General features: G+C 33.8%; 6 protein-coding genes, 1 long non-coding RNA gene and 1 other non-coding gene across 11 annotated transcripts; 3 read left to right on the forward strand and 5 right to left on the reverse strand.

The window, feature by feature from the left end:
* Window positions 1-27,570: 27,570 nt before the first annotated feature.
* On the reverse strand, window positions 27,571-35,068 carry LOC150037260 (uncharacterized). The gene is made up of 2 exons (XR_016528428.1): window positions 34,608-35,068; window positions 27,571-28,013 (listed from the first exon to the last, which is right to left on the reverse strand). It is a non-coding gene; the product is annotated as an uncharacterized LOC150037260 (long non-coding RNA).
* A 17,363-nt stretch (window positions 35,069-52,431) lies between these two features.
* LOC120074514 (transcription initiation factor TFIID subunit) lies at window positions 52,432-56,750 on the reverse strand. 2 transcript variants are annotated; one of them, XM_039027665.2, is made up of 7 exons: window positions 56,141-56,614; window positions 55,951-56,057; window positions 54,917-55,014; window positions 54,209-54,643; window positions 53,705-53,837; window positions 52,930-53,258; window positions 52,432-52,834 (listed from the first exon to the last, which is right to left on the reverse strand). In XM_039027665.2, exons 1-7 carry the CDS (start codon window positions 56,469-56,471, stop codon window positions 52,711-52,713), a joined length of 1,557 nt encoding a protein of 518 aa, XP_038883593.1. In that variant the 5' UTR covers window positions 56,472-56,614; the 3' UTR covers window positions 52,432-52,710. The 2 variants fall into 2 exon arrangements, with proteins under 2 accessions (XP_038883593.1, XP_038883592.1); XM_039027664.2 differs by having other exon boundaries at window positions 54,209-55,014; window positions 56,141-56,750.
* On the reverse strand, window positions 56,684-56,756 carry TRNAR-CCU (transfer RNA arginine (anticodon CCU)). The gene has a single exon. It is a non-coding gene; the product is annotated as a tRNA-Arg (tRNA).
* Window positions 56,757-63,828: 7,072 nt separating this feature from the next.
* On the forward strand, window positions 63,829-64,401 carry LOC120073554 (uncharacterized). The gene has a single exon (XM_039026385.1). It carries the CDS (start codon window positions 63,829-63,831, stop codon window positions 64,399-64,401), a length of 573 nt encoding a protein of 190 aa, XP_038882313.1.
* A 6,472-nt stretch (window positions 64,402-70,873) lies between these two features.
* Window positions 70,874-76,260, forward strand: LOC120073397 (U-box domain-containing protein kinase family protein). Its single transcript, XM_039026236.2, has 8 exons — window positions 70,874-72,826; window positions 72,909-73,021; window positions 73,106-73,233; window positions 73,322-73,760; window positions 74,093-74,233; window positions 74,314-74,838; window positions 74,924-75,643; window positions 75,834-76,260. The coding sequence occupies exons 1-8, from the start codon at window positions 72,664-72,666 to the stop codon at window positions 76,023-76,025; spliced, it is 2,421 nt and encodes an 806-aa protein (XP_038882164.2). The 5' UTR covers window positions 70,874-72,663; the 3' UTR covers window positions 76,026-76,260.
* A 472-nt stretch (window positions 76,261-76,732) lies between these two features.
* On the reverse strand, window positions 76,733-77,360 carry LOC120073398 (protein SKIP34). The gene has a single exon (XM_039026237.2). The coding sequence runs from the start codon at window positions 77,193-77,195 to the stop codon at window positions 76,905-76,907; it is 291 nt and encodes a 96-aa protein (XP_038882165.2). The 5' UTR covers window positions 77,196-77,360; the 3' UTR covers window positions 76,733-76,904.
* Window positions 77,361-109,717: 32,357 nt separating this feature from the next.
* Window positions 109,718-112,017, forward strand: LOC120072850 (nicotinamidase 1). Its single transcript, XM_039025369.2, has 5 exons — window positions 109,718-110,168; window positions 110,315-110,498; window positions 110,612-110,745; window positions 110,871-111,056; window positions 111,754-112,017. Exons 1-5 carry the CDS (start codon window positions 110,028-110,030, stop codon window positions 111,835-111,837), a joined length of 729 nt encoding a protein of 242 aa, XP_038881297.1. The 5' UTR covers window positions 109,718-110,027; the 3' UTR covers window positions 111,838-112,017.
* Window positions 112,018-114,209: 2,192 nt separating this feature from the next.
* On the reverse strand, window positions 114,210-117,612 carry LOC120073358 (uncharacterized). Of its 3 annotated transcripts, XR_005480745.2 has the most exons (4): window positions 116,195-117,460; window positions 115,121-115,293; window positions 114,878-115,034; window positions 114,210-114,616 (listed from the first exon to the last, which is right to left on the reverse strand). XR_005480745.2 is itself a non-coding variant. In XM_039026158.2 (2 exons), the coding sequence occupies exons 1-2, from the start codon at window positions 116,646-116,648 to the stop codon at window positions 114,561-114,563; spliced, it is 510 nt and encodes a 169-aa protein (XP_038882086.2). In that variant the 5' UTR covers window positions 116,649-117,612; the 3' UTR covers window positions 114,210-114,560. The 3 variants fall into 3 exon arrangements, 1 of the variants encoding a protein (XP_038882086.2); XR_005480744.2 differs by having other exon boundaries at window positions 114,878-115,293; window positions 116,195-117,463; XM_039026158.2 differs by lacking the exons at window positions 114,878-115,034; window positions 115,121-115,293 and having other exon boundaries at window positions 116,195-117,612.
* Window positions 117,613-144,179: the final 26,567 nt, after the last annotated feature.

The following is a 144,179-nucleotide window of genomic DNA, read 5'->3' on the forward strand; positions in this document are numbered from 1 at the left end:
CAAATCCTATATTACAACCCTCTGAAGGGATAGCCGCTGCTAAACGACTAGCAATAGGTCGCAAAGCCAACCAGCAGGCACAACATAGGAATCTCACAGTGTGACCTAATGGAAGAGACCGTAGGACATATTGACACACACCCTTCACCCACTTACTATGAATTACTTCCCTTATTCACCTTGTTATTGACCCATGCAAACACTTTCCGATGGGAGGTTGCCATTAATAGCAGCTCAAAGCCGAGCATGGATCTCATGGTGTGAACTCCTATAGACGTGAGAGCTAGAAATAATATTCTTATATACTATTAGTCAACCACTGAAGTGTTCTATTTTATAAAAGATTGGGTATTTACTTTGTTATTAACTGACTAATATTTAACAACTTAAGTCTAGGTCATTTTTCATAATATAACTCTTATACCGGGATTAACCTATGATGTAAAGGTGATAAACAAATTTTATTACCTTACACAACTCATGCATGCTTATAAAGCTAGGGTTATGGACTTAGACACTAGTTTGATCTCCAGGTAGGAGGTGTTCTGTAAACCGTCAACTTAAGTACTCCCAACCTTAGACAAGATATCTCCGAGTAAGTAAACAACTCTTGTTTTACAAGTAATCGACCTATTCTAACTCTTAAAAAGGCGATTGAATTACACCGGTTAACCCTAGGTGAGCATGCATCTTATCTTTGTTATAGATTTTAAAAGTCTAGTTGATTTTATAATAATTATAAAATAAATTATAACATTTATCACCCTAGAACATTCATCTATAACATGCTTCCTTAAAAAAACATGCTTTAATATAACACTTATATTAAAACCTAGCATGCATACTATATACATTATAACTCTTATAACATATAGCATGCCACATGCTTATCCTATGGTGGGGTCTTTAAAAAACTATATGGCATACTTTACGCACACATAATCAAACAATTTTATACATCATATGCATAATAAGTAAACAACACTAAAGTGGACCGGTTTTGGCATTAAAAGCAAACATACAACTAAATTATTACATAATTCAGCAAGTAGCTCCCTCGAACCGGCTTTAAACACTTTGAACTAACCCAAACTAGCCAAAAACCACTCGAACTGGCTCGAAAACACCCAAAACCCGGTTGAACCGGTCAAACAAGCTCAACCAAGTCAACTGGACCGGTCCAGATCGACTGGTCAACGCGCTCAGCATGTGGTCAACGGACGGAGCACGCGGGTCGACAGGGGCGTGAACCGGGTCGTGAAATGGGCGCGCGGGTGGGTTGGGGTGGACGAGATAGCTAGCACGTGGGGACTGCTGACGAAACCGAGTCGGACGCGGGTCTGGACGAGTCGCGCGTACGGAAACTCAATGAACCGGGTCGGAAGGCGCTGCGGGTCGAGTCTGGGAGGCAAACTTGGGTCTGGAAGCCTCTCTCGGGTCTGTGAGCTTTTCTCCACAAAAATGAAGCTGTTCTATTTCCCAAAACCGAGCAATTACAACCTAAAAATGACTCTAATAACTCTAGCAAATTTATAGACCCTTTGCCACACATTAAAGCTCATATACATGTGAGCAATTACAAATTTCAACAAGAAATTAAATGAAAACTAATGCCAAAACCGTAATCCACTTTAGTCAACAAAACATTCATCACATGAATAACACCCACCAAAATGCAATAGAACGTTATAAGCATGCTCTGATACCATTTGATGGAACATAAAGAACGCATGCACAACAGAAGCGATGAAATCGACAACATTATAATTGCAATAAAAACAAGAATAAACATGCAAAAGGGATAGAAAATACAACCTTTGAAGACTCCACTGCAATCTTCCTGTCCCGAGCTCGATCGACACCACCAACGGTAAATCCCACTATTCTCCGGTTGAAGAACACGGTTGTAGGACCATTTTGTTAGTGAAAATAAGGGAATTTCACTATAGAAAGAAGGAGAGTAAAGAGAAAAGAGGTGGAAGATTTTAGATCAAAAGTTGTGGAAGCATTAGTTTTGCAAATTTAAAAAACAAAGCCTTTTTTAGAGAAAACACATGCAAAATCTCATTTTGCATATCTTCCACCTCAAACTCCATTCGCATGTAATCTCTAGGTATTAAGCTTGAGAAATGCCACTTCAAAGTCCACTTAGTTAGTAGGAAAATCCAACAATTGGATTTTTCCACTAACTAATTTTTTAATTAAAAAAATGGAAAACATTTTTCAAATTTTGGAAATTATTTAATTAAAAAAAATTCAATTAAATAAAAATAAATAAATTTAATATCACACTTAGCTTTGATTAATCACATTAATCAAGTTAAAAAAAACTTTCATGCTAATGATCAAGTATACTCTAAAAAATAATCAATTGATAAATTAATTATTTAATTGTAAATTATATCTCATATAAAATACAATATTCCCTAAAACCCGAATTTGAATATTTCAAATTCTTACTTCACCTAGTTCTTCAATTTTTGTCCATATTGAGCTAGTAAAGAGACCGGATGGACCTACAAATCATGGACTCCAACGATCCAAGACTAACCGGTCAAACTCTTTAACCTAGTTAATCAACATTCATTAACTAACAGAACTGTCCACTATAGCTTGTAGTTGGACTCCCCTCATTGTAGACATATTATGTGTCCATTTGATATAACCGTCATCAATAAGTTGATCTTTCACAGGTTCTTCATAACGTCAGCTAGGTCCAATACCGAAATACCCCTGAGTTACATCTTTTCTTCTTAAGTACTACTGTCCCTCTAATGAACAATTGATTTGGGATCATAATCACGAAATCCATTCCTTTTCAGGCCAATGAGAGGATGGGACCCCTTGTTCAAGACCTGAGATCAGCCCTTAAGGGAACAACCTTTCTACTATCCCTGAAATGGGTAGGAGTGAATTTCATCTTGCAAATTCTATGTTCCCAACCATCTACCCAGTCTTATCCCTGAAATGGGAGGCATATTGAGTAGCGACGCTAGGCTTACCCTCACTTATGCAAATCAAGGGACAATAGCGAATAAACAGGAGTTCATAGACAACTCAGGATTCAGATCAAGTTATCTAGGTCATCAAGAAGTGAAATTAATCAGTGTTAACAGTAAATGACGTTAATATGTAACAGTGATTATTTTGTGGTCTGTGTTACACAATCTTATCGTGTAGAACACCCCCGCTCACATGTCTCTACATGAACGAACTAATCACATCGTCTATGACACTTTACAACATTAGTAACAATCATAAAACTGGTCGTATTCAATAGTATCTCCAGAAATAGGTACCAACCTAATCCAAGTACTATAGACGGTTTAGGCTATTTTACTCGAACTTGATTAAATTTATGTCTCCACATAAAGTCCAAGTATTCATGACAATAGCCAAGGGTTCTTAGTTTATTGGATTTAGATTTATTAAACAATCAACAACACTTGTCTGAATAACTTCATATATATTTACTGTTTACAAAATTACGAGTTTTAGGACATACAACCCAACAGTTCATCGAACGTGACTTCTGGTTATGTTTTAACAAAATTAATCTTATGCTAGGGCCAATTTGCAATTTCAAGCAACTTAACTTCATGTTGGAAAGTAGGACCAACACATGGTGTTTAATGAATATGAATTCCTATGTATGATTCCTATGTCAAACGCATGTTAACATTTTCAAAAGACTGTTTTAACATGAGTTAAGATAACTTATTTCTTAAGTTTTAAAGAATGTGTTAGTAATGATGTTAAGGCCTTAATAACATTGACCTATTATATTAAAGGATAGCATTGGTATTCTTAAGGCATATGAGAAGGATACCGAAGGTAGAGAAGGTATCCTAAGGGCATTTCAATATTATGTATGAAAGTTATGCATGAGCTAAGTTTAGCGTCATGTTTCTAGTACAACATATTAATGAAGGTGTTGCTTAAATTCATGGTTAGCTCGATGCTACGAACGTGGAGAAGGTATCTGAGCAGCCCGATGTTGAAGGACATAGAGAAGGCATCTGAGCTATGATGATATAATTAGCTCGATACTGAATGACATATAGAAGGTATCTGAGCAGCCCAATACTGAAGGACTTTCAGAAGGTATCTGAGGCATGATAACTTGACTAACCCGATACTGAAAGAATTTGAGAAGCTATCTGGGTTGTAATATCTAAAGTATGACGGTACTTAGTTGTTACCATGTGCACGTATGTAGTACAACAACGAAAGGTCGAAGTAAGGATCTCCTTGGCTATGGCTTGATTTTGGGATCTATTGTGGGACATATTCACTCCCAACTATGGATTTATTGCATTTGACAAAGGTTCAAACTCTTTGATATGCCCTAAGAGATTCTGAATTCCAGAAGTCAGCTGGAAAGGTAAGGGTTAGGATTGAATTAGAGGTTCAAGCAGTTAGAAATGCCTTTTCCTACAAGAGGATATCTATAGTTTGACTTGTAAGTTAATAGAGAAACCATGAGAAACTTGAACGACAGAAGCCGACAGTGGAGTAAAACTTACTCCCAAAGAAAGAATGGATGTAAGAACAGGTCGCGGAAGACTTTTCATTAGGCTTTTATGGGAGGCCATGTAGCTAGTTACTCCCGAAGCCAAAATGAAGCTAGTTAGAGGAAAGAAATTGTCGGACCTAGATTATGTTCGACAAACATCAAATAATGTTAACCTTATCAAGGAAACCTGAGGGTTACCTTGGTTAACCAAAGGAGTTGTGATAGTAAACAAGGAAGAGAATCGAAGATGAGAATCTTGTCGAGAAAAGAAAGTATTAGAAAGCAAAATGATACTCTTAGTAAAGTGCTAAGGAGAAATCGTTGCACTAAGTGAGTGCTAAGACAGTTAGTGTCAGAGTGGCACAGTGAAAGCGTGGTATTTGGGAAGAATATAAGGCTGTCAAAGGAGTAACCCTTAACCGAAGTAAGTTCGAGGTAATTTCGAGGACGAAATTTCTTTTAAGGATGGTAGGTTGGAAGACCCACACCTTACGTTCCCCTTTTTCATTATGTTTATTTTTTAAGTAAGCAATATGTTCTGTTAAATTGTGAGCTTAATTCTGAAAGCGAGTCTAAAAAAGGAAACCATAACTAGTAACTAAAGTAATTTGATATGTTCACAGTGTTGACATTAATAGGAGAAGCTCATCAATCTTAAAAGAGTTTCCCAAAGACTGTGAGTGACTCTAATGTTTACAAACGTTTATGAATGATTTAACAAGTCATGCTTTTATGAAAAGTTACTTATGGATAGCCAGCCTTAAACATTTACCTAGCTATTTACCTTACTGATGTTCAGGAATGCTTGGTAGATTAATAACTTCTAGAGTATGGATAGTTATAGTCCAGGCATGATGTTCTTAAGTAATTAATGTCTAGTGCTCATGAAGTATGTTGCCCTAGACAAAATTTAAATGGTTAGCATATACTACTAGGGAAGCTAGGTCTATAAGACAAGTTAAGTGTAACGTCTAGGTGAAGACTCTTAGTAAAGTATGTTTAGCTCAATACCTCGAAGTGGTAACTGATCTTAGATACGGTTGATGATATGATCCTAGTTACGTACATGTAAGTCAGTATGACTGAGAAGGTGATGGATAGAGGATCCACATCCCAAGAGATGAATTCAAGTTTCAGTGAAACTTGTTAATGAAGAATGTTATGCGTTGAGTTGGTTTTGTATTAGCAAGAACTATGAAGAGGGATAAACTATGTCATTCATTGATAATTATTGATAAGTGTATATTTTTTTTAAGCAATTAAGCTTCATGAGATTGCTTAGCATTTTCCTCAAGTATGTACTTGTTTGATCATATGCCAAGGTAATATGATAGCCTTATTTCATATAAAGCATTTTATATTGAAGAATGCGTTCTAAAGACTGTAGTTAAGTTTCCACAAATGCTAAGCTTAAAGCTACATTCTAAAAGATTCATAATATGTATGATGTTAGGGCATGATATGTTTTTAGTAAGTCAGATACTGAAAGCATGGAAGGTGTCCATGAAGTACCTAAGGAGTTGACGGTACTTCGTAACTCCACGTGCATGTAAAAATTTCTGAAGAAGAGGCCGAAGTATGGGTCTCTTAGGCCATATTTGAGAGGCCGGTGAATGGGTCTCATAGGCCATATTTCAGTAACCGAGGCTGAAGTATGAGTTTCTTAGCATGATACAAACATTGGGAGCTTGAGCAATGAATTATCGTTCTCAACTAAGATTCAGGAACTATTCACAGAACGTTATTATGTCTTATGCTTCAAGTGTTATGAAGCTATTCGATGATTTATAGTTAAAGACATAAGTAATTATCAAAAGTGATACACCTCGACTAAGGTGATAGTGGAAGTTGGGCCGGAGGGTCCCTCCCTCAACCAAGCCAAGGTTCAGTAAGGTTATGCTTAAAAGCAGACCAGAGGAGTGCTCTCTTGCAAAGATATTTAATGTGGAAGTTGAGGCCTAAGGGCCTCCCAGAGCTGATGTCAATGATGCCTATGTTATGTTTAAATTCTAGTAAGAGAAGTTTTATGCAATTACTTACGTTTCAGTTCATGATCTCTTTGTTAAGCATGATTGGTATGTATGTCTTTTACGTTTCAAAGGTTACTCACTCATTGGGCTTCTAGCTCACTCTGTTTAAATGTCTTCTCCATAGGTAGCGATCACTCCCTAGAAGACGACTCTGTTGTTGCTCTGCCACTCAAAACCAAAATGTTAGAAAGTCAAAGTGAGGGTTATGTATAAGTAGTACGCATGTATTATGTCAAGTAGGGACTAGTTGAGTGTGTTGGGCTTACTGCTTATGTAAAGTGTATAAGTTATATAATTGAAGAGTAATGTAGAACTCTGTTAATGATTGTCTTTTGTCTTAAGTTGATGATTGAGTATATCTATATGCATTTCAAGGTTCCAAGTCAGTATAAGCAGGTTAGTAGGTAGTAAGTACCAGCAAGAGGGTTGGTAACTACTGTCGTCACCTCTCCTTGTAAGTTTAAAGGGTAATCTGGGAAGAGCGTATGACACAATGAGTTCTGCAAAGTTGAAGGAATTGTTCATCATGATATTTCCAGAGATACTCTGCAGCAAAATGGGATTGCAGAGCATTGATGCTTATTTTTATGAAGTGAATTATGGATGATATGCGATGGTAAAATTGCGTTGTGCACTCAAGTTTCCTCAGCGGAATCCAAGTGTAAATTCCACTGAGTTTCTTGGTAAGTCTAGGGTCGAACTCAAGGACTTGTGAAAATAGATTGCGATGGTAATTTTTATGAAAACCTTGCGGTAACTAGTAACTCAATTAATTGTGGGTTTGTTGTTGATTGCGTTAATGAAAAATAAACAAATGCATCGAATTTGAGAAAAGTCAGTTATGTGATAGATGCACTGAGTATGCAGATGAACGAGTTGAGAATATCTTTAGCTAGCGTTCTTTGGGAATACATCAGACTATGCGATCATGCTACAACCATGCATAGCAAGTCATTTTCCAATGCAAATATGATGCTCCTAAGTCTAGGACGCATGTGTTGAATGCAAAAGTGTCCATAGAGCTTACCCTAAGTCTCTACTCTTTTCCTATGCAATGATGCAAAATGCATAAAGGCAAGGTGACCACATACAATCATATCCTATCTCTAGGATGCATGCAATGCGTTGATAACAAATAGTGATTATTCCTAAGCTCTTATCTCTTTATTATGCATTCTAATCTGACTCTTCCGAGCCTAGATTCTAACCTAACCTTCCCAAGCCTAGATCCTGTCCTTAGACTACCCTCCCAAGTATCTCTAATAGACGAATGAAGCATACATAATACAAGATAATCGCATAGAATGAAGATTCCATCGTTGTGCTAGCTAAATGCTTCTCAACCCATTCAACAGATTTAGCTACTCATGCGTAAATAACAGAGAGTGAACAGATATAGAGAAGGAAATTCCATTTTTATAAATGAGTTTAAGTACAAAATAACAATGGAAGATAAAGGTAGAGAGCCTGGTAGCAATTCCTTGCTGACCGAGGCTTTTATACTGTAAATCTCTATTCAGTTCCAAGATGTTCCTGCTTCTGTAGGCGTCGGCCCTCTCTGTGTCCTTGAAGCTTCCGGCGCTCTCTCAAGCTTACCGAAACGATCTGTCGGCTCAACCTCTTCTCTTGCGTTCGCCTTAAAACAAAAGAAAACTTAGAACAAGGACGTGCGAACTGAAGTATGAAATTTCGAACTACTGAACCTATTTTCTGAAGGATGCCCTTGGTATTTATAGAACATGTAAGGTGAAAGTCGGCTTCTCTCTCATGATTGTATAGATGGGACTGCTTTAATTCCTGACTGATGCGCCGAATATTTGTCAATGAAAAGCTAAATGTACTTGTGATCGTTATCGGCTGTCAACTTAATTCGGATTCGGCTGTCATCAGCTTTCTGTCCCATCGCGATTAATTAGCTTTTCACCCAGATGCGCCCACCATGTTGCGTTGATCAAGTTGCAGCAATCCTTCTCAGGCGAATATTTGCGAACACAATCACCGCAAAGCCTTGCGGTAATGCTGCGCTCGACCAATGGTTTCCTATGATTGCAATTTTCGCCTTGCGTCATCACATATTATGCACAAAAATACAAAAATCAACTGTTCTAATGCGATGAACGCATGCGACCGCAATATTATGAAATTGATGCTTAATGGACGCAATTTAACATGCTTAATCATTGCAAGCCAACATTGTTTAAGAACTTAGCACTATGATAACGTACATTTCTGTCCGTTATCAAGCATATGAATCAGACATTGTTGGAGAGAGCAGGGTGAAGTGAATCTATGTAGAAGCATGTGAACGCTCATGCTTCAATATCCATTGAAGAAAATAAGAATAAAAAACAAATAAGCATGTTGTAGTTTAATAAAAATGTAGAAATGCTCACTTGAGACAGTTCTTCAAGTGATCTCTTGTCAAGATGTTTCGAACACCATCATTAAAGTATCTTCGCTATTCTCCAGTAAAATCGTAACTTGTGGGAGCCCTTTTGGAAGTATGGGGGAAGGAGAAAATTTCTTGAGAGAATGAAAGAGTTAAGACTAGAGAGAAAGAAGAAGATGCAATAGTAATAATAATAATAATAAATATTTTTTTCATTCTTCGTTTCACGTTGAGTTAAAGGAAAGGGAGTTACCCTTCACCTGCTAACTCCCAATAACTCCCCATGTTTTTTATTTATTATTTTTAATACAAATTAAATCAAAATTTGATTTAAATTAATTAAATAATATTCAATAAATCTAATTTATTAAATTTAAATAATGAAATATCATAAATTTAATTATATTATATTTAAATCATATTTAAATATATTTTCCTCTCATAACTTATAGTTTTAATATGAATCTTATTCATATTAATTTTTAACATATAGTCTTAACAGAAATCTAATTTATATTATTTAATATTTGAATCTTATTCAAATTTTTTATTTGTCTCATATAATAAGATTTAACGTTAAATCTAATTCAAAAATAACTTTATAATATAATGTATCCATATATTGGAGTTTATGTCCTAAATCTCATGTATCTTATGGTTTGTAAAGACAAATTACATATCTAATAAAATAAGAGGTATTTTATTGACGTTTAAACTACATTAATTCAATCCAGTAAACTAATATCCAAGGTTATTTGATAAAACTTAAACATGTATGTGAAGACATAGGTGGATCATGTTTAAGTTATAACCTAAATGGTCTGTAGTATATGGATAAGGCTGGGTACCTTATCTTGGTGACAATATGAATACGACCCGCTTTGTAGATGTTACAATTGTTGTAATTTGCTACAAATGATTTGATCCTGATAATTCATGTGGAGACGTGCGAGCGAGGTTGTTCTACACAAAAAGTTTGTATAAGATCGTACAGTGAAATGAATAGTCTCTCTTTATAACACTGTTGCTAGAAGAGACTTACATTTCACCAAGATGATCATAGGTGACTTGACCTTAATTCTGAGTGAGTTTTGAACTCCTATCTATGAGGGCGATCATTTTATTTGTATAGGTAAGAGAGTAGCCAGATTAGCACACTCAACAAGCTTACTATTTTGCGGATTTGTTCGAGTATGGAGCTAGGAACATAGCTACACAAGATGGAATTCACTCTTTCCCGTCTTTAGGGGAAGTAGATAAAATACTCCCTTAATAGTTGATTTCAGGTCTTGAACATTGAGGCCTCAACCTCCCACTGGCCCGAGAAGTGTTAGTTTATAATTGGACTATAAAATGTTTGTTCATTAGAGGGATAGTCGTACCTATGGAGTTAGATATAACTACAGAGGTAAAATGGTAATTTGACCATGTTGTAGTTATGAATGATTTGTGAAGGGTTGACTCGTTGTTGATTCGTTATATCCGTGCACACAACAATATATCTATAGTGCAAAGAGTGTAGCTATTGGTCTTCAGTGGAGCGATCAATAATTAATGAATATTGATTAATTAGATTAAAGGAGTTTAATCAACTAATCTCATATGATTGGAGCTTCTAATCTGTAGGTCCATACAGTCTCCTTGTTAGCTCTATAAAGGATATAAACGAGGAAGGACTTGAATTGTTCAACTCACTTTAATTACAATACCTTTCAAAATAATAATAATAATAATAGAGATTTGAGGTTAGCATAAATATATGATATTTATGATGATTGATTAAATGTATATTAAATGGGATTTAATATATGTTTATTTAACTAATGTGTCAATTTATTAAATAAAGATTATTTAATTAATTAGCACTAAGGGCATCAAAGGAAATTCTTGGAGAAGGGGTTAATCCTTCTCCATATATAAATACATCCTTATAGTCATTTTAGGTAAGATTTTGATGTCACAAAAAAAAAAAAAAACATTGTCTCCACCTTCTTTCTAACTTCTCTCTAGAATTCTTTACCATTTTCCTCCTCAAAGTTCTTAGAGACCACACTTCCAAGTTCTTTGAATCCTAGAGAATAGCAAGGTAACCTCATTGGTGGTGTCCTACTACATTGGAGATGTTCGAGATTATTAGCAACGGTGGAAGAAGAAAACTAGAGGAATCAACAAAGGTAAGTTGTGATTTCTCCTATGCTTCCTTTTTCAAGCATGCCGATGTTTTCTTTGAATGTTTATCCTAAAATTACATGTTTTATTTTACTTTTTTGTTTCTTTAAAAAATTGGATTTCTAAATGCAACACATTTACATGATTCTACTTGGGATTTGATCCCTATACCATATACATTATATTAATTGTATCATATACAATTATATTTCTCAAATAATTTGAACAATTCAAATTCATCCAAAACTTTAACAATTGTATTTGTACCCTTAGTGAGCTAGCGGGGAGACCAAATGGACCTATAAATTAGAAGTTCCAATGATGAGATTAATTAATTAAACTATTTAATTAAATTAATCAACATTCATTGACTGCGAGTCACTCCACTTAAGACCCATAGCAATGCTCTTCGCACTGTAAAACACACATAAAATGTACGTTATTTGCCTTACATTTGGGATTGTTTTTAGTGTGTTTTTATCGGATTTGATGTGTTTGCTAGTTATTTCTAGGATTTATGATCGAGAAAATCAATTATACTCAAAATAGGCCAAAAATGACTAAATTAGGCTTAAAGGAGTCAAAACCAAGCAATAGACCAAATGGAGTGAAGAAAAGAGAAGAAAAATGCAATATTCCAAACAACAAAGGAGCATTGCAATGCTACGACATGAAGCGAGGATTGATGCTAGAAGACAGTGGCTACAATTTGAGATTGAGCATTGCAACGCTACAACAATTTTGGACTAGCGTTGCAATGCTACTGTCGAGGCGGTGCGGCATTGGCTTCCCTTATTTGAAGAAATATGATAATTTTGGTAAAGATTTTGTGTCGAATTTCTCATCCTCTATATGATTGGACACCATTCTGACTTAAGGGAAGGAAAATTATGACCGAATTGAATGCTAAAGATTGAAATTTGAGACTTAAAAGGGAGTTTATGCTTAAAATTTAGAGAATTTGAAGGATATTTTGAAAACCGTTTGAGTTTCCAAGGTGACGATCAGGGCGAGTTTTGATGATTCTTTGGTTTCCTTTTCTTTCTCTGAATATTATGCTTGAATCAATGTATGATAATATGTTTTTACAATCTATGAGTGGGCTAAACTTGTTGTTTTAGGGTTGTTGATGAAGTTGTTATGAATTTAGATTGAATTTAGTTCTTTTCATGGATGTTTGTTGAACACTTTGCTTTTTAATGGTATCATGCTTAATTCTTATTGATTGGCCATTAATATTTGCTAGGTTGAATGTTTAATTGACAGGTTGATTGTTTTACTAGATCTATACCATTAAATTTTTATTAATCAAACATGATCATAATTAGGTTAATGGTGAAAGTTGTTAATGACAATTCCTAATGCTTTATGTCTTAATTTGATTTCATGAGATTAACTATCAAATAAGTTGCATGAGAATAGGTTATTTTTTTAGAGAAAGTAATCTTGAATTAAGTTTCTAGACTTAGGCATAATATTTATACATGATTCCATGAATTGGCTAAAATAAATCTATTGAAGTAATTAACAAATTCAATACCCTAGAACACTTTTATTCTTAGATTTTCAACAATTCTTCTGCCGTCTTTTATTTTATAAAATCATAAATTCAACACGATTCTGATTCCTTAGCCAAGATTGACACAATTATAAGATAGCTAAACAATAACTTGTTAATATAATCCCTGAGGACGATACTCAGCGTGCAACACAAAATATTCACATCAAGTTTTTAGCGTCATTGTTAGGGATCAAAATAATGGTTTTTGTTTAATATTTTAAGAGTTGGGATCAAAATAATGGTTTCTGTTTAAGGTTATTTTTGTTCTAATTTTGTTTGAAGTTTTCTCTTGTGCATGCCTCGTGATAAGGACGCTCCTCTGTTGCCTCTTGATCCCAAGATTGAATGTACTTTGAGAAGAAATTGTAGGAATAAGCAAGGCATAGTAGAAGAGATGGTCGGGGAACGAGAGAAGGCAATTAAGGATTACTTCCAAACATCTCTTCCTATTGCTCAACCCGAAATAGTGGAGGCACCGATCAATGGAAATAACTTTGAGTTAAAGTCGGGATTGATTCAAATGGCTAAGGACATTTCTTTTAGAGGATGCCCCACTGAAGATCCTCATAACCACATTAGATCTTTTCTTGAAATTTCTGTAACGGTTAAAAATAATGGAGTTACAAATGACGCAATTAGACTAAGACTATCTCCTTTTTTTTTTTTTTTTTTTTTTGCAAGATAGGGCTAAAGATTGGCTTGAGGCCATACCATCGAAAAGCATCACTACTTGGGAGGAGTTAGCTCAAGCATTTTTTTAATAAATATTTTCCTCCTACCAAGTCATCTAAATTGAAGTATGAAATTGTTTCTTCCTCTCAACAACTAAATGAAGAATCTTTTGAATGTTGGGAGTGGTATAAAGATCTTTTGAGGAGATATCCACAACATGGATATCTTAGTTAGTTACAAATACAGTTTTTCTATGATGGATCAAATGGTAGCACTAAATCCCTTCTGGATGCTACAGTTGAAGGGTCTCTTTTCTTTAAAACTGCTACAGAAGCTCACAATATTTTTGAAGACATGGCCACTGCAAGCTATAGTTGGCCAAGTGATAGAGTTTCTACCAACAAAGTAGCAAAACTTTATAAGGTTGATGAGGTAAGTGTTATTAAAGCTCAATTGACCACAATTACTAATGCTTTGAATTGACTACAGGTAGTCAAGCACAGAATTCAATGTCCATAGTCTCTTTAGCAGCTAAAGCATCAGAAACCCAACAAATTTAGGATTCACAAGATAGAAGTTTCCACAACAAGTTTCCACACACTACTATCCAGGTTTGAGACATCATGAAAATTTTTCATATGCAAATAATAAGAATGTTGTGGCTTCTTCAAGTTGTATCCAAACTGAACAAAAACCATCATTGAAGGAATTGGTTATGAGCCTTGTTAAGGTAACTCAGGAGAAAACATCTACTTTAGGGAACTTAGTTAATGTTATGTTGAGCACCATACAAAACCATAACAAATTCATTCAGAATTTAGAGATGTAAATGAGTCAAGTGTCTTTTGTTGTGCAAACCTGGCAAAAAGATAAGTTTCCTAGTTATCCTGAGAAAAATCCTAAAGAAAAGTGCAAAGGAATCACAATTAGAAGTGAAAAAAAATTAAACAAGCCTTAATTGATGATGATGATGAACCAATTCAAGAGGAGGTTGAATCCACCTTTGTTGATGAGCCTACAAAGAAAAAGCTTGCAAAAAAGTCTGAGTAAAAAGCATAGAGTACTTCTAGCCCTTTACCTTTTGTTCCTAATTCTATTCCATATCCTCAAAGGTTTAGGAAAAAGAATGAAGAAACACAGTTTTCTAGAGTTTTGGAAATATTTAAGAAGTTGCATATTAATATACTTTTTGTTGAAGCTTTAGAAAATATGCTAAAATATGCTAAGTTCATGAAATATGTCTTGTCTTGGAAGAATAAGTTCGGTAAACATGAGACAATAACTTTTAATGAAGATTGTAGTATGGTGATACTAAAGAAATTGCCTCCAAAATTGAAAGATCCAGGGATTTTTCTATTCCTTGTCAATTAGGTGATATGATGATTAATAAAGCTTTGTGTGATCTTGGAGTTTAAATTAATTTAATGCCTTTGTCTATTTTTAGGAAGCTCAACATTGGAGAGGTGAAACGAACATCAATTTTCTTGCAATTAGCTTATCGATCATATACTCATCCTTATGGCATTGTAGAGGATGTGTTGGTTAAGGTAGAAAAGTTCATATTTCAAACGAATTTTGTGATGCTTGATGTGGAAGAATATGCCGACATTCCAATAATTCTTGGAAGACCATTCTTGGCTACCGGTAGGGCTCTCATTGATGTGCATGATGGTAAGCTAACATTTAGATTTAGTGATGAAGATGTAAAATTTGATCTTTATAAATCTCTTAAGCATGCAGATATTGAGCCTCAAGAGACTTGTAAGTATGCCCTAAATCTCGTAGGGTCCTATAATTTGTAAACCTTGTATGAATAAACTTGTATGTGATTAATAATATTTGATATTTTATTCACTATGTCTGTGAAATATGTGATATTTTAGTTGCATTAACCACAAACCAATAAACTAACATCCCAGGTTATCATTGTAACTTAAATATGTATGTGGAGACATACAGGTGGATAATGTTTAAGTGATAACCTAAATGGTCTGTAGTATATGGATAAGGCTGGGTACCTTATCCTGGTAACACTACAAGTATGGTTCGCTTTGTAGATATTACAAATGTTGTAAAGTGTTACAAATGATCTAATCCTGATCATTTATGTATTAGACATGCAAGCGAGGATATTCTATACAAAAGAAGTTTGTATAAGACCGGACCACGAAATGTTTAGTCTCAATATATAATACCATTCATAATAGAGACTTTCATTTCACTAGGATAACCATAGGTAACATGACCTTAATCCTGAGTGAGTTGTGAACTCCTGCCTATGAGGGCTATCCTTTGATTTGTATGGGTGACAGTGGCCAAATCGTCAACTCAACAAGCCTACCATTTTAGGGATTTTTCTAATTGAGGAGCTAGGAACTCAGCTACATAAGATGGAATTCACTTTTTCCCCATGTAGGGGTAAGTAGATAAATTGCTCCCTTAAGGCCTGATTTTGGGTCTTGAATAATGTGGCGCCACACCCTCTCCTGGCCCGAGAGGGGTTTAGTCATAGTAGGACTAATAATCTATTGTTCATTAGAGGGATCAAAGGTACTTAAGGAGTTAGATGTAACTATAAGGGTAAAATGGTAATTTGGCCCAGCTGTACTTACGAGTATTTTGTGAGGGTCATCATACTATTGATTGGTTATATCCAATGGACACAGAAATATATTTATAGTACGAAGAGTGTAGCTGTCGGTCTTTAGTGGAGTGTTTGACAGTTAACGTATGGTGGATAATGTAATTAAAGAGTTTAATTAATTATTCACATACCATTGAAGCTTTAAGCTGTAGGTCCATAAGGTCCCCTTGGTAGCTCAAAAGGATTTAGTTGAGAATTAGTTTTTCTGTTAATTTGAATTGTTCAATTCAATAAGAGGGAATTTAATTATATATGTTATAATTAAATTGATTCAATTATATATGATATAATTAACATAATGTATTTGATACATTTTAGTTTAATTGGAGGAATAAATATTTGAATGTGATTCAAATATTTTCATTCAAATATTTTTTCTATGAATGAGATTCATAGTTGCTAAATTTAATATGAATATGATTTATATTAAATGCCATAAAATAGAGAAAAAGAACTATAGTTTATATTGTATATGATGCAATATTAAAACTATAGGTTATAAATATAATATGATAAGTTGGTTATCATATTTATTTATATTATTTATTATTTTGAATAGTAATTCTGTTTTCTCTCCAACCACTTTAGTGGGTAGTTAGTTGATTTTTTATGGCAAAATGGAATATAAATGAAAATGTAAGTGATACTATCACTACCTGATCAAATATTTTTGAGCTATCAATTACCGAAGTTATCACTAATAAATTGAAATTAATGATATCTTCAACAGTAATGGCTAATTATGTACCTTGAAACTTCTTAATTGACTATGTTGCTCTTGCAACTCATACTCCGCCCAACTAGTCAAAACGGTTTTCATGGATAATGTGGATTGACCTTTTTTATAAAACTAATTTTGAAGTACTTCTTTAATGGAATCAAGTAACGATACAACATGGAACACTTTAGCTTTTCCAAAATATTATTCAAGCATTCTGAAATATTTGTAGTCATCATATTATACCTTATTCTCCCAGAATATGCACGTGCCCACTTTCTCAAAACCAACTTTACTGAGATATTCCCGAATAGTAGGATATATCGATTCTATCCATTTCATACAAGACTCAAAGTTATTAATTGTATAAGATTTTGCACAACTATAATATATATCATGAATTAAAGAATCCTTATAGGTCAACTTCATATTTGCAAAAGATGTCGTAGATAAACACAATACTAAACAGTTGAAAAAACATTCATAACACGTTTTGGAATGTTAAAATGTCGATCGGAAATAATGACTAATCCCTCTCGTTCACCAAAACTTCTCTTTAGATTCTCAAAAGAACATCTCTACGATGCATCATTTTCAGAGTCAACAATACTAAATGCAAGAGAAAAACTCTGATTGTTATCGTCAATTGTTGAAGTCATCAAAAGAGTCCCAACATATTTATATTTCAAGAATGTGCCATCAACCGATATATTGGGTCTATAATGATTCCAACACTCAATTGACGCTCCAATAGCCATATAACAATACTTAAAATGCCCATTTATGTCAACTTCATATGCAATGAATGTACCTAAAATAAGATAAACATGAACAACTAAGCTAGCTTATAAAAGGTATATAATTGATTGATGCCAATCAATGATAGCTTCTATCATTGGTTGGAGTCTATCACCACTAGCTTCCATCATTTTTATGTTATCAGTGATGGAAGCTATCAATGATAGACTCCCACCAGTGTAGAAGCTATCATTGATAGATCATGCAACCCATTAATAAGTTGGAAATGAGAAAATAAACCTAGATTCCTTTCTTCTAACTTCATCAAAAACTTTGGAATCAAAGCATATAATTTGCGTGCATCGCCTTTCAAAGACTTCATTACTCCAAATTCCTTATGGATTTTATTTACGATATCACTAGGAGTTGAGGTATGAGAAGAACTAAATCTAAAATTATTTTTCAAACATTTAGCTTTTAAAGATGAGGAAGCTTGCCTATGAGAAGGTTAAACATTTTTTATAGAACAATCATGAATATCAATAAACTTCCTAAGTATCCACAAAATATTGCGCCTATAACGGGATGCCCTCACATACCATTGACAACCATCTTGAACACATCGAAACAAGATTGCACTTGAATTTGATCTTATAGTCTTAAATTCAAAATTCTTCTTGACTACTATCAAGTATAAACAATTTGATAAAATCTCTTTACTAGCAAACATATCATTTTCTTTCAAATCACGAGCAACATGTATATCCATAATCACTTGGAAATCACCATCATCAACCATAGGCCGTAGAAAAAGGAACAATAGATAAATAATTTTCATCTCTGCTAGAAACAACATTATAAGACACTTCCAAACACAAATTAGTGACATGAGCAACCAAAAGATGTCTTGTATTTTGTTCCTTAACTAAAGCCAAAAACCAACCTACATCCTTATCTTCACGAATTTGAACTACATTTTTTAACTTTATTCATAACAAAATCTAATAAAGTTGAAAATTCTATAGAGGAAATGAATGCATTCAAACAAATCTCCTTCACTATTAAACCCATAGAGTCTTCAAAAACCATTATATCAGCTACTAAAACTTCAATAGATTTGTAATTCACATAACATTGTTTTTCTTTCAATATTTCATTATGAAAAACAACTATTAGAATAACCATGTTTTAAAATTCCGGCCAAAGTAAAACAAAAACTTTTGAATAACAATATCAGTAGGTTTTAATATCTATCAAAAGCAAATATAAATCTATCACTATCACTGATACCAGTCTATAACTAGGCATTTCTTTCAACGGATATCAATAAGAAACAATGAACACATAAAAATGATAGCAGTGGCTTATTTTCTATCATTGATAGTCACTATGAATGATAGAAAACTGATATGTTCCTATTAATGACAATAGCTTCAAACCCTAAGTTAATATAGTGAAAATTGAAAAAAAAAAAAAAAAAATCATAAATGACAAACAAAAAGCCAAGGTAGTCGTATTATCAAACTTAAAAATATCAAACATCAAAATACACTTATAGAAATATTATACAATATCAAAGAAAAGAGTGAAGAATGCAAACCTCAAAATCATTAAAGAAAAGAGTGAAGAACACAATATCTTAATTAATTGATCAAACCTCAAATTTTCAAAGAAAAGGTGAAGAACCCAATGAAGAAAACAAAACTTCATTAAAGCACAACAAACTCCCTCTGCAATCCACTACGCTCACAGGGAGCTGAAGAAGTCATTACGTTCTTGAGAAAATGAGAAAGAAAAGAGTAAAAGAGTTGAAGAAATCAAAAAAAAAAACTCCAAACGAAAACGAACTCACGAATTAGAATTAGCCATAATATCAAGGAAAGACTAAATCGAAGAGGAAGCAACAAAAAGAAGGAAAGGGAATGGAAGGAAAACGAAGACCCAGAGCCCGGCAAATCAAAAAGAAGAAAAAAGGAAAAGTAAAAAAGGAAACTTAATAGCAGGGTGTGCACTTGAGGGTAAATTTGAAATTTTTTAAAAATTTATAGCTTGACTGGTGAATATTTGCTATATTAGCAAATATTTTAAAACTAGAATATATGTTAAGATTATTTTCATGTTTTTATTATTTGGTACAAATTTCCTAAATTAAGTTAACTAATTTAATTTAAAACACAAAAACTACCTCTTCTAATTGTTGGAAGAAAATAGCCACTTTCGTGTTGGAAGAAAACTGCCACGTTCATGTTGCAAACAGTCACAACCTTTTTACACACAAACAATGACATATGACAGTCAAAAACTCTTAATGACATACAATGAATAGAAATCTGCACTGCAACCTCTCGGGCGTATACTCTGAAATCCGTCTTTTACCTTCACCGCGAGTGACCCGGACTTACAGATTTGATTTACATAATAAATAGCTAAAACACTAGGCCATTACATTGATCTAATCAATGGAAAAATAGTATCTAAGTGCCAATAATTTAAAACATATGTTATGCAATCCTTCATGCATTTTCAAGAAAAATGAATAAAAACACCCACCATTTTTCCTGTTTTTCCTTTTAAAAACAAAAATTAAAAACAAACTTGGTTCTAATACCAATTGAAGAGATTGTATCTTGTGTGGAAGCATGTGATTGCTCATGCTTCAATATTTGTTGAAGAAAGCGAGAAAGAAAAACAAGAACAGAAAAAAAATAAGCATGTTGTAATTTAATAAAAATGTAGAAATACTCACTTTTGAAGATCGTTCTTCAATGATTCTTCCATCAAGATGTTCTGAACACCACCACTAATTGTTCTCGAGCTTCTTGCTAATTTGGAAAATTAAGTTTTAAAAATTAGGCCCATAACTCAGACTTATTACTTCAAAAATTCCAAGAAAACAAGCTCAACCCACAAAATGTAAAAAAAGTTCAAATACACCTGATATACATTTGATACGTGCTTGATACACTACTGATATATACTTGTTATACTTGATACACTTGAACTACTAGTATACACCCGATATACTTGATACACTGCTGATACACACTTAATAGAATTGATAGACACTTAATATATTCGATATACTATTGATACACTGTTGAAAATGATTAGTTATTTTAAGTGTTTTTTAAATTGAAGAGAATTTATGTAATTAAAGACTTGTGGCAATTTTTTAATTACATATTTATTCTTTAGTTACAGACTCTTTATGCTAGAAAGGGGAAGGGTTGTTGCATAGAGAAGAGAGAAAGGAGAGAGAGAGAAAAAAATCACAAAGAACTTACCAGCAACAACAACCGTCTTCTTCTTGTCGTTCGTGAATGCTCTTGCCCCCCTCTTCCACCCTACTTTCAAAGATTAAAAGTTGGTCCAAGTGCCAATTGCCCAACATTGTAAAGCACAACCAACTTCTTTTCGTTGTCCTTAAATGTCCTTGTCGCTTTAACTCTACTCCATTTGTTTTCGATGTTGTACTGCAACAACTATCTAGCGCTCCCCCAAATCCAGAAAACCTGGAGAATGAGACTAGAACGTGAGAGTTGGAGAGACGACTTAGAAGGTATAGAGTCCGCGTGTGAAGAATGTGGATAAGGATTTTGCTATTTCTACAAAACTTAAAAAGAAAACTCAAGCTACACTTGCAATTCCCTAAATTAGATTTGCCACCCACTACAATTTCCCATGTATCTCCTGAAGGAAATCTAAACAGAGATCTCTATGAGCGGAAGCAAGATCTTTCCAAGTCTATTGTGCAAGAATAAATGTATTCACAAACATACAAGAATAGTTATGCATCTTCAAGAAAATTACAGCATGCTTTCTTAATTAAATACAAAGAAGTTGAGAGACATACCCTTGAAGAACTCTTCTCTGGAAATTTCTCGCTCTCGTGAATAGATGGACAGTAATATCTCGCTCTTGTGAGCAATCGTCTAGCCAACCTCTCATTGTCGATTACAATCACGAGCAATCTAATCCTCGAACAAGAACCCTTAGACACTGCCACTGGAAACCTTGGTATTCTTGGAGTTAAAATCCAAGAGACGTGGGCTCTGTGTGAATTTGTTAGAGGGTAGGAGGAAGGAAACGATCGAACTATACGATCAAGTAAGTGGGAGAAAGGATCTGTCTATTGCATAGACTGAGAATGCTTGATCGTTTAGTAAATCTCGCTCTCGTGAGAATCGTCTAGCCGATTGTTTAGTTTCTTGCTCAATCTTTACACGATCGTTTAGCAAATCTTGCTCTATCGCTTAGTATCCCGCTCACTCGTTTACACGATCGTTTCATCTCTCGCTAAGAGTCGATCGTTTTGCAAAACTCGCTTGATTGTTTAAATCTCGCTCGATTGTTTAGTCTCTCATAAGGTCTATTGTGTAGTCTCTTGTGAGTAAACGATTAGTTAAGAAATCAATGAAGCGATCCCCTGTAAAAGGAAAACACTTTTCATTTTATTCTTCAGTTATCAAAAACTGAACATAACCTCCCACTTCATCCACGGTTAAAGGAAAAACCAAATAACCATTCACAATTATCATATAAATGTTTTATTATTATATATAAATATAATAACCAACTTATCATATAATATTTATAACCTATAGTTTTAATATCACATCATATATAATATTTAAACCATAGTTCTTTTCTCCTTTATTTAATATAAATCATATTTATATCAATTCTTCCAATTAATGTATCTAATACATAAAATCAATTATATCACATATAATTGAACCAATTTAATTATATCATATATAATCAAATTCCTTTTTGTTAATTTGAACATTTCAAACTAACCCAAAAACTGATTCTCAACTTGAATCCATTGAGCTACCAAGGGGACCTTATGGACCTATAGCTTGAAGCTCCAACGGTGCGTGAATAACTGATTAAACTCTTTAGTCACAAGATCCATCATTCGTTAACTGCCGGGCACTCCACTAAAGATTGACAGCTGCACTCTTCGTACAGGAAAGAACCAAAGTTTCAGATTCGATATACAGATAAATTTTTGTGTGCATATAACCAATCAACAGCACGATTACCCTTCACAAATCGCTCGTAAGTACAGTTGGGCCAATTTCCCATTTTGCCCCTATAGTTACATCTTACTCCTTAAGTACCACTGATTCCTCTAAAGAACAATAAGTCATAGTCCTACTATGACTGAGTCCACTCTTCCAAAGAGAGGGTGTGGCCATTATGTTCAAGACCCGGGATCAGCTCTTAAGGGAGCAATTCATCTACTTACCCCTACTTCAAGGAAGGAGGTAATTCCGTCTTGTATAGCTGAGTTCCTAGCTCCCCAATCAGCCGAATCCCCAAAAAGGTAGGCTTGTTGAGTTGACAATCTGGCCACTCTCACCCATACTAATCAAAGGATCGCCCTCAACAGGAGTTCCAAACTCACTCAGGATTAAGGTCATGTCACCTATGGTCATTTTTGTGAAATGTAAGTCTCAATTATCAATGGCGTTATATAAAGAGACTAATCATCTCGTGGTCCGGTCTTATATAAACTCTTTGTATAGGATACTCCAACTCGCATGTCTCCACATGAATGATTAGTATCGGACCATTGGTAGCACTTTACAACACTTGTAACATCTACAAAGCGGGTCGTATCCGTAGTATCACAAGGATAAGTTATCCCTCATTTATCCTTATACTACAAACCATTTAGGCTATTACTTAAAGCATGATCCGCTTGTATGTCTCATATACATGCTTAAGTTACATGAAATAATCATGGATCTTAATTTATTGGATTTGAGTAAATGCAAATAAAATAATATTTATTATTATTTTTATTTACTATTATTAATATAAATTAAATCAAAATTTAATTTAAATTAATTAAATATTATTTAATAAATCTAATTAATTAAATATCATATATTTAATTAATAATATATTTAAATCATATTTAAATATATTTTCTTTCTATGAATCTTATTCATATTAATTTTTAACCTATAATTTTAATATAAATCTAATTTATATTATTTAATATTTGAATTTTATTCAAATATTTTATTTTTCTTATATAATAAGATTTAACTTTGAATCTTATTCAAAATTAACTTTATAATATAATGTATTCATATACATTATATTAATTATATCATATACAATTATATTTCCCAAATAATTTAAACAATTCAAATTCAACCAAAACCTTAACAATTTTATTTTTACCCTTAATGAGCTTTTGGAAAGACCTAATAGACCTACAGATTAGAAGTTCCAATGATACGAGATTAATTAATTAAACTCTTTAATTAAATTAATCAACATTCACTAATTGTAGTTCACTCCACTAAATATGCACAACTTTACTCTTCGCACTGTAAACATATTTTTGTGTCCATGGATATAACCGTTACTGGTAAGTCAATCCTTCACTAGTCGTTCATAAGTACAATTGGGTCAAATTATCGGTTTACCCCTGTAATAAACTCTAGTTCCTTAAGTCCTACCAATCCGCTAATGAACAACATGTTTATGGTCCAACCTTAATAAACACTACTACAAAACTAGACTTTAATATCGGTTTAAAACTCACATTACAGGGGTACAATGTCGGTTGAAAATCGATATCAAATATTGTATTATAAAAGGTCTTTACTATCGATTTTAAATTGACATTATAGCTTACTGAAATTTCAATGTCAATTATCTTCAATGTCAGTTGAAAATTGACATTATACACCATCTTTGATGTCAGTTGAAAACCGACATTATACACCATCTTTGATGTCAGTTGAAAACCGACATTATACATCATCTTATATGTCCGATATTTTTTTAACGCCTCATCTTTTAAAATGTACAATCTATTTTTAATGTCAGTCAAAGAGTTAAAAACCAACATTAAATGTCTATTTTTGTGTTAGGAAATGTCCATCATCATGTTGACCTCCTTGCTTCTCTCATGTTACAATCTTCTTCCCGTCGAGCTCCCTCCTAGTCCCTGCGGAAGAAAGGAAAAAGAATTTCACGTTCTTCCTTTAGCTTTCGGGAAGGGAGGATTAAGAAAATCCTATTGATTACAGCTTTCTCCAGACCTCCGGGAAAAGCATGAAAAAAAAAGGCTCGAATGGTACGATCCCTCCGTCACCCCATAATGAAAGGGTCTTAAGAAATATATAAAAAAAAAATTATTTGTTGTAATACGTGTCTGTTGTAATATATGCATGTTTACTGTTCTGCGTGGCAAACCAACAATATTTCTCTTCCACCTATAAATGCACAAAACTCAAACCTAAAATATAATTATAAACACAACAATACACTCTACCACAAAACTAAATACAAAGTTACCTAAAATACAATAACACACTTCCATAGAATTACAACAAAGAACACTTCTATAGTATAGATAATAATTTGTCAAACAATAATACTTCTGATCCATTCTATAAGTACTTATCAAATATCAATAAATATACTAACTAACACTTTGTATATTGATAACGTACTTCCATAGAACAATAATTAAAATTATCATATCCGACACTCATATGGAACCACCCTTCCCACGGAACTACAATAAAAAATATCAAACAGTTCTATAATATTAATAATCATTTGTCCCTTCACAAACATCAATTAGTACTCCTATGAGTACTTACACCAAATACCCATAAACAAAAAAACTATACACAAATATTCCAACAAATATATCATGGTTAATTAATAATTCGTCTATCCACAGACAATCATTAGTACTTCTCATTCATTCTAAACCTGCATATTTTATTTAAAACTCATCAAGATTCATTCTAAACTAGCATTTACATTCTATTAAAACAAAAAAACAAAACAAAACAAAACAAAGAAAAAAAACAATAAGTGCAACCTTACACAAATTGACCAACAAAACTTGCACGTTGTATTCAAATTATGTCAATCTCTTCTTGGGTATATGCTTTTTTTGTATTGAACTACAAAAAGAAAAAAGAAAAAAAAAAGAAAGATAAACTCAACATAAGTTTACATCATTTATTAAAGGATATTTGTAATACATAGTAGAATAAGAGAAAAAATCTAAAAATATATTACATCTTTAAAATATTTGCAAATATAGATGAGTTGATAGTCAATCTTTGATTTTTTTTAATTTCCAATTTCACCCTCCCTTGTCTTATATTGTTGTACACTTTTTTTAGTTTTTATTTTCTTTATTTTCTTCGATTTTTGCTTTTTTTTTCCTCCCTTTTTCATTTTTTCATTTTATTTTCTTTCTCAATTTTTGCTTCTTCTTCTTTTTTTTTTTTTTAATTTTATTCCTTCTTTTATCCGATTTTTGTTTCTTTCCTTTATTTTTTATTTTCTTTCATTTCCTTATTTTTTTCTTTCATTTTTTTCATTTTTTAATTTTCTTTTCTATCTTCGGTTTTTGCTTATTCTTTTTTTTTTTTATTTTCTTTCTTCGGTTCATGCTTATTCATTTTTTTATTTTTATTTTCTTCCCTTTCTTCGATTTTTACTTCTTCCCTTATCTTTTTTTATTATTTTCTTTTCTTTTCTTTTCTTTCTTTGATTTTTTGTTTCTTCCATTTCTTTTTCTTTTTTTTATTTTTTCTCTCATTTGTCTGGTTTTTGCTTCCTTTTGTTTTATTTAATTTTTTTTTCCTTTTTTCAATTTTTGCTTCTTCTCTTTCTCTTATTTTTAAAATTTTTTCTTCTTCCCATTTTTTTTCACAAGAATTATGAAGCTAAGTTTTGTACGCAGGACTTGAAATTACTCAATTCATATGTGACATAACACCAACAAGCCAATCATCAAGTTTGATTATTATAACAAATAATAAATATAAATAGCAAATGAAAGTCTATCAGTGATAGACACTAATAGTTTCTATCATTGATAGCTTAATCTTTGATTATATTTTCATGGTTAATAGCCACTTATAGAAATCTATCACTGATAGCCAACTTAGTCAATTGAATTAATAAAGTTGAATCTCGAACTAAAATATAAGTGGAATGCCTAGAAGTTATCACTAGTAGCATGTTTATCAGTGATAGAAGCTATCATCGAAAAGAAAAGGGACTTATAAATATTTGGGAAGGACAAGAAAAGGGTAAAAAGGTATTCAGTATGATTGATAGAAGCTACTACTGATAACATATTACTAGTGATAGAAGCTAATATTAATAACTTGTTATCGATGATAGAAGCTACTTGATAACACGTTATCGATGATAGAAGTCACCACTGATAACACGTTATCGGTGATAGAGAACTATCACTGATAGCATGATATCAATGAGATCATTGATAGCATCTTATTAGTGATGTTATCAGTGAAAGAAGCTATCACCGATAACCACAATATGAGTGATGTTAGTGATATCGGTGATAAAACTTAGGTGATATCTATATATCGAGTTTCTTTCAAAGGTGATAACCAATTATAGAAGTCTATCATTGATAACCTTAAGAGTTAATATTTCAAGGTTGATTTTAATTGATGAAAGTCTATCAGTGATAACGACTGATAACCCATGATAAAAGATTATTAGTGATAACAACTATGGTAATCAAAGTTGATCACTATTTATAAATCTATCATTGTAGCCACTGATAGCCTTAAGTAGTAATATTTCAACATTGATTCCAATTGATGAAAGTTAATCAATTATAGCTACTAATAATTGATAGTAAATTAAAAGCTAATATTTCAAGATTGTATTAATTTTTCTCAAATTGAAAGCTATCATTGATAGCAACTGTCATCGATAATAATTGATAGAAGTTATCAGCGAAAGCAACTGATAGCAGCTATCAGTGGTTATCACTGATAACTATTAGTGATAGTTTTTAATTTTAGAAAATTGAGAAGAAACGAACAAAATGGTGGCTAGGCATGGGTTTTTTAGTCTTTTATCATTTTTTTTTATCTATATATACAATTATTTTATCCTTATATTAGATATTCTATTATTTTGGACTTGAATTCTATTTATACAACTAGCCCTTAAGTATAATAGAGACACAGATCTCTTCTAGTTAGAACTAAAACACAAAAGAAGATAAATATTTATTCATCCCATAAACTACTATCAACCAACAAAATTGCACCAAAAAACGTGCTCAAGCAACGAGAACAATTGCAACAAAATTTCCAATCTCAAGACAACTAAATTCATCGGTATATAAATTTTCTTACAAAGTTTCTTGATCCACGCTCTTACACATGTTCACTGTCATGTCAATATACAAGAACAAAACAATAGAAATCTACAATCATTTCAACAAAGCAATAAAAAAATCCTTAAAAACTGAAAGGTCGCGACTCTAAGATCTCAACAAGACCATAAGAAGAAAGGTAGATCGTAGATTTTTGGAAAAGAAATCAAGTTTTTTGTGATATAAGTCGCATCAAAGAAATATACACACATATCTATTAGAAGAATATTGTCTCACCGAGCCATTGCCATAAACTAGATCATAACAAGTAGAAGAAAGACATCGCAGGGCACAATTTTCCTTTTGGTAGCTGAAAGTTTGCATTGTCGACCTCACAATGTGTCGCAAATGTCTGATAAATGCCGATGAAGGAGTCTGAGTGAAAAATAAACAAATACTTGTCAAAAGTAGGAGTTATAACAATTGTGGCAAGAAAAATATTCAGCAAGAAGAGCAGCTTCTGATCCTGCATAACAAGGAGTTTATTGGTGAAAAATCGATGGGACTAATATGGATTTCAAGAACTTACATGGTGAGAGATTCAATCCAGAGGAACATATTAATTGAAAAGAAAGGAGAGTGACAATCTATAAACACATCCAAAACCACCTTCTCCAACCATAAAAGTTCGATTGAAATTTTTAGTGGCTGAATTGAGATCAAACACAATAAAAACTCTGAGGTTGTTAGCTCTTTTGGACATATGGGGTATGTAATTTCTCCTCGAGGATTCATTGAGCTACTATTCGAAACATTTTTCGAACTAAGTTCAGAACAAGATCTTCCAAAATTCAAGTCGGTATTAGTAGAATTGGTGGACGTAACTGCTATCGAGTTCATTGGCTTATCCCTCTTGTCCTCATTACAAAATGGGCAAAACCAACTCATGACTCCTGAAATAACCAATACATTGACTCAGTCGCCAATTTAAATGTAGCAGAAAACATAGACATCAATGTCAATTTGTCAGAACAAACAGGGAAATCTAATAGACTTATTATCTTCTGTATTCTATTTTGTATTTTCTGCTGATTGTAGGTTGTTATTATTCAGAATATTTTTGTTATTTCTTTTCCAATCTCCTGGACGCGTGGCCTGATTAGGCCTATATATTCTAATGAATAGTCCATGGCTCATTACTGAGTCTTTTCATCAATTCAGTAGTTTTATTTTATTTCGTTCATGGTATCATAGCTTTAGGCTCTTTTCTTTTTCTTCCTCTTTTGGTAATGGTGTCAAGTTCTGGCACATCTGAAGAAGATCAAATTGAAGTTCCTACAACGTCTATATCAGCAACTTCTTCTATTCCACTTCTAGCAAATACAAATGTTCTGCCTCCTCGAAGTGTTCCAGCTACTGTACCCTTCCAATCTCCATGTACACATTACATACCTATTCAAAATCCTACTCCTCAAATTCCCTTCTCACAACAATCTCTATTTTTCTCCAATTAATCTAGCTTACCCTATCTGCCACCACCCTTCTTCAATGGGGTACCTACACAGTCAGCTGCTCCTCTGCACATGTCGATGCCTACCTAATTTCCGTTCATTTATCAGCCTCACAACACTCCATCGCCTTTTTCGAATGTTACCCAATCCCTTACCATTAAACTTTCAGATAGTAATTACCTTCTTTGGAAAAATCAACTCCTCAATCTCATTATTGGTCATGGTCTTGAAAGCTTCATCAATGGCACCTTCCCTTCACCTCCTAAATATTTAGATCCTCAGCAAACTCAAATAAACCCTTATTTTACTTTTTGGCAGAAATGCAATAGAACTATAATGAGCCGGTTTTACTCTTCTCTCAATGAGGATAAGCTGGGAGAAATAGTTGGTTTCAACACTGCTTTTGAAATATGGGAGTCCCTTCGTACTGTGTATGAGTCCTCCTTTATTACTAAAATTATGGGTCTGCGATCTCAGCTACAAAAAATTAAAAAGGATGGACTTTCTGTCTCACAATATCTCTCTCAAATAAAAGATGCGGCAGATAAATTCTCGGCCATTGGAGAACGTCTCTTCTATCGTAATCATTTGGATTATATCCTTGAAGGATTGGGTACTGAATCCTTTTGTTACTTCTATTCATAATCGAACTAAAAAACCATCTATTGCAGATGTTCGTAGTCTCTTGTTGGCCTATGAGGCGCATTTGGAAAAGAAAACCTCTATTGATCAGATAAATTTGATTCAGGAAAATATTGCAAACATTTCTCGTCGCCCAAAATGGTTGTCGGCTGGTAAGTCCTCTTCCCCTTCTACTATACAAATGCCTAGGGTTATGCCCTTTAATAATGCTACGCCTACTGGTCCTGGTGTTTTTGGCCCCCCTCCCCTTTGTTATTTTTCCCTTTATCGTCCTCAATATCCTTAGTCTAATCGTCAGCCTAAACCTCAATTTCAAGTTTGTTCAAAAATTGGTCACACAGCCCTCACCTATTATCAAGTTCATAACCCCTCCCTTTGCGCCTCCCTACCTACTCCTCAGGCTCATTTCACTCAACTCAATTCTCTAACTCACTCGTCTACTTTGTATTCTAATCAATGTCCAACTTCTCAATCTGGTAGTCAATACCTTCCTAAACCTCGACATCCTGATGAAGGTTGGTTTCTTGACTCTGGAGCCACTCATCATTTGACTCATGACATAAATAATTTGTAGCAAACCTCTCCTTACTATGGTGCTGAGCAGGTTGTTATTGGCAATGTACGTCCCTTCCTATATCTCATGTTGGCAAAACTACTCTATCATTTATTATACCAAATCGGTCTATCTCTTTGTGTTCTGTTCTTCATGCTCCTTTTTTGTCTCATAATCTCATTAGCATTACTCGCCTATGTTATGATAATCATGCCTCTGCTGAATTTTTTCATGATTGTTTCCTTATGAAGGATCTTCAATCCAAGAGATTCCTACTCTAGGGCAAGCTTGATGGCAGTCTTTACAAGTTGCCCCTGCCTTCCAATCAGTCATCCGATGCTCATCCTTCTAATTCTCCTGTGGTTCTTCTCTCAACAGTCCATAATTTGTCTCTGTGGCATCATCGGCTTGGCCACCCTACTTTTAATATAGTCAAAATTGTTTTATCTTGGTGTAATTTCAAATACTCCAATAAAAACTTTAAAAATTTTTGTGATTCTTGTCAATTGGCCAAGAGCCACCGTCTACCTTTTGATACTTCCTCTTCTATAGTTCACTCTCATTTTGAACTTGTCTACTCCGATGTCTGGGGACCTTCCCCTGAGTTAGCAATAAATGGTGCTCGTTACTTTGTTTTGTTTATTGATGTTTTTTCTAGATTCACATGGTTGTATTCTCTTAAAACTAAGAGTGAAGTTCTCCCTATCTTTATCCAATTCAAATCCATGGTTGAAACATGATTCTCTACTAAGATTAAATCCATTCAAACCGATGGTAGCGATGAATTTTCTGCCTTGTCTTCTGTCTTAAAACAATCTGGTATAATTCATAGAATTTCTTGCCCTTATACTCCCTAGCAAAATGGGACTGTTGAATGGAAAAATAGAAATGTTGTTGAAATTGGTCTTTCTTTATTAGCTCATTCCCATGTCCCTCACAAATTTTGGACATTTGAACCCCCACACTCCTTCTTGCAAATAGTTGTCCCTATATTGTCTTGTTCAATAAATTTCCATACTACAAACTCTTAAAATCTTTTGGATGTACTTGTTTCCCTATTTTACGCCCCTACAATGATAACAAACTTCAATATCGGTCTTGTAAATGCATCTTTCTTGGGTATGCCTTATATTACAAAGGATATTTGTCCTTAGATCTATCCAATGGTCGTATATATATTTCCAGACATGTTATTTTCAACAAATCTAGCTTTCCTTTTGATTCTTCCTCAACTTCCTCTGACGTGTCTGCCACTCCCAATTCTTCTTTTCATCCTCTGGTTATCCCTGTTCCCATTTCGCTTCTTGTCATGCCTCCTACTAAGATAAATTCTTCATATCATTCTACTTACATTGTCAAACCTAGTTTGTTGCCTCCTTTTTCCCCTTCTAACCCGATTCCTCCTTCTTTTTCTCCTCATACTTTACCTATTATACTAACCACTTCCACTTCTCAATATTCTTCTTCTCAACCTTTGTCCTCGGCCTCAATGTCTTCCTTTCTTCCATCCACTTCCATTTCTCTACCTTCTACCCTTTGTCCTCGGCCTTAATGTCTTCCTCACTCTCATCCACTTCTCCCATGTCCACCTTACTACCTAAATCCATCCCTTCCTTCTCTACTCCTCCAGTCAATAATACTCAACCCAAGATCACCAGGTCCAAGGATGGCATTTTTAAACCCAAGGCATGGGTATCTAAGGCAATGGTCCCTGATTTAGATACAACTGAACCACGTTCTTATAAAGATGCTCCTCCATCCCCAATGGAGAAAGGCCATGGTTGAAGAATATGAGGCTCTCTTGCGCAACAAAACTTGGACTCCTGTTCCATCTCCTTCTGATCGAAAAGTAATTGGTTGTAAATGGGTCTTTCGTTTGAAGCTTAAACAAAGTGATGAAATTGAAAGATACAAGGCAAGGTTGGTTGCTCAAGGGTTCAATCAAGACTATGGAGTTGGTTATTTTAAAACATTCAGCCCGGTTGTCAAGCCCACAACCATACGCATTGTCTTTACACTTGCAATGTCAAATGGATGGTTCATTCACCAATTAGATGTTCATAATGCTTTCTTAAATGGTGAATTGCATGAAGAGGTATATATGAGACAACCGGCTAGTTTTGTTGATTTAAATCAACCCAATCATGTTCTTCTACTCAAGAAAGCTTTGTATGGCCTCAAGCAAAGTCCTAGAGCTTGGTTTTCCAAACTCAGCTCATGTCTTATGCAGTGGGATTTTGTGGGTGCTCATGCAGACTCTTCAATGTTCATTTATCGAACTACATCTCATTTAATCATTTTACTCATTTATGTTAATGATCTTATTGCTACTGGCAATAGTCCTTCTACTATATAAAATTTTATTCAAGCTTTGAATCAACATTTTGCCTTTAAAGAACTTGGTCCACTGTCATTTTTTCTTGAGATTCAGGTTACTTGTGACAAGGATGTATTACACTTAAGTCAAGCAAAATATATTCGAGATCTTGTCACACAATTTCATTAAAAGACTACAAGCCTAGTCCTTCTCCTATGGTTCATGGCATTCAACTGTCCATTAAAGATGGTGAACCCTTGGCTAATCCCTCATATTACAGAAGCTTGGTGGAAGCTCTACAATGTTGCACTTTCACTCGACCTGACATTTGTTTTTCGGTCAACAAACTTTGTCAGTTTCTCCATGCTCTAACCTCTACTCATTTTCAGGTTGCTAAAAGACTCTTAAGGTATCTAAAAGGCACGATTAGTCATGGTATATCGATCTATGAATGCACATCCTTTGCCCTTACTTGTTATACAGATTCTGATATGCTAGCTGTCTAGATGATTGACAGAGCACTACTTGTCACACCCCCTCCCAAACTACTCTCTGAGCCTAAACAATGACATGACTGCAGCAGTTATCAACCCTTTTGCTGACACTTACTACCTAATAAATCTTGCAGAAATAACTTTAATACCAATCATGCAACCTCACACACAGTGGATGCCTCCAAGGCTAAAACATTAAGTTTAAACACAAAATATTCAGAGAGATTACATTACTAGTTTCATAAGTCCTGAAGCCCAAAATCTTAGTCTCTATATGAACAACTATAACATGTATACAATATTTACAATAACCACCTAACAGACAAGTTACAATAACTTTGTTTTTGAGTGGCAGAGCTACCTCCTTAGGATTTGACCGCTACCTGGGCGAAAAGAAAACATTTGAAAATGAGGTGAGCTTGCTAGCCCAGTGAGTGACTTAAGAAAGAAAACTGATTCTTATGCAAAAGTCTCAATAAAGAGATTATCTCAATAAAGAGACTAAACGGAAATATAAATTTCTACAGAAACCTTGTCCTGCAATATAAACATTTTCCAAGCATAAAGCATATAAAGTTGTTTTAATCATAAAACATTAAACTGTTCCTTAGTTGAGAATAACCATGTTGTGGTTAAATCCCAACGTCAACTGCTTAGTCAAGAGAGAACCCTTTTGCTCAATTCTGGCTTTAATTACCTACGTGCATGTGGCCATAACTAAGTACCGTCATACCTTAGGTACTTTTGCTCAGATACCTTCTCAAAATGTCCCTCAGTATCGAACTGCTCGGATACCTTCTCAAATGTCCCTCGGTATCGAGTTTCAAGTAAAACTAGTCATACAATGATTTTCTCTTTAAAGCATGTAAAGCATAACACATATAAAACATGTCTTTAAAGATACTAACGCGTACCTAGTGTAATTAAACACACATAAACAGTTTTTCAATAAACTTTCATATAAGGCATGCGTATAAAACATAACTCATGGTTTGCTTGGAAATTACTTTGTAAAACTTGCTAGCATGAGAATAATCTTTCTTTAAAATATGGTTTCTTTAAAACATTGTAAACATTCAGTCACTCACAACTTTTAGAACTATTCCTCAAGGGTCGATATGCTTCTATCACTAGTGTCAATCCTGTGGACACAAAAGCATATATTAGCTATTAGCATGAGTCTCCCTTTTGAGACTAACCCTTAAGTAAACTTTGTGTTTAGCCTTCCTCTTGAAGACTTTCACTCAACGCACCTTGTTGTATACCTTAACACTTAGGAATTTCTTTGAGATTTGGCTCATACAAAGCTTCCAACCGCTCTTTACAAATGCAACACCACTTATGCAACCACACTTTTCTAAGTGTTCTTACAGCTGCATATGGTCATCCTCAATGTTGGAGAGGTACCAACACGCAACGGAAGCGACCAGGATCGATAAGCACTCTAATTCATTAATTTTGGCAAAAAAGAAAACAAGCTTAAATAGAATTTAATGGGTTTCAAGAACATACCTTTGAAGAACCTTTGAAATCTTGATTTCCAGCTGCTAATTCCTCCGAATCTTTGTGCAGATCTCCACAAGATCTTCCCTACTATTCTTTTGGTGCTCTAGATTGAGTTATGGGACTCAAAATAAGTTGGAATCAAAGGGAATTTGGAGAAAGCTCACTGCAACAACCCAAACGAAGAACACCTTCTTCTTCAAGAATTTTCAACTAAAATTCTTTCAGTTGCAACCTTTCAAAATCACTTCAATCTTCTCAGTATATTGTAAACTATCATGCAAAGAGATTTGTTGCATGGGATGCAACTCATACTTGGAGTTATTGAAGGTTGAAAGGTAATGGGTTCTTTGTGAGCAACTTGAAGATGAAGTTTGAAAAATCCAATTTTTCTTGTGTAATTTTCTATTTCCAAAATCTAGTTTTGATTTTAAAATCATATTTTAATTCTAAAATAAAAATTTATTAATTTTACAAATTAATTTCCTAAAGTAATTTTCTAATAAAATTAATAAATAATTATTTAAACAATTTAAATAATTCTAATTAATTTAATATCAAATATTAAATTAATTCTACACAAATCCATCTTCATATATTTAAATATATATTCTCTAATTCCGTTTGATTCTAATTTGAAGGTTTCGAATTAACTTATCAGTCTATTCTAGAGCTAATCCACTTCCGAGCTAGTAGGGGGACCTCGTGAACCTACAGATCATGAGCTCCAACGATCCGAGATTAATCAGTTAAACTCATTAGACCGATCTAACCCTCATTCGTTAACTAATGAGTCACTTCACTAAAGCTTATAGTTGAACTCCCCTCAATGTAGATATATTATGTCCACTAGATATAACCATGATTAGTAAGTCAACCCTTCACAGGTTGTTCGTCATAACGGATGGGTCAAATCTCTGTTTTACCCCCGAAATTACCTCTTGTTCCTTAAGTCCCCACTGGTCCCCTAATGAACAATTGTTTTGTGATCCAATCAACAAAACCGAGTCCCTCTCGAGCGAATAAGAGAACGGGGCCTCTTGTTCAAGACCCAGAATCAGCACTTAAGGGAATAACCTCTCTACTATCCTTAAAAGCGAATAGGAGTGAATTCTGTCTTGCACCCTATGTCATCAGCTATCTATCTGGTCTTACCCTTGAAATTGGAGGTTTATTGAGTCGGAGCTGTTGAGCCAACCCTCACCTATGAAAATCTAAAGATAATTCTAAATAAACAGGAGTTCATAGTTAGCTCAGGATTAAGGTCAAGTTACCTAGGTCTTCGCTTTGAAATAGTCAGTCTTAAACAGTAAACAGCATTATAAAGTAAGAGTGATTGATTTTGTGGTCCAATCTTTTACAAACCCTTTTGCACAAGGACACCCTCACTCCTCAAGTCCAACATGAATGAATTAGGATCACTTCGTTTGTAGCACTTTACAACTCCTTGTAACAACTACAGAGTGAACCGCATCCAATAGTGTTACCAGAATAAGATACTCAACCTTATTCATGTACTATAGATCATTTTGACTATTTACTCGAACCTGATCCACCTTTATGTCTCCACATAAAGTTCAAGTACTCATTCAATAGTCAAAGGACTTTTCAGGTTTATTGGATTTCTACCTTATTGAATTTTTCAGAATAAGTTCCATTGTTTACATACCGCGAGTTTTAGGACATAAAACCCAACACTTAAGGCTGCTTATGCGTCCAAGACTCAACTGCAAGCTCTCCTCAACCAACACAGCGGGTCTAACGCATGGAAAAGTTCAGCCCTTGGTCTGTTCAAATGTTTCTCCTCAAGTTGCCAGCTTACTCAACTCAAGCAACTGCTTGCTTGTTCATGAAATTCTATATTCATCTTACGAAATTAATAACTCGAATTCTAGAGCTCATTTCAAGAAATTTCCTTCTACAAACTTCTCATGGTCTGTCCTTGTTGGATTTTATGTCCTAAAACTCGTAGTTTGTAAATTAAAAATATATTCTGTTTTGTTTTTCGATAAAGTTGTTATTGAAATTGTAATCTTGAATCCAATAAACTAAGGTCCTAAGGCTATTTAATGTAGTTTGAACTTTATGTAGTGACATAAACGTAGATCAAGTTCAAATATATAGACAAAATGGTCTATAGTAAATGAATAAGGTCAGGCGCCTTATTCTATTATAGGAACACTATAGATGCGGCCCACTTTGTAGTTAGTACAAACGATGTGATCCTAAATTGTTCATATAGAGATATGTGAATGGGGGCATCCTATGCAATGAGTTTGCATAAGACTGAACCATGAAATAGTCACTTTTTACGTTCTAAATGTCGTTTTATGTATAAAATTGACTATTTCATTCATTGATGACTTAGGTAACTTAATCTTAATCCTGAGCTAACTATGAACTCCTGTTTACTCGGAATTTTCCTTAGGATCTGCATAGGTGAGGGCGACTCATCATTGCTGGCCCAATAAGCCTCCCATTTCAGGAGTAAGATCGGGTGGATAGCTGAGAACATAGGGTGCATGACGGAATTCACTCCTACCCATTATAGGGATAATAGATAGGTTGTTCCCTTTAGTACTGAATCCAGGTCTTGAACAAGGGCCCCATCCTCTCCTTGGCCCGAAAGGGATTCGATTTATAGGTTGGACCTTAAACCAATTGTTCATTAGAGGATCAGTAGAACTTAAGGAATAAGATGTAGTCTCGGGGGTAAAACAGTTTTTATGACCCAACCGAGATTACGAACAACCTGTGAAGGATTAGTTTACTAATCATGGTTATATCAAATGGACACAAATATATCTATAGTGAGGGGAGTACAACTACAGGACTATAGTGGAATGACCCGTTAGTTAACGAATGTTGATTAGCTCCATCTAAAGAGTTTAGCCAGCTAATCTCGGATCATTGGAGCCCATGATCTATATGTCCATTAGGTTCCCCTACTAGCTCATATGAAATAAACTTAGAACAGTATGATAGAATGATTCGAATTGTTCGAATTAGGTGAAGAGAGAGAAACCGACAAGTACATGTGATATAGTGGTCGGGTTTTCAGTTTAGAGATACAGCTTTAATATTTAAATGTGATTTAAATATCAAGAATATGAATACGTTCATATTCGGAAGCTCGGAAATAATGGAAATGGTCAAAGATGTAAAAAGTCAAATAGTTGACTTTTGACTTTGAAAAGTCAAACTTTGACCGACCTTATATTCAAATGTGATTTGAATTTCAAGAAAATGAATGTGGATTCATGTTCGGGAGGACAAAATTAGTCAACATGGGAAAATCATAAAAAGTCAAAATATTGACTTTTTGGTCAAAGTTTGACTTTGACCAAATGAGTATTTTGCCCTTTGACTAAAGTTAGTGGGAAAATCCAAACTTTTGTTGGATAATTCTACTAACAAAATAGTGGGCTATGTGTTGGCTTATAGTGGAGACATTAAGCCCACTAAGATAGTGGATTATAGGTGTTGGGTTTTTATGGATTTGGTTCGTACAATTGTTGCATGGTTTTTTCTATAAATTAGACTTTTCAATTTGGTTAAAAAAGTTTTGCCAATTTTGCTAAATTGTTTTCTAAAATTGGGCTGAAAGAAAATCCAAACCCTACCCAAATTCCATCTTCTTTTTCGCGTCTCTTTCTCTCTCTTGGTTTTCTTCATCCATCGAGTCCCACAACCCGGTTCTGGGTCTAGAGGATAGTAGGTCAATTCTAGTGGTGGTCCGAAAGAGTACGAATCGAGATTCAGCAAGGAAAAATGGTTTTCGGGAGCTTCAAAGGTAGGTTAATTATAGTTTTTTCCCCTTCAAATTGCATGTTTTTTCCTTTAAATTAAAAGCAATTAGAGTGTAATTAGGTCCTTTTTCCGCTGCGTATGTCTCGTGCTCCTTCAGTCCTAAAGACTCAATTCTTTAACGATGGCCCGAATTCATCGAAAATAGAACCTCTAGACCTTTTTCTCCTTCTCCGCCTTAATCTGATGAGGACTTCTTCCGACAGTGTCACCTCTGAAAGTAGACTTTCAGAGCTTTCCAATAACTCCAAGAACTCTAAATTTACACGAAGGAATTGATCAAACTAATCGTTTGAAGTTTGGCCTCCCCTTTTTATACTGCTTTCCACCACTTCTCATTAAAGCATAGCATGACACTTCATTTTTCATGGAGTTAAATTCGGTGCTAAGTACATCTGGTGTTTTTAATCTGTAATTAATGCCGATCAATATAAGTCCAATCGTTTAGCTCATTGCCCCATCGTTTAGCTCATCGTTTCGTGACCTCACGTTGATGCTAGTAACCCGACGATCCCGCTCTCGCCCAATGCATAGCACACAGCCTACCGCACAGCTCTCACCCATCATGCCGACCTTGCTGATGCCCATTGTGTAGCGCTGACGCCCATCGTCTAGTGCAACACGATTATCATCTAGCGTCCACGCCCATCGCGTAGAATCATCGCCCAGTGTCATCACCTAGTGCTGATACCGATCGTGTAGTGTCAACGCCCCATCGCCTAACGTTATCGTCCATCGCATAGTGCTCTCATTTAGCGAGACCCTTTGCATCGTCTAGCACCGCACCTTACCGCACGATCGCCTACTACATTCTGAGCTCCACGCATTTGCTACACGATCGTCTACCTCATCGCGCAGCACCATTCATTTGCTACCTGATCGCCTACCTCATCGTGTAACGCCGCTCACTGCTATACGATCGCCCACCGCGCGCAACTTCAACGCGTACCGCCCATGCTCGCGCACATTTGAGGCTATCGCATGCTTTGCTAACCTCTCAAGACTTTGGTTGCGATATGCCTTCCCACGCATAGCTTTTCTCTTGGCCATACCTTAGCTTCCTTCAACGCCCAAATAACCTCTCAAATGAGCATGGCCAACGCATGGCACAACACTTATCCAATTTTTTAGCCTCCAACACATGGGTTACACTTAGCCAATTTTTCAAGCTTTACCCAAGAGTCAAACTTTCAAACTCAAACTTTTCTTCTAACTTTTCACCCTTTTCTCTAAAATTACACATTAATTCTCACATCAACCTACTCACCATACTGGTCACAGTAGGAAACATACACAAGTAGAGAAATTAGGGCTCAGGGTTCACATATACCTCCCCTTAAGAAAATTGTCCTCAAAATTTTGCTTCAAGTCTGTCAATTAAACAACTACGGGATACTTGTTTCTCATTTGCTCTTGAGCTTCTCTTGTAGCTTCTTCAGTGCTATGGTTTCTCCATAGTACCTTTACCAATGGTATTGTCTTATTCCTTAAGATTTGCTCTTTTTTATCAAGAATCTCCACTGGTTCCTCTTCGTTTGACAGATTCTCTTTCAACTGCACGGGTTGCTCAGGCAACACATGGGTAGGATCTGGCACATACTTTCTTAGCATTGCCACATGGAACACATCATAGATATGAGATAACTCTGAAAGTAATTCCAACCTATAAGCCATTGGGCCAACTCTTTCTATTACTTCGTAAGGTCCAAATGTATCATGGGCTTAACTTCCCTTTCCTACAAACCTGAGTATGTCTTTCCATGGAGACAACTTAAGAAATACTTTATCACCAACTTCAAATTCCAATTCTCTTCTCCGTTTTTCGGCGTAACTTTTTTGCTTGTCTCGAGTTGTTTTAAAATTTTCTCTTATAATCTTAACACTATCTGACGTCTGCTGAACAAGTTTTGGGCCTAATAATTTCCTTTCACCGTCTTCATTCTAACATACCAGAGTTCTACATGGTCTTTCGTACAAAGCCTCATACGGTGCCATTCCGATACTCGAATGGTAACTGTTGTTATACACAAATTCGATCAACGATAGATGCGTATCCCAATTGCCCTTGAACTGCAATACACATGCCTTTAGCATGTCCTCTAGTGTCTGAATTGTCTGCTCAAACTGACCATCCCTCTGTGGATGAAAAGCTGTACTAAAATATAGCTTGGTACCCATAGCTTTCTGTAAACTAGGTTAAAACTTCGATGTAAACCTGGAATCTCGGTCTGATACAATCGAAACTGGAGCCCCAAACTGACTCACAATTCTGTCAACATACAACTTAGCTAACTGGTTTAGGGTAAAAATAACTTTAACAGGTAAAAACTTAGCTATCTTCGTCAATCTATCCACAATTACCCATATAGCATCATAGCTAGTTGGTGTCCTAGGTAAACCAAACAGGAAATCCATCGTAACATGCTCCCAATTCCACTTTGGTACTGGGAGTGGATTAAGCAATCCTGCTGGCCTCTGTTGTTCAGGCTTAACTTGCTGAGTTAATGTGGATTTAGTCAGTCTTGTCTGAAATTAGCCTTCGTGGTTGTGCTACTCCTTTATTGCTTTGTGACAACCTAAGTGCTACTTACATGGCTGCAAATCCAGTCCTTCACAGTCACACCAAACATATTGAACTAGATCATCATTTTATAAGAGAAAAGGTTGCTCACAATCAGCTTTGTATTTGGTTTATACCCTCGGAGGATCAACTTGGAGACGTTATGACAAAAGCTCTTCCTTCTCCACGTTTTAATTTCCTGAAGATCAAGCTCACGGTGGTTCCCTCTCCCTGTTCGCTTGCGGGGGAATAATAGACTTATTATCTTCTGTATTCTATTTTGTATTTTCTGTTGATTGTAGGTTAATATTCTTCAGAATATTTTTCTGTTATTTCTTCCCTACCTCCTGTTGACACGTGGCTTGATTAGGCCTTTATATTCTAATGAATAGTCCAAGGCTCATTACTGAGTCTTTTCATCAATAGCTTTATTTTATTTTGTTCAAAATCAACTACAATTTAAAGGAAAAGGTTGAGTTCATTGTGGGAAAGAAGAGAACATAACAAATTGATATAAAAAAATGGAATAAATCTAAGCTCGAAGATCGGAATAGATCATTAACATAACTAAACGGAAATTGAAGCTGAAAGAACGGAAAAGCAAGAACAGATCTGATCTAAAGTGACGGAATGCATGATGAAAGAACGATCTGATCTAAACCCATAGTGGATCTACAATGCACGATGCAGATAACGAACAAACGACGAACCTGGTGAAGCTGAAGAACACATGCAGAGCTCGAACTAGAAGTGAGGAAACACACAGTCGACCTAAACGTTGGAACTGACAAAATCATGATGGCAAAGGCGGCGAAGCTAACGGACATACAATGGCAAGAGCGACGAATTGGCAAAACTGATGAAGGCAAGGCAGCCAAGATGGTTTAGGTGAGAGTTTAGGTGAGACGTAATTTGGAGAAAGGAGAGAGAAAAAACTTCAAATATGAAGGAGGGGGTTTTTCACTAAAGGGGAAGAAGAGATGGGTTTAACTACAATGTCGATTTTAAACCGACATTATAGGTACACCTAAAACTTTGGTTTAGAACCATCATTAAAGATCTATTTTTTTTTAAAGAAACCAATATTCTATATCTATGATAACGGGCAGAAATGCACATTATTATAGTGCTAAGTTATTAAACAATGCAGGTTTGCGTTGATAAAATATATAAGATTGTGTCAAAAAAACATTAAGTTTATAATATTGCGGTCGCATGCATTTATCGCATAAAACAGGTAACTTTTGTATTTTTGTGCAGAATATGCGTTGACGCAAAGCGTAAAATGCGATCACAAAAAAGCAACGGTTGAGCGCAGCGTTATCGCAAGGCTTTGCGGTGATTTGTGCTCGCAAATATCTGCTCAAGAAGGATTGCCGCATAGAGCCACCGCAACTTGGTGGGCGTATTTGGGTGAAAAGCATAATAAATCACGATGGGACAGAAAGCTGATGACGGTCGATTACGAATTAAGTTGACAAGCCGCTACGAACTACTATAGTAAGTACACTCAATTTTTCGGTGAAAAATATTCGACGCATCAAACAGAGAATTAATGTCATCCCATTAATGCAATCATAAGACAGAAGCAGCCTTTCACCCTGACGCTCTATAAATACCGAAGGCAACCTTCAGTGAAGGAGTTCGGACAGTTAGAGAATTTTTTCCTCAGAAAGAAACAGCCTTGTTCATAGTTTTCCTTTTTATTTAGAAGGCGGAGCGAGAGAAGGGAAGAGACGCCAGAAGATCGCTTTGGTCAGCTCGAGAGAGAACCCAGAGGCGTAGAAAGTAGAGAGAGGGTCGATTCTCGCGAGAGCAAGACTATCTTTTGAACAGAGTAGAAAAGATAGTGTAAAAGCCTTGGGAAGCAAGAGATTGCTACCAGGCTCTTTATTCTCATCTTGCATTGTTATTTTGTATTTTAACTCTTTATCTATAAAATGGAACTTGCTATTCTACATCTGTTCACTCTCTTAAAAGCACGCATAAGTAGCTAACTTTATCGAATGGGTTGAGAAGAACTAAGCTAACATGACCTAGGATCTTCATCGCATGCGATTATCTTGTTTTATGTTGCGCCCAACACCCCTTTAGAGCTACTCGAGAGAGTCTAAAAAATAACTTAAGACTTGAGAGAGCTTGGTTAGAATCTAGACTCGAGAGAGCAAGATTAGATCTGCATAAGCGAGAGATAGAGACTTAGGGATAAGCCCTGTTTGCTAACATGCATCGCATGCATCCTAGAGATAGGTTATGATATTATGTGGTTGCCTTATTTGTGTGTAAGTCATTTGTCATAAATAAGAATAGAGATTTATGTGTAGGTCCTATTGACTCATCGCATATATCGCATGCATTCTAATACTAGAATCCGTAGCATTTGTGTTGAAAGATGTTGTGCTATTGTATGTGTGTTGCATGATCGCATAACATGAACGCATCCTAGGAAGTGTTAGCTGAACACCTTCTCAACCCGTTCCAAGCATATTCATCGCATATTCCGTATTATTAATTCTCTTCGTAACTCCACCGCATACATTTATTTCATACCGCAAACAACAACCCAAAAACAACTATTTGATTTATTGGTTATCGCAAAGTCTTCTCGAAAATTATCACCGCATACCGTTTTCCCTTGTCTCTGAGTTCAACCCTGGACTTATCAAGAAACTCAGTGGAATTTATACTTGGATTCTGCTGAGAAAACTTGTTGCTCAACGCATTTCCATCACCGCATTTCATTTCATAATTTCACTTCATAAAATAACGCATCAATCCATTTTTAGTTTTTTCAACCGACATCAAACCTCAGATTCTTGTAGTAAAAATATCTCTCGAGCTAATGAGTTATCTCTATTGTTTAAGACCGAGAGTCAGTACTTAAGAGAACAGCTCCTCTACTTTCCTTAAAAACAGGAAGAAGTAAATTTCATCTCGTGTAGCTATATTCCCAGCTCTCCATTCGGTCCTATCCCTAAAATGGTAGGCATATTAAGTCAACGACTCGGGCCACTCCTACCCATATAAATCAAAGGACAGTCCCTTATAGGTAGGAGTCCATAACTCACTCATGATTGAGATTGAGTTACCTACGGTTGTCCTATGAAATATAAATCTTTTCAATCAATGGTGTTGTAGTGAAGATTAATTTTTCATGGTCTGGTCTTATACAAACTCTTTATATAGGATATCCATACTCACATGTCTATTACATGAACGACTTCAACCAGATTGTTTATAACACTTACAACACTTATAACATTTACAAAGTGGGTTTTATCCATAGTATTAATAGGATAAGATACCTAACATTATCCATATACTAGACCTTTAATGTTATTACTTGAACATGATCCAATTGTATGTCTACCACATACTATTCAAGTTACATTATATAACAATGGGTCTTAGTTTATTAGATTAAGTTATGCAATACTAATAAATGAATAAAATACCTCTTTATTTTATTAATAAATAATAATATTTACAAGATTACAAACTACGAGATTTAGGAAATAAATCCAACACGAGGTGCATGCTCTCTAATGTAGGGTTGGCTACAAGATTACAAACTACGAGATTTAGACCTCACAGATTATTCTTTATTAAGAGTTTTTGGTAGTACTATCTACTATCATGTTAATGGGGATAAATTAGAACCGAGAACTAAACATGTATATTTGTGGGTTTTAGAGATGGAGTTAAGGGATATAAAGTTTGGTCACCTTTTGAGAGTAAAGTTATACTTAGTAACAATATGTTTTTTTTATTAGAATTCCATGCTTAACTCAAATGTGAAGTCTGTTGTGACGTCTACTGGTGTAGGAGAGAGTAGTAGTGTTGATAAATAGGTAGAGATACAATTCACTTCAGTTGTGAATGAATTACAATACCAAGGTGAAAAAGATCAACATGTTACTACAGAAACCGTCATGCTACCAGAAACTAAGGTGACCGAAATTTCATAAAATCTTATGCCTGAGCATTCTAGTTGACAAATAGATCAACGAAGTATAACTCATGACAAAACTAGAAGAGTTGGTGTTGGACCTTTTAAGAGATATAATTTTGAAGATATGATTAACTTTGCACTACAGGTTGCTGAAGAGGTGGATCTACATGAGCCATCCATCTATAAAGAAGCTACGTCGTGTACTAAGTCTGCTCAATGGCTTGTTGCTATAGGGGATGAGATGGAATCATTTAATAAAAATCAGACTTGGGAATTAGTTACACGGCCTAAGGAGCAGAAGATTATCACTTGTAAATGGGTCTTCAAGAAAAATGAAGGAATATCATCTCTAAAGGGTATTAAATATAAAACTCAAGTCATTGCTAGAAGGTTCACCAAGAGAGAAGAAGTTTATTGTAATGAGATCTTCTCACCAATAGTCAAATATACTTTCATTGAGGTGTTACTAGCTATAGTAGCACATCAAAATTTGGAACTTGAGCAACCAGATGTGAAGATAGCTTTCTTACATGGAGAGCTGGAAGAATAGATTTATTTGACCCAACCAAATGGTTTCCATGCTCAGGCAAAGAAGATTATGTTTGCAAGTTGAAGAAGTTTTTGTATGGGCTAAAGTAGTCTCCAAGGCAGTAGTACAAGTGGTTTGACAGCTACGTGGTTGGACTTGTATAACCAGAGTCCGTATGATTGTTGTGTATATCACAACAAAACTGAAGATGGTTCAATGGTTTATCTACTTTTAAATGTAGATAATGTGCTCATAGCTGCAAAGTCAAAGTCTGACATTCAGAAACTGAAGAACCTTCTCAGTGTTGAGTTTGATATGAAAGATTTAGGTGCTCATAAAATTTTAGGTGTTAAGATCTATAGGGACAAAGATAAAAATAAGCTCTTCCTGTCAAAGAAATGCTATATTTAAAAAATATTGTCTAGGTTTGTTAGCAAAGCCTACAGATACTCCTAGTACTACAAATGTTCGTTTGTCATTTGTGCTTTCACACAGTCTGAAGCTGAGAAGAAGTATATGTCTTGAGTTCTTTATGCTAGTTGAGTGGGAAGTTTGATATATGTTATGGTCTGTATTAGGTTTGATCTTGCCTATGTTGTTAGTGTTGTAAGTAGGTTCATGGATCAACCTGGGAAGGAGCATTGACAAGCTGTTAAGAGGATTTTTCGTTACTTTAGAGGTACATTTGATATCGATCTCGTATATGGGAATGACACAAAGTGTTTGGTGACTAGTTATTCTGATTTTGATGTCAATCTCGTATAAGGTTTATGGTTAGTTATATGTTCACTCTAGGTGGTTCTATTGTTAGTTAGAAGGAAGCCTTACAGCCTATAATTATTTTGTTTACTACTGAAGTAGAGTACATGGCCTTGATAGAAGTTGCTAGAGAGGGAATATGGCTGAGAGGGCTAGTTGGTGATCTTGGTTTGTGTTACGACCAAGCTATTGTATATTGTGATAGTTTTAGTGCAATATGTATAGCCAAGGATCATCAAGTTCATCGTAAGATAAATAAGTACATTGATATAAGATATCACTTCTTAAGAAATGAGCATAGAGTTAAAATGATGAAAATTGGTACTACTGATAACTCTGTTGCTAGTTCACCAAACCAGTTCCACGAGGAAAGTTCCAACATTGTTTAAACTTCCTGAATGTTTTGAATTGTTAGTGGTTCCTTGTGGGACACTTTGAGGGATAAGGGAGAAGTCTGAGTATGTCTAGTAATGTTGCTTATGTTGCATTTGGTACATTTGTTATCTGGGAGAGAATTCAAGTCAAGGTGGAGATTTGTTGGAATGTCTTGAATTTGTTATTTGGTGCTTCGAACAACCAAGTATAGGGGTTCCTCTCTAACCCTTAGTGGCACCTTCTTTTATTCTAAAAATATTCTCTTTAATAATATTGTTCTTCATCTACCTTGTGGACGCAGCTAATGCACGGTTAGTGAACCACATATATATGTGTGATGATCTTCCTTTACATTTTCTACTTTTGTATTCTGTACTTGTTAATTTCGTAACAGATACGAAAGAGACGTGGTGAGCTTTTTGAGCAATGAGTTTGGAAAGCTCAAGATAAGGAATCATATGGCTGAAAGCTAGCCATGGAACATTACTATGTGGAGCTTCTTGTCAACGACCATGGTAGTCCGCGGGTGGTGGTTGCTTTGCTAATGTAAAAGGTCACTTAAATAATGGGGATGTGCATGTGTCAGCAGTCGGTTTAGCACCTTCAAATGGTGGGAGCGCCGACTGCCCAAGTACACGGACGGTCAGATCGTTTATCGATTAGTAAGAAACGGAAAAAAGGAAAGGAGAAGAAGAAAGAGTGAGAAAGGGAGAAAAAAAAGTCCGTGAACAAAGAAGAAAATAAGAAAGGAAGAGAAAAAAATGAAGAAGAAGAAGAGACGGTGAAAGAGAAGGAAGAGAAAAGTGAAGTTAGGTTTTTGTGTGAAGGAAGCAAAAATTTTCTACACTACCTCCATTTATAATAATAACTTTTAAGATTTATATAGGATCTACAAAATTGATAATTAAAAGAAACAGATAAAATGAAAGGAGAAGAGAGAAAAAGATAAGAAAAGAGTGAGAAAGGGAGAAGAAAAGTCTGTGAACATAGAAGAAAATAAGAAAGAAAATAATAGCAATGAATGAACGTACTATGTAATATTAAAAATTTTCTCCTAAGCTTAGACTTTATCAATAAAGCTAAGGTAATATCTAAGTCAAACTCCCTGAAAGCTTGCAATTCCGAGGAACACCTATGTTGACTTCAATATCACACCTGTCCCACGATGTCAAACCTATGTTTACCGTTAATTGCTAACAGGAAAAATAACTTGATTTTTTCTCATTTTCGTTTTTTTTTTTTTTTTTTTTTTTTTTTTTTTTTTTGAGAGAGAGAGAGAGAGAGATGGATTGTAAAATACCGAGAATGAGAAGGACAGCCCCTTTGCCCAAGTACTGATCGGCGATCTCATCTGAACTCTTTCGCCGGAATTAATCGAAGCGGTCCGACGATTCTGCCACTCATTGACGACGGCGGATGTCTCAACTAACTCATTCGCCTCCCCAGAAAATTGCCTAAAAGCCCTAATTTATTGTCCTTCCACGAGTACCAAAACAAATCTACAGAATGTGGAATTGAAGAAAATCAGTCGCTGATAGACGATAATCCTTCTTCTATCTCTGTAGTTTGCTTTTCAAATGATGGAAAAGCGGAGAGAGGCAAGCTTGATTCCTGCCACCACTATTTTTGCTTCGTCTATGTCATGAAGTGGGTGAAGATTGACCATTTAGCTTTTCTAGGGTTTTAGGATGTGATTTTTGGTAAATTTTTATGAATCTGGACACTTTTTAGAAATGATGCTGCAAAATCATATGTCAAAGAGTTGCTAACTCTGGTGTCAATTGCTATTCTAACGCAACATCAAAATTCGGGCGTAAAAACGAGATATTGAAAAAATATTCGACGGAAGAAAACAGGTACAAATAATAAATCACGATCGTAATAATAAATATTAAAGCCAACAAGAATGTAGCTCAATTGGCATAATATTCATAAAAAATATATTAAAATATTTAATTTTTAACATAAAAATTAAACTGATGAGTAATAAAAAATACTTTTTCATACAAGTACACTTATCCAAACTCATCCAATCGGACAATGACGACACACGTATGATGAAAGAATTATTACTTCTACCACCACCATACTTTAAAGTTATTCCTAACATGTTTTGATATTTATATCTTTAAGATATTGCTTAATTCTCCAATGTGGAATTTTTTTAACCCTTGCTATGGGTCTAAGCACAAGAGACATTTCCAACCAAAAAAAAGTTCTAATTACAATTAAAATTAATATAAAATTTATAAGTATTACCACATTATTAAAAAAACTCACACTGTAAGTCATTTTTTTCGTTAGTCAACTAACAGTAAATTTAACTTAGGGATCATTTAAAATCATTTCTCAAACCTTAAAAGATTAAAAGTGTCCATTTCCAAACTCTGAAGATCAAATAGACACAAATCTCAGACTTAGACCAAAATTGTATTTTGTTCAATTACTATTGTTAGTAATTATAATTATAATAATAATAAAATAGGGTCAGTTATTGATTTAGCATTGGAACTTGGAAGTATTGCGGCAAATTAGGGGTGTTCATGGAAAGACTTTTTAGACCCAACCCCATTATTTGGATTGTAAATTTCTTCAACCCAAATAACTCTTATTAAAAAACATGAACCCAACTCAACTCAACCATGAAATATTTGGGTTGGGTTGGTTCGGGTTAATCGGATCATTTATTTAAAATTTTATTCTAAAAAAACAATATGTAAATATGTAAAAATCTAATTTAATTATTTTCATATATTGAATTAAGATTAACTACTCAATTTCAATTTATATAGTAAAATTTTCTTTTTAAAATGCAAAGAAACTACTTTTAAGAATTGTTGAAGAATAAATTATTAAAAAAAATATTAGAATTAAATAAAATTAAAATAATTATATGTATAAATAATTGTATTATAAATAACAAAATATATATATATATATATATATATATATTAAAGTTAATAATAAATTCAGGTTGTTGATTTGAGTTATATTAGGTGAATCTATGAACCAACCCAATTCATAAAATTTTCATTTATTGGAACTCCCAACCCAATCCAAATGAGTTGATAACCCAACTCAAACCGCATGAATTAGGTTGGGTTGATCAATTTTTTCGAATCATCGGATTTTTTGAATACCCGTACCGCAAACAGAGAGTTTTTCTTTATTTAGTGATCGCTGCTTGCCACTACATGCAAATTTAAAATTTTTAAAATAAAATAAAATAAAAGATCTTTAGGACGTGGTAGGCAATTTGGAATGCGTTTTTTAAAATTGTTTCCAAATTTTATAAGAAAGCAATATTTTGATGTTTTAATTATTTTCGGATTTTGAAATTTGAAATTTTTAAATCTAAAATTATATTAAACATACATAAAAATGTTAATAGTGGAAACCACGTAATTTGAAAACCATTTATTTTTTCTTTTTAAAGATCCGTGGATGTGTTTCGTAGGCCATCCAAATTGTTTTTTAATGTCTATTTCATAAGTAATATGGATTCCATTTTTTAGAATTGTTTTAACTTTTATGATCTAAACATTGTAAATTTCTTTTGGTAATTATTTTATTATTTTGTTTTTGATTTTTCAAATTATCTATTTCTTTCTAATTTCTTACAATAATTTACATGCAATATTAAATTCTTAGTCAAATTTTTAAAACAAAATCAAGTTTTTAAAAGCTGCTTTTCTTAATTTTCAAATTTTGGCTTGGTGTTTTTAAACAATTGATAAAAAGTAGATAATAAAAGAAATAAATTTTTAGGTGAAAGTAATGTTTATTGGCTTGATTTTCAAATAAAAAAATAAAAAACCAAATGGTTATCAAATAGGGGCATAAGTCTAAAAACAATATCTTTTATGTTTTAATTATTTTTCAGATTTTGAATTTGAAATTTTCAAATCCAAAATTATACTAAACAAAGATAAAAGTGTTAATAGTATTCCATGTTATAAATTCAAGTATTTTTGCTAAATATAAAATAAATTATTTAATGTATTATAAATTATATGATATTACATAGATAATAATTATACAAAGTTTTTAACATACAACAAATTCATAAATAAATTAATAATATTTTATATTCAACTTAACTGTTAGTGGATAACTATCATTAATTCGTCAAAGTAAGATTAACTCAACACTAATTGGCATAACATTCCTCTTTAGAAGTTGAAAGTTCGATCCCTCATCCCTACAATTGTTGTACTACAAAAAGAAAGAAAGAAAAAACTACCATTAGTTCTATGGTTTATAATATATTGTCAAATACATATAGAATAATTGTTTAAATTCGAATTTAATTTTTAAATTTGCTATCAAATACTTAAATAAAAATATGAAATACAACCATATTTTCATTTAATACCTTGCCTTTAACTTTTTTTTAGATTAACGCGTATTTGATTTAAATATATATTTTTTTTGAGTCCATACCAAATTCATCTTTATTCTCAACTTTATTTTATTATTATTATTACTTAGTTTATTTAGACATGCTCATGAAAATTTAAAACTATTCCAAAAAAATATCTTTTCCGTTACAAAAAATTATGACAACTAATGTGTAGGAAATAGAATTTCCATGACATTAATTGTCTACAACTATGTAAAATATTAAAATCACTCCATTTATTTCATCCTACAAGATATCATTAAAATCATTGACACAATCAATTTTTTAAACAAATTTGAGAATAAAAATTAAGATCCTTTTGATAATCATTTTGTTTTTTATTTTTGTTTTTGAAAATTAAGCTTATGACACTATTTCCACCTCTAAATTTTTTATTTTGTTATCTACCTTTCACCAATTATTTAAAACCAAATAACTAAAAAAAAAATAACTTTCAAAAAGTTGCTTTTATTTTTGGAATTTGGTTAAAAACTCAACCATTGTAATACAAATCATATTAAGAAATGTGGATGAAATAAACTTAATTTTTTTAAAAAAAATAAAAAAAACCAAATAATTATCAAACGAGACCTAAACTTAATCTAACCATTATCTATTACTTTGTTTTTTCATAGCAATTTTCTGATGTTTCCATCAATAATAGAGCAATAATTAGATGAGCAAAACACAAATATAATTCATCAGGACACTATTTAGGATCAAAAAGTAACTTTGTAATCTCACCTACTCTCTGATATTAAACTAAAAAATTGTTTTTTTTTTTTCCATACAGATCGATTCCAGAGATATCCTTATAGCGCTCAATACTTTATTGGTTTAATTTTATATCATTCAGCAAAGTGTGAACCTTTATAATTCATTTTTGAAAAAGATTAGGCTATATCCCATATTCCGTTTTTTGCCCAAAATTTTTTTTTAAAAAAATCAGATTTGATAAAATTGAAACGATTGAGATTGAAATATTGAATCACGTCCAATGAAAGTGAAGCTCCTCTTTCTATCAATAAATGATTTAGGGGTGTTTTGTCGGTAGTTATTATAGCCCGTAGGTCACAATAGTCTAGGTTTGAAGTGCAAACTATTTTAATCTAAATTATAATAGTCTATGTTAGTGTAAACTATTTTAATCTAAATAAAAAATAATAAACACTATAATAAAAAGGAAAAGAGATGATGAGTAAAAAACAGTAAACACGATAACAAAGAGTAAACAATGTAACATATAGAGATTTGAAATAGTAATACTATAGTTCATCGCAAGTTATAATAATTGAAAATACCAACTATTATAATTGGAGCCCTAAATATAGTGTAGCCTCCTCTTGAAGTCGCAGTCCAAACATTCTACAGTAACATCAATTATTAATACACTTACCTTCAGTTGAATATATAAATTTATGCTAATGAAATAAGGAATGAATCATCAAATATTAAGAAAGGCAATTTATTTTTCAAAAACAAAAAATGAAGACAGTGAATAGGGGGAAGTATGCGCACCACTAGGGTATGGGTCCACCTTGACTTGCTTTGCTTTATGAAACAATTTACTGGACAACATACGAAGGTGACTTAACCATCACAACTTTGGTGGCTCATGCCTTCTCAGAAATATAATGGGTGCAGAACTGTTTTGAACATTGTGGTTCACAGAGAGAGAACTACACATGTACATGGATACCATTAAATAACAAATAGTAACCTCCTAAACTATTTACTTGAAGGGGAAGTCAATCTAGCTTCTTCCGAGTCGTGTTTTGATGAAGAATCCCCACCCATCAGTTCTTGAAAGCCTTCAACCTTCACCGGTTGAGCCCTAACAACATTAGTATTCCTGCATATCAATAAAAATGCTACAAAAGCTCAGGAAGAACCTCTAAGAAGAAACTTATAGTTAATGTTGTTTTCAAATTTTTAAGATCGTCTTACGGTGTCTGGATTTGGGGCATTTGCATAGAAGACATCTGCCTGAACTGATTTCCCGGTGAAGCTTGAATATTGGACATAGCAGCCATTTGCTGTTGGTGGAATTGCAACTGAGGATGCCTGACGTTGAGAGCATTTAAGGCATTACCATCCATTGGCAATTCTGTGTTTTCAACCTTGACTTGAAGCAGTGGTCTGTCCTTGTTCACTTCCATAACAGCACGTGGGGTTGCCGCTTGCCGTCTTCGCATCTTTTCAAGCACAAATTGCTGCTGCTGAAATGTTTGGGGATGAACCATCTGTTGCATCTGGGGATGCATTTGTCTAGGCACCTACAGATCCAATAAGTTTGTTTTATGATTTCAATATGCAGTATAGAGTTTTTAACTTTTTAACTTCTAGTAAGTACTAGAGGTTAGTAGGACAAACAAAAATATAGCAATGATGCCAAGGTCTTGACGAATGATTAAGGGAAATCCGGCTACCCTCAAAGCTCAACGATTGATAATAGATGTCATCAATTCTTTTCAACAACATTGATAGCATGTGAAACAAGGAATATTAAAGAAATGAATTAACTCTCTCCCTGTCTGTGTCTCAAGGCAGGGAGAGAGTTACACCAGTAAAGGACATCTACCCAGAACTTGATATTCATTGTATAGCGTCTGAAACTGCATGAGAACATCATGCAATAGAGACCGAAAAACAAAGAGCTCATACAAGGAAAAGTCGCACAAAACAAAAATTAACATGCAGGAGAAAATATAGAGATGCATACTTGCTGAGGCACTTGAAGAAGGCTTTGATGCTGTGCCTGCGGCTGCAACTGTGGCTGGACTCCATGGTGCATGGATTGCCGTACATAATTTCTGGAACCATCCTTGACAATTTCCGCCAAGGATCCAAAATTACTGCACAGGATCAAGCAAAAACGAAATGAAATGTCATAAAGTAGCTTCAACTTAACTTGATCACAGGTGCAGATGCTATCTAACAAAACTCTAAGATTATTGTAGCCTCTACAAGCTTTGAGATCAGATTCAAGCTTAATATTTTTATAATTAAGAAAAGAAAATCAAGAGCGTCTGCAAGCATTTGTTATCTAGACAAACAGATTGCCAACATGGACGTAAATGATAAAATAACATAATAATTATGGAACTAGATAAGATATAGCCCTAGGAATGATGACTTCAGGAACATGACCCAAAGAAAAGGAGGAAATGAGATGGTGAGAATTATCAATCTCGTGAAAAATATATGGATAATAACTCAAGCTTACCTATATCCCATCGTTTTAAGGAACATCCTGAGTAAATCCACGGCCGAACACTGCTTTCTGTAACTATCAGCCAGTACTCTCAAAGTGCTACCAAGTTTACAGATATGACAACTCAAGAACTGGGAGAAAACCTCCAATGGAACTTCTGTGGCACCCTCAAAGCCCAAACTCATTAACATTCGAGCTACTACTTTCTGAGACATCTGAAAAGACTGCTCTTGACCAAGACTTTTCCTACTCCCTCCAGATCCACTTTTTGCACGGTTTACATTAACACCTCGTTCTGTGCTAACATAATCAGGCTTCACACCAAGCCTCTCCATCATGGCTGAATTCCTAGTAATAGGTTGAGTCAAGGTATCAATGACTCCAGAAAGTTCAGGTTTCCTATTGTCTTTCATATCATCGGGCGGTGGAAGTGCACTCTCTGGCACACTGTTAAAAGTAAACATGATTTCAGGGAAAAAAATAGCATCGTCTTCAACTGAATTACCGAAATCAAAAACAGAACTTGAGGCATTTGCTGAGACAGAATTTCCAAAATTTGTCAGCAGATCATCCTTAAAAACTATACGCCTTTTCTTATGTTTCTCAAGTAATCTAAGGTAAGAAGACATTCCTTCGGATGTTCGTTTGTCTGCAACATTGTTCCCATGTGACAAACGATATGGCTGTTTAACTCTATACTTCTCAATGAACTGACCATACCATGTTTCAGGAAGTTCATTTTTTAATCTTTGGGACGAATCACCAATGTCAGAATCTCTGGATCTTGGCCCAGCACTTGAAGCTGCTTTTGCTTGAATCTGCATATCCAGCCAACAAGTAAGTTATGCTGCACTTTGGAGGTTGGACACTTTGAATTACAGGCTATAACCACTCATAAGTATAAATAAGCATAAATATAGCAAAATCATATTATTAACCTCAAAACATTTTGCACTTCAAATCTCCCATCCTATCTAGTAATCATCTGATATGAACATTGAACAATTAAAGCCACACCGAATGAGATCACAAACTTAACAAGCGGGAAAGTAATCTTTTATAATATTTCTGTGCAAGAACCATAAATACAGAAAAGCTATCATGTGATACTGATATTATTCTGTCATGCTTGGAGTCAGCTTATTGATATTCTTTTTTTTCTTTTCCTTCTTTTGAATAAGATAATAATAAATCATGTTCCAGAAGAAGGCCTGAAATATTTACACAATTGTTGCAAATTCAGATTTCAAAGAAAATTGCAGAGCAAGATTGATGTAATTGATCAACTTCTGGAGTCGTCGGCATAAATCATAATCTGTCATTTAAGTACTTTCCATAATATAACATACAAATTAGACCTGAAATAACTCTAATTACTTTTCGGAACAAAATAAATTTTAAAAGGAAGCATTGAAAATTGAGAGATGGCCAACAAACAACACCAATGCAATTGATTTGAGATCACCGTAACTTCATCTAATCCCATTCTTTCTCGACAAGTTAGATTAAGGTTCCAACCCAAATCCAATCAATTCCCAAAATCATCAAACACCCAAACCAGACCGACGATTGTCCCAAGTAAGAAGCCATTAACACTAGATTTGATCCACAAATTGTAGTTCTCAAGATAACAATACTGGGAGGAAGAAATTCCAAAATATGACGCGTTAATATTTCAAGCAAAACTACCCAATTAAAGCATGGTAAATAGAAAAGTATCTCGAAAACTATAGTGAATGAGCATAAGATAGAACCTTGCCGGAAGCCTTATTGGAGGAAACATTACCCTCCCGCTGTTGAAGCCCATCTTTTGAAGTATTTTCTAGTGTAAAATATACATCATCACCATGAAGCTGCAAATCTGCAATACATAGCACCAAGCTCAATACTAAGGAAATACAGTAACCCTAAGAAAAAAAAAATCAAATTCAAACTGAGTCTCACAATTAGGATTGAGCTTCGAAATAGCCAGAGAAGAGGACGATAACGGATTCCCAGTAGAATAAGAAGGCGAAGAAGGCGAGGGAGTGGAACGCAGGAAAAGGGAGATACTTGCTTTGTCGAAGAGAAGAGCTCGAGCCCTAAGTTGTAGCTGGATCTGAGCCCTAGATTTTGAATCGTCGGTTCGCATGAATGTTTCCCATGTGGAAGTCGAAGAGAGAAAAGGCACGAAGATGGAGTAACTGAAATCTCCGAGCCAAGTCCGCCATACCCCAAGCGTCTCGAGCTTTCGTGCTAGCTCATAGCCCCGACCATCTTCGCCGAGGAGAGCCATACAGGAACAGGAGAGATGGAAGTCCCGGCAAAGTGAAAGCCGTCCGACCCCGGCGTCGCGGCCGCACAAAATCTAAAAAATGTTTTTATTTTTTAAAAAACTAAAAAGATGCGTAGATGTTGTTGTTAAAATGTTGCTAAATTATTTTAAATACCATAATTTGTAATTTCTTTAAAAATACTCGAAAACGAACTCGTAAAAATGTAAAAGTACGCGCCAGGTAGGGGTCGAACCTACGACTTTCTGCTTAGGAAACAGACGCTCTATCCACTGAGCTACAGGCGCTTTTTGCTAAATTACCTACAACATTATTTAATTACTAATTTGACGCTTGAGATTCTGATGTTTTAGAAGTTCTAAATCCATTGAACAAGAAGGAGAGCTCACTTGCAGATATCATAGTTTTTATTGTAAATATTATTTTTGTTACAAAGTCTATTAATTTTCCAAATTTTTTTCACATCCTTAGAGGGGAGAACAAAACTGTTCATTCTATTGCAGTTTTGGTATCCTCTCAAGGTGTGTTTTCTTTCATGGAAAGATGTCTTTCCTGCATGTATTTGCTCTCTCATTCGTGATGAGAAAGTAAAGGAATAATTGGGTTTGGTGGTTTGGTTTTCTTTTCGTTTTAAAAACATTCATGCATTATATCAATAATAAAAGATAGCATTTTCCTCTTCTTGATTCTAATTGTTCTTAACAAAATGTGTATGAAAAGAGAGATATTATAGTACAGCATGTGTCTAGGTGAGTGGATTACTTGTTTTAATCACAAAGAAACCTGGTTAGCTACTACACAGTAACATGCATCATGCAATAAAAAAAAAGTCTTGTAAGAGTCTAAATTCATAATTTCTTAAAACAATTATTTGATACAGAATTGTACTTCAAAATAAATTTCATATGACTGGTAGTTGGCCACAAACCTATTCAGATTTTTATGTAAATCATGCAATAAAAAAAAAGTCTTGTAAGAGTCTAAATTCATAATTTCTTAAAACAATTATTTGATACAGAATTGTACTTCGAAATAAATTTCATATGACTGGTAGTTGGCCACAAACCTATTCAGATTTTTATGTAAGTCGGACATCATTAATTATATATAGGGCTTTTATCGAATATAGTAAAATAAACTAAAATATTTATAAATATAATAAAATTTTACTGTTTATTTACAATAAGCCGCAATAGACTACTATCTATGTCTATATGTATCATGATAGACTATAATTTTTTACTATTATTTGTAAATGTTTTCGACGATTTTATGATTTAAAATAATTTCCCATATATACTTATACCTATTACACATTAGAAAAATAATTATTTTTTTCTTCCGGTGTTCTCTCTTTTTCCAAAACAAATAAGAAAGCAGTTGGTTTATTATTATTAGAGATGCACGACACCTAAAAAAATTTATTAAGGTAAAGAAAAACAAGTTGAGAATGTAAGTGTCTGAACTATATAATAAAATGATACTAATACATTTTTCTTCTACAAAAATGTATTGACTAAAACATCTATTTGAGAAGTGAGATTAGTTTAATAGTAATTGACATGGTTTTTTTTTTTTTTTTTTTTTAAGTTTAAGGTTTGATACTATTCTTTGTTATACTTAAAAAAGAATAGTAATCAAAACCGCACTATTTTTTGAAAGTTATAGACTTAAGTTTAAATATTAAGAGTGTCGAAAAACAGCTTGTAACCCTAGGGGTATTTTAGTAATTATATGTACCCTAGGGCTTCCCACTAGTCTATTTATTTGGTCAATTCTCTTGTACTTTGTGTATCAAAATTAATAATAAAAATCAGTCTCTATCGTGGTTTTTCTTTCTATACTAGGGTTTTCATGTAACTGTATTGTTATTCTCTTTCCTACTCTTATTTTTAACATGGTATCAGAGCTAGGCGACGAAACCCTAGCCGTTATGAAAAAGAACCAACCTCAATCATCTTCTGCTGATGGAACTTCGAGTTTTGACATGAAGACTGCTATTCGAGCGGCCGTAAAGGAGTGTTTTCAAGTAGCCCTGCTGGAGTTGATTTCTGCCTTCTAGCTGCAGTCGACAGAGAGCTGGCGTCAGTAGGAGTCGCCCCACCAGACAGAAGATCCGAGCGAATCCAGACGAGTCTACGATGGACGGACAGGTACGTTTTTGGTTGATTTGAGCCGTGGGTCGCCGCAAGCCACACTGGTCGAGGTCAGATGTATCGTCGACGGGAAAACAGTAACAGATCTAGTCGTTTTGAGCTATGGGTCGTTCCGCACTAGATCCGTCACAGCCCTTCGTGCCGTCACAATCCTTCGCGTCGGTCGGTCCTTCTGCGCCAGATCCGTCCGACTTACGAGGAGTCGCACCAAACACGGTAGACCCATTTGCGTCTGGCCCTAGTTCGTTCGACCAACAACGAGCCGGCGACCACTTCGAGCAGTCAAGCCGACTAGGGTCTTCCTGAATGTCGACTTACCTCTTCCAGCCGTTAGTGGCTGCCCCGTTTCCAGCCGGTTGTGATTCGACCCAATACCCAGATGATGTGAGACAACGGTTGGCTTATCTCCGAACGCAGATTTCAGATTTAGAAACGGCTCTTGGCACAAATCCTCAACCATATTTCTTGGCAAACATACCAGTTTACTCTGAAAACCCGGTAACTTCTTTTCCTATTTTACCCACTACAAATATCCTGCCTGGGTTTCCCTCAGCGGACAGTACGACCAGCCTGAGTATGGTTGGATTTAGTACCATCTCCCAGTCAGGCAATATACAGTCTTTTGATCTTATTAGTGTTAACGGTAAAAAACCTTGGATTGTTGACTCAGGGGCGATGGATCATCTTACTGGTACCTCTGATCAGTTTCTCTCATATTATCCAAGTGCTGGTAACAAATGAATTAAGATTGCAAATGGATCGTTCGCACCTGTTGCAAGAAAAGGGCATTTATCTTCGTTTGAGGGTTTGGTTTTGTGGGACGTTTTGCATGTTCCTAAAATTTCATATAATTTGTTATCCATCAGTAAGATTACAAGAGATCTGAATTGTCATGTAGTATTTTCACCCGACTCTATTTTATTTCAGGATCTAAGTTCAAAGACGACGATTGGCACTGCCCGACACAATAGGGGACTCTACTTCCTGATTGATGATGCTTCCTCTAGGAATGATTATAGAACTAGCCTTGTCTTCTTAAATTTTTCTAACTCTGAGAATGATTTTCTGTTATGGTATTACTGCTTAGGACATCCAAACTTTCAGTACATGAAATACTTATTTCCACATTTATTTCGCAATATTAATATGTCTTCTTTAAAGTGTGAAGTGTGTATTCGTGCCAAACAGGATCGTGTCTCCTTCCATTCCCAGCCCTATAAACCATCCAAACCCTTTACCTTAGTCCACAGTGATGTTTGGGGTCCTTCACCAACCACAACCTCCACAGGGAAATGTCGGTTTGTCACTTTTATAGACGACCACACTCGGTTTACTTGGGTCTTTCTTCTCACTGATAAGTCCGAGGTGTTATCTATATTCCAGCAATTTTATGCCACTGTGGAAACCCAATTTAATGCCAGGATTGGTATTTTGAGAAGTGATAATGGGCGGGAATTCTTTAATGTTGTCTTCCAAGAGTTCCTTGCATCCAAAGGGATTATCCACCAGAGTTCATGTGCCTACACTCCCCAGCAAAATGTGGTAGCCGAGAGGAAAAATCGTCATTTGGTGGAAGTTTTCAGGTTCTTAATGCTATCTACATCACTCCTGTCTTACCTATGGGGTGATGTCATCCTTACTACTACTCACTTAATCAACCGAATGCCTCCCCGAGTCCTCAATTTTCAAAACCCATTAGACTATTTGAAAAATTCCTACCTTACTACTCGTTTAGTCTCTGATGTACCACTTCGAGTTTTTGGCTGTGTTGCCTTTGTTCACTCCCATGGTCTAAACCGCACGAAATTTACCCTTCGTGCTAAAAAGGGGTCTTTGTTGGGTATCCACTCCATCAGCGTGAGTATAAATGTTACCACCCATCCTCTCATAAATATTTTGTTTCCATAGATATCACCTTCCTTGAGGATCAACCCTTCTTCCCTATTAGCCATCTTCAGGGAAGACCTCTAGTGAAGAGACTAATTGGTCCATATATACAGTTCCGTTGGAGTCATCTCCTATTCCCGAACCTATCGGTCCTATCCTCCCTAACAATCAAGTCTCATGGATAACATACTATAGAAAAAATCTCATGAAGGAAGCAGTGTCACCTGTTGCATCTCCGGCTCCGATCCATAAGTCAAACCTGACATCAGGTACGTGTCCTGAAATTAATGAGATTGATACTTGTACTGAGACTAATTAGTGCTGAGAGGAAAAAGGAGGAAAAGATGCTGACAGCACCACACTAGCAGATGGGAAGACGCCAGTGAATGATGATTCAGACACAACTCTAGAAAATGTGAGTGATACTAGAGATAATGGTGAAAAGGTGGTGATTTCTGAAGATGAAACCCAAGCAGAAGAGACCAGTGATCATAATGGAAATTCTGACAGTCTGAAGGATTATGATGCTTCTCTTGATCTTCCAATAGCCCTGAGGAAAGGTATTCAATCATGTACAAGGTACCCTATGCATAGTTACATGACATACAGTAACCTGTCATTTGAATTTAGGGCCTTTACCACTAGTTTAGATACATGGGTGATCCCGAGTAACATACAGGAAGCAATGGGAACTGAAATTTGGAAGGCTGCTGTTATAAAGGAGATGAGGGCTCTGGAGAAAAATGGAATGTGGGACCAGGTGATCTTACCCAAAGGGCACAAGACAATTGGATGCAAATGGGTTTTCACTATAAAGTACAAGTCAAATGGGACTGTTGATCGATATAAGGCCAGGTTAGTTGCTAAAGGGTTTACTCAAACCTTTGGGGTAGATTACTCCGAGACATTCTCTCCCGTAGCTAAACTCAATACCATCCGAGTATTGCTATCAGTTGTAGTTAATAGAGATTAGCCTCTGCATCAACTAGATGTAAAGAATGCCTTTCTCAATGGAGAACTTGAGGAGGAAGTCTATATGAATCCTCCTCCCGTATTTGAAGATCAGTTCAAATAGCGAGTCTGCTGGCTGAGAAAACCGCTATATGGGTTGAAACAGTCTCCGAGAGCCTAGTTTGACAGATTTGCCATCTTTTTCAAAGGATAAGGGTATACCCAAGGGCACTCGGATCACACACTTTTTACAAAGAAGTCAAGTTCAAGGAAGGTAGCAGTTCTCATTGCGTACGTTGACGATATTGTGCTCTCCGGTGATGATGATGATGAAATTGTGAAACTCAAAGCAAAGATGGCCAAAGAATTTGAAATTAAAGACCTTGGGAAGTTAAGATACTTTCTCGGAATGGAAGTAGCCCAGTCAAGGGATGGAATCTCAGTGTCCCAAAGAAATACACGGTTGATCTCCTAACGGAAACAGGAATGACTGGGTACAAACCTGCTGACACCCCGGTTGAATATAATTCAAAGCTTAGCAATACTAGTAACAGTGTCCCGATCAATAAAGAAAGGTATCAACAGTTAGTTGGGAAATTGATATACTTATCTCATACGAGATCTGATATTTCATATGCAGTGAGTGTTGTCAGTCAGTTTATGCAGGCCCCTTGTGAAGAACACATGACAGCTGTTGAGCGTATCCTACGATATCTGAAAACTACACCAAGTAGGGGGTTAATGTTCAAGAAGTCTGATAAACGTTGCATTGAAGCCTACATTGATTCTGATTGGGCAAGGTCTGTTGTTGATAGAAAATCAACATCTGGGTATGGCACATTTGTTTGGGGAAATCTGGTGACCTGGAAGAGCAAGAAACAGGGAGTTGTGGCCAAAAGTAGTGCAGAAGTTGAGTATCGGGCCATGAGATTAAGGATATGTGAAGAAATTTGGTTGATGAAAGTGTTGTCAGATCTTCATCAATGAGCTCTCAATGAAACTGTTCTGTGACAATAAGGTAGCAATAAGTATTGCAAATAATCCTGTTCAGCATGACAGAACAAAACACGTTGAGATCGACTAACACTTCATCAAGGAGAGACTTGACAACGGAAGTATATGCATTCCTTATGTTCCCTCAAATCAGCAAATTGCAGATGTGCTCACAAAAGGGATACTGAGACAAAGCTTTGATTACTGTATTAGCAAGTTGGGCCTTATCGATATTTACGCTCCAACTTGAGGGGGAGTGTCGAAAAACAGCTTGTAAACCTAGGGGTATTTTAGTAATCATATGTACCCTAGGGCTTCCCACTAATCTAGAATTAATAATAAAAATCAGTTTCTATCGTGGTTTTTCTCCCTGTACCAGGGTTTCCACATAACTGTGTTGTTATTCTCTTCTCTAGTCTTTTATTTTTAACAAAGAGAACTAAAACGAAGACACGAATTAAATATTTATTTGTTGTATCTAAAGAAATTAATAAAATTACGTCACATTAAATTGTATCTTATCATAAAGTCTTCCTTAACCGAAAGTAATATTCGTAAAGAAAAAAATGAAATTGGGAATATTTTCCAACTAAGAAACCCAACTTATTTTATTAAGAAATCTTAGCACTTCCCCTTTACTCAACCTCCACAAAAAGGACTATTTCCCTTTTCCCTAAATTATAATGGTGATTACGATGAGGGAAAATTGTATGGATGACTCAATTTTAGGGTCCAAAATGTCAAATGACCCATTTTTAAAAAATAATGTCAATTGACCCTCTGCTTACGTCATCACGGGAATAGATTACAAAAATGCACCTCTAGTCTATAGCGCTCAACTCAAATTCAACGATCGTCCCCCTCCGCTCAAAATTAAGGAAAACAAATTGTTGTACGTGCAAGTGTCGTTCATCTCGCTCTGCAAAACCATCACTGTCGTAATCGAAGTTCTCTACTGCCGTAATCGAAGTTCTCTACTGGGTTATTGAATTTAATTTTTGTCTTCCATATTGTGTAGCATTTATTTAGGTTGATATTGTTTGATCGGTCTTTTATTTTAGGTTTCGATGTGTTCTGCATTGGTTGAGGACAAAGGTAGTTAGATGACAAGTTAGTGGACGAGTTTTGCGAGAACGAGATGTGCTAGAGCGATTCGAGGGAAAGCGAGATGTGCTAGAGCGATTCGAGTGAAAGCGAGATGTGCTAGAATGATTTGAGTGAAAGAGAGATGTGCTAGAGCGAGATGAGCAAGATTAGCAAGAGATAGCGAGATTAGCGAGACTTTTACAGTATATTTTGTTAGTGATTTTTTAGTATGAACCTGTTAACTGATAAATTGAATGTTCATTGAATAATGCAGGAGTAATTTAAGATGTTGAAATCTTTGAAAATTTGTGAAGTTGATAGGTTTCTCGGGCAAGTAACTTGCCTGGCCAATGTTGCCAATGCCAACAAGATTGTAAAGCAGAAGCTCACCAAAAGGCAATTAAAGATGTTCAAGAGAACAGTTTTTGGTCGATTCCTAGATATTGAACTTGTATTCAATAGCCCTCTAATCCACCATATGTTATTGAGGGAAGTGTGGAACTTAGGAATGGACTCAATCAGTTTCTTTGTTAGAGGAAAGGTCGTCATATTTTCGAAGGACGAATTTTTATTGATCACTGGTTTGTGGCGGTCTTCTACGCGAGTTGGACGGAGTGAGGAGTCCTCACACGAACTTTTTATCAAGTACTTTGGTAGTCAGTTGGCCTCAGACGCATTCCACTTGCATTTGCTTGAAGAAGAATACAAAGAATTGGTATTTGAAAATGATGAGGATGTAGTGAAAATTACCCTATATTACACAGAGGTTGCAATGATGGGTAAAAACAAGCAAAAGAATGTTGTGGATCATACCCTATTTGATGATGTTGAAGACATAAAACTACTACAACTCTCTTGATTGGGGTACAATCATTTGGCAAAGGACACTCGACTCCCTGAAGACCGCACTTAAAGATAAGTTTAGTCTATACAAGGAGAAAGTAAGGGGAAATAAAAATTATGTTGTGAAGTACTCGCTCCATGGATTTCCCCAAGCATTCCAGGTAGATGTTCCTTAACCTAACTTTATCTTTGGTTTGACATTAACATAATTATAAATTTGAGTTGTTTGGATTTAGATGTGGGCGTACGAGATCCTTTCGTCAATAGCAGGAAACATTGCCACTCGAAAGAGCAAGGTAGCAATTCCTCGTATATTACGGTGGTCATGCTTCCACTCGGTGTCATTCAAAACACTCGAGAGAGACATTTTTTAGTCTGAAAATGTAAGTGTAATCTATGTAGCCACAGTATGTTTATTCGGTAGTTAAATGTACACTAACCATCTTACTGGGTTCCTTAATACAGACAAAAGTCAAAGAGGGTCTTATCATGTCCAAGGCTGAGAAGGAGTTTTGGGACGCCCCAATTGATAGACAGACGGTAAGACAAGCACACTCCAACACCGAGAGTTCAGGGAGCTCTAGTATTCTACATAGTGACGGTGGTTCAGATAATAATGGTTCAAAAGGTGGGGAAGGTGAACAAGAGGGTAATTCAAAAGGTGAAGCGAGGGATGAAAAATCTAATGGGGACTAAAACATCCACCAGCCTACTTACACTCCCAGTGAGGATATGTTTCATAATGTGCTGGTGGTTGGTGACGTACGTCCTGAGTTTGAGGAGGAGTGTTCTGTCCCAGAGGATTCAGGCCGCAAGGAGGGAGCCAATTTTGAACCTGGTGTATATGCCTACCTGCGGAGCATCGACATCTCAAATTGAGCTTGGATGCCCGTGTATCGAACCTAGAGACGGACGTGAGAGACATGAAAGGCCAATTGTCAACTATTTTGTCTCTATTACAGTCGATGAAAGGTTCCACGATGCCGACAAGGTCTCCTACTCCACAGGATGCCACTATGTCCCCCATCCCGATTGTACGTAGGTCACCTACCCCACCTGTACATAGGTCACTTACCCCACCTCCACCTCCACCTAGGTCATCTACACCATCTCCACCTAAGTCACCTACCCCACCTCCACCTAAGTCACCTACTGCACCTCCACCGATCTCACCTCCACCACCACCTGTACAGCTCGATATCACGACCTCCTCTAACATCCTACATCTCATTTCACGGGTATGATCATTATGTGATTCAAAAATTTCTTTCTTCATATTTGTTATTCAGCATGTTCAGCATTTTGTTATATTTTTGTAGGTTATGGTCGAGAGTAGAAAAACAACGCGTAAGAGGAAGGTCGTTGATAAGTACACACCTCCCATTAAACTAGAGAAGAAAATAATAAAAGAGAAGGAAGTTAGGGTTCAACTTCCTTTTGATCGTCCAAATATTATGTACCCCCTCCCTGGGGTAACTACGATACAGTTTAAAGTACAGATCCCATACTCCTTAAAGCATGAGGTTTCAGCGGCTACATTGAAGGAAATGATGAACTGGATTGTCGATGAGAACACGGACAACGAGGTTCGAGAAAATGCAGTTCAACCATTATCCAAAATCTTTTTCCAGGAGTTGACTGAACCAAGTTCATGGGTTGAGTGTGACGTAAGTTTACAATCCTTGTCCTTTTTACCAAGTACATACAGTTATAAACCCTCTCCTAACGTATATCTTGTTCTGGATGCAGATCCTAAATATCATTTTTGAGCTCATGAAAGAAAAATTCTATAGGCGACCAGACATGTGTATGGCTCACTTCACCATCCTGCCAATTGGAATAACGGTAACCATTTACTGCACTTTTGAATAGGAATATGTTGGTTGACTATTATGTGTTTTAATATCCTTTTCGTTGTGAAGAGTCATCTAAATTCTCGAGATGAGGTTTACAAACATATCAAGAATAAGTCGACCTTGTAAGCTGCCGTAGCATGGGAGGATGAGACGTTACCGAATTATGTCATGGGTAAATTTGATGTCAAGTGGTCAGATGTAGACTTCGTATACACGACAACAAACATTGATCAACATTGGATGTTGGTAGCATTTGATCTGAATAGAGGCCGATTGTTTGTATTTGATTCACTGCCTTTCATGACATCGAAGAAGAAGCTGGAGTCTTTCCTTGAACCGTTGACTTACACCCTACCTTCGCTTCTTCACTACTATGACCTAAAATGTTCGAAGTCGGACATCGAAATGTCTCAATCGAAGATAACACGACCTACCTTTACGAATACATAGCACGGGTCGTTAGATTGTGGAATTTTTGTTGTAAAATTCTTAAAACATTTAGTGACTGGTAGTGACCCAGCTGTAACAACTCATGATAAGATGACTGACTATAGGATGCAATTGGCATGTCAATTGTGGATGAACACTTCATATTATTGACGTACATGTATATTATGTATATTATTGATATAATTTAGCTTTTACTACTATGTTATTTAAATTTTTAGTGTAGAACTACCATGAATACAGAAGATTCATTCATGAATAGCGAACAAGTTAAATTAAACTTAGATAAGCGAGACATCTGAAGGGATTCATTAAGCTAACAAGTTAAATTAAATTATAAGTGCAGAATTTAATTTAAGTTTAATTTAAGTAATCAAACTTTAAAAGGGATTAAATTAATTTAAATTAAACTTATAAAACGGATTAAATTGTTAGTGTAGAACTACCATAAATATAGAAGAAGATTCATTCATGAATAGCCAACAAGTTAATTAAACTTAGATAAGCAAGACATTTGAAGGGATTCATTAATTACACTTATAAAAGGGATTCATTGCCAACAAGTTAAATTAAAAGCGAGATGACCGACAGCGAGATGTGCTAGAGCGAGATAAGCGACAACGAGATAAGCGAAAGTGAGATGAGCGAGAGCGAGATGTGCGAGAGTGGGAAGTTTCCATAATGGTTCAAGAATAGCCAAACTCTAGTAATCAAACTTATAAAGCGAGATATCTGAAGAGATTCATGAATAGACAAACTCTAGTAATCAAACTCATATGCGAGACATTAGAAGTTTCCAGAATGACAAGTGGCTCATAAAAAATTATAGTTTTGAGGATTAAAGTGGCACATAAAATGTTACAGTTACATAGACAAGTGGCATTTAGATAATTACAAAGACAAGTGGCACATAGACAACTACAATCGATCGACATTTGAATCATTTTTATTAGAGTCAATGGGTCACCCGGTCGTTAGCGGTTCACTGCAGTTTTGCCAATTATGCCCGTAGTTCCTACACCTACCACATTTTATTTGTCTGCATTGTTCTCCACTTGATGGTATTCTTTGCAATCTTCGACGCCCGACCTGTACCACTCTTCTAGGAGGTGCAATATACTTTTCCACATATTCCGGAGGTCTCTTCCATTTAGATATGTGACCGAGTGGATTTACAGGCTCTGCATAAGCAGCCATGAGGGAGTCAACACTATAGAATAGACTGCAGAAACCATGGATGGGGATGTTTCTTTCTTGCGCAGCCACAATTGCATGCAAACATGGCATACCGAGTGAGTCAAATTCCTTGCATGTACATTCCTTCGTATGGAGGTTCACAATACCGTCCAATCGATTGTCCCGCACATGGATCCTATAACAATCAATCGGCTCAACTCGATAGCGTTTGCCTTTGTCACACTCAGTTGCTAATCGATTTTCACAGTAGTCCAAGTGTGACGTCGTTCGAGATGCCCAATAATTTCTCCGTTCATAAAACTATGACTAGATGAGGCCTTGAACATGTTCCAACAAGCACATTATGGGCAGCTGTCGATATTCTTAGGTCAATGAATTGAAACACTCTGCACTATTGGAAGTCATGTTATTGTATCTTCGTTCTGTTTGGTAAACATGCGCCCCCTTTCAAGACCAATATCCTCCAAATATCTCGATACTGCACCATTTCGAAGAGTACGTAGTTGGTCCCAGTGTGCTTGGAACTCTGACATACGAAATGCCCTAGCTGCATCCTTGAACATCCCAACAATCGTGTTGTCCTTGAAGTTCGAAAGAATATTATTTTCTAGTGGTAGGTGTACAATCCATGAAATGATGTGGGAAAAACTTCACAAATGGAATTGCCAATAGATATCACTCGATCGGACACAAACACCAAGTTAGGGGGCTCTTTAATGGCACACTTCAAGTTCGACATAAACCACTTCCAAACTCGATCAGTTTCATTGTCCACTATGGCATATGCTAGTGGGTAAACTTGGTTGTTATCATCCATGGAGACGCTGACCAACATGGTTCCTTTGTATTTTTCTTTTAGATGCGATCCATCAACAATTATCACCGGCCGACAACTTGAAAAACCTCTAATACAAGGTCCTAATGCCATAAACATGTACTTGAAATGGACATCATTTTCAAGTTCGATTTCAAACCTTGTACCTGGATTCTCCATCTTTAACGCTTCACCATATGCATGTAAAACAGTGTAAGATTCTTCTGAAGTACCCTTGGCGAGAGCATAAGCGGTTTCCCTTGCACGCCATGCCTTATCGTAACTTATATTTATGTCGTACTCTCTCCTCATATCCTCGACAATGTGACGAGATTTATAAACACGTTCTATGCCTGTAAACTTCTCTTTGATTAGTTCACCAACTACCACAATCGTTGTTTGTCTATGGTCATGATTTAAAATTCCAATAGAACATGTGTGCGACCACATATACTTCGTGATCTTAAATATGTCACACCTTGGAATTTTAATCGCACGAAGGCTCCACTTACAATTATCCTCTATACATTTAACAGTGAACAAAGACTTGGTTGACTTCTTTACCTTATATTCAAAATTATTGTTTATGCACAGAATAGACAATCTCATTTTTAAATTACTCTTACTCAAAAAAATTTGACCAACTTCAACATCTGTCTCAGATGAAGAGGTGCCAAGCATATCAATTCCCCTCTACGATATGAAGACATGGAATTCAATCCTCCTGATCTCTCAGTAACAGCCATTGCAGATCTATGCACCTCTGAAGGACTACAGTCCATAGAAATTTAATCCTTCTGATCTCTCATTATCGACCACGAAAGGATCATGCTCTTCTGAAGGACCACAATCCATAAAATTCAAGCCTGTTGATCTCTCATTACCAGGCACAGGTCTGTTACATTGAGTTTTTCTTTCCAAGTCCGCTGCACAAATGTTGTCATTGTCTATTGATAATGTTGATGGTTGAGTGTTCATAGACAATGGGATATCACCCTCTTATCGATTAAGCTCATATGATGCCTCGTATTGTCTATCTACACCTATACGATCATCACTTATATTCATATTTTCGTCGTGGTATGATTTTAGTGTTACATATATCTGAATTGTAGAAAGATCGTGCCGACAAAGAACGAAGTCAACATCACCATCATTTCGTATGTAGTGTGGAGGGGCTTCAAAGTCAAGCTTATATTTAACTCTCATAACAACATCAAACTCTGAGCAACTTACATTTGCAATCCTGTAAACGTGAGCTTTAAGTTCTTCATACTTCAAGGTAATAGGCACAACGATTCCTGTTAGCTCACCTCCAACATACAAATTTTGGTTCTCATCCCAATAACCTCCGTATCGAATTAGTACACACTTTCGTGTCATCCTACAAAGCAAGAGAACATTTTTTATTAAGATAGTAATACACATGGATCTCTCTCGTTGTCGCTCCCACGCCTTTCGCTCTCTTGTCTCTCGCTCTTGCACTTCTCGCTGTCGCTCAAGTCCACTCTCTCGCTGTCGCTCTATGTCGCTCTCTCCACCTTTCTCTTTGTCCCTCTTTCTCATACCCTTTTCGTTATTCTATTTTACAATGTCTATACATACCTGTTTTGAGACCACGTTTCTACAAACACCAATGGACCAAGTTCAAGAAAAGTTTGTTCCGTTCTAAAACCCCATTCTGAAAACTCCGTTTGGTTCAGAAAAAATCCGCTCTGGAAAACCTCGTTCAATAAATCTTCGTTCAACAAAATGACAGCTCAAATGAAGTTTAAATTTTTAAAGAATACACCATTTTTGTGTTAACGATTTTAAGTTGTAGACAGATTTCGTGAAAATTGTCAAATCAATCGTACAGTGACAAACAATCACATCACGATGGAAGATGAACAGACAACGAGAGCAAGATTAGGGAAGCGAGAGCGAAAGGGTTATCAGGGGCAATTTTTATAATCTATTCCCGTGATGACGTAAGTAGAGGGTCAATTGACATTATTTGTTAAAAATGGGTCATTTGGCATTTTAGACCCTAAAATTGGGTCATCTGTACAATTTTCCCTTATGAAAGGGAAATTTTCCCTTATGATGATAGAGTGCTTTTCATTCTCTTTTATTTTAAATAAATAGATGAGTTCCATCTTAAATTTAAAATACGTATTTGTTGTATTTTTCTTTTCTTTTTCTTTTTCTTTTTGAAGATGTGTATTTGTCGTACTAGATGTAAAGAATGAGGGTGTTTAAAATCTTCTTTAGACTACTTTAATGAGTAAACATAGTTCGTCTTTAGACTACTTTAATGAGTAAACATAGTTCGACAAATCATTTCAATAATATTTTGGTACAAGTTAAATTATAAGTTTAGTCCACGAACTTTGAACTTTGTATGAATTTTGTCTATCATATTTTAGAAAGGTATAAAAGAGTCCCTTAACTTTCAAATTTATGTCTAATAGATCCATGACAAATCAAAACTTTTAAAAGTTAATCAGTCCATTATGTGTAAATTTGAAACTTCTACAATTTTGAAAGTCTAGAAAGAAAATTAAAGACAAACCTCAAAGTGTATAGACTAAATTTTTAATTTTTAATATTCAAGTATGTGCTTGTAATCTTATGACATAAAATTGAACCACTTTTGTCATTTTAAAAATTACTTGTAAAATATTTTAATCATTCAAAATCAGTTTTAATGGTTTAAAAATACATTTAAAAGAATAAAATTAATTATTAAATTGATTTTAAGTTATTAAAAATATGTTTCGAAATTATTTTAAACATGACAAAAATGATTTTAACCATTTCAAAATCACTCTCAAACATGCATTTTAGTAGGTGAAACAAAAACAATTTACAAATGCTTTCTCACAATCTAATTTGAGAGAGAAAAAATCTACCATAGAAAGTTTTCTATACTACCACTAATATTAAATTTACACATGAAACATTAAAATAATATTAATAATGTTTAATACTTTTAATTAATTTAAATTGCATTTTTAATATAAGATGAGTATGTGTTTACAACTTTTGTTGATGAAAAATATAATTTAATTAATTAAACATAAAAAAAATATATTGATCTAGAGGCTATTTTCAAATACAATAAAATGAACCAAAATATTTACAAACATAGCAAAATTTTATTGTTTATTTGCGATAAACAACTAAACTATTACATGTGTTTATTATTGCGATAGACCACAATCTACCACAGAGAGATAGATTGTGATATTTTACTATTACTTATAAATATTTTCAACAGTTTTATCATTTAAAATAATTCCTTTTGATCTAATCATAAATTAAATTTTTTTACTATATTAGTTAATTAAATAATCAATTAAAATAAGAATAAATATATATTTTATAGTTTTATAAATTAATTTAATTACTAAAAAACAATTAATAAGGTAAAATTTAATTATAACAATAGTAATAAGATCTTGGAAAACAAACTAAGATATAAAATATTTGTCCCCAAAACTATAACACAAAGAAGCTGTAAAATCCATTAGAAAAAACTCTAAAAGCCTCAAAAGTTACAATTTTCGATGATTTATTTGAAAAAAGAGAGGAATTATCTATTTAAAAACAATGAGAGAGGGGAAAAACGGAAAACAGCCCCAAGAAAAAATGATGCCAGTTGCCAACCGAAACAACGTCTCTGAAGGCAAGGCCCCGCGAAAATAAAATAAAATAAAAGTCTTGGCCGTCCTTTTGTCTCATCAGATAGAGAAGAGAAGAGAGAGAGAGTAATTTAAATGGAAAAGGACGATGGGAAAAAAGTCTTCGCCACAACATTGAAAATCCGCAGCATACTAATTTCTATGAAGATTTCACTCTTAAACCTCCAAAAAAAAGAACAGACCCCCAAAAACCTTACCAATTCCTATTCCACCCATTAACGCTTTGAGGAAGCCATCAGCAACGCCAAAGTGACTTGTTGATAATCAATCATCGGGCAATGAACAGCAAAGCGGAGAAGGTCTTCGTCGCAATCGGGAACGATCTTCACGATGGGTTCAAGACCTTAGGCTGGACTCTGAGGAAATGGAAGTCTCACCCAATTTCAATAGTGATTCTTCACGTCGCCTACAGCACTTCAATAGAATATGTCCATACTCCATGTAAACTCTGGCTTTTCTTCGTTATTCATTGTTTGCTTTCATATTTCTTCTCCTAATCTTCGTTGGTTGCTTTTCATTTCAGTCGGGAAGTTGCCTGCGAGTTCTGTAAGTGAGGACAAGGTGAAAGTTCTAAGGAGATATGAGCAGGAAAAGATCGACAAGCTACTTTCTAAATATGTCGATTTCTGTGGCAAGGTCTAGTTATATTACTTCTCTACTTAATTGATTCTTGCCAAATTCTAACATTTGGTCCAGTAATTGATTCCCTTGTGGCTTTAGGTCAAAGCCGAGATTCTCAAGGTCGAGAAATCTGATGAGCCTGTTCATAAGCTCATTGTTGACTTGATTTCAGAACTGGGAATAACCAATTTGGTCATTGGCTTCACATTCATGAAATCTTCATCTTGGTATGCAGAGAGCTTTTTGAGATTTGATATTAGATAAGACTTCAATTTTTACATTGAAACATCTTGAGTGTGGAATGTTCTTCTGCAGGAAGCCAAAGAATGCTATTAGTGGATCATTTTACATTTATAGGAACAAGGCTCATTTTTGCGAGTTATTTGTAATATGGGGAGGAAAACAGGTATTTCTCAGAGATGAAAGAATCATGGAAGATGATAAAGGTGTAAGGATCTCTAAAATAAGCACTAAGCACTCGTTAAAGGACTGGCTGGGAAAGATGTTCATGGAAGTCCCAATCTATTCCTCAGACAGGAATTTGAGTCTCTCGTCTTCTTCACCAAGTAGTTCGAATTCCTTGCGTTCTCAAAATTATTGGGACCATAATGTCCATGAACTAGAGAACTACTATGAGGAATTACTATCATTGAATTTGCAGGAAGAAGAAGACTGTGAGCAGGATCAAGATGGTGTTCTTGAAAGTTCAAGTTTAACCCAGTTCAAGATTCTGGATCATCCGGATTCAAATATGGTTAATATTACTTTTTGGTCAAGCAATAAATTAAATAATAATTTTTCATCATCATTTATATCTTTCAGCATTGGATTTGTTAAGTTTTGGAGCCACCAAATCCACTTTGCTTTCTAGCAACGACAGTGGTCTTCCCCTTTGATTGTCCATTAGTCTACGATACTGAACAGACTTCTTTACTATCTGACTATGAATTAGATTTTTTAAGAATTTGTTCATTTGGGTAACAACCTTGCAGAAACCCTTTCAACTTTGTTCCTAGAAATGTTTTCTCATTTTGATCTGTACCAGTTGTGTTGCTCAGTATACAAATTGCCTTATGATGTTGGCAGAATGCTGAGGAAAGAATTGAGCATCTGAGAACTAAAATTGAGGAAGCCCGCAAGACCGTCCAGTTGATGAAAGATGAAGCAAAGGGTAGTGCTGAAAGGCAAGCTAAAGCAGAGTGGGCCATTCATTTGTGCAGTGAGCGGGTATAATAAGCTGTTTCTTCCCTCTGTTTAATTCAATTCACATTGATTCTCATAACCATCAAAGCATTCATGATTTACAGACCGAGGAGCTTGAAGCTAAGATAAAAGAAGAGGTTACTATTAGGGAAGAGTTGCAAAAAGAATTAGATTCTGCCAAAGAATACATCCTTGAAATGATAGGTGATATCGAGGAAAGCAAAATCAAATTAAGTTCACTTCTGGAACTCCAAGCTGAATTATCAAGCAAGTTACAAATTTCCACAGCAGGAAAATCACGTTTAGAGGGTCAATTGGAGAAGACAGCGAAAACAAGAGAGGTGATGTTGAGAGAAATTGAGAAGCTGAGAAGACAAAGAGAGATTCTTCACCGGAGAATTGAGTTCTGTAAAGATAAAGATGCCATTGGAATGGGCGAAAGGTCAACTGAAGTGTCTTGTAGTACAAGACAGTACACGGTGGAAGAGATCAGATTGGCCACTGATAGCTTTTCAGAACAAATGAGATTGAGTTCCCGTGTGTATAGAGGACGTATCAACCATATCTCAGTTGCAATCCAGATGATTGACTCAGGAAATCGTTTGTCAGAAGACGATTTCCAATCTAAGGTAGCAGCTGCCCACTTTTCAACTGTTTCGACTGTCAACTATATGTTTCCATCTAAACCGAGTCTTTTGAGATGTTTATTTGCAGGTGGAGCTTTTAAGCCATATCCATCACCCTCATCTGATTGCCATGATGGGATTCTGCCCCGAGCTCAAATGCATTGTCTTTGAATACATGCATAGCGGTAGCTTAAGTGACAGACTACTTCCTTCCAATTCCAGCAAAAGATCCAAGAAAATATGTGGCCCTCTCATGTGGCATGAAAGAATCCGTATAGCTTCAGAGGTATGCTCGTGCCTGAGCTTCCTCCACCAAGCCCAACCTCAGCCCATTTCACATGGCAAACTCACCCCGTCCAAAATTCTCCTGGACCAAAACCTTGCTGCCAAAGTCACTGGTTTTGGGCTCGACGAATTAGAAGAAGCTAGTGGTACTGAGTTGGATATTCGAGCTTTTGGGGCTCTGTTGGTACATATTGTAACCGGGAGGACTTGGGAAGGGCTGATTGAGAAGGCATTGTCAATGGGCAAGGTGGGTCTGGTCCAGATTCTAGATGATAAAGCTGGACAGTGGCCATTAGGCTTGGTTGATGGGCTACTTGATCTGGCTTTGAGATGTGCAACTCCAAATGTTTCCAATTCAGATGTTAACTTGGGAACAGCCATGGAAGAGATCGATGAGATCAAGAGAAAAGCAGATGATCTGGTGGTGGAAATGGGAAAGGATGTAGGAGCTACTGAAGGTACAGATGCAGCTAATGACGACGTAGATGATGTGCCACGAATCTTCATATGTCCCATCTTGCAGGTTCATGGAATTTCTCCATTCCTACAACCTCTTCCCTGCTTCCTAAGAATCAAACAAGTGCCTACTTACATTCAATGCTTATTATACCTATTACCCATGAGCCATAATTTATTTTACTTTCTAGTTCAACTAAAAACAGAATTGAGTTCATGGTATAAAAGGCTTTAAATATGGTAAATTGTGGGTGCAGGAAGTGATGAAGAACCCACACGTGGCAGCAGATGGGTTTTCATACGAGCTAGAGGCCATAGAACAATGGATAAGAGCAGGACATGATACATCACCAATGACTAACTTGAAGCTGCAGCACCCTTATCTCACCCCTAATCATACTCTTCGCTCTCTAATTCAAGACTGGCAAAATGAGACCTCAAACGTTTAAACATTTTAGCAACTAATATTAGAATGTATACTTCAAAAAGTAGACAAGTTTGTCTTATTTTTCTTTCTTTCTCTATTCAATTCAGTAAAACCCGGCAAACGAAAACATGGACTCTTCATATTCACGATCTGTTCCCATCCCCTCCCCATATCTTTACTAAGAGCAATAATATTTGTACTTGTCCGTACTACCCTTATTTCTATTTGAAGAACAAGAAACCATTAAAATTCAATCCTCCATATTCTTCAGTAGTTGAAATGAAACGTTTTGCCACCAAGTTTCATCTAAGAATCTTTTCTTTTCAAACTAATGTTAGTCTAGTCAGAGAATAAATTATATCTGATTATACTACAGAAAAATGTCACAAATTCCATCAAGAAACCAACAAAACATTCTTCTCATGGATTCGCTCTCATTCGGCATACTCAAAATCTCCTTCGATTGAACGAGTTAATGGTATCAATTCCACGATTCCATTCCTAAGTGAAATCGCTTCGGTACGTGAAGTGGACGACTCTCTCACAAGTTTCATCTAAAAATCTTTTGAAACCAATGTTAATCTGAGAAATACTTACAATATGACTAATTATATTACAGAAAACTGCCATAAATTCCATCAAGAAACAACAAAACGCTCTTCTAAGCGATTTGCAATTCGCGCTCATTCAAAGCTCTAACAAAGTCAAAATCTCCTTCAATTAAACGAGTTAACGGTAACAATTCGACGATTCCATTCACAAGTGAAATCAAGGGCGAATATATCCATAGATTTGGTGGCGAATACAATCAGGGAGAATAAGAAGAACGAAGATGTAAGTACGCAAAACGAGTGTTGGATGGTAGCGCTAAAATTATAGACACCGCTGCGAAGAGGAATTTCTATTTTCTAGATATAGGGGAGAGGAGACGAACCACATATTCTTGGCGGTCGGTGTACTGCCGTTTCAGGTAGTTTTCGAGGATCTCCATCACAGAGACTAATCGTTTCATTTCCTCCAAGAGTCGGCTGAGCTCCGCCTCTCGAGCCCTAACTTGAGCCAGCCGCAACTCGGTTTCTTCTAATCGACCCCGTAGATTGTCCACAACAGAAGCGTCGCCGTTTTCCGGTATGGAGATCTGGTAGGGAGAAAGGCTACCTCTGAACAAAGATCGGTGGTGGCCGTTACACATGGCGGAGACTGAAAATTGACGATGGCCAGAAAGTTCGGAGAGAGAAAAGAGTGTGGCTGATTTGCAGGCGTGGATCGGTATTTGGATAGACAAATCGGGTTCTTGGGGTTGCTAAAAATCGCTGCTCTGAGTTCTGATATGATTGACGACTTCTGATTTCTCGAATCTTGCGGTCAAACGGATCTTAGGTTGGGTATGATCGAAGCTCAAGCTTGCTACTGAAACGACGTCGTTGCTGCCGTTAGGAACGTTATTTTGGTTTGGTGGTAAAATTGATTTGGAATCTAGATTTCTTCCTTTGGTGGTTTGGTGTGGTGTGGAGGTTACGCTTAATTTAATGTCGGCAAATTAGTATGATCAAGAATCGTAAGAGAAAATGCCATAGATAATAATTATTAGGCAAAATTAGAGCAAATGTCCCTAATTTATTTTTAAGTTACTCTTAGGGTGTGTTTGGTATATAATAAAAGTAGAGAATTGAGTTGAGTTGAGTTGAGTTGGTAATTAGAGTTGAGTTGAGTTGAAGGATCTGATATAATTTTTTTGTGAATGAGATTAGTTCTATTTTTTTCTGTTTGTTTTTAATTTCATTTTTTCATTTTTTTTATTTTTTTAATTTTATGCTTTGCTATTGTTGATTAATTTTCAAATATACACGTATTTTCTCAAATCATTTATGACATAAACTGGACAATCTCAATTTTTTTTTTCAATTTGTAGAACATAATAGATTATTTTTCATATATTCTTTTCAAAAACTGTAATAATTTTAATTCTCTTCAATCGGTAAAACGTATCAACAAAATATATTTCATATTGCTGCTCAATTAATAGGTATATTGTATATTGTATGTATACATATTGTATGTTTGTATATATATTGAAGGTATATATATTTCATATTGAATGTTTGTATGTATATATATCCAAAAAAAATTCACAAAATATATGTTCTTTTCGATACTTGTAATATTAGTTATATTTACAAACACAAAAAGTAAATGTTTTCAAGTATGCAAAAATTATCATTCTTTTCGACATGACAGTCCATTGTCCATTTGCTGTTATCCAAAAGAACTATAAACAAAATGTAGAGGTGTAGTCAATCTACATGTTTCTTCATAGTAAACGGAGGCAGTACCTCTTCCGTGCGTGTTCTGGTACTACAAAGAAGCAATCTATCTTCTGAATGTTTGTGACAACGAGGTCAATAAGGGTGACTTGGTCATCCTCATCCAGGCCATCAATATTGTATATGGCATTTACTACTTCCTTCCGACGCCCGAACTCCAACTCATATTTCTCCTTTTGCCACGATGTAAGTCTACCCATGTGTGTGCTCTGCATTTCAACAGTCGATCTCATGATGTTGATCATTTCAACTTAGAATGATGACCTCTTCCTCTTACTGCCTCGAGATGACTCGGCAGGTACACTTGCTCTACCTGTAGATTGCTCTGCTGGCTCTTCATCTATTTCATCTTGATTTAATGATGATTCTGTTTGGCAAACCTCAGGGGTGTGACAGTCCTGTGATCTAAGTCGAATCTCATCTTCAAACTCTCTGAATGCATTCGTCGCCATTACATATGGGTCCTCACTTGATTGCCCTACTGCACTATCTTTCCCAAATACGGTGGAAAGGTCATCATAATGTGGGAATGGCTTGTTCCACATCTCCTTCGCATTGGGATGACTCTGCATTGATACATATACACATTATTAATATTTATATTATAACACGTATCCGTACATTTTTTTTCTAGAATCTTACCCGAACCCAAAGATCGAAAATCTCCCTCTCGACTTGGACACATTTGAACTCCTCATTCCAGCTGAACCCCGACTGACTTAACATCTCTGATACTACGTTGTATTGTTTCTTCAGATTCCTCACCTTGCACTCAATGGTGTTCTGATTTAGTGCGCACCCGGGCACTTTCTCATGCAGAATTCGCTCCAAGTGTTGTAGGTATCCTGGTCGAAACGTCCAATTATCGGACCTCCAACCGATCTCCACCAAATACAATAGAGCTCCCACTAACTTAGTGTCTTCCACCTTCGACTATACGTGTTTAGACCTCTTACCATTACCTGCCATTATGCTGCATGCATATGTTTGTTGAATGAAAAGATGCTGTAAATTAAACACATGCACAAACAAAGGATAAACTGCTGAAATTATATGTTCCAATTTAACTTGTTCACACAGAGTCTTGGCACAAAACATTTTCACGACATACTTGGAATGTTCCATAATTAAATTCTATTCAGTAGTAAAAGAAAAGTAAGCAATGAACATTGAATAATCAGGCTCTTTGCCATTGAGTAAACATTTCGACCGCTAAGTCATCCCTGAACTTGGTCCATTCCTCTGATGATTCAACAAATTCAATATGATCCTCATCAAGACCAACTGATGCATAATTCTCCTCATCGGGCACGTCAAGCATTGCACCGATTCCTATCTCCCCTATGATCAAGTTGTGAATAAGAAAACATACAGTTATTGCTCGACATTGGACTTGTATTGGGTAGAATGATTTTCCCCTAAGAATAGCCCACCGCCCCTTTAGCAACCCAAACGCTCGCTCGATAACGTTCCTTGCTGAAGAATGTTTCATGTTGAAAAATTCTCTTGCAGTTGTCGGTGCGTTTCCTACTCCACGCCAATCGGAGAGATGGTATCGTTCTCCTTTGTACGGTGCCAAGAATCCTTCAGCGTTGGGGTATCCAACATCACATAGGTAATAGTATCCTGTACACGTTTCGAAATGTCATGCACATGTGTTGTAGCAGGTACGCATGTTTAAATAACGTATACGGTTATTATAATACCCTTTGGAACCCTCAATCCATACGGTCACAAAACCACATCCCTAAAAACCCTTGAATCGGCTGCAGACCCTTCCCACCCTGGCAAAACAAAGACGAACTCCCCATTTTGATCACACACTGCAAGAACGTTTATGGAAATCTCTCCCTTTCTCGTCCTATATCGAGGTCGATCGACGACACTAATATTCACTTTAATGTATGTGCCGTCTAACGCACCTAAACAATTCTGTTTCTCTCAAGTGATCATAATGAATTAAAAAAAAAAATCTATCGTTGCATGCATATTTATGACGTATTCATATATAAAACTAAGTACTTTTTGTACCTGAAACCATTTCCATCTTCCATCGGTGCATGTATTTGTGATCGGTTTTGTTTTTCTTAACAAAACAGTGTGAAGTTGTAAGACTGCCCTAAGAACTGCGTTGAAATATCTCGAAACTGTCTCACCAGACCTCGAAAAGTTTCTGCATACCACTCGATTCTTGACATTGTGTGCAAGAATGTGTAGGAATATCACAACCATCTCTTCGACGTCCATACATCTTGTTGGTTCCAAACAACCAGTCGACCGTAGCATATTACATAGAATTGTAAAGGTACATCTATCCATTCGGGTATTTTCACGACATGCAAGTCACTCTCGTAAATTAGGTGAAAGAAGGTCAACTGCCTAATGCAGTGCCTAGCATATGTCGGTTGTCTCTCTATCCTTCGATAGTTGTTCAATAATGTGGTTAGTGTTATGAATAACCGTATTTGAGAGTGCGAAATAATTCTCATGATCGAAAAAGAGGTCTTCAACAGTATCCATCTTTATAGGGAAAGGGATACACAAGTTGTTCCTGAAAGGGTAAGGTATTTAGCAGATTATGTTTCATGATTAAGAAAGAATAGCAAACGATGTCAAGCGTCGGTATTGGGCATATTGGGTTATAGTTTAGATTTATGGTGTTATTTCCCAATGTACCTATAATAATCTAAAAATACATGTTTTCAAAGGCTTAGTGGGTTTTGTTTTTTTTTTAAGGGCCCAATGTACCTATAATAATCTAAACTTGTCATAATCCTAGTTCCTAGGACAACAAATTTTCACCGAAAGATGTGTTAAAACGATGTATATAGAAAAAAATATGCATTTTTCCATATTTTCAAAACTTGGTGAACCGATTGTATGAATATTGGTGTGCAATATTTTTTTTAATTCTTATGTCACCGATTAGAAACTATATTTTTCAGAAATTAAACATTGGTTATAATATTAATACCATCATTTCATTACAATTACATAATTTAAAAAAAAATCAATTTTGATTGTGAAACGATAGTAAGACATACTAAAATTAATCCTGAAACTAGCTTGATAATAACACACCAAAATGTATAGAATATGATCTTATTGAAGTTGAAAAAAAAGAAAGAATTGAAATGAACGTATTATTAGATAAAAAAAAATACATAACAGTACTATTTCACCTATAATTCATCAAAAATTTGAAAAGTATCAGAGGAGGTGAAAAACAATGAGGAGAGCGAGATCCTCATTGTTTTTTTACCCATTGAAATGAATGTATTATTAGATAAATAAAATTACATAACAGTACTATTTCACCCATAATTCATCAAAAATTTGAGAAGTATTAGAGGAGGTAAAAAAACAATAGGGATCTCGCTCTTCCTCATGAGCGAGATCCTCATTGTTTTTCACCTATTGAAATGAACTTATTATTAGATAAAAAGAAGTATCAGATTAAAAAATATAATGTCACCAACCATTAATTAAAAAAAAATTGTGAACTAGTATTTCAAAAAAATGTGACCAACAATTAACAAATAACATATTTCCATAAAAAAAAAAAAAAAAAAAAAAAAAAAAGTCCTAAAAAAAGGAGATACTCTGAACCTCAAAATAACAAACCTCCTCAAACTAATTAGGAATGATTTGTGATTAGTTTGGGCCCACAAGAAACACAAAATAATGATGGTTAGATTAGAAATAAAATAAAATAAATTGAACTAAGAAGTAAACAATGAAAAAAATAAATTGAATTAAAGAGTAACCAACAAAAGCATACCTTTTTTAGTGGAGAAAGACAGTGGAAATATGAAACGTGGAAAAAGACAGTGGAAATATAAAACGTATGAGTGGGAAGTCATATGGAGAAAGAAGTGGTTGTTGGAGAGAGTTTGGTGCATTTATTAAAGAGTGAAATTAATTTAACCTCATTAATTAAAGAGTAAAATTAATTTGAGTGTTAGTTGAAAGTAAGTAGCAGTCACATTGATAGTAAAGTCAAGTAAATACAAATAGTAAAGTCAAGTAAATAGAAATAACATATTTCCATAAATAAAAAAAAAAAAAAAAAACAATGAGGATCTCGCTCATGAGGATCTTCATGAGCGAGATCCACATTTCTAGCGAAATTTTCTTCTAGAGCGAGATCCTCATCACAAAATTAGCGAGATTCGGTTCACATTTCTAGCGAGATTTCCTTCTAGAGCGAGATCCTCATCATAAAATTAGCGAGATTTACTTCTAAAGCGAGATCCTCATCACAAAATTAGTGAGATTTAGCCCACATTTCTAGCGAGATCCTCATCACAAAATTAACGAGATTCAACCCATATTTCTAGCGAGATTTCCTTCCAGAGCGAGATCCTCATCACAAAATCAGCGAGATTCAGCCCACATTTTTAGCGAGATTTCAGTGAGATCCTATCATAAAATTAGTGAGATTTACTTCTAGAGCGAGATCCTCATCACAAAATTAGCGAGATTCAGCCCACATTTTTAGCGAGATTTCCTTCTAGAGCGAGATCCACATCATAAAATTAGCGAGATTTACTTCTAGAGCGAGATCCTCATCACAAAATTAGCGAGATTCAGCCCACATTTCTAGCGAGATTTCCTTCTAGAGCGAGATCCTCATCACAAAATTAACGATATTGAACCCACATTTCTAGCAAGATTTCCTTCTAGAGCGAGATCCTCATCATAAAATTAGCGAGATTTCCTTCTAGAGGGAGATCCTCATCACAAAATTAGCGAGATTTCACTTATCCAGGGTTGAAGTTTCAAGTTATGTACAACCCTTTATACATATTATTTCCAAGTTTTTCTTTGTTTGTCGAGTTATGTATGTCGAAACTTCAACCTACGACAACCCTAATATACATATTGTTTCCAAATTTTTCTTTGTTTGTCGAGTTCTCAACATTCGACCTCTACATTAATCCAATCCTCAACCCTCGACTTCTAGCAAAACAACAATATTTCTCTAATATAAAAGGTCTAATATTTCTCTAATATAATAAGTTTTGAAAACAAAAAGTCCTAGTTTTGAGGGGATAAAAAAAGGAGAGTTTTGAGTGGGTAAAAAAAAGAAATTTTAATAACCCATAGGTTTTCTTTATGGGCTTAACAAACAGGGGTAATAAATACCCACCCAACTCAACTCATACCCGTTATGGACAGAAATCATGAATGATTATTTTATTTCAAAAATATATTTATATTTTAAAATTTTCAAAAATAATCTAAAACTTAAAAACTAAGAAGTTCAAAAATTTCTTTAAAGTTAGTATATAGACAAAAACCATTAGTATCTCATTCCAAAAATGTTGTTACACTTTCAAAAGTTGTATCAATACCTTTAACCTTTTCAAAGAAAAAAAAATAAATACTCTTGTAGTTACTATGATTACATACTTTGAAAATATCTTAATTGAGAAAGAACCAACCTAAAATTAACTCATATAGCCTGCATTTTTTCATATAGATACTCTAGTTTTTTTTTTCTTCCATTTGTCCAATTCTTATACCAATTTTTATAGCAAACAAACCAAACCCAAACTTCGATATGTCATAATTTTTCACAAAAAAAAAAAAACCCACAAAGTTCTAAAATTAAAATCTCCCTCAAAACTCAACAAAATGCAATGAATCACCAAAAACAAAAATGGCCAACAAGAGAACATCACATCTTTGATCATGAGAGACCTTTTTAACTTATCACAACCAATAAAATAAATGAATTAAAAAAAGAATCAACAAAGTCTTTGTGACTAAAAGTTTTATAAAGCACATATTTTTGTTCTTTTACCTCCTACTGGTTGTCTTCAAAATTATAATCTAAATTCTTAACATGTCTATTTTTTGTGTGTTAGAATATAAATAAAAATGAAAGAGGGTATTGAAGAATGAATAAAAAAATGAAAAATAGGAAAATGTTGGTCATAGATGAGAGAAAATGTATAAATGATTTATGGTCATATAATAGTCGTAAGGACATTTTTTAACTTTTTCTTTACAATATCAAATATATAAATATAACTTTTGAAAGTTGAAATATTTCTTTTAAATAACAAAATACTAACAGATGTCATATAAAACAAACATAAGGATATTTTTTAACTTTTTATAAAGGGAAATTGCAATGTATATCATATTATAAATAGGATTTAGTAACTATGTTTTCAATTTTTTTAAAAAAATCAAATATGGAAAAATGTTGAAAAGTAAAATCACATGTCCCAATAATCTAATTTTAAAAATTTTATTCCAAAATTACCCCGAGTAGGTCTATTACCCCTTTTTCACCCTAAACTCCCTTCTCAACCATCTCTCTCACCCTCACATTCTCATCTTTGAACCATGCGATTAATCAACAACTGCCTGCCTTCGCACATTCTATCGATCGCCAACCACGTCACTCGTCGGTTGTCAGTAAGCTACCTCTGCAAGATTTTTTCTCTCTCTCTCTCTAAAATCCAGTTTCAGCCACTGCCTCTTATCATTATTATCATTGTTTCATCCATTATCAACGAAGAAATTGATACAGTCGTTATCTTCAGTTATAGAATCTCTACAATTGAATGCTTCTGCTTCCATGGAGTTTTCGCTTATTAAGAAACACAGGTTAGATTTTATCACACCCATTCTCAGATTACCCTCTTAATCCGGAAAGAAATGTGAAGACAACAATTCCCAATCCTCTTATGAAAACTACTGTTCAACAGACTCCTAAAAACCTGTCCTTAGCACCTGCAAAACCTAATTAACAGTTATAATTCTCTAGAACTTAGCATACAAACTCAGCAATAGCTCAAAGCATAAAAATTACCACTAGTCAGAATATCAACTTCAACATACTTGGCGGTTTCAGAAAAACCAAACTTATTTATAACGTCTGTTCGACACAAACTCTGCCCTATTTCCCAGGACATGAACATAAAGACGAGATTAACAAAACAAGATAAGTCACCTAAGCTTCATACTTTTTAAAGGTCTGAGAAGTGATTGAGTGCCAGAACTGCTAAGCCTTAAGATATCGACTGTTATCTAGGAAAGAAAACATTAAAAAGAGTGAGCTAGAAAGCCCAGTAAGTGACTTCCTTTAAAAAAAAAAAAAAAAAGAAAAAAAAAGCATGCTTTCATTACTCATAGTATAAACAGGTTTAAAACAAAACATTCTCATCAACATACCAGGGTTCAGAAAATAACATTTAAGAAGTAAAGAAAAAATCACATAAAAATCATGGTTTAAAACTCATCAACATATCCTGTAGAATATCTTTACTCCCTCGCCTGAATATGCGGGAGAACCCTTTTGCTCAATCCCTAATAACCTTAGTTGAGATAGAGTCCTTTTGCTCGATCTTATCAATGTCGATAACATAATTCTTATGTGCATGTAGAATTGAATAGTATCTTGCTTACCTTACCATACTCGGTAGCACTGATCATCATATAACTGGGTACCTTACCATACCTTCGGTACCAAAGCTTAGGAGTAGGTTTTCATATCATTGCACAGGTTAACATCATTTAATAACATGCTTTCAAACTTATAAGAATCAATGGATACTAATGTAAATGCTAGGTCATGTCATAAAAACTCAAGTAAAACGCATGAGGATTTCTTATAACACTGTCTTTAGAAACATCAATCATGTGTTTAACTCAATCCACTACTAAAAGCATGCATTGAACATTGAGGTAAGAGCGACTATGCATTGAGCATTCATAAGTAAAACATTTAGAAAATATTTTGAAAACTAGTCACTCACTATCTCAAGCTATTTATCCAAGGGGTCTACAAGCCTCCCCTATTTGCATCTGCCCTGAAATAAGAAAAGATCTTTTGGTCAGTATAATTAGCTCTCTTTTGAGCTTAACGCATAAACTTAACTTCATCGCATACTAATAATTCATCGCATCACAACTAGGTTTAACGCATCATAACCCATCTTCACTGCATCAACTGTCCTTAATCATCCTACCTTATAACTTGGTTAGATCTGGATATCTTTCTGCAGGGTGCTCGAATAAGCACTGAAACGCTTTCTTAGCCTATGCGATGAATATCTACTATACGACGTACTCTGAGGGCCTTAGTTGTGAATTCTTTGTCTACGCATAAATGCATTATCACCTATTGGTCAACTGCTTGCTTGTTCTTCGTACGCAGTTGCGTGCTTATTGGTCAATCTTTCAGAGTTCATAACTTTAATTCCAACATTCAACTAGTTAAACTCTCTTTAACGAATTTTCTCATAAACATCTTAACTTTCACTAACCTTATAAATTGAACATTATTCCCTTATGAATTTATTGGAATTTTCTTCAACTTTCCTTCAGCTTGCCAAGAACTCTTCAAACTTCAAAGTCTTTAAGTGATAGCAACACTTCTTCTCTCAGGTGTAAGAAAATTTGGCAAACCATTTCTCTTCTTCATCAAGTTAATTTATACTTAGGTTTACATGGCATTTCAACCTAATTAAATGCCATCTGGCATACTTATCTTTCAATTGATGTCTACAAGGTTGCCACTTGGTTTGCTTACCAGTTAATTAAGCTTAACTCCTCAGCTTAATTTCATCGCATGGCCTTACGACCACTTAAGCTTCTTTCTGTCAGTGCATACTTTTACTTATTGTCATATTCTCTGAGCATTACCTTTAATGCATGATCTTCTGCCACCTTGTTTGTTAGCTTAGCCTTAACATTGGTATACAAGGTTGGTCACATTCTTACTACATACTATTTTGTTGAACTTAGCCTTAACATTGGTATACAAGGTTGGTCACATTCTTACTTCATACTACTTTGTTGAACTTAGCCACAACGTCCCCTTCATGGACTTTTGGCCGCATAGTTCAATAAAGCGAGTTGCATGGCGCCTTATAGCTCTAACGTATAAAGTCTTCTATTTTCTCTAAGTGTTACTTCTTCCTTCTTCACCCAAGAACTCAACACTCCATACTTAACATAATTTCTTACCCCTTTTCCAGCTTGTCATTGCCTAAACTTCTCAAACTCTCCATGTCTTGATTGTGCTTATAACCCAGACGCATATACTCATAACACAGAAAATTTTCCTTCTCTTAACATTTCAAATGCATCATTCATTACATACTTAGCTTACTTTTGAATTTGTGATAATACACATCTTCAATACACAATTAAGAGAACTTAATCTTAATTAACTAGTAAAGCAAATTCAGGGGTTTACAAATTTCTTTAAGAATTTTTTCCCTCAACCTAATATTAATCTTGGGTTGAAAAAATGCTTCTTGTTTTGAGCTAGGTGGCGATTTCCTATTGATGATCTTATTTGTATTTATCCCCCTCAAGTGCTAATAGAAGCTTTTCTTTCAGTTCCATTAGTTGTACTTCCACTGCAATTCAATGGTTGTAACTTGTCCACTAGTTTATCCTTGTAGCTTAAACCCTGACCATTCATATACTGCACCTTTTTGGGGGAAAATTGAACTGGTCAGTAAAATGAGCGATGTAGAGGATCGTTGAAACGACCAAATAGCTTTACAGGTCAAGCAGGAGGAGGCTAGTGGTGGTGTGTAGTGCCTAAAGTTGGCAATCATGGGTTGAAGAACATCTAACCATTTCCACCGAAATGGTTGAACTCAACGATGACTGGCTTGCCTTCTCTTTCTAAACTTCAAATTCTTTTTAATTTGTTCACTTGAAGATTCTACTTAATTTTTTGATGCTCTATTCCATTGAGGTGGTTTTGTCAGAATTTGAAGAGATTGAGGAATGTAGATTTATCAATAAGGGTCTTATTTGAATTTTCTTAGTTCATAATTTAGCTGGAGATTGAGTACCATAACTTATGTTGTGATTGCTACCTAATTACCATGAGATTGTTATCTGATTACCATGAGATTGATATTTGATTAACATATTTGGAGAAAGTTAAATGTTCAGCAATATTGAGAGAAGTTGTAGAGGTGAACGAATAGAGTATTGTAGAGGTGAACGATACTATATTGCTTTTGATTGTTAAACGTCAAGCAAGAAAACCTCATAAGCAAATGATTCCTTAAAATTTTGAATTGGCAAAGCACACTAAATGTAGTCGTTGTAAGCATGTTGGTCATAATATAAGAACATGTAAATTTGCACCTATTTAAATAATCATATTGTGAACATCAAAGATATCTTTGTTATTTGTTTTCATGTGAGGACAACTATATATTATTTTAGTAGTTTTTTTAATGTATCAGTGGATTGTTTTAGGTTTTTTTTTTAGTATATCAATTATGTATCAACACTAAATAATCACTAATTATTGATATATCCTTCATAGTTTTCCAATCCAACTAATTATTTTAATTTCATAGTTGGTATTATGATATCCCCTCACAAACTACTTAGTATCAATTTGATAGATTGTTACTCAATAATATCCAATATGGTATACAAGATTTGGAAATTAATTGGGAATTAGAAGCATGAGTGAATTGTTTAAGCATAGAGAATCAAATACGGTTGTGATTGATATCTAATTTCTGCTTGATTTCTATTTGATTGTCATGTGATTATCATATGATTGATATCTACTTGATATTTGATTTTCATTAGATATAAGTACTTTGTGATTTTATTTAATTAACATGTGATTGTCATTTGATTAACAATAATATGAGATAAAAAATAGAAGGTAATTGGATAACAATCAAGAAAAATCTTCAAAAACAACAAGAACAATCACTACATATAGTCACAACTAGTTATCTGCTCATCCTTTAAGTCGTTTAGTCTTCCAACCATCAATAAAGTTGCACCATTTTATAATCTATAAAATTCCAAACTCAAATTAGATTTCAACAAGATCACTAAGCACTAAAACACAAATTTGTATACAAATTTTAGAATAAAAACTAAAACAACATAATAAGTTTTCAACTCAAATGCCAAATGAGAATATAATAACAATCTAAACACTACAAGAATTTTTACCTGTTTCGATATTTTTTTTTCGATGCATCTATTTTCGTTGGCATAGACGTATTTATTCTGAAGAAAATTTAATGTGTTAGCCAAAATAGAGCAACGTGCACATTTTTTAAAGATTTATCCCGACAAAAATTCGAACTTATCCCGACAAAAATTTGAACTTATCCCGACGAAAATATGCATAGACAAAAGTCATTAAAAAAAATCCCACACTTTTCCCAACACTTCCTTCCCCCCTGACTCTTCCTTTCTCTTTTCCTTCCCCCCTTCCCCCCTCAACTCTTCCTTCTGGCCCCCACTCTTCTTTCCACCCTCGACTCTTCCTTTCCTTTTTACTTTCCCTTTTCCCCTCCATGTTTTTACACAGACGACAGCCACTTCAATGCCCAACGCCATTGCATGCCCTCGTGCACTACCGTCGCACACACCGGTTGGTTCTCCTTGTCTTTGCTTTTTTCTAACAAGTGTGTCTATGGGTTGTGTTTGTGTTATTATTCAGATAGGGGTTTTCTTTTTATTAAGGATGATGTATAAATCCATTTATAATAAGCTTTTAGTTGTTCTGCTTTTTTTCCTATTTCTTTTAAGATGGATTTGTATATTTGTTTTAGATTGAAATTAGGATATTCTTTGTTTATGAATGAAATTGTTCTTCTATCTTTGGTTTGTATGGATGGATATAATAAAAGATGGATTATTTGTGTATTTTGGTTTTGATTTTGTATATGAGATTCATTTGTTAATGTTAAAATTTAGTCTTTCCTTTTTATAAATATAATATGCTTTAAGTTTTAAAATGGACTTTCTATGGATGTTTAAAGCAAATTAACTAAATTTCACACTTCTTACTTGCTAGTGTTTTACAAAAGTCACTTCTCAGAGAATGATGGGTGGATAAGCGAAGTCGGCAAAGAAGCATATGTAAGTTGTATTGTATCATAGATGCATAATTTTATATTAACCCTTATATATAATATATAACCTAAAAAACCATTATAAATATAGTTGGCAATGCAAGAGAAGATTAGAAAATCATCACAAGATGAACTTGAACCAACAACGGAGGGAATTATTTGTGAATGGGTTTTGGGAAAACGATTAGACTACATTAAAGGTCTTGGGTGGAACCCAAAACCAAATTTAGCTATAAATAGTACATCTTCCTCACAAATTGAGAAAGATATTGGAAATAAGTATAAAAAGCTTGAGGCGGAGGTGACAAGCTTAAAGGAAGAAAATGCCATGTTGAAGTCAATGTTTCGAGTTTCCAAGATCAACTGACTGAAATCACAAGACAGTTAGCTGTGCAACAAAAGAAAGGAGATGGACCTTCGAATAACTAGGTATGTTATGAAAACTTTTAGTTCTTGATTAGTGGATTTAGGAACTTAATTTGGTTGTTATGTGACTATCCTGCAGTTATGGTAGTGACTTCAAATATGAGCATTTAAATGGATTTAGGAACTTCATGTGTTTGTTTTGTGGCTATCCTACAGTTATGGTAGCCACTTTAAATATGTATGTTTTAATGTACTTGTTGCCACTTTGTGGTTTAAATGGTGTTTAAGTGGAAATAGGACATGTTTGTATCTTGGAGGAAGGGGAGGAAGGGGAGTAGGGGAGGGAATATATATGTTGTAATTGTTTTTTAAATTATTTTGAAGCATAATTGTGCACTTTAAAGGAACTTTGTTCTTGGCTTTTTTGTAGGGATCCGAGAGTTGAGTTATATGCTTTTAGGACTATCAAACAATGGGTTTAGCCTTGAAAGAAATTTAGGTGGATTTAGGGGAGAAGGATTCATTTCGACACTTTCTATGCATTTGCTGGTACTTTGTAGTTTTAATGCCGTTTAGGTGGAACTAAGACATGTTCATAGCTTAGAGGAGGAGGGGATGTATATGTTGTAATTGTTTTTTAGACTATCTAAAAGCCTAATTGTGCACTTGAAAGGAACTTTGTTCTTGGCTTATTTGTAGAGATCCAAAAGTTAAGTTGTATGCTTTTAGTGAAGGAACTCTTAGACAAGAATACCTCTGAGTGGAAGCGGATCGTTCCATATACATTATGACAGAATTACCGCATTTACATTTTAACAAAACAGATATGTATTTAACAACTAATTACCTGCATGCTTTCAAACTTAAATAAGAAAGAGAACAAGAAATACGTGCTAGTTGAAGAACACTTCTCCACCAAGATCTCGTTCTTTCCAAATGAACTACTGCTCTCGCTCTCGCTGGAGCGACCAAGAAATTGTTCACCAACACCACCAGTCATCAACTCATAAACGACCTCCACATAAACAGAAGAAATGTGGATGACACCACCACTATGAACCCTCGGTATTCTCGGTGTAAGAATCCAAAAAGTGGGCTCTATTGGGATTTGGTAGAGGGGAGGAAGATATGAAGATCGTATACAACGACCAAGCAAGTAGGAGAAGGGCATAATATATCGTATAGATAATGTTTGATCGTTTAGAAGAAGGTATACGATCGTGTAGGAAAAAGTTTGCGATCGTATAGACGATCGTTTAGTAAACGTTCGACACTAGACGATCGTTTAGTAAAACTTAAGCGATCATTTAGAAAGATGCGCGCTTGTATACGATTGTGTAGTAACTTCGAGTTATCGTATAATCTCTCGATTAGCTAAGCGATAGGCAGTATACACTATGCGTCAACGAACTACGTGATCCCTTTCAAAATGAAAACGATTTTCATTTTATTCTTCAGTTATGAAAACTGATTGAAACCTCCCACTATCACATGGTTACGGAGAAAACGGCGGGCACAGTTATCCTATAATTTTCCAATTAATAATAATAAATATAAACATATTTATATTCATTAACCTATAGTTTAATATCACATATAAACCATAGTGTTTTCTCCTCCACTAGATATAAGTCATATTTATATCCATTTTTCTCCAATTAATGTATCTCATACATAAAGTCAATCATATCATATATAATTAACCAGTTCAATCATATCATATATAATCGAACTCTCTCTTGTCAATTTGAACATTTCAAACTAACTCAAAAACTGATTCTCAACTTGAATCCATTGAGCTACCAAGGGGACCTTATGGACCTATGGCTCGAAGCTCCAACGGTACGTGAATAGCTTACTAAACTCTTTAGTCACGAGATCCACCATCCGTTAACTGGCAGGTATTCCACTAAAGATCGACAACTGAACTCTTCTTACTATAGATATATTTCTTTGTCCATTGGATATAACCAATCAACAGTATGATAACCCTTCATAGATACTCATAAGTACAGTTGGGTCAATTTACTGTTTTGCCCCAATAGTTACATCTAACTCTTTAAGTACCACTGATCCCTCTAATGAACAATACAACATAGTCCTACTATGTATGGACACCTCTCGGGTCATGAGAAGGTGTGTAGTGCCACATCGTTCAAGCCCCGGGATTAACCCTTAAGGGAGTAATCTATCTACTTACCCCTGCTTCGAGAAATGAGTGAATTTAATCTTGTGTAGCTGAGTTCCCAACTCCCAAATCAGACGAATCCCCAAAGTGATAGGTTTGAGTTGGCGAACAGACTACTCGCACCCGTGTAAATCAAAGAACCACCCTCAAAGGCAGGAGTTCCCAACTCACTAAGGATTGAGGTCATATTACCTATGGTTATCCTAATGAAGTGAAGTCTCTGTCATGAACGACGTTATATAACGAGACATTAACACTTCGTGGTCAGGTCTTATACAAACTCTATGTATAGAACGCCCCCGCTCGCATGTCCCCACATGAATAATCAGGATCAAACCATTTATAATAAGTTATAACACTTGTAACTATTCTACAAAGCGGGTCGCATCCGTAGCGTTACCAGGATAAGGTTTCCATCATATATCCATATACTATAGACCATTTTGATTATCACATAAAACATGATCCACTTGTATGTCTCCACATACATGCTTAAGTTACATAATGACAACCAAGGATTTTAGTTTATTGGTTTGTGATAAAGCAAATAAAACATCCAATGTTCAAAGACAAATAGTGAAGAAAATATCACATATTATACTCATAAGCGTTCGTACAAAACTGAGTTTACAAACTACAGGACACGAGAGTTTAAGGCATCATCCTCAATATTTAGAACTATTGAATGACAGATTTAGTCTTGTGGATTTGGGGAGGGGGGGGGGGATTCACTTTGATGCTTTCTATGCATTTGTTACTACTTTGTGGTTTTAATGGCGTTTAGGTGAAACTAGGACACATTCGACTCTTTCTAATTGTGCACTTTAAAGGAACTTTGTTCTTGGCTTATTTGTAGGGATCTGAGAGTTGAGTTATATGCTTTTAAGACTATGAATAACGGGTTCAGCCTTGAAAGAAATTTAGGTGGATTTGGAGGGGGGGGGGGAGGGGGGGTGAGATTGGGTTCAACTCTTTCTATTCATTTGTTGTATGTGTGGTTTAAATGGCATTTAGATGGAACTAAGACGCATTCGTAGCTGGGGGGGGGGGGGGGATGTGAAGGAACTCTAAAACTAGAGTACTAGTGAGAGGAAACGGATCTTTCTAAACTCCATTATGAAAGAACATAAACATTTACAATCACACAGAAACGATTATGCATTCAAGGATAAATTACGGCATGCTTCAAAAATAAATACAAGGGATCGAGTGACAATACCTTTGAAGAACTCTTTCTTCACATATTTCTCTCGATCATTCAGTAACGTGTCGAACAGCACGAACGCAACGAGCAACTAGAACTTCCTCGATCACCAGCGAGTAAAACTCGATCCTCGAACAGACGGACACCACCACAAGATTACCTTGGTATTCTCAGTGTGAGAATCCAGGAGTTTTGGGCTCTGTATGATTTTGGATAGAGGGATGGATTGGAGTAGGAAACAATCGAGTAATAGGCAGTACTATCGTGTATAAAACTAAAGTCTATCGTATAAACTCGACACTCGATCGTGTAATAAAAGGCACTATCGTATAATGAACTCGACACGATCGTTTAGTCTCTCAATTAGTTATCTGATAACTTGTTGTGCGTGGAATGAATAATGAAAAACTATTTTTCTTCTTTATCCCATTTAGCTATAAAACTGTCTAAAACCACCCACTAAGGTGGTTATTGTAGAAAAAGAAAATTAATTATCCCATAATTAATAATTATAAATAAATATAATAACTAACTTGTCATATTATATTTATAACCTATAGTTTTAATATCACATCATATGCAACATATAAACCATAGTTCTTTTTCTCTTTTTATGGCATTTAATAAAAATCATATTTATATTAATTTCTCTAATCAAATACATCAAATCAATTATATCATATATAATTGAACTAATTTGATTATATCATATATAATCAAATTCTCTCTTATTAATTTGAACATTTCAAACTAAACTCTTTAATCACGATATCTACCATCCGTTAACTGTCGGTCACTCCACTGAAGACCGACAACTGCACTCTTCGCACTATAGATATATTTCTGTGTCCATTGGATATAACCAATCAATAGTACAATGACCCTTCACAAATCGTTTGTAAGTACAGTTGGGCCAATTTACCGTTTTTCCCCTGTAGTTACATCTAACTCCTTAAGTACCACTGATTCCTCTAATGAATAATAGATCATAGTCCTACTATGACTAAACTCTTCTTAGGCCAAGAGAAGGTGTGGCACCACATTGTTCAAGCTCCGGAATCAGTCCTTAAGGGAGCAATTTATCTACTTACCCCTGCTTCGTAGAAGGAGTGAATTTCATCTTGTGTAGCTGAGTTCCCAACTCCCCAATAAGACGAATCCCCAAAATGGTAGGCTTATTGAGTCGGCAATCTGGCCACTCTCACCTATGCAAATAAAAAGACCGCCCTCAGGAGTTCACAAATCACTCAAGATTAAGGTCATGTTACCTATGGTCATCTTAGTGAAATGAAAATCTCAATTATGAACAACGTTATATAACGAGACTAAACACTTCATGGTCCGATCTTATACAAAATCTTTTGTATAGAGTGCCCCCGCTCACATGTCTAATACATGAATGATCAGGATCAAATCATTTATAGCACTTTACAACATTTGTAACATCTACAAAGCTGGCCACACTCGTAGTGTCACCAGGATAAGGTATCCCTCTTTTATCCATATACTACAGACCATTTAAGTTATCACTTAAAGCACGATCCATTTGCATGTCACCTCATACATGCTTAAGTTACAACGATAACCATGGATCTTAGTTTATTGGTTTGTGGTTAATGCAATGAGATTTAGGCATCAACCCCAATAGGATGTATATGTTGTAATTATGTTTTAGATTATCTTGAAGCCTAATTGTGCACTTTAAAGGAACTTTGTTCTTGGTTTATTTGTAGGGATCCGATAGTTGTAGAAGTTTAAAGGTCGTTTATCTATTTGTATAAGTGGATTTACGACATGCTCGTGGCGTGGGGGAGGGGTTCACGTCTTAATTATAAATATTTTAATCATATTTTAGATAGTAAAATAGTTATTTGTGGTGTCCATGTTTAATTATGAACATTGACGACATGTTTCTAGCTTGAGAGGGGGATCATTCCTCATAACCATTTTAAACATTTTGTTTATGTCTTTTTTTAATTTTAAGAAATCTTTCATAATATTTATTTTTCCTATTTTAGATTGTTCGTGTAAATTCTTAAAGATCATTTTTTTGGAGATTACAAAAAGATTTTGAGATGAATACTTAGCTTGGTTTAGTATCTCACTTATTTGGGCTTAGGGAATATTAAACTTTTTTTTTTTTTTTTTTGTGTGTGTGTAGGGGATTTGTAAGAAGCTAGAAAAGCTCAAATTTTAATTGTATGCACAGTTTTTATTCTTATAATTTTATAGTTTGTGTATTGAATATTAGTTTTATTTTTAAATATATAAGTTTACTTTTTTTTATATTTGTCCCTAATTGATTTATTTGAAGATTAATTTTTGTTTGTACATAATTAGGTATTAAGGAAATAAAAAATTGTTATTTAATTGTTACAAAAAAATATATAAAATTATAAACAACTTTTGCTGACGTAAATAAACGTTGGCAAAAGTTGGAGGAAAAAAAAAAGTTTGGAGGAACTTCTCCTGACATGGATATGACAACGATTATGCTGATGCAAAAAAAAAAAAGTTTTGGGATAACATGTCCCGACGTTTTGTTGCATGGGAAATGTGAAAATTTTTGTAGTGAGAATAGACAAACTATTATATTCATATAGAACTAGTACTCAACAATAACTATGTGACATTAAAATAGAGGTAGTCAAATGGAAAACAAAAGGTAATCAAATGACAATCAATAGAAGGTAATCATAAATTGCATTTTTCATGGGAAAAAATGATAGTGCGCAAATGTGAAAAACAATATAAAGTAATCATATGACAATTAAATAACTACCACTACTAACTTACTAAAAATAAAGAAAGATAATTAGATAGTAATCAGATTGTAATAAGATGGAAATCTAAGAAACTCATACTTTCATTAACTCAAGATAGCTTTGTATTAGGCAATTTCAGCCTTGGAAGCTTTGCAAACCCAATTTTATCAAAATTCAAAGCGTTATTCCTCACACAACCTTCAGTATAATCCATGAAATTTCATTTCTCTTGTACTTTAGGATGAAACCCTTCTAAACATTGACAAGCAGGGACTTGCTCAATGTCACAGCTCCCAAATGCACCACAAAGCCCATATGTATCAGAGTAATCCTTCGGCATAATCGCATACAACTTCTAAATTTTCTTAGATTCAGATCATAGCAAAGCTTCTTTTGTAAATACCATTTGATTCAACATCATTCTTCTGGTTAATGAAGAGTAAAGCCAATGTGGGTTTTTCGTTGAATTGAAAGCTGTTCCATGGTCTGTTTCTGATGAACTCTTTCAATCTATTCCACATTGCTAGTTTTGGGTAAGAGGAAGGAATTTGTGGGTAAGAGAAATTGGCGAGAAATTTTGGATGAGGAAGAAATCAGAGGAACAAGAGGAAGAAGAACTCGGCGTTGAAGAGAACTGAAGGAAACCCTGAAGTTACCTATGAAATGAAGAACTTAGCATGAATTGATGCAAATAAATGGGGATATTTTCGACTTTTTCATTTCAGCCTATTAACGAAATTGTGTTGGACTTAAAGACTGACATTTTTGTCAAGTAATTAAACATGGTCTACGGGCCTATTTAAAAAACCATTTTGACATCTCTGCAATTAGGGGTGTTCAAAAAATTCGATAACTCAACCAACCCGGACTACCTAACCTAAACCGTAAGGATTGAATTGGGTTAGATTTTATTTTGGTTTGGATTGAGTTAAAAAGTATAAAAAAATTAAACTCCGGGTTAGGTCTCGGGTTACTCCCTTTCAGGATCAGTATAGATATATATTAAAAAAAAACCCTGTGCGTCCCTCGTCCCTCGTCCCTTCTTCCTTGTCCCACGTCCCTCGCTTCTAATCTAAACATTTCTTCACCTCCCCAATCCACCCACAATCATCACTTCCCCGTCACGCCTAAATAAAAAAAAAAAAAAAAAAAAAAAAAAAACAAACAAATGAGTGTGAAACCTTTGTCCCTCGCCTAAAAGAAAAATAAAAATCGGTGACCCAACCTGACCCAACTCGAAAATTTTTTGTTGGGTTGGATTGGGTTGACCCTTCAAAATGAACTGATAGGGTTCATTTAAAGTCAATCCGAATTTTCAGTTGGTCTACAAAATTTCTCAAACTTGACCTATCTGCAACTACATAAAAATTAAGAGTATTATTGAAAATTTTAAAATTCAGGATAATATATTTGAAATTAAATGATGTTTTCTATAATTTACCATAATTATAATAGGAAGAATAAATAGAAATTTAAGGTTTAATAGAGATGACGTGTTTTGCTTTTGTAGGAAAATGGGGATTGGTGGGATTATGGGGTGAATGATTGTATATTGAGTGAATTGTAAAGTTCACACCTTCCTCGTTTTGCTTTCTTGTTTTCCTTCTTGTAGCAAGGACAAGGACAAGGACAAGATTGGCTCAGAAAAAAGAAAAAAAAAAAAAAAAAGGGACAAAGAAAAGCAAATTCTTCCAATACATCCATTTCAACTTTTTTTTAATGAGGATAGAATTTATTCCTTTCACATTCTTTTCTATACATGACACGAAATTTTAGAGCAATAACTATTTCGTAAATCTTAAATGAAGGGATTAATGACACGAACAAAATTAGAACTTTGTTTCAAAATTTTCATTATAATTCTTAGTCTTCAAACAAAACAACCATTTCACTTACATTTTTCTTTTGCTTAACAATGAAGATAAGAACACAAGTTAGTGGTGAGTGACAAAAAAGTATATATATATCAAACAATTTTAGTCACATTCAAAATATTGTTATGGTAATTTGGGATCGAATAACGAAGTTGGAGATTATAGTACCATATTGTTTTCCTCTCGCCGTTAAAATATTTTGATGTAGATCATGAATGATAGATGAAATTTGAGGTTTTATCTTATGATTCTATATATGAAAATTAATGTTATGACATAAAATGAAATAAAGAAAAGCCTAAAAAAACAATCGAATTTAGAAATAGTTGCAAAAATATGAACAATCTATCACTTTCAATTTACCACGCTCTTCTACAATTTTATTTCATAATTATATTCCTCTTACGAAACTTTTTATCTTAATCTCTATCTTCTTCGACTCTTCCTAGATTTGATTTCTCGTGGTTGAAAAGGTTGTTGATTTTTATCCTATTTTGTATTTGTTTCCCCTCTAGTCCAGACTCTAAATGTTGTTTTGTGCTTAAAATCCTTCCGCTTTTTTTTACAGCTTACCAAAAGTACACCCTCATCTAATCTTTAATTTTCAACTAACCACTTATTATATCTTAAAAGTATTTTTAAAAAATAAATTAAACGATCAAAGCATGATTAAAACTTACCATAAAATTTAAGGCATAATTGAAACAACTTTGTTGTATATATCATTATTTTACAAGTCACTATCATGTAACTTTTTCGTTTTTCATTTTAATGAAATAGTTCACTAAAGGGTCGTTTTGGAACAAATCTAAAATTTAAGTGAGAATTTAAAAAAAAAATTGCAAAAGTTTAAAAATATTATTGAGATTAGAAAGAATTAGAGGATAAGAAAAGAAAGAGAAACATCTCCCATATTTTTGTTTGGGAAATTGCAGTATATGTCAATTTTAAATTCCAAAAATATCCTTATATATATAAAATCTATTAAATTGAGGGTAGATGGTAATTCTTCCTCTACTTTCTCCCTTCTTGATCCTTTAAAATCAAATTTAGTTAGATCTCAACTTTGTTTCACCTAGTTATACAATTTGATATGAATGTTGAAGTCAATTTCATGATTCAATTAGTGGAAATTAGAAGTATTTGTTGATTTTTATTTCATAGCAGGATTTTGGTTCTTTAGTGGTGGTAAAAATTTGACGTTTCCATTTGTTTTGTAGCTCAGAACTTTATCTTCCTTCCATTTATTGTTCTTTTGTTGTGATGTTTTATGATTTTTTTATGCTTTGTGTTAGTTGGGGTGGTCTCTCTTTTTTCGTGTGAAATTTTGACTTCATCGGACTTCAAATATATTAAACTTTAATATATTTTAAGTGACCTCTAACCATTCCACTACAAAAATAGCTTACAGAATCTCTTTAATTCTTTCCTTGAAATTCATCCTTACTTTAGGATTCTTTAATGTTGTTTACGTTCAATTTATCTCTGGCCTATTTTGTATTTCAATTTTGTTTTATTCTTCTAATGTTCTTTGATTTTTTTTTCCCCTTTTCAAGTTTTTTTTTTTTTTACTGATTTGTATCGATTACTATATGAGTTCTATTTAATACTTAGTAGTTTGTGATTTCTATATGATTGTTAGATATTAAGTACTTTGTGCTTTCTATTTTATTGTCAAGTGATGTCCATTTGATTAATATATTATTTATGCCTGATTACCATCATTGATATTATATATTGATATATTAATGTGAGTTTAATCTTACACTTAGTTTTTATATTTTTGCAGTATTTTGTAGTTATAGTTAAGTTTCCAATAGTCATTTTCCACAATGGTCAATAAGATGATCAACAATGCTATGTAGATTACAAAATTATTGGTCTTTTGGTTGACGAAACTATGCTTGGAGTAACTATAGTTGTAATATCAAAGATATGGTTGTTATTTGTTTTGATGTGACTACAACACTGTATTGTTTTATTTATTTATTTATTTATTGGTATTACATTGCATTGTTTTAGCGGTTTTTTAATATATCACATATCATTCAAGTAGCAATCTGTATCATTAAGTATCGGTATCAAATAGAAATTAGACAAGATCATTTAGCAATCAACATTACTGGCAGATAGATAACAATCAAAATTAAATAGCAAACAAACAACAATTAGTATCATTAATAATAATCATTACTAAATGATAATTAGATAGCAATTGGGTAGCAATCTGATAGCAATCATACGTCAATCAGATAACAATCAAACGATATAGCAGAAGTTCATATAGAAATCATATGACAATTAAAAGGCAATCAGATGACAATTATTTGAAACTACTAGTTATGTGGAAAAAAAATAGAGGTAATCAGATGTCAATCAAATGACAATATCAAAAACTACTAAATGTGAAATTAAAAAAATCAGATAGCAATAAAAGAAAATGCAATATCATAAACTACTAACTAATTTACCAAAAAAATATATATATATATATAAGGTAATAGATGACAATTGAAGTCAATCAGATAACAATATCACAAACACAAAAAACTGTAAGGTAATAAAATTACAACCAAAAGGTAATAAAAAAGTTCTTAGTAATTAACAAACAAAATAATTAGATAATAATCAAATGACGATAATAAGGTAATCAAAATTTGCCCATGTTAGCTAAACTATGATAGGTAAAAACTTACAGCCGCATGATAAATAAGTATTTGATACATGCCATGAAATGCATGTTTTTGGGTCTTTATTTGTGCATTTTTACTTTAAAAAAATTGGACTTTTGCATGTGTTTTCCCCTAGTTAGTTAATGGGGGTCTTAATGTGCTTAAAAATGTTAATGACTGATTTGGAATTGATTTTGTGGATTTTTGTAGGTGATTTTGGCCTAATTATCGATTTTTGTCTGATGCAACAACATCACCAAATTCACTATGGTCGTATCAGTGAGCCCTCATTTTTTAGAATTTGACCCAGTCAAATGTGGTTGCATTTTTCACGTTTTAATTAGTTGGGCAACCCTGATTTCACCCGGTAAACCCTAAGAACATAAATCTCGATTGTCCTCAACTGATTTGAGACCTTTAAAAGGAGGAGAAGCCTCCCATTTGAAAAAATATTGTTAAGTTAAGCAAATCATTTAATTTAGCAATCTAGTGGAGTCCTAATATTGAGAAAGTTAGGATATAAAACGACGTCACAAAGGAATACGGGACTAGGAGTCTAGAATAGAAGGGTTAATTGTCTTAGAAATAAGAGACACCGTAGGATAAAGAATCTAAGCTTGAACTAATCTAAAATCCAACTAACCATGGAAACATTAGGCATTAGCTACTTAGATCTCCTAAAGGAACTTAGACACAAGACCGAATAGGAGTAGTTTTCTATTCATGCATATTTCATTGTCTTGGTATGATGTGGCCACATCACTTACTATAAGGAATTCAAAAGGTTGGAAAATAACTGTATCCTTATTCAACACTCTTGTTTACTACTTTTATCAACATTCAACATAAAAATCACTTATTTACTGGTCATTCATTGGTTTGCATCGAAATGCTCTTTCTTGAAAAAATTGAATTACATAAATAGTTTCATGAGATTCGACTTTTGGAATACTCCAAGATTTATTACTTCATCGACAGTTTATGCTTGCACTTAGACCATATTTATTCTCATTTTAATCATTCATACACAATTGGTCAATTAGTATTCCTTTTGTAGCTAACATCTAAACTTCCCTGCTTAGAAGGAGGAAAAGAAGAATCAATCACAATGATTCTCTTTCAATGGTGTATATCAGTTATTGTAAAAATGGAAGAAATGGGAAGTGAAAAACAGAGTTGAACGGGAAAAATGAGTAAAAGTAAAAGAGGAGAATAACTAAAGTTCAAATAATCGAAAGTGAAATAAACATAAGATAATAATCTACATAATTGACAATTAGTATCAGAAAGGAATCAAACAGCAATCAGATACCAATCTGTTTCATTAGCAACCACATAGTAATCAATATCAAATAAAAATAAGATAATAATTACATAGCAATCAAATTCCATATGGTCAGTGAATCAATTAGGGCATTTTTTACTTTTCAATTTCAATGTCTCATTTAAATTGGACTGGACTGACCAATTTTATTATTTTTACAAAATTTATATTGTGTGAATATAGGTCTAGAACTCTCATTTTCCCTAGATTATACAATGTAAATAATTTACTGTCATCAATAAAGGGTGATCGATTTTTTTTTCCAGTAAGTGTGATTGATTCTATTGTATTTGTTTTGTCTTAATAACCCTAAATCCAATAAACTAATATCTTAGGTTGTCTTATGAGTCTTGAACTATATGTAGAGGCATATGGGGATCAATGTTCAAAATATAGCCTAAAGGGTCTATAGTATAGGGATAAGGTTGGGTACCTTATCCTAGTAAAACTATGGATACGATCTACTTTGTATTTGATACAAACGCAATGATCAAACGTGTTCGTGTAGGTGACATGTGGGTGTGGGTATCCTATGCAATGAGTTTATATAAGACCGAACCATGAAATAGTAATCACTAGATGTAACTCTGTTGACTAGTTAGGTTTCTATTTCAATAGGATGACCTAGACAACTTAGTCTTAATACTGAGTGTAATATGAACTTCTGTTCACGAGGGATTGTCCTTTGATTTGCATGAGTGAGAGTGACCAGTTCACCGACTCAATATGCCTACCATTTTGGGGACAAAACTGAGTTGAGAGTTAGGAATATAATAATACAAGATGGTTTTCGCTTCTTCCTGACTATAGGGTAAGTAGATGAGTGTTCCCTTAAGTGGTGTCTTCAGAACTTGAACAAAGGGCTCTACCATGAGAAAAGTTTCTGTTTAATGGTTAAACCATAAACAAGTTGTTCTTAAAGGAGCACCGATACTTAAGGATATAAAAAAGTAACCCAGGGTAAAACAGTAATTTTGACGAAGTTGATGTTACAAACACTCGTAAAAGACTAACTTGCTATTATTGGTCTGCATCTATGGATACAAAAATATATCTGTAATGAGAAGAGTGTAGTTGTGGGTCATTAATGGAGTGTATACATAGTTAACGAATATTTATTAGTCAATTAATCTCATATCGTTGGAGCTTCTTATATTTAGGCCCATTAGGTCCCATTCCTAGCTCGTAAAGGGTATTGAGGTAATTATATTTTGAATAGAGTTTGAAATGTTTAAATTCACTTAAGGAAATAGTATAATGTATAATGATACATTATAATATAAAGTTTATATTTTAATTAAACTTTATAATATAAATTTAATTTTGTATATGATTTAAAATTAATTTATGAGAGAATTAAGTATTTGAAGAATTTCAAATATTAATATAACATGAATTGGATTCATATTAAAACTATAGGTTAAAATTAATGCATATTAGATGCACATTAAAACTATAGGTTATGAGAGAAATACAATTGAATATGATTTAAATGTAGGCTAAATCAAATATGTGATATTTAATTTAGTAATTAATTAAATTAATACTATAGGTTATGTGAGAGATGTTCATTTAAATATGATTTAAATGAAATTATTAATTAATTAGATTTAATTATTAACTGATTAGATTAATCATTTAATTTAATTTGTTAAATTAAATGAATTTAAAAGATAACTCCAATGTATAAGAGTTATTAGAAAAGGTGGGATACTTCCCAGGTCTAGCTCCCATTCTCTCACGCCTAAATAGAGCTATATAGACGAAGATTTTTTCTCTGAAAGAAAATAGATCACATAAACGTTTTGGTGAAAACTTTCTCTTAAAATTCTCTATTTATTTTTCCCAATTTGAGATTGATTCCCACAAAATCAAAAAACCAATAACCTCAATTTCTCAGAGAATAGGGAGGTTTCCAATTGGTGTTGTTCGTGAATTCCATCACAAAAAAGAATTGGGCGTTTCATCTGAGTCGTCAAAAAGAGCAAGTGATGTCTTCTTTCTATATAAAATTAAAATCCCAAAATTGTAACTTTTTTTTTTGAATATTTGTGCTTCAACCTGGATGTTTTGTGTTTTGGTTCTTTTACTGTGTTAAGGCTTTCATCCTACAAGTCACACGATCCCCAATAGGAATTTAAATATTTTTTTTCTTAGATATCAAAATTTAATATTCACGATTTAAATTGCAAAGCAATGGGACTCATTTTCGTAGGTTGCTCCTGTACAATTTCTTTTTCACTAGCCGAATAATAGGTGTGTTGCATGTGTTTTATAGGAATAGAATAAATATTTGAATAATTTGTGTTTTATAGGAATAAAATAAATACTTGAATAATTTAAAAAAAATATGTAATTGAAGATATATTAGTTAGTTTATTTTTAAGTAATTATTTCTTGTTTTTATTTGAATGATTTGATTACCTCATAATTTTAAATTTTAATTTAAATATGAAAAAATATATTTTTTTTCAAAATTTCATGATAACCCTCTTTTATTTTTTTTAAAAAATATTTCTTTATTTTGATAGAACTCAAAATATATTTCCAACTCCCGACATATATTATTTAGCCATCGGGAATTGTTGTAACTCCCGACTGTATAAATATACCATTGGGAGTTAGCATCACACTGTCAACAGGTTATATAACCCTTCTGAGATATATTTTGTCCAGATGACAGAATTTTCGACAGTCTGTTTGACCGTCGGGAGATGACTTTTTTCTTGTAGTGCCTCTAATGAACAATTAGTTATAGTCTTGTAAACTAGTCCCATCTCGGATCAGTGAAAGAGTGAGGACCTCATTCTTCAAGGCTCGAAATCAGCCCTTCAGGGAGTAATTCATCTACTTACCCTATGACTGAGAAAGAGTGAATTTCATCTTGTGTAGCTGCGTTCCCAGCTCCCCACTCGGATGAATCCCAAAATGGTAGGCATATTATGTCAATAAATTTGGCAATTCTCACCCAAATAGATCAAAGGATTACCCTCATAAACAGAAGTTTACAACTCACATATGATTAAGATCCAATTACCTATGATCATCCTAATGAAATGTAAATCGCTTCAAGTAACGGTGTTATAAAGAGAGATTATTCATTTCGTGGTTTGATCTTATACAATTTTTTTTGTATAGAATACCTCAACTCACATGTCTCCATATGAACATCAGAATCATATCATTTGTAACACTTTACAACAATTGTAACAATTACAAAGTGGGTCGTATTCGTAGTATCACCAGGATAAGGTACTCAACCCATATACTATAGACCATTCAGGTTATCACTAAAACATGATCCACGTGTATGTCAACTACATATATGTTTAAGCTACATTAAATAACCTTAGATCTTAGTTTATTGGAATTGGGTTAATGTAAACTAAATGTCAAATAAAATATGCTTTATTTTATTAAATAAATAGTTCGTGTATAAATAATTTACAAACAACGAAATCCACGAGATTTAGGGTATCAACTCCAACATATCCCCGTAGCCTATTTTAGATAGTACTAGCTATAAAAACAATGTGCATGCATGTGGCTAAAAATCTTTAGAACATGAATTTTGTTGGTGAAATTTCAATAAAAAATTAATATAAATTTTATTAAGTTAAAATAATAAATATTTGTCATAAGAATTAAAAATAATAATATAGAATAGCCAAAACCATATATCTTATTTTATGTTAACTCACAATAAATAAAAAATGAGTTGCACGTGTTTAACGATCTTTAGAACACCTGAAACATATTTTGGTGATGACATACAAATTTTGAATCAATATACTTTTATGGGAGTCTAAATTGTAAATTTTTTACAAGAAATTAAAAAGTGATGAAATGACAATATAAAACATCAACCAACTCATGCATATTCTTTGATGACTGCTGAGTTTGCTACCATGTTTATATAATTCAAAGAGATTTATTTCCAAATAAAAGTTATAGATATATGTGAAACTAATAACTTTGTCTTAGATCTTTTGAATTTATCAAATTTGATTTTGTTGCTCATTGTTATAGTTGTCATGGGTAGTTCTACTAACACAATAAATAAAAAATGTTGAATTTAAACACATGAAAAAAAAAATTTGGTTCAAACAAATAAATAAGATATCGAAGATTTTGATAAAGCCGAAATTATAGAAATCTAATCAAAGATCTCGCTTAAAATAATAAAATGATAATAATATAAAATTTCACGAACTAAAAAAATACATTATCCATATTTAAATTTTAAAATAACACAAGTTTATAAATCTTTGTTATGATTTAAAAAGTATACACTCTATATAATTGTGTTGCTACCAAAAGTAACAAAAGTTTAAATATACTAAATAATTTGACAATTAGGAGAGGATCCATTTGATAAATTGAAAATGAAAAAGCTTCTTATAATTTCCGACAAAGAATCATGAAATGAAAATTGATCTCAAACATACAATAATGAATTAAATTGTGGCACCCTTTACATTACAATATTGTACAGTGTTACCGCTTTTTGAAGTTTGAAGTTAATTTACCATTTCTACATTTTTTAATCTAATTGTCATTATTAATACTCCCTTCTGAACCTTATCTTTTACTTTTACATCTTTTGTTTTTCCATTTACTTCATTCAAACATACTTTCATTTCTTATTTACTGACCCATTTCTTATTTATTTTTTCTTCATGTAATTTCTTTTACTCATCTTCTTAAAAATATGATTTTTTTAAAAAAATAAAGAAAATAAAACTAAATTGCCTATATAATCATAATTTAAATTTGAGAATAACCTAAATATTTGTTCACAAATCTACTCATAAACATTGTATCAAAATTTAAAATTCAAAATACTATGAATGTTTGATTTTTTTTTTCTCAAATGTATGTTATTGAACAATAATAAATTAAAATTTAAATATGGAGATAACAATCATGCCTTTTTGTCGGAGAAATAAGTTTATGGACGATCAAAGCTTCAATTTGGTATGATCCAATATTTTCTTTTCAGAGAACAAAAATTTCAATTATCATTCTACTATTCTGTCTATTATAACATTTTGAAAATGGAGATGGGACCAAAGAAAACAATAAAGTTTTGAATTTATTCTTTGAAAAATATTTAGTTATTATGTGAAGAGTTGTATAATATTTATAAAGGATGTGTTTATTTGAATTTTAATTATTACGTGAGGTTTATGTCAAAAAAATTTCATAGAAATGAAAATGTGTGATTATTATTTATTTAAAAAATATTTATTTATTATGTGAAATTAGAATAAAATTGAAAAACAAAGTGATACATTCTTTTGTTATTGTATTTGACCAGAAAAGTATAAAATTAGAAATCAAAAGTTAAAGATATCAACAAAGATTTTAAAGGATTGTTTGGGGCTGAGTTAAAGATAGGATGTATGGAATTCATATGTATGGAGAGTTTCATATATCTGTGTTTGGGATATAGAGTTCATATGTCTGCAAATCTGATGTATTTTTTAAACACTAAATAATATGTTTTTATGGTTACTATTTTTGTTTTGAAACTTTTTTATTCAATAATTCTATCCATCTTTGTTTGAATAAAATATGGATTGCAATATTTTTCTTTTAATTTTTAAAACTTTTCTTTCTTTCTTTCTTTTTTGGGCCATAAACAATAATTAACTCTTACATTTTTTGTATAAATATGGTTAAATAAGATGAGAAACTAAAGCGAAATAAAAACTTTTGATTCTAGCTAATTTTTCTCCATGAATTTCATTATCATCATCTTTTTTTTTTCTTCTTCCTATTGTTGCTCTATATTTTTATTATATTATGAATTTTTTTAATTAAATCTTCCCGTCACCGCAACCACCAATGGAACGTCACCACATTTCTTCAACAGTTTCACCTTCATTTTCTCTAAATTCGTTTTCTCTAAATTTGGAGGATCATCAGAGAATAAATCTCTATTTTTCACTCATTCTTGTTGGAACATGTTCCAGAAAAAAAAAATTCATTTTATGGTTTTTTTGGTTATATGTTACATACTTTTCAACTACATACATACTTTTCGTCTAAATATTCTTAACACTCATTTGATATGTGAATTCATTATGTATAAATATTGCACTTAATGTAGACAAAATATTTTATATATATATATAATCAACAACTCTACAACATACTTTAACATTCATAAGCCTTTTAGTAGTCGGAAGTGGTTATTGAATTTAATTATCGAAGATGATTTTTGCTGAAGTTTATAGTCGGAGGTGGTTGTACATAAAGATGCATTGGAGTTGGTTGTCGAAGTTTTTTTATTGGAGGTGGTTTTCGAATCCCGGAGTTGGTTGGGCGAAAGTGGTAGTTGAAGTTGATCATTGAAGATGATTTTCACTGGAGATTGTAGTTGGAGGTGACTGTCGGAGCCCGAAGTTAGTCGCATGAAGATGGTATTAGAGTTGTTTATCGGAGTTTGTTGTCGAAACCTCAAATTAGTCATCGAAGTTACTCGCTCAAAGATAATCATCGAAGGTGATTTTCATCGAAGTTTGTAGTCGGTGATGGTTGTCAGAGCCTACAAAGGTGGTTGTCGGAGTTGGTCATCAGAGTTTGTTGTCGGAGCCAATTGGTTGTCGAAGTTGGTAGCACGAAGGTGGTTATCAGAGTTGGGTCATCAGAGGCCAGAATTAGTTGTCAGAGTTGGTCGTGCGAAAAGGTTGTTGGAGGCCAGAATTGATTGTTAGAGTTGATCGTGTTGTCGGAACTCAGAGTTGGTCGTCAGAGTTATCATCGAAGGTGGTAGTTGGAGTTCAGATTTTATTGCCGAAATTGTCATCGGAGGTGGTTGTCGGAGCTTGGAGTTGGTCGTCGGAGTTGTCATCAGAGGTGGTTGTCGGAGCTCAGAGTTGGTCGACGAAGTTGTCATCGGAGGTGGTTGTTGGAGCCTGGAGTTAGCCATTAAAAACATGAGAAGAAGGAAGAGTTAGGGTGAGTTGGTAAAATATACCAACTCAACTCCACCAATATTTAAAGTTTGTGGGCCAAATAATGAGTTGGTATATTATGCCAACCCAACTCAATTCATGTTGGTGAGCTTGATATAAATGTAATTTATGGTTGACTTGACTTAGTTTTTCATTCATTCCTTTCTCCACTTTTCCATCTCTTCTCTTCTCATGTGATGTCTCCTCATAAAGGGTAATTTGTTGGAAACAAAAATCTAAAAGAAAAGAATAAGGTCCAAATATTTGATGGGAAGGGTATAATGGGCATTTAACAAAAAAAAATCAAGGACAAAATTGAAAAGGAAAGCTCATATAACACCTTTTATATATGGTATAGAAGCTTATTAAATTATCAAGGTGGACTCCTTTCTTTGACCAACCTTTCTGTTACGAACGACAGACCTCTCGCATTTGATTTATTTCCCTGAAGAAGAAGAGGACGATGGTCTCGGAGGTTATGGAGTTATTGAAGGAGCACCTTCCGGTGACTCAAGAGCCTTTCGTTTTGTCCGGTGACGTCAACACCGGCCTGGTTCTCGTCGATGTCGTCAATGGCTTCTGTACCGTCGGCGCTGGAAATTTGGTAATCCTGTTCCTTCCTTCTGGTCTTCTTTTTCTCGTTCACACCTCTCTCTAGCAGTTACCAATTTCGATTAATCACGGAGAATATTTCTGTCAGGTTTGGTGTTTCCGTTGATTTTACTCGATTTTGACTGCTTGTTTTTACAGGCTCCAAAACAGCACGACAAGCAAATTTCTCAAATGGTGGAGGAATCGACGAGACTCGCCAGAGTTTTCTGCGAGAAAAAATGGCCTATATTCGCCTTTCTTGATTCTCATCATCCGGATGTTCCAGAGGATCCCTATCCTCCTCATTGCATTGCGGGAACAGACGAATCCAAATTAGTTCCAGGTAACATTTCCAGTACTAATTATCTCCGTGATTGAAAATTTGAGTCTAGCTTTAGCATTTTTGCAATCGAAATACAAAGACAAATTTTGAAAACCTAACTTCCGTATTTGCAGCCTTGCAATGGTTAGAAAATGAGGCGAATGTGACGCTGAGATGCAAAGATTGCATCGATGGATTGCTAGGTAGTTTGGAAAAAGATGGCTCTAACGTTTTCATCGATTGGGTGAAAAAAAATCAGATCAAAGTCGTGAGTTTCTCTAATTTTCAAACGGAGATGCAAATTAGTGTTAATTACGTTTCTTTCTTTTTGTTCCTTTTCAATTAGAGAAAAGTTAAAATTAGATATGTTTTCTTATCTGGAAATTAAAAAAGATCTTAGTTCTGGGAATTTGCACGGACATCTGCGTGCTGGATTTTGTATGTTCAACATTATCGACAAGAAATCGCGGTTTCCTTTCACCATTGGAGGATGTGATTGTATATTCTGGTGGTTGCGCCACTTTTGATCTTCCAGTTTCTCTGGCCAAAACTTTAGGAGATGCAATTGCCCATCCACAGGTACCCCCGGATTCTTAAGACTTTCATATAAAATAAGGCCTCTCTTATATTAACATCATCAAAAGGACTGTTTCAGTTTTGTTTTTATCTTGTTCTTTGTTTCTTGCGTTTTTTGTCCCTTCATTGGCCCAAACCTTATTTTTATTATTGGAGCTGATAGGACTCAAGCAACCATACCTGAACTTGGCTTTACTTTCTTTTCTTTTTTCGAGCCTTTTTTACTTGTGCTCTTGCAATGATAGAGATAGAGGATTGAATATTCAACCTTTAAAGAGGAAATGTTAGTTCAATTATCATTGAGCTTCTAATTATTATATTGAATTAGAGCTAATCGTTAATAAAATACATTTTTTTCTAGTGTAAGCAATATTAAGATTGTTTAGATCTTATTTCTCATTAACCTCCATAAGGGTTGTCTCGTTACCTTTTTTGAAGTTTGAGAGTTTAATTTAAGAAGATAGAATGACAGTGAAAGAATCAAAGACATACTATAAATTAACAACGATTTTTGAATCAAGAATCCTTATGTTGAAGAGTATGTGACTTGAATTTTCTAAGTTTGTGAACTTCATTGTGAAGTACTTTTGTCTACTTCTTGTTGAATGACAATATATTTCGTTTTAAAGATTGTTTTGATTTCCTAGAATACTAGAATGTTAGGGAATGGGAACAGTTGAATTGTGTTTTGATTTGTCAGGAGCTGATGCACCACATAGGCCTATACATGGCAAGAGGGAGAGGAGCCAAGGTGGTATCGGAGGTTTCAATTAAACCAATCTGAGGAAGCCACATAGTAAAGCAGTGGCAACCAATTTGTTGTCTGCCTTTATTTTTAATAAAATAAGCTTTGCTTTATAGAAACATAAAGACATCTTGTGTATGGAAGCCCATTTAATCTCACCATGCCTGAAAATATTTTTACTCCTTATACATGAAAATAACGGTGGATTTTATTTAAAAAGTGTTGTTCTTTTTATGTATTTATATCAAAACTGTGTTTATTAAAATTGGATTTTGAATTAGATGGATGTTATTTAAGATAATTACTATTTTATTTTTTAAAATTATACAGTTTTTTTTTCAAACTTGGATACACAATTTTGAATAAGTAAATAAAAATGATAAGTATTTCAATTTTTATACCATATTATTTAGTTAATATATTTTAATTAACTAAAAATTTTAAAAATATATATAAAAATAAAAAATTATGGTAACACCAATGGACTTAAATTTCATTGGGGTGCACAAATGTGGATTAAGTGTAGTACTTATTTGAGTATATTTTGACGGATCATATGAATAGAAAATTTAATAGTTTCATTTGGAAAAATAGCAAAAAGTATTTAAATTTGTGAAAAATGACAAAATCAAATTAAATAATTAAAAATAATAATGACAAATAAATACCTAATGTTTATAAACAATTACCACGATAAGTAATGCAGCCTTGCCAAACGTCCAATCAATACTTACATTATATGATTACTATACTACTCTAGCCATTTTAAAAAAATAAAAAATAGTTAAAACCAAAACCACCAATTCAACTAAAAAATAAAAAGAAACTAGGGATTTGAACATCTTCTCCTCTTCCTTCGGTTTTCCTCCCAAAAAGAAATTAGGGATTTGAAAATCTTTCTTCATGCAATTTCTCTTCTTTCGGTTTTAAGAAATGATTGAAGGAAATAAAATCATTGATGGAAGTTGTAGGACTGCTGATTAGAGACCCAATGAACGAATAAAAAAAGTGAGAAAAAGAAAAAAAAAACACAAAACAGACCTTAACCTGTTGGCATGGTATCGACTGTGATAATGGTAGAAAAATAAAAGTGGGAAGAGAGAAAAAGTTGTAGCCGTAGGATTAAATTTTTTTTCTTTTAATTTTTAATTTTTTTTATTGATTTAACTTATATTCAAATTGGATTCTAAAACAAAATTTAGACCTTTCAAATTCAGTTGAAATTTATTGGGTTTTTAAAAATGAAATATAATATATATATAAAAGATTGGCTCTTATACTTTCCCTTTGTAAATTTAAAATTTTACAAATTTCAAATCTTTTATAACTTAAATGCAAAAAGTTCAAATCTCGTATCAAATAAATATAAATTGATTATCTTTTCAATTATATAAGTTTTGACACTAAAATACAAAATTAAAAGGAAACGAAATCTAATAATTTGATATAATTAATTTAAATCCACAAGACTATATAGCAATGATAGATTATTATATTACATTTTTAAAAATATAACTATATAAATGAAAAATTGCATGAAATAAAAAAAAAATAGATAAACCGTGATAAGAATAAAAATGCTAAATGTGTAAATAAAATTGAAAAAGAATTAGATAAAACCAAATCAATTTGAAAAAAAGAAGGTTACAAAAAAACTAAATTTGATAACAAAATGTATAAACAAATCAAAAAAGAATAAAATAAATTAAATTTGATAAGAAAATGTATAAATAAAAAAAAATAAAATCAAGAAGATAGATTGAATCCGATAACAAAAATATAGATTCGTGTATGTGTAAATGTGATTAATTAAATCTTATACCTTTATAGTCAAAACTGATACAAACATAACTATAATAATATGATAAGTGCCACTAAAACTAATAAAAAAAATCAAAGAATCGGAACCAATTATTCCATTGGAATTAAATATGTTGACAATCTAATAATTTAATAAAAAAAATTAAAAAGATAAATGTAAAATTTAAAGATTTACAATGAATTGAAATTTAAATGAAGATATAAAAATAAAGATTAATTTTTTTTAATGAATTCAAAAATTGATTATAAAAATCAAATATAAGAAAAAACTATCCATTCAAATTTTAAAACTCAGTTACAATCTATGATTCACACTATAGCAATTACACTATATTTAATAACCACACGAAGAGCAAACCAGATATTATAAAAAATAGTCTCACGTAAGTAGCACACGTTTTGCTAAAAATCTTATTATTTCTCGATTGTCAAAAATCCAAACGAAACTCATAATCTTACTATCTCTAAAGTGTATAATAAATCAATTTTGTATTCAATAAATTTTAAAAAGTAACTCATCTAATGTCCCTAGACCTTAAAAGTGTCTAATGGTCTCTCTTGGAAAGGATGAACAAGTCCATAGGAGATAATTAGAGAGTTACAAAGGGTAATGTTCCATTAAGAAATATTTGTAGGATATAGGAGAAATGAAACGGTAGTAGTTAGTATATGGACTGTGTACCTTATATTGTATACAATATGGGGCGAAGGAAAAAAAAAAAAAGAAAAGAAAAGAAAGAAAATCTCCTTCCCAATGATTTCCAGATCATCAATCAAATTATGTATTCAAAATAGGAGCAGGGGAAGAAAGATCTTGATATGCACAAAACAAGACTTGGGTCTGTTATTCTATTTTATAAACTGCTCGTCAATAGGATACTAAACTTTGGGGTAATATGCATCTGCCCTTCAACTTCGTACCCATCGTCGCCGAAAGTATTTCAGGCTACCGAGTTTTGCAGCAATGAAAGCCACAGTTCCATATACTTCTTGCTCTCTGCAAAAAGAAACGAAATACATTCAAACTTAGACGTTGAAGCTGTTCATCAGCTGCAAAACCATTTAAAGAAGGTCTCTTTTTTTCCTTTTCCCTTTCATTTTATAATGTAGATACAGAATAAGAAAGGTATCTTTGGTATAAAGGTCTCTACTTAATTTAGGAGATTGAAAGCAAAATAACTCTCTCAGCAGGTATTTTTTTAAAAAAAGACACCAAAGTGACTTAAAAGGATTAAGCTTTATCAGCTTGGAAACATACTGGTCATCAAAGCCATTACATCTGAAGTATTGTAACGCCAGTCATTTTTCTGCAACTTTAAAAGCTCATTCCTTGTTGATTGCCGTTTAAAACAAAGCCCAGAATGAAGCATCGTTCAGAAACACAAACGCACCCGGAAATAACATCGACTCAAACTCTAGTTGATTCCATAAAATAGGGAAGACAATTAACAGAACATAAATCACTATTTGAATAGAAACTTCCTGGGAAATTTTTTTTTACCAAACAGCACATCAAAGAGGAGGAATTTGGCTGTAAATCTATCACCCTACATCTGACCAGCTGCCACCACCATATGTTTCCTTAGGACCATGATTTTTCATTTTATTCTAAAATCTGATGCTTTCCAATGATACACTTGGTGTCATGATGCAAAAGTTGCCTGATGTTGCTTCCTTCAAGTCATGAAATTTAGTAGAGTAACTTATTCAATGCACACAAGAAATTTAGTAAAGAAAAGTTTTGTCTCTGAAAAGATAGTTCCAAAGAATTGTTTTTTCTAAAGATGGGATTCAATGACTTGTGACAGGCTTGCAGCTATTCATCCACCACATCTTGATTCCAGCAGATGCAGGACAATGAAGAATACACAATAATTGATAACATACATGAACTGTCTGGTAGCTCTTTTAAGAAGCATTCTGTTATTTAACAAGGATAAAAATAGACGTGCAATACTGTTTTCAACTGATTTGATTTTCAGCTATTATTCCACCAAATCTTGATTTCAGCAGATACCAGATGCAGACTATGAAGGAAACACAATAGTAGATAACATATAGGAAATGTTTGGGAGCTCTTTTGGGAAGCATTCTGTTTTGTTTGGTAATAGTTTACTGAGTACTGTTTTTAATTCATTGGCTGTTATAAATTTTATCACGCAGCCTATCTTCTAAACCAATTAAAGTTCTTCCTTTGAAAATCATAACATTAACCTTTACAAATCATTGATCACTGTTCTAAGAATCAGTGTCTTTTTTTAAGTTCAACTGGGATAGGGGATTCGAATCACAAACCGTGTGGTTAGCTTTGGCTTCTAAGAATCAGTTTTATCTTCAAACATAAAACAAACAACATCATAGAAAACAGCTCCAAAACATCCCCAATGAATGTCAATCCCAATTGCAGCAGTAATCACACTACGTTCTACACTCCCAAAATCATCTTAAGAATTATGTAGGAAAAAAGAAGTAAAATTGATGTGGTTAGTAGCAAAATTATAAATTAATGGACAATATGACACAAAGCAATGTTTCAAATAACAGAATAATGCACACCACAAACAAAAGGACTTACCAGGAGAGAATTCATTTTGAAGTTTTTTTATGGCAGCCAAAAGCTCCACGTTTGAACCTTCCACCACCTCCTTGCAACGATTGCTATAGGAAGGGACCAGAACAGCAAAACTATCATCACTCTGAAAGCCAGGACCGTGAGGCTCCAACCAACCAATAGACCAATCAGCCTCATCACCAGAATCAGCCATTTGCATGTCATCATCACCACCAGATGGTACCATCACAAAATCGTATTCCCACTCAATCGTTGTTTCTTTCTTACTTTGCCATTTCTGCTTATTAACTTTCTTTGATGATGAAGGCAAATCCACCCTCTTGAACTTAAGACTCTCCGGTTCTCTCAGACCATTACCAAACTCAGATGAAGAATTTGGGGGTGACCCATTTGCAACAGTCTCCTTCTCCTTCCCATTCCAAAACCACAGTGAAAAACGGCTTAAAGACACGGCCATCGGTTCTTCTACTCCAGATGAGTGAAAACACTTTTGGGGGAAATTTTATTCAGGAAAAAAAAAAAAAAAAGAAAGAAGAGGAATTCCCCAAACGAATTTACAGGTAGAATCTCGAAATGGAAAGGAGTGGCAGATGACACTTGTTTGATCGAGTAATCTCCATATGGGAAATGGAAGAAATTAGTTTAGGTAAAAGAAAAAAGTAGGAAAACTCTCAAAAGATCAATATGAAAGTCCGAACTTTAAAGAACTCTGGAGTGCGATTGGCTAAGGGAAAAAGAAAATTCTCCAAAATTTCTTCTCCAGTTACTCAAACCCAGTTTCGGTCAGCCAAGGATATGCTCCATATCATATTATCAAACCCAATTTTCTAAGAAATCGCTACAAATGGAAACGAAGTTTCTCATATACGGAACCCAGAAAGCATCAAAACAAAGTTTACTTGAACTAATAGCAAAAGCTCAGAAAGTTTAAATACAATCACTTTCAAGCCCAAACACAATCAGAATCTTATCTCACTCTAAGAATATTATCAGTTGTTGCTCCCAAAAAAAATAAAAATAAAAATATGAACCACAACAACAACAACAACAAAAATGAGTTCAACAGATTGTTTGATCTTTTGATCGGATAAGAAAATCAAAGATTGCGACTCAAAACTAAAATGGAAACATCTGTTGATTTCAAAATTCAAAAGAAGAATTTGGGATTCCTGAAATCTCTCAGGACTGAGAAATCGGAACAGATTGTTTCCCCTCAAATTATCGCACCTTTCCCCTCATATTCTCCATCCCATTTCAACAAAAGTAAATATCTCTTCTTTTTTCGTAAGAGTGAATTTATAGAAAATCTTAATATTTTATTTGAAAAAAAAAAAAAAAAAAAAACCTCAGCCGTTGGGATGAAAGCTTTTATTCTTTGATTAATTATAATCTTTCTCCGCTATTTTTCCAACTTAGAAGCCAATCAATCACTAATTGTTAATTTGATTAATAATAAATAGTTTCTTCTAGAAAAAATAGTAAATTTATGAGTAGCATTGATTTAATCACATCGTGGAAATAAATTATTACCTAAATATGATAATGTGGCGGAACAAAAAGCATACTGTTTGCAATGTTTTGTTCCAGTAACTGAAACGTGTAGGTTGAATCTTGACTTGAGTCCATTTTTGTTTCCTCGAACATTTTTATTTCTATTTTTTAAATTAACATTTTTTTTAATTATTGAGATAGATTTTTATTTATGTTTAAAATTTAACCATATTTTTAAAAGATAATAATTTTAAATGAAGAAAATGTTAAAAATATTTTTAAAATAATTCGAAACACATAGATGGATTTTAAAAAAAAATGAAATTCTTTAATTGTGTTGAGAGTTCTCACAAATTATCCTATTCTTTTTTGGAATTTTGAAATTAGTATTCAACATATTATTGGTTTATTTCTCTTTTTATGTATAAAAGTCTCCAGATTTTATGTTTTATTGTACGTGATTATTTATAGTAATTAAAAACATATTAAATTATTCTAACTATCACAAATTATTAAAAAGATAAACTTTAGCTTAGGCTTGTTATATTAATCCAGTTCGATCTAGCTAAAATTAGTCCTATGTATCATATTTTAGTCATGATAATAACTTAGTATGGTTTCGTAATAATACATATCTAATATTTTGAAAGTTTTATCAATAAAATCTTAAAAATCTTAAAAACATAGTTTTTTTTTAATAAATTATAACACATATTTTAATTTTTTTTTTCCAAATTTTAATTTAAATACAATTTTGATTATTTTTTCTTAAAACGAGTTAAATAGATTTTTAATTTAATCAATACAAGTGAATTAGATATATAATATCTAAATAATACAAATTCATTCAAAATAATGTTCATAAATCAAAGGAATTGAATCCTTTGTGGAAGCGTGTGAACGTCGTGCTAATATAAAATCAATTTTGAAAAAAATATGAATAAGAGAAAACAAATAGAATAAACATTGATATATAAGCATACTACTAAGAAGATAAGAGAGAAGAGATAAATTTACCCTCAAAGACTCTACTTCTCACAACTCCTCTCTACGATATGGAACAACACGAGCCTCGAACTCAAGATACTCAAATTTCTTCCCATGAACACCACTGGTCACGAACAAAAGCACACCACCAACAGGACTTCCTTGCTATTCTCCAACAAGAAATATAGATTGTGGGATCTTGTTAGGTTTGGAAGGGGAAGAATTCTTTAGAGTTTTTTAGAGAATTTTCTTGTGCTTGATATAATTCTTAATCTCTCAACTTCTTCTTAACTATTACAGCATAAGTATGGGAGAGTATAACGTGAGGGGGATAACTCCCCTCACTTCTACAAGTACTCTGCATGAGTATCACGGTGTGAACTTTAAGAGAAAACATGAGTAGAAAAATGACATATTATATATATCTTTTTCCTCCCCTAAGTATTTTTAACCCAAAAGTTTATTATTTAGATAAATCCGACTAATAAATTTATCTCCGTTCTTTGTTAAGTTTTCCCAATATAACTCTTATATTTGATATTTTAACCATGTATGATTATTATTTATTAAATACTTTAATAAATGAGATATTCCATTGTCATCAGCTTAAATACTCAGATAGAACATTCTTTAGACAAAGGTCTCTTACAAGCAAATATTTTATAAATTTAATCTTTTATGCTTTCAATTTAATCTTATAAAAAAGAAAATAAAAAATTAACCTATTTCTAGTCATTTTAAAAATTCAATTTTTAATTTAATTTATAATTTTTCAAATTTCAAAAAATCCAAAATTCTAATTAATCAAATTATCAATTTTGAACAAATTTTAAAATTGAATAAAATCGAATAATTAATTAAACCAATTTAATTAATTTAATTTAATATCAAATATTAAATATTATATTTCACCTCATCAAATATATAAATCATTATTTAAATATCTTTGAATTCTCTAATTTCGTTTAATTTCAACAAGATTAACGTTTCAATTGTATCAAATACAATTAATGGAAACCCTAATTGAATTTGGATACTTCAAATTCAAAAACCCTAATTTCGAATCTCAACATTTCAAATCCACTTAATTTACCAATCCAAGATAATTTTACGAGCTAGTAGAGAGACCTTATGGACCTACAGATCATGAGCTCCAACGATTTGAGATTAATTAGCTAAACTCTTTAAACCGAATTAATCAATATTCGTTAACTATAAAGACATACCATTATAGTTCGATAGTTGCACTCTTCTCATTGTAAATATATTTCTGTCTATTTTAACCATAATCAGTAAGTCGATCCTTCACAGGTCGTTCGTATTTACAGCTAGATCAAAATTACCATTTTACCCCTGTAAATATTTCTTTCTCCTTAAGCTTCCACTAATTCTTCATTGAACAATTGGCTTATAGTTCAATTTATAAACCATGATCCTCTTTATCATGAGAGGGCGAGGCTCCATTGTTCAAGACCAGGAATCAACGCTTAAGAGAACAACCTTGCTAACCCTAAGTCGAGTAGGAGTAAATTCCATTTTGCAGAACTATGTCCCCAACTATTTATTCGGTCTTATCTCAAAATGAGAGACTTATTGAGTAGTGTTGTTAGACTACTCTCACTTATGCAGATTAAAGGATAATCCCAAATAAACAGGAGTTCATAGTTAGCTCAGGATTAAGATTGAGTTATCCTAGGTCATTGAATTTGAAATAGTTAGTTTTAACAGTAAACGGTCGTTATAAAGAAAATGACTATTTTGAGGTCCAGTCTTATGCAAACTCATTGCATAGGATGCCCCCACTCACATGTCTCCACATGAATGATTTTGGGATCACATCATTTGTATCAGTATACAAAATAGACCGCATCCAATAGTGTCACTAGGATGAGGTACCCAATCTCATCCATATACTTATAGACCATTTTGGTTATATACTAAAACTTGATCCTCTTTTATGTCGCCACATAAAGTTAAAGTATTCATATTATAGCCATAGATTCGTTTATTGAATTTTTATAATAGAATGCAATATCAATAACAATTTATTGAATAAAATACTCAATAATACTTTTATTGATAAATATAATATGTTAACAATATTTACGACAACGTTCTAATGATATTAACTAAGTATAACAATTATATTTATTAGGTAATGTCATACTCAATGATCACCGTTTTCATCATATAATATAACATTTATATTAATCTCTAATGAAAATCATACATATCCATCATGCAATATAACACTTATATTATAATATGACATATGAATATATGTATTAATGAAAGAACTCTTTTTAAAAAGAACCAGTGAGCGGAAGCAAGATGTTTCCAAGTCCATTGTGAAAGAATAAGCGCATTCACAAACATACAAGAATAATTATGCATTATAGAGAAAATTACAATATGCTTTCTTACTAAACAAAGGGAATCAAAAGACATACCTTTGAACGAGACGCAATCGTCTGATAAACTCTCACTCTCGTCATAATTGTCTAGCAAATCTCGCTCTCGCTGCAATCGTCTAGCAAAATCTCGCTCTCGCTGCAATCGTCTAGCAAAATCTCGCTCTCGCTACAATCATCTAGCAAAGCCTCACTCATGTTGCAATCGTCCAACAAAATCTTGCTCTACCTGCAATCGTCCAACAAATTCTCGTTGTCGTTGCAATCACGAACTGTTTGATTTTGGAACGGCAACCTTCGACACTACCACTCGGTAACCTTGGTATTATCGGAGTGAGAATCCTGAAGGTGTGGGCTCTGTGTGATAGAGGGAAGGAGGATGTAAATGATCTAACTAAACGATTGAGTAAGTGGGAGAAAGGTTTAGTCTATGCATAGACAGTTGGTACTCAATTGTCTGGTAAAAATTCTCACTCTCGTGAGTAATTGTCTAGTAATCTCTCGCTCTCATAAGCAACCTCTCACTCGATCGTTTAGTCTCTTGAAAGGGCTTTCGACCTTTCTTTCACTCGATCGATTAGTAAAACGATAACAAATCAATAATGAAGCGATTCTCTAGAAAATGAAAACTCTTTTCATTTTATTCTTCAGTTATTCAAAACTGAAAATAACTTCCCACTTTCAATCGATTAATGGAGAAAAGAATAACCACCCACAATTATCATATAGTTGTTTTATTATAAATAAATATAATAACTAATTTATCATATTATATTTATAACCTATAGTTTTAATATCACATCATGTGTAATATTTAAATCATAGTTCTTTTCTCCTTTATTTAATATAAATCATAATTATATCAATTCCTCCAATTAATGTATCTAATACATTAAATCAATTATATCACATATAATTGAACCAATTTAATTATATCATATAAATCAAATTCCCTCTTGTTAATTTGAACATTTCAAACTAGCTCAAAAACTGATTCTCAACTTGAATCCATTGAGTTACCAAGGGGACCTTATGGACCTGTAGCTTGAAGCTCCAATGGTATGTGAATAACTGATTAAACTCTTTAATCATGATATCCACCATCCGTTAACTATTGAGCACTCTACTATAGACTGACAACTGCACTCTTCGCACTACAGATATATTTCTGTGTCCATTGGATATAACCAATCGATAGTATGATAACCCTTCATAGATCGCTCGTAAATACAGTTGGGCCAATTTACCGTTTTTCCCTTGTAGTTACATCTAACTCCTTAAGTACCACTGATTTCTTTAATGAATAATACATCATAATCTTACTATAAGTGAACACTTCTCGAGCCATGAGAAAGTGTGTGGCGCCACATTATTCAAGCCTCAGAATTAGCGGGAGCAATCTATCTACTTACCCCTGTGGGGAAGGAGTGAATTCCTTCTTGTGTAGTTGAGTTCACAGCTCTCCAATCAGACGAATCCCCAAAGTGGTAGGTTTGAGTCGACAATCTGTCCACTTGCACCCATGAAAATCAAAGGATCGCACTTATAGGCAAGAGTTCCCAACTCACTTAGGATTAAGGTCATGTTATCTATGGTTATTCTAGTGAAATGAAAGTCTCTGTCATGAACGGCGTTATATAACGAGACTAAACATTTCGTGGTCCAGTCTTATACAAACTCTTTTATATAGGATACACCCACTCACATGTATCCACATGAATGATTAGGATCAGACCATCTGTAGCCCTTTAAAACACTTGTAACATTTACAAAGCGGGTCGTATCCGTAGTGTCACAAGGATAAGGTTTCCTCTATCCATATACTACAGACCATTTAGGTTATCACTTAAGTCATGATGCACTTGTATGTCTCCACATACGTGCTTAAGTTACAACGATAACCAGGGATCTTAGTTTGTTGGTTTGTGGTTAATGCAATTAAAATATCCCATATTTCATAGCCAATAGTGAAGAAAATATCTTATATTATTACCTCACAAATGTTTGTTCATACTCGTATTTACAAACTACAGGACCCTACGAGATTTAGGGCATCAATCCCAACAATTAAAATATACAACCATATAATATAACATTTATTTAAATATGAAGCATGAACATGCTTATTTTATCATGCAACTATATAATATAATATTTATTTTAAATATGATGGATGAACATGTTTATCCTAAGGTGAGATTTTAATCTATGTGACATACATTATGCAACATACTTTAATTTAATCAAACATCATATGTATAAAGTAAAGTAAACAAAAAAATAGACGAATTTGACACCCCTAAAAAATTAATCAAATTAATATAATCATATTATATTTATTTAATTAATAAAAAATAAAAATTACATTAATTTCCAAAAAAATAAAAACAATACATCTAGGCATGCCTTCAATCGCTGGAGTGCCCAACCATTAATGATACATTGTGGCACTAAAAAAAAAAATATACTGATCTTTAGCACCGCAAGCAGTATCGCAACGCTGTTGCATCGCGTCGTGGTGCTAGGCCCTCTGTGTCGTAGTGCCGCCTAGAGCGCCATGACGTCTTGCTCGGCACTCCGGCTTAGAAGTCATTTTTCTTCTTTGATTTTACCCTGAAAACGTCCATTTTTTATCTTCTTCCTCAACAACTCTTATCAAAACTTAAGACACTGACTTACAGACTCGATTACTGAATTAAACATCCAAAATACCAGGTCCTTACATGATTAAATCAAGTAAAAACAGTAATCTATAATGCCAAATTCGAAAACATCTACTTGCAAACTCACATTCAAAATGCAGATAAAACAATCTACATTTTCTCTAATTTTTCGATTCAAAATTGGAAATCAAAAGGTACAAGATGTCTCTAATACCATTTGAAGGAATTGAATTCCTCGCGGAAGCGTGTGAACGTCGTGCCAATGTATAATCAATTTTGAAAAACACATAAATCATAGAAAATGAACAAAATAAACTTCGATATATAAGCATGCTACTGAGAGGATACGGGAGAAGAGAGAAACTTATCCTCGAAAACTCTACTTCTCGCAACTCCTCTCCACGATACGGAATAGCACGAGCCTTGAACTCAACATACTCCAATTTCTCCCCACAAACACCACCAGTGACGAACAAAGGAACACCACCAACCAGATTTCGTTGCTATTCTCTGGCAAGGTATACACATTGTGGGATCTCCTTTGGTTTGGAAGAGGAAGAATTCTTGAGAGTTTTTTAGAGAAATTTCCTGTGCTTAAGATAATTCTTGATCTTTCACCTTCTACAGTAACCATTACAACATAAGTATGAGAGAATATAACGTGAGAGGGATAACCCCCTCATTTCAACAATTTCTTGCAGTTATTTTATTAAAAAAATATATTATTTAATTTAAATTTAATTAAAGTCAAATTCTAAATTCAATTTTAATTAAATAAAATATAATCAATTAATCTCATTAATTAATCATAAAACTAAATAATATAATAATTAATTAATCATATTAATTAATTATAAACTCAATTAAATATCACATATTTAATTCAACATACATTTAGATCAAATTTAAATGCATCTCTCTCATAACCTCTAGTTTAATATGAATATCATTCATATTAATTTTAACCTAGAGTATTTATATGAATCACATTCATATAATCAATATTTGAATGTTATTCAAAATATATTACTCTCATATAGTATTAATTATAAATCACATTTATAATTAACTACATAATGTATCATTCAAATATTTATCCCTTTTATTAATTATTAATTATAAATCATATTTATAATTAAGTAGACTATAATGTATCAATATACATTATACTTTATATTAATCACATTACCACAAAACTTTCTTTAAATAATGTGAACAAACCAAATTATTCCAAAACCATTTATTTCTTGTTTTATCCTTAGTGAGCTAGTAAGGGAACCTAATGGACATACAGATTAAAAACTCCAATAATACGAGATTAATTAATTAAATTCTTTAATTAATTAATTAATATTCATTAACTACAGGTCACTCCACTAAAGACCCACAACTGCACTCTTCACATATTTCTGTGTCCATGTATATAACCAATCAACAGTAAGTCGACTCTTCAGGAATCGCTCGTAACTACAATTGGGTCAAATTACTATTTTACCCTTGTAATTACATCTACCTCTTTAAGTACCATTGATCCTTCTAATGAACAATTAGTTATAGTCCAACTGTAAACTATACCCCTCTCTAGCCAGTAAGAGGGTGAGGTGCCTCATTGTTCAAGACTTAAAATCAACGTTTAACGGATCAATTTATCTACTTACCCTAAAAGTAGGAAGGAGTGAGTTTCATCTTGTGTAGCTATGCTCCCAACTCTCTACTCGGACAAATCCCCAAAATGGTAGGCATATTGAGTTGGTGAATCTGGTCATTCTCACCCATACAGATCAAAGAATTTTCCTCATAGATAGAAGTCCACAACTCATTCAAGATTAAGATCAAGTCACTTATGGTCATCTTATTGAAATGTTAATCTCTTCAAATAATAGTGTTATAAAAAGAGACTAATCATTTCGCGATCCGATCTTATACAAGCCCTTTGTATAGGATACCCAACTCGCATGTCTCCGCATCAAGTCATTTGTAACACTTTACAACTATTGTAACATTACAAAATGGGCCATACAGGTAGTGTCACAAGGAAAAGGCACTCAATCTTATCCATATACTACCGACCATTTAAGTTATTTCTTAAATATGATTCACTTGTATGTCAACAATGACATACATGTCTAAGTTACATAAAATAACATCAGATCTTAGTTTATTATATTGATTTAATATACAAATAAAATAACTCTTATTTTCATTAATAACAATTTGTTTAAATAAATTTACAAATTATGATAACCATGAGATTTAGGACACCAATCTCAACAATATCATGTTATACATGGTTAACTTATTCTTTTTACATTATTAAGTAAATTTTGATTAAAAAAAAAACAACAAATTGAAATGGAAGACAAAGTTAAGACTTTTAAAGTATTGATAATAATTTTAAAAATACAAAATGCAATTAGATGATATGGAGATTTGCAAAAACAGAAAAATTAAGGAAAATTATTTACACAAAATAGCAAAATTTTTTAATCTTCTTTGATAGAAGCTGATACAAGTCTATTAGTGTCTATCAATGATAGAAACAGATAGAAGTCTATTAGTGCCTACTAGCGTTGTTTTTTTCTATTTCTGTAAATAATTTCACCTTTTTTTTATTTGTGAAAATTTTCCTAAATCATATATATTACTCAAACAAACTAATTATATTCATTAGATAAATTTTAGTTAGCATATTTTATACTCGCACAATTGTGAATCAAATACTATAGCTAAACAATCATATACATTTATGAACTCTTATTTCAATGTTATATTCTAAAAAAATGATGACGATAATGAAAATGGAAGTATAATTCAAAATTGATTGAAATTTTTAAGATTTCAAACAATAAATAAAAACATCAATTAAACTAACGTTGTTACATTTTTAATATTTGATAAGTTTTACTAAATTGAAGTTTCACATTGGAGAAATAATTCTTAAAGAAGAAAACGAAAGTTAAACAAATTCCTATTTATTATATAGTAAATTCTAGACCTATAAAAAAAATATCTGCTTAAGTGGTGGTTGATATAAAAAAATAGAGAGTCAGATATTCATGCCTCAACCTAATTGTTGTTTCTTTATATTTACTCCCATTCTCTTATGATATTTGTAATTCCCCACACACGCATACCCATGCCTGCATGCATGCGCGCGCACGTACACACGCACGAAATTTAAAAATTCTTGTAAGTGTTCATAATTGTTTAATAGATTTATTTTATAATATATGATTATATAGTACAAGATCCAATTATTGCACAGGTAATATTTCAAGTGTTGTTTGGGGCATTGAATTGAGATATGATGTCTGAGTTTATATATCTGTAGAGTTCATATGTCTGTGTCTGGAGTGCAGAGTTGTTTTATTTGAGTTCATATGCCTGTGTTTGAAATGCAGAGTTGAGTTTATATGTCAAGAGTATTTGGTGCAATTTTTTGACCTCTTCATAATCTATTTTATGATTACTATTTTTGTTTTGAAACTTTTTTATTCAATAATTCTACCATTATTTTAATTAAATATGAATTGCACTTTTATTTTATTTTATTTTTTAAAATTTGTCTTTCTTTATTTTATTTATATATTTTTTCTGTAGTAACAATAATTAACTAACTGCATATGCAGGAATATGGATAAACAAAATAGGAAACTAAAGAGAAATTAAAACTTCCGATTTCTAATTTTTTTCTATGAGTTTTATTTTCATCATCTTCTTATTCTTTTTCTTCTTCCTATTGTTGCTCTGCATTTTTTTTCTATCATGAATTTCTTTTAGTTTAATTTCTCCCATCATTTTAGTAGTCAATGTAATATGACCACGTTTCTTAAACAATTCCACTTTCGGTTTCTCTAACTTTGGAGGATTATCAAAGTACAAATCTCCATTTTCACTAATTTTTGCTAGAAAATTTTCTAGAAAACAAATATCCATTTTATATTTTTTTTTCTTATTTTTGTTTTGTTTTTGTTTTTGTTTGCTTTTTTCTTAACTTTTTGTTCCACCATTCAACTACATACATACTTTTCCAAATTCTTAAACACTCATTTGATATGTGAATTCAATTAAATAAAAATATATTTTACAATTTTTACATATAAATATTGCATAGTAGACAAAATACTATTAATAATCAACAACCTTACAAAATACTTTAACAGTCACGGAATGTACGAGTTGAACGTGCCTAAAAAAATAAGATTTTCATTAATGATTTATTTACGTGTTCATAAAAATAGTGAAAGTGGATTATATATTTATGTAATGGCCAACAATGAGTCAATTTGTAATCGAAGGTGGTTGTTGGAGTCCTAAGTTGGTCACACGAACATATGAGTCGGCGGTGGTTTGTGAAATTGATTATCGAAAGTGATTTTCGCTGAAGTTTGTAGTCAAAGGTGGTTGTTGGAGCTCCAAGTTGGTCACACAAAGATGATATTGAAATTGGTCGCCAAAGTTTGTTATCAGAGATGGTTGTAGGAACTCAGAGTCAGTCATCGACTTGATCGTATGAAAGTGGATGTCGAAGTTGATCATTGAAGATGATTTTCGTCGAAGTTTGTAGTTAGAGGTGGTCGTGATCGTTGGTCGTTGGAGTTGTTGTAGGTAGTTGTTGGAGCTCGAAATTGATCGTTAGAAGCGGTTGTGGGAGCCTGGAAAGTGTCATCGGAGTTGGTCGTCAGAGTTAGTCACCAGAGTTATTGTTAGAGGTGGTTGTTGGAGCTTAAAATTATGATCATTGGAGTTGGTCGCACGACGGTGGTCGCCGAAGTTGTCGTCATAAGTGGTTGTCGAATCCCAAAATTGGTCGTCGGAGTTGGTCGCAAGAAGGTAATCATTAGAAAGGTAGCCAAAATTGTTTTTAGAGGTAGTTGTCAGAGTCCGGAGTTGGTCGTATCGAAGTGGTCATCGGAGTTGGTTCCCGGAGTATGGTAGCGTGTAGTCGCTGACGGTTGCCGATGAATGAAGTCATTGAAAACATTAGAAGAAAAGAGAGTTGGGGTGAGTTGGAATGAGTTAATAAAATATACCAACTCAACATAACTCATGTTGGTGAGCCAAACACCCCCTCACTATCATTTGAACACATGCAAAAAAAGAATGATGCGCTAAAACATATCGTAGTAACTTTACAGGTTTCAAAAATATTACAGAGTTAAGACTATATATTAGATGTATTTAAATAATAATACGTATAATTATAGTATAGGTTATGTATATGGATTAATATTTTATCGCATTGAGTTATTTTATGGACTTAATGGATAGAAACTCATTGTAGTTAATTAGGGTTTAATGGGAATCCTAACTAGTGTATAAAAGAGATCAGTATATAAAAAGACCTTAAGGTTATGATCCTCAATATACCGAAACATTAAACACTCAATCTTTCTTGAATCTCATCTAGAGAGAGATCTTACTAAGTGCATTCTGAGTTTTGGTTAAGAAAGACTATAGTCATCTTAAAGCTATCATTTTCTTGAAGTTGTCATCAATCTCTCAATGGAATCCGATATATTGCCAATTTGGCATGAATTATCCTAGGTTAATCTCTATTTATTATAGATCTAAAACAATTATACTAACAAGTAGTATTAGAATATAAATTTCATGTTGGATTGTTGGTTTATATTCGTTTTACGTTGGTATTGAGATTAAATTCTTGGTTTCGATAAAGATGTCTAAAGAATTAAAAAAAATCGATAAACTATATATGCAGTTGAACGGCAAGGGACATCACCGGCCTACTTATTTTCTTTTGTATTAAATTTTGCTGGTGTATCGCTTTGAAATTTGACTTCGTCGACGATGGTTCATTCTATGCAGCGGGTTTTTTTTTGTTTTCTGGCAATTCGGTTTCTTTGCATTACCTTAAGTCAATAATAAGATAGGGTTAATTATATTTTTGGCGTGGAATTAGATTTTAATTAGGTAAAAGGGGGTGTTTTCAACTTATTTAGGTCAAATGGGGTATTTTTTTTGTCTTTATCCGAATGCGTCTCTTCATTTCTTCACACATTAAAAAAATAGACGAAATTTCCTGATAAAAAATGTTGGTCTGATCCTAACTTCCCCACTATTTATTTGGAAAAATCACGAGTTAGAAAATTGGCAGACCGTGTACTTCTTGCATGTAAAACGAGATGGACTGGAAGGAACATTACAAGACACAGTGTACAATTTGCAGACAAGAAGGGCTTAATAGACGGAATTGTCCCAATTGAGCTCGTGATGCGACTTAGTTATTTATTTGTAATTGTCCTTATTGATTGTAACTTCTTTTACTTATTTATTCTTTATTAATTGTCTTTGTATTTATGGATTGTATTTATACAATGAATGGTGTATTCTTTATTAATTATCATTGTATTTATTGATTGTAATCACATTGATTTTTAATAAATATTTAAGTTAAATTTAATATTGTTTTTATGGGATCAGATGGACGGGGACGTTACCACAGGGCCATACAACGACTTGATTTTGTACTTACAGCACAATCATAGATTTGAGGCTATTTGGGAAGACGAGCATATTGATGCTATTCATTGTCAGCAATGAGAGGCTATTATTCGAAGGCAAGAGAACCCATACCATCGTATATTGAATTATCTACAAGTTGCAAGATTCTACGGAGTCTCTTGTATCAAATTTATACAACTAGACTAGCATCTGATAACGACATTAGTGGAACGATGGCGGCAGGAGACACACACTTTCCACATGTTCCATGGAGAGTGTACAATTACATTTCAAGATGTTGCTATCTAATTTGGATTCCCAATTAATGGAAGACCATTGATTGGGTCACTAAATTATGACTGGAAACAACTTTATGCCCTTTTTTAAAGCGTAACCACGAATGACGCTGTTCTTAAGGGAGGTCTTAGCCTGTAACGACCGGATCCTTACATATTATGGTCCGACCGCTACGACATGCATGCTTAGACTTTTCTATTATGAGATGAGCTTTGGTAAAAATGTTAAGAGAACATATCTAAGATTTTATTAATTAGGTAGAAAACTATATAAAAAGTTTATTTTACAAAACACCAGGATCCATAAAACACTAGCGTAGTGATACAAAAATGTATATGCCTATAAAGTGAGTTTGATGGTTGGCCATTTGAGCGACGTCCAGTTCTGCCACCTACGCTGTGTCCTTACCTACAAAGTCTGTAAAAATAGGATGAGTATATAATATACCCAACAAGTACTTCTCACATAGGATAGTGACCAAATGCACAATCACATGCAACATGTCCTGAAAACATATGATTGGGACCGAAAACATATAATAACATGTGGTGGTCGGTTATGCTTCTAACGTAAATTTCTCCGCCCTGATAGGAAGATGAGGACTTAGGCGGAAACTAACTCATCTGATGATTAGCGGGTTATGCAGTCAGTAGGGCCAGAGTTGCATCCAACATCAACCATTAACATAAACGTAAGATTAGACTAAAGGGGTGCAACCATACATACCCTGTTAGTCCCTAGCATAAACTTGACATAGAATTGGGTCTAGAGGAGTGCAACCATACATGCCTTGCTAGCCCTAGAATAATCTTGACATAGAATTGGGTCTAGAGGGGTGCAACCATACATACCCTGCTAGCCCTAGAAGCATAACCTTTATCTAATTAAAATTTAATCTTATGAACAAACATAATGCATGGGGTCCCTTGTCGATAAACGTATTTTAAACATATAATGCAACATAACAATAACATAATTATGCAACATATTAAAGGTACACTACCATGAAACACTGGTGAGATAACTACTTACCTTGGATCCTAGTTATTCCTTATTATTTCTTATGGTTTAATCAGTAGAGCTTTCCTTCTTAAATCAGAAGGAAATTTGGGCAGCACTTCCCTCGCATTTCCTCCAATTACTTCATCCTTTTCACACGATTTTTACTATTGAGTTTTGTTTGAGAATGAGTTTAACTTCCAGCCCAAAGTCTCCTATTTATAGCCGCTTCCAGCTCTTCTCTGTGTGACAACTCATCCTACAAATGGCTTCTTTAAAATTACTTAGGTTTAAGAATTTCTTTTAATAAGACACCTAATTTTGGCTAACGTTTGCCCTTACGTCTTCAACCTTTGTTTGCATTCAATTTTAGGGTTCTCCATGTATAATCTATAAGATCGTGGCCAAATTCAATGCATAATCCACGCTTCTGTCCAAATCTCGCTCTTTCTGAATCTCGCTCTCTCCAGCTTTCTCACTGGTTTGGCTCTCATGACTCTCGCTCTCACTCTCGCTGGTCTCGCTCTTGCTGCCTCCCACTGTCTCGCTGAGAATCTCGCTCTCTCCACTCTCACTCTCTACACTCTTGCTCTATCCAATTTTCTCTCCAATCTCGCTAGTTTTCATGTGTGAGTTGCCTTCACTGCTTGTGGATTCCACTTCCCCGTTTTAACTTTTTCAAATTTTAAGAGTATATGGACAATTAATTCACCTCCAATTCTTCCAATGAGAAGTGCCCAAACAAAAAGTTATCTACTGCCTTTTGTCTCCTGAATTAGCTAACGTCCAAGTTCTAATTAATCCTCCCTGTTTCTGCCCCTTATTCATTATTTTTGGATAATTAATAAATTTCTTATTTTTTTCCAATTCTAAATTTCCACCCGATTATCCTATTAAGTTTATATATTTTTCATTCTTAATTATATATTTTATTTGTTTACCTGCTTTCTAAATTAGGGTTAGGGTATTACATTTACCACCCCTTTAAATAAAATTTCGTCTGGCTTAACATTTGACATTTAATTTCTTGTAGTGTATGCGTACAAATTTGGGATGTTACATAGCCTGTCATGGTTAGCTGATTAATCTAACAACTTTTCCCATCTACCAGATAATGCAGATGAAGAGGACTTGCAACGATATGCTCGAGCATATATTCTCACATTGAATGGAGGATTGACATTTTCCGACAAATCCAACAACAGAGTGCACTTGATGTATCTTCCTCTCTTAGTAGATTTTGATGTTGCTGGGACTTATAGTTGGGAGGCTGGATGTCTTGCATGGTTATATAGGCAACTATGCAAGGGTGCGGTTATAGATGGCAAAGACATTGCAGGCCCACTTCTATTGTTGCAAAATTGGGCATGGGACCGATTTCCTTTTTTAGCGCCTTGACGACTCTATCGATATGAGAACAACTTAGATGATAGACCACTTGCAGTACGTAAACATATTTACCTCATTATTGTTGTATTCATTATGAAATACTAATAGCTAAAATTCAACTTGTGATTGTTGTAGATGGAATGACAACTATTCTATAATTAGATCACCGAAGCATGTTCTAGTATAGTATAGTACATACTAGATACGCATATGCCTAACTAGGTAATGTTTTATTCATTCATATATCATATATTGATAATGTTTCAATCGTTTGGTTCATTCATATTCTGACACATATGCATGCAGATTATTTGGAAGCCATACAATCATCTCATTCAACTATTACTGCCATATTGTCTCGATCGTAATGAGATATGGACATCCAGATGTCTACTCATATGCTTTTTCGTTGTGAAGTGGCATAACCTAGATCGTGTGATGCATCAATTTGGGATGTTGCAAAAAATTTCTCAACCATGAAATACAGACGCCCGACTCCATTCACACGATCTAAGGGGTAGACATGAGTGAGATTGGATTGCATATTTGGCTCCTCAAATTTCAAAATGAGAAAATCGTCAAAATTTGGTTGTTAATGGACCTCATATTAACAACGGTGTAGATATTGAGCCTGGATATATTGAATGGTATTCCACTATGAATAGGCGATACATAATGAAAGCAGGAGCATCCTATCACTTGTTAGTATGAGCTTATTATTTACTAGGATTGTTTGATTTTATTTCTTCATTGCACACCAAAATAAATTTTAAAGTCATTAACTTGTTACTCAATTCTTTTTCAGACCGAGCTTCTAAATTTGACATTATTTGCTAAAAGAGCCTTGCGTAGACTCACCTCTATATATCGAGTGCGATATTTCGATGGTGATGTTCCAATGGAAGAACAAGGTGATCTAGCAAGACATCAGGATGTTCCTATTTGACCTAATGTTCAGAATGAAATATTCAACAACCCCACTCAATCATTTTACACATACTTCCATGATGTCCTCTCCCTCAACATTTGATTTTTTTCTAACAACCCTCAGTAAACTAAGTATGGAAGAAAGACAAAATTCACATGTCCATCCAGATGTCCATGACCAATATGTGATATATCGACGTCGTGGTGAGGATATATACTTTACAGAGGAAAACCAGCTATCAAGTGTAAGAGGTTGTGGCGATCGTGGACACTATGTGACTCAACATGATCGATCTATGTGTAATAGAGATCTTCTTCTAGTCGTGAATAAAGAAAATTGTATTATAATTAAATTTATTAATGAAATTCATACACGAAAATGCACTTGCACTCTACAACACATCCTAAAGAACCTTGAATATTATTTACAATAGTCGAAAGTTAATATCTATATTTTTGCATAAATTTCTAACAAAACTTTAAACAAAAACAATAATTTGAAATTAAAAATTAATATTGTGTATATCAAATCAATCATAGAAATTTCTTAATCTCAAAATAAATTATTGTTTATACGGTTAAAAAACTAGTAATATTACTATTAAAATAAAAAATGAGATTAGTGAGATAGTTGATTTTAGGTAACAATGATTTAGAATTAAATAAATGGAATATTATTAACTGTAAAAAAAACATAAGTAATGAAAGAGTTCATTTCTGGGGTTGTTAAAAGAATGAAAAAAATAAAAGTAAAAATATTTTATTATTATTATTATTTATGAATGTATCTCTTCAAGAGACGCATTCTTCTTCTTCTTATTATTATTAAAGAATGCGTCTCTAAGAGACGCATTTTCTTTTTTGTTTTTTTAATGAATGCGTCTCTTCAAGAGACGTATTCATGCGCGAAAAAAACAATAAAATAATCCAGAATACGTCTCTGAAAACAAAAAAACACCCCATTTTACCTAAATAAGTTGAAAACACCCCCTTTTACCTAATTAAAATCTAATTCCACCTCAAAAATTTAATTAACCCAATAAGATTAAATGAGTTTTAATTCAATGCTTATTATTTTGGGGTTTAATTCAATGAATTTTGTGGATTTATTATTATTTTTAAAAAAATGAATGATTAATATTGTTTTGGTATATAGATTTAATCAATCTGAATTGTAATTCCTAATTAATTAGGAATAGTTGATAATTACCTATTTAATTGGTTTAAATTAGAGAATTTAAATCTCGTTTTCTAATTAATACTTCTGTGATTTTAAGATCTAATTTTTAAAATGGATGATTATGTGAATTTAAATCTCAATTTTAATTGATAATTGTGTGCATCCAAGTTCTAGCTAAATTGATGTAAGTTCTAATTAGATTGATCATTATCATTGTCTAAGTTAAAATTTGATTAATCATGTTGAGGATTCAATTTTGATTGATCATATTGTGGATTAAATTTAAATTTGATTTATATGTTGGTGACATTAAATTTAAATTTGATTGATGATATTTCATGATATTCACATGTTTTTGTTGCTTTAATTGTATTATGTGCATGCAATTATTTTGTGAATTTTGGTAAAAACTATATGATGTTCTTCTATTATTTTTGTGCAATAATATTATTATATTATTATGTCTTATATTTTAGATTGAATTGGTCAAAATAATATGTTACCAAAGTAGCCTCTGTTATCTAGATTAATTTAATTATGAAATATAAGACGTGCATATTATGAATTTATGCGGATAATTATCTACCCAAAGGAAGATAATTATTTGGTCAAATTATGGGTATGCATGTGGTAATAAGTATGTGACAATTATAAGAATTGCTCATGTGAAAAATAGTCGGTCCAAAGAAAGACTATTTTTTTACAGAGTTTATTATCAGTACTTTGATTACTCATTGAGAGTACCATTTACCATTGGTGTTTTTACCCAAAGTTTGGACGTTAATGTTGTGCTAGGTATTTTGTTAAAGGGGCCCATCACATATGCGGAATTATTTTATTATATTTTAATTGTGAGTATATGTTTCGTTGTTTATCGTTTTAGTTGGTCTTACTCAAATATCTGGAAATCTAAGTTCAATCCCTAAGTTGAATGGACCGAACTTCAAGATTTGGAAGGAAAGCCTAGAGATACTTCTTGGGTGTATGGATTTGGACCTTGCATTATGAATCGATAAACCTACTTTTATTGAGGAACAACCAAATACGATTAATATAGAGAAGTGGGAACGGGTAAATCACACGTGTCTGATAATCATTAGGCACTCCACTTAGGAGGTTTTTCAGGGCTCTATCATAAAAAGTGAAAATGTCAATAAGTTTCTTGCTCAAATTGAGAAATATTTTGCTAAAAATGAAAAAGGGGAAGCAAGTAGTCTTTTGACTTCTTTAATTTCTTTGAGATACAAGGACAATGGAAACATAAGGGAGTATATTATGAAAATATCCAATCTCACTTGTAAAATAATGACACTTGATATCGAAATAAATGAAAATTTACTCATGCATTTAGTACTTAGCTCTCTTCCTGCACAATTTACTCAATTTAAGATAACTTATAACACTCAAAAGGATAAATGGAGTATTAATGAGCTTATCTCACAATGTGTGCAAGAAAAAGATAGGATTAAGAGAGAAATGACAGAAAATACCCATTTGACAACTGATTCTCATGATAAGAAGAAAAGGAAATTTGCAGGTGCTGCAGAAGAGACATCTTAGCAGAATAAGAGAAAGAAACGAATTACTGAACATCCTTATTTTTTTTGCAAAATGGAAGGTCACTTCAAGAAATATTATCCCAAATACGCCAAATGACATGTAAAATGTTAGAGTTAATGCCCTAAAGTCTCGTGTCCTGTAGTTTGTAAACAGTTTGTACGAACGCTTGTGTTGTATAATATATGATATTTACTTCACATCTTGTTTTTTGCTCAATTGCATGTTTTATTTATTTTACCACAAACCAATAAACATAAAATCTCTGGTTATCTGTATGTAACTCAAGTATGTATGTGGTGACATACGAGTTGATCATGTCTTGAATGATAACCAAAATGGTCTGTAGTATATGGATATAAGAGGAAAACCTTATCCTGGTAACCCTACAAATGCGGCCCACTTTGTGGAATGGCCACAAGTATTGTGACTTGTTATAGATGATCTGATCCTGATCATTCGTGTTGGGGACATATGAGCGGGGGCGTCCTATACAAAGAGTTTGTATAAGACCTGACCACGAAGTGTTAACATCTCGCTATATAACACCGTTCATGACAGAGACTTCACTTCACTAGGATGACCATAGGTAACATGACCTCAATCTTGAGTGAATTGGAAACTCCTGCCATTAAGGGCGGTCCTTTGATTTGTATGGGTGCAAGTGGCCAGGTCGCTGATTTAAACCTACCATTTTGGGGATTCATCTGATTTGGGAGTTGGGAACTCAGCTACACAAGATGAAATTCACTCCTTCTTCGAAACAGGAGTAAATAGATAGATAGCTCCCTTAAGAGCTGATTCCAGGGCTTGAACAATGTGGCGCCACACATCTTCTCTTGGCTCGAGAGGTGTTCACACATAGTTGGGCTATGTTATATTGTTCATTAGAGAAATTAGTGGTACCTAAAGAGTGAGATGTAACTATAGGGGAAAAACGGTAATTTGGCCCAGCTGTACTTACGAGCATCTGTGAAGGGTCATCGTACTCATGATTAGTTATATCCGATGGACACAGAAATATATCTGTGGTAAGAAGAGTTCAGTTGTTGGTCTTTAGTGAAATGCTTGACAGTTAAACGGATGGTGGATCTTGTGGCTAAAGAGTTTAGTCAGCTATTCACGGACCGTTGGAGCTTTGAGCCACAAGTCCATTAGGTTCCCTAGGTAGCTTGGATAAAGTCGAGAATCAATGTTTGGGTTAATTTAAAATATTCAAATTGACAAGAGGAAGTTCGATTATATATGATATAATTGGACTGGTTAATTATATGTGATATAATTGGCTAAATATATGAGATACATTATTTTAGAGAAAATTTAAATAAATATGATTTATATCAAGTAGAGGAGAAATTACTATAGTAGATATGTGATATCAAACTATAGGGTAAAAATATAATATGATTATATTTATTAATAATATAATTGGTTAATTATATGATAATTAACCTAAAATCTCTCTCAGATGTGCGTTAGTGGGAAAACCACGACGGTTATTGTAACCGAAGAATAAAAATGAAATTTTGTTTCATTTTGAAAAGTTCAAAAAAGTTCGGAAGGTTTTGCGTTGGTGTGGAAACGTAAACGATCGCATAAGTCGAGAGTCTATGTGATAGTCGCTTAGCGCCTAAACGATCGCATACCTCGTGCCTAAACGATCGCACACTAGTTCCTAAACGATCATATATCTTTTTCCTAAACGATCGTTCAGTAAAACCTACACGATCGTGTAGTTTCTTCTAAATGATAAGTATCTCGCTATGCGATAGCTTCCTATTCTCTCCCATTTACTTGTCGTCTACATGATCAGTTCTTCCTCCTACCTTTACCAAACTCACCAAAGACCATGCTTTGGGTTCTCACTTCGAGAATACCAAGGGCTCATTTCTGGTGGTGTCATCCCCACTGCGTTCATTTATTTGTAATTGTTCGTGCTGTTGTAGTCGACGCATCTGCTAGGCGTTTGTTGATTAGGTAGAGGTCTTCCGCTGCGTTGAATTCCAAATCTTGAAGATTGTCTTCAACTGGTATGAGAACTCTCTCACTTCTTATTTATTGTTCAAAGCATGCTGTTAGTTACTGATTGTTCGCATAACTGTGCGTTTGAATGTATATGGTGTGTTTCGATCACGGTGAAATTAGAGAGATCCGAACGCGCTTAAGAAACTCTTCGTTAAGAGATCCTTCTTACTAGCCAAATGACGTGTAAAGAAGGGTAAAACTTCTTACTAGCCAACTTTTCTATAAAAGATCTTTTCTTAACATCAAGCATGGTGTTACTAGATACAAAAAAAAAAAAAAAAAAAAAAAACTAACAATTTGTTTCAACGCCTCCTCTTTCCAGGGAATTAGTCACTTCAACAATCTTCGATGGTTATACAGGTATCCAAAATACAAACAAGATGGATGTTTGTTGTCCCAACCATTTTTCTAAGTTCTGATCCCAATAAGAAAAAAGGACAATTTATAACAAAGTTTTTGTGTTGTTGATTCCTAGGTGTAGTGCTTCTTCCCCTCTATTATCTATTTTTACTAGTGAATATTGAAATACAAGTTATTATAGTCTTTTACTTAGAATAATGAAGGTAGATATACAAGATATGTGTTGATTATACTAAGAATTCATGATTAATACTATACTTGAGTTAAAGTACATTAAAAACCCCCTACTGACCGTATATCATGAGTAAATTGCGGCAAAGTGTTTATTTTGTAGTTAACTGCAAGATCTATTCGCATGCTTCGGGATCTCTGACCCTATGCTAGCAGATCTTTTACCAAAACCTTCAGAATATTGACCATGATAGCAATGCTGACATCTTCACCTACCGCATTAGAGATGACGACTAATCAGAGTGGGAATCCCAACAATTGTCAGCGCATGGCTCTATAAATAGAGCCTTGACACCCATGAAAAAAATTTTCAAGAGTCAAGATTTTGCTTGAGAGAAACCTCAGGCCTGATACTCGTACCACAAGCAAAGAGAGAATAGAGAGCACTTTTCTAAGAACTTCCATCTCCAAACTCCACTCCGATTCATCATCGGAGCTTCACTAGAACAAGAGTCTGAGAGGTTCTTCTCCACTCCACACTATCTTCTCATCACCAGTAGCCTTGACATACATCTGTTAGAAGCAAGAAATTGTTGACAATTACCCTTTCCTTTAGTTCTTATTTCTTTCTTATTGTTGTATTATATTTTGACTAAGAGATTATTCATTTTGTAAACAACTACTCTCTTTTTATCTATATATATCATCATGTCTACTTTTATCATCTTCTCTATTCTTACTTTATCTTTCTCATTTACCATGAGTTGTTATTCTTCACGGGATAAGTTGAAAGGTTAATGTTATAAACTATGTTGAACCTTTAAAGGTTAACCTTGTTTGCTTAGTTTATGACTATTTAAATGCTTGCCTATGATCGTTCATTGAGTCAAACGGCTATGACTAACTGCCCAAGAGGGTAAGTAGTTGTGGATTTCACTAAGCAAAGTAAGAAATGTTCCTAGAGATAGAAATAACCTTATCCTCAATGCAATATCACTCACGCATTATAGAAATATAACAATTGTAGTTGGCCGGCGAGAGATGTGCGATGAGCGGATGTTGCAAGCCAGGATTATCCTTAAAAGTTAAACGTAGGGATGTGGCATTGTTTTCCCCCAAACCTTGCCTTCTCAACCCTGCCTTCTCCATATATTTTACACACGTTAAAGCTGCTGTCAATCTTAATTTTCTCAGAACGAAACTCGAAGTATTCCTAGCTTGTTTAGATACTTTCATCACATAGATTTATTTAATTGCATGACTTTTTTTACTCTCCTATAATTATCTTAGTTCTTGCCGCATTCACATACTTTCCAAACATTCATAGTACAAATCCCTGTGTTCGACCTCGGTTCACACCGAGAAGCTTATAGTTTGTTATACTTGGCGAAATATAAGAAAACTTGTGACAAGCGCATGATTGACTAAAATTGGGTGTATAATAAGTTTAACACATAGTCAGTCTAATGTAGTTCATGATAGACACACACCATAAAAGTGCAACAAATATTTTTACTAGTGGAGTAGGGTTGACTTAATTCATAGGTTACACCTTTCGCTTAATACTAGAACCAACAATTAAAGCATCTAAGGTTACATTAATCAGGGATACACGACAAAAAGGGATTTTTTTTTAATTTTCAAATTGTACCTCCAAGAAGCGTAGATTTATTTCAATTATTGTTTCTTTCTATATCGAATATTGTGTCTTTCTACTAAGACGAAGAGCGGTAAAGAAAATTGAAAAGAAAAAAATCAAATCGCACCAACTCTGTAATAGGTGAATGCCTCTTTTTCCCCAGAAGTTGTCGAAATTATTCATAATAAGATATTGATTACAATTGAAAAGATCTTTGGTTTGTTCTAAAGTTAATTTAGCTTATGTACCTATAGATTCTTGGTGGGCAGATTCCGGTGCTACTACTCACATAAGTATATCAATGCGGGGTTACCTATGGAGCCAACCGCTAAGTGATGCTAAAAGATTCATCTATATAGACGATGACAAAGCAATTCCAGTTAAAGCTATTGGGAATCTTAGATTACATTTAAAAACTAGTTGTTATTTAGATTTAAATGAGCTTTTTTTGTACCATCATTTAGACGGAATTTAGTTTTTATTTCCAATTTGGACAAATTTGGTTTTTCTTGTTCTTTTGGAAATAATAAAGTTAGTCTTTTTCAAGATTCCAAGTTTATTGATATGGTTCTTTAATTGATAATCTATATATGCTTGAATCTTTTGCTTCATTTAATAAGATCATGTTATCTGATTCATATGGTATAAAGCGTAAATTAAATGAGAATTCCACTATGTTATGGCACAAGCATTTAGGTCATATCTCTAAACAAAGAACTAAGAAACTTGTGTCAGATGGAATTCTTGATTCCCTTTACTTAAGTAACTTTGACGTTTGTATGGAATGTATTAAGGGAAAACAGACGAACATAAGAAAATTTGGTGCCAACAGATGCTCAGGCATCTTAGAACTAATACATACAAACATTTGGTGTCCATTCCTTACAACTTCTTGGAATGGACAACAATATTTTATTACGTTCATAGATGACTATTCAAAATATGGGTACCTATATTTAATTCAAGAGAAGTTTCAATCTTTGAATGTTTTCAAGTCTTTCAAAGTTAAAGCTGAATTTCAACTTGGAAAGAATATTAAGGCTGTCAAATCTGATCGTGGTGGTGAATACTATAATAGATATGATGGATCAGGTGAGCAATGTCCAGGGCCCTTTTCCAAATACCTAGAGGAATGAGGAATCATCCCGCAATATACTAGGTTGGGCAAACCCAGCATGAATGATGTGATAGAAAGGCAAAATAGAACACTTAAGGATATTGTAAAAAATATGATTAGTCATTTTTCTCTTCCAAAATCCCTCTGGGTTGAGGCACTAAACACTGTAGCATATATCCTTAATAGGGTACCTAGTAAAGTATAGACAGGAAAGAAGCCTAGCATTAGGCATCTTCACATCTGGGGTCGTCCAACTAAGGCTAGGCCTTACATGCCTAACGAAAGAAAATTAGACTCAAGAACTATTAGCTGCTATTTTGTTGGGTATTCTGAGCGCTCTCAGGATTTCAAGTTTTATGATCCCACTTCTCGATCATTTTTTGAGATGGAAAATGCTAGATTTCCTGAAGATGTTGAGTTTGGAAGGAGGGGGCGGAGAAGGGAAGATAACATAAGGAAAATTGTCTTCAAAGAGAAGTTAGTTTCTTTTCTTAATGTAGTTATAAATGATGTTCAAGCAACAATTCCTAACTTCACAATTGAACCAATTATAGAATAAGACAACGTTGAAGTCCCCGTTGTTGAACCTGAAGTTTAAACTTAACAACTTTAAGAAGTGCCACTAAGGAGATCCACTAGAGAAAGAAGAAGTGCAATTCTAGATGATTATATTGTATTTCTTTAAGAACATCAAGATGATGTGGGCATAATGAAAAATGTTCCAATCAACTTCCAACAAGCTCTACAAAGTTCTAACTCTCAAAAGTTGATAAATGCTATAGAAGAGGAAATAAAATCCATGAAAGACAATGGCGTTTGGGAACTTGTCGAATTGCCATCGGGAGTGAAACCCATAGATTGTAAATGGATATTTAAAACCAAAAGGGATTCACATGGCAATATCAAAAGATATAAGGCTCATCTTGTTGCAAAGGGTTTACTAAAAAAGAAGGCATTGATTACAAATAGATTTTCTCTCGGTTTCATCGAAAGATTCTTTTAGGATAATCATGACATTAGCAGCTCACTTTGATTTAGAGTTACACCAGATAGATGTAAAAACTGTTTGTCTGAGAACATTGATGAGATAATTTATATGGTGCAACTAAAAAACTTTGTGTCCAGTAATTCAAAATCTATATTGTACAAATTGAAAAAATCCATCTGTAGTCTCAAGTAAGCCTCTCGTCAATGGTATCACAAATTCCACGAAGTAATAATCTCCTTTAATTTTGAGGTGAATATAGTAGAAGATTATATATATCACAAGTTCAGTGGGAGTAAATCAATTTTTCTAATGTCATATGTCGATGACATACACATAGCAAGTAATGATGTAGGTTTATTTCATGACACTAAGTGGTTTCTCAAAAAGAATTTTGAGATGAAAGATCTTGGTGATGCTTCTTTTGTATTAGAAATTGAAATACTACGAGATCATTCTCAAGATATTTTGAGATTGTCACAAAAGAACTACATTGAAAAGATTTTGAATAGATTTAACATGAAAGATTGTGCATCAGGAGATACCCTTGTCACTAAAGGTGATAAATTTCATGTAGGCCACTGTCCTAAGACTATACTTGAGTCTAAAGAGATGCAGAATGTTCCCTATGTTAGGTTTTATGCCTTAAAACTTGTAAATAGTAAATGTTATCAATTGACCGTCATCAATAAAGAGTTATCGATGTTAATTCATTAAATGTTATTAATTGTGTAGTATTCTATTTTGTTTTAATAACCCTAAATCCACTAAACTCACATCCAAAGTTGCTTTATGAGTCTTGAACTATATGTGGAGACATATAGGGATCAATGTATTGGAGTTGATGCCTTAAATCTCGTAGGGTCCTATAGATTGTAATTGTAATATACAAACATTTTGTTTATGTAATAAAATATGTGATGTTTTATTTTAAAATTAGTTGCATTAACCACAAATCAATAAACTAACATCCAAAGTTATCTTGTAACTTAAGCATGTATGTAGAGAGATACGGGTGTATAATATTTAAGTGATAACCTAAATGGTCTGTATTAGATGGATAAGGCTGGGTACCTTATCCTATCTTGATGACACTACGAGTATGACCCACTTTGTAGATGTTACAAATATTATAAAGTGCTACAAATGATTTGATCCTGATCATTCACGTGGAGATATGTGAGCAGGGATATTCTATACAAAGGAGTTTGTATGAGACCGGACTACGAAATGTTTACTCTCATTATATAACACCGTTTATAATAGAGACTTACATTTCACCAGGATGACCATAGGTAACATGACCTGAATCTTGAGTGAGTTGT

This window comes from Benincasa hispida, chromosome 3 (genome assembly GCF_027475165.1).
Source record: "Benincasa hispida cultivar pf3 chromosome 3, pf3_genome.v1.1, whole genome shotgun sequence".
NCBI lineage: Eukaryota > Viridiplantae > Streptophyta > Magnoliopsida > Cucurbitales > Cucurbitaceae > Benincasa > Benincasa hispida.

Excerpts from the sequence above, each read along its gene's own strand:
- LOC120072850 (XM_039025369.2), top strand. The coding sequence starts at position 110,028 with ATGGTCTCGGAGGTTATGGAGTTATTGAAGGAGCACCTTCCGGTGACT. Across the intron at positions 110,169-110,314 it reads CCGTCGGCGCTGGAAATTTG|GCTCCAAAACAGCACGACAA; the intron begins GTAATCCTGTTC and ends TTGTTTTTACAG. Across the intron at positions 110,499-110,611 it reads CGAATCCAAATTAGTTCCAG|CCTTGCAATGGTTAGAAAAT; the intron begins GTAACATTTCCA and ends CCGTATTTGCAG.
- LOC120073358 (XM_039026158.2), bottom strand. The coding sequence starts at position 116,648 with ATGGCCGTGTCTTTAAGCCGTTTTTCACTGTGGTTTTGGAATGGGAAG. Across the intron at positions 114,617-116,194 it reads TCAAAATGAATTCTCTCCTG|AGAGCAAGAAGTATATGGAA; the intron begins GTAAGTCCTTTT and ends TTCTTTTTGCAG.
- LOC120073398 (XM_039026237.2), bottom strand. The coding sequence starts at position 77,195 with ATGTGTAACGGCCACCACCGATCTTTGTTCAGAGGTAGCCTTTCTCCC.
- LOC120074514 (XM_039027664.2), bottom strand. The coding sequence starts at position 56,471 with ATGGCTCTCCTCGGCGAAGATGGTCGGGGCTATGAGCTAGCACGAAAG. Across the intron at positions 56,058-56,140 it reads TTCGAAGCTCAATCCTAATT|ATTTGCAGCTTCATGGTGAT; the intron begins GTGAGACTCAGT and ends TATGTATTGCAG. Across the intron at positions 53,838-54,208 it reads CTTAAAACGATGGGATATAG|TAATTTTGGATCCTTGGCGG; the intron begins GTAAGCTTGAGT and ends GATCCTGTGCAG.
- LOC120073397 (XM_039026236.2), top strand. The coding sequence starts at position 72,664 with ATGAACAGCAAAGCGGAGAAGGTCTTCGTCGCAATCGGGAACGATCTT. Across the intron at positions 73,022-73,105 it reads ATGTCGATTTCTGTGGCAAG|GTCAAAGCCGAGATTCTCAA; the intron begins GTCTAGTTATAT and ends TTGTGGCTTTAG. Across the intron at positions 73,761-74,092 it reads ATCATCCGGATTCAAATATG|AATGCTGAGGAAAGAATTGA; the intron begins GTTAATATTACT and ends TGATGTTGGCAG.
- LOC120073554 (XM_039026385.1), top strand. The coding sequence starts at position 63,829 with ATGTTGAAATCTTTGAAAATTTGTGAAGTTGATAGGTTTCTCGGGCAA.